This window comes from Aulonocara sp. 'chitande type north' Nkhata Bay, linkage group LG1, assembly GCF_057382095.1.
Source record: "Aulonocara sp. 'chitande type north' Nkhata Bay isolate Kocher_YH1m ecotype deep benthic linkage group LG1, A_spYH_male_GT1.1, whole genome shotgun sequence".
Classification (NCBI taxonomy): domain Eukaryota; kingdom Metazoa; phylum Chordata; class Actinopteri; order Cichliformes; family Cichlidae; genus Aulonocara; species Aulonocara sp. 'chitande type north' Nkhata Bay.
The window spans coordinates 10,583,764-10,706,613 of NC_141344.1; the positions used below are offsets into that span (position 1 = coordinate 10,583,764).

The following is a 122,850-nucleotide window of genomic DNA, read 5'->3' on the forward strand; positions in this document are numbered from 1 at the left end:
CTGCTGAGTTTCACATAACAGATAACATTGATGTTTGTCTTTTCATAATGAGCCACAAGCATACTGTTTTGAACACATTAATGTACACAAATAAAGCAAAACTTTCCATTTTTGTGTTCACAAACACAATTTATGAGTTACAAAGTGGTGAGGGACTTTCTGCCAACTTGTGCTTGAGGTAAGCTTCTTAGATGTGTTTTCACTTGGGTGTGCAGGATTCTCCAGTGGCAAAGCCGAGACACAGTCATCTGACCTCAGTGAAACCTGTGGGACCGTGCAGGGTGACAAGGTCACTGCTTTCAGACCAGTGATGAAGAGGTGAAGCAGGTGAGAGTCTGCACTGAAGTGGAAAAAAATCAGTGAAGTCATGACACACACATACAGCTTTTCACACAGAAAGAGAAGAGGCAAGTAAAAACATCAAACACTCACAAGAATGCAGTTACTCTTTCTCTTTTTGTTTATATGTTGCTTATTTTTATTTTATTTTTTCTATCAGATTAGTGTCAAATATCATTCATAAACTTGGTCAAAAGTATGTCAGTTCTTCTTATGCTCAACTTCTCTTTGGAAATGTTTCATACCATAAAGTTTTTTTCCTTCTATTTTGTGCGTTTATTTCAATCCCTGCTGTTCTTCCTCCTAGATCGCTGGAAATATACCACAGTAACTATTGGGACATTTATTATGCACTAAATGACACACCGGCCAACTAGCGGCCTCAGAATGACACATGGGAACTACCTGGCGCTGCTGCAGTGTGAGCTGTCAAACTGTGGACGTGGCTATCATTTTGCACAACATTGTTTTTATGGTGTTAAAGACTTTATGCAAAAAATCTAGATGCAAATGTGTGAGACTGGCCGAATAAAAAAACGGCCGAATTTGTGTATGGCAATCGTGTAGTGTAGCAAACTTATTTATTTCTTTACGTATTTATTATTTTGTTATGTCGTCTGTTGGCTAATTATTTACCGTGTTTATTGATTGACTTTGTATCTCTTTTGAATATTTTGTTACAATTGTCTGTGGCTTCGTGTCATTTTGCCAGATGTAAAAAGAGAAAAGCTTGTCGGACTCAAAGCTGGCTATGAACGACTGGATCCGCTGTGGACTTGGAAATATGTTTTGTCCCTGTGTTAAAATGTGAGCTTCTCCTGTGTTTGCCATTCATGACATCTTTTCTAACAATACATTTTTTCCCAAGAGCTTTCGTTTTCTGTGCCGTGATTATTTATACAGCTTAACATCCAATCAGGCAATTAAAAAACATTTGCGTGTGCGGGTTTGATCAAAGTTTATCATCTTGACTCGATGTATAAAGCCGCTGCGCTGATGGAAGGTCATAATTCAGAGGAGGACGTGAGTGAAATCCACAAGTTGTGGAAGAAAGGGGACATCATCTCTCTGTTGTCAGCATCTAATCAGAAGTGGCATCAAACACTTTGTTACTGTTCAGGCTAAGCAACGAGGGAGGAACATAGAATGAATGCTGCTTTGTCCCTTGTGAAGCGAGCCTCTGCACTAACTTACCATTGTGTTAATTAAAAGGTCATTTGTAGGATCAAACCCGGCAGAGAAATTCACATGGTCCCTCAAAGTCCCTTTGATTTGGATGTTTTGCCTATAGACCGTCTCGTTATGGCTTAACTCTTCTGCCTCTTGTACAGACAGCGGTATTAAGATGATCACTGTAGTGTATGATCCGTGTTGACGGTCCGAAAAAAGTTTTTTTTTGTTTTTGTTTTTTTTAATCTATTTGATTTGTATTTGATTTCAAACTTTTAAAATCAAATACTTCTGTAGTAAAAGACGTAAGGTGCTGTGCGTATTTATTTTGCGCGTTACTCTTCCGAACAATGTTAAGAAATATTCAGCGTTACAATTCGAAAACGTGTTTTTTCTATGGAGACCACTCTAGAATAGTCTGAGATTAAGGAGAAAACGCATTTTAAATGATTCATATAGTTGTTTCAAATTTGCGAAAAGCGTTTATCTGTAATATTACGTTGCAATTTCCTTCAGCGAAGTGAAAGAAGTTTTATTTTGTTTTGTTTCTGAGTTAATCTCCTGTCTTAATTCCTGAAAATCGTTATTACATGAGCAGGAAGAGATTTAGATATGACTGAATTTAATTCTATACCACCAGCGAAATAATACCTGTAGACCAAATAGCCTACAGTCCCGTCATTTGAGGTAGTACTTGTCGGATTATGCTTGTAATAAAAGTCTTTTCCGTATTAAGGCAATTCGGGCTCAGTTCATAGGCGCTGTGGTCACCCCATTTGTCCTTGGCCAATGGCGTAGCTGTCTGTAAATCCAGGAAAGTCTACATGATGAGGATGAGGAAGGTCAGGAATAATAACTTAGGCCTATTTAAAGTTTTTTTTCCAGTTCAATTTCCCTGCTCTGTGTTAATCTGACAGCCAATAAATGATTTGGCTGAAGTGAAAGCCAAAAACAAATATATTTCTATAGGCTTTAATATTTCTAGAAGATTTTAAATACAGACAAAGCTCCTTAAAGATCTGAGACCACTACAGCTGACCCACCAAAAAAGAAAAATAAAGGGGAAGCATGAAACTAACCACTGACATCCTTAAAAACTGAACATCACATACTTTCTACTAATGGTCACATATAATAGATCACATATGCATCCCGTAGGAGCTATATGAAATTCAGTGTAAACTTTATGTAAAGTTTTTTGAGCCAAGTTTTTTGAGCCAAGTTGCATGTTGCAAGTTGCAAGTTGCAAGTTGCACTTCTTTAGGCTGACAACTGTAATACAAGACGTGTCAAGCTGCTAACAACTTCTCAACAGTAACAGTAACAGGACGATGCTCGCGATGGATTGCATTTACATTCAGAATGTAGGGTATGACATCAAATATTTACAATCACTTTTAATTAAACCATAGGCCGCAAAGGAAAGTGGCCTTATTCTACTGAAGGTAATGATACATGTGTGGTTGGATTAACAGCATGGCAATCTACCTGGTGGGGATAGATAATGGCCATTATGGGTTTATATAGCAGCATATGCCTGAAGCAGCTAACAGGTCAATTAGTCTGTCCTATACATAGAGTTTTACATATGGTGAAAGCAGCTGCACAGAGGAGATGCAGTCAAGGCATACATCAGCCAGCTGTAAATGGAAGCTGATCTGGATGACAGAAACTTCATTACTGCTATTGACATCTATTACATGGTAATGGTTGGGGTAGGTCTACTTGTATCTGTGTGTGCGTGAAGAGGGAGCTAATTATTATGATTATTAATACTAATAATAATAATAACAACGAGCCACACTGGCAGTAAGGATGAGTAAATAGGCATTTATCATATTTTTTGTTTTTGTTGCAAGGGGGAGGGGACCGACAAGATTTTCTTTTTGTTTGTCTGACATCTATTAATCTGAGGCGAGACATGAAATCTGTGGCAAACTACAGTGATACAGAATAATAAGTTCTTTAGGTGGGATATATGCACATATAAATCTCCCTAATACACGCGCTCCTCCTGGTAAATTACATTTTTCATCTGGGAGGGGCGAAATGGTATGTGGCTATGAGAACATGTTTGCATAATCCAAAACAGATTTTAGATAATCTGTGAAAGAGGCACAAATATGCAAAATAGAAAAACAAGCTAAGATAAACATGAACCCTTAAATAGGTTTGAAAATATCAATCTGTGACCATACTTGTCAGAGTGCTTCATTATAATCATTTGGCTTTTGCTATCAAACACTTCCACAAGTTTTTACACTGACCTTAATAACCCCACCCCAGCCCCACATTGGTCTTTTCTGTGCCAAGTTTCTGCTTGCGTCCTATGCTCTTTTCAAGTCAGCAGGCTAGATGACTCGCATTAATGGGCAAGTATTGTGTGAAGTTGGTAAGTTAGTATGTGGAGAAAAAGGAGAAGAACAAGCATTTTTAAGGCAAAGTCTGCTCCAGCCTAGCGATAATCCATTTCACTCCAGTATTGACAGTGACATGTAAAATTCCCATTTTGAGCAAACCAGAAAAACATAACTAATTTTAATAACTATTTAATTTACTTTTTATTTTATTTATTTATTTATTTTTTACTCAGCAAAGCCCATAAAAACCTGAGAGTATTTTAACAATGACTGTTGTATGTTCTACAAAATTAAGCTATAGGTCAATGTGGGTTAATTTCTGACAAAGCACCGTCAGGAACATCCATCACATGTGCACTTTACATTCAGGGCACTACTAATGAACATGGGTCTGCATGCGATGTAAGAGAGCATGAATTATTTTGACACTATATCAATGGCCTCTTTGTATAAATAGGAGCCATAACATTAACAACAACAACAACATTACAAACAATAATTTGCCCTCTAGTCTGACAAAAGAGCCAGCATGGAGGTGCCATTTGATGTGTCCCACGCTGGGCAGCTAGGGCTCATAAAACAAAGTCTTTGTAGCAATGGCTCAGAGTTCATACGAGGGGGACAATATACACACTTCATTACATTTCGTCAAAAGGCGCAATGAAATGTGTGTGGGACATTGTTTCTGTGCATGTCTCCCTCCATGGAATTTCAGATTGCTGATGTCGCTACAAGGTCTCTGCTAATGAGCTTTGTCAAAGACAATTAAAGACTTGGTGGAATGGCCAGTGAGGGGATGAAAAGCTGGCTTTGTGCAGTTTGGGTAGATGTTGCATTGCGACCCCTGATTCTTTCGGTACCCTGTGGTTGACCTGTGCTTCACGTCCAAAAACAGAGAAAAAAAGAAAAAAGAAAGAAATCCAGGCCTCTGTTGCATCATCAGTGCCATACTTGAGGCAATGTGATCTGCTTCAGCTCTCTTTTCCCTTTTCAAAAGTGTTCCCAACAGGATCCCAATGTACCAGACTAGATATTGAGCATGGCACAAACTGATATTAGTGCTGCCATTTCCCAGGGCCGTGATTCTTTTGTAGACCTCATTTCACTTTTCCAAAGAGGGGTCTTCAAGTCTACTCTGGGTTGTTGAGTGTGGGAAAGCTGATGAGAGGCAATAGTTTCTGTTTCATCTCTTATCTCAGTTCACTGACAATCTGTTACTGCTTAATTGAATAGTGTGGAATAGTGAGGTTGCCCCCCCCCCCCCAGCTCAAGTGATACACTACGAAGGTAAGAGTCTCACAGTAACAAAGCTTTACATCTTTGCTTTCATGGCTTCTCCTGCTTGTCTAGTGATTCTCCCTTGGTGTCGGTTACACTGCTAAACCAATGGGCAAGGTCAGTCTAATACCCATGATCCACTAGTAATACAGGAAAGAGTGCAAGTGGTACTGAGGGAATAATATGAGCTAAGAAGCCAAGTCAGATATCATGAGGTGGGAAAAAAATGAAATCAACCTTATTAAATTCTGGTAGAAGAAGTGCTTTAGTGTGTATGCATGTGTATTGCACCTATAGAATGCAAAACCTGTGTGTCCTTGTTCCTGTTATCTTCATTGTTGTTTTATGTTTGTCTGCTGGCCTGGCAGTTTTCTTTTTCTGACCTTAGGTCAGCATCACCAACATTAGAATAATCTTCTGTGCCATTTTAATGCCCTTTAATCATCCTCCACATCTCATTTTTTTAATCTCATGCTCTCCTTCTGTTTTTCTTCCTCTTTATGTTTGGCATCTGTTGGCCTTTTGTGCCTGCTGTTGACTTTTAAACAAGGTCCCTAATTCAAGAGTCTATAAAAGCCATGTAATAGCAGAAAATATAACACTAATTTTAGATATGAATCACAATATAGGTGTACATTTCTTTGAAGCACATGAAAGAATATTTAGGCATCCTTTGCTAGGCTGACAGATGCTCATGGAGTCTTCATCACTCTAGGTTTATATTACACTCCATAACATCTTTCTGCAATAGCCTATCTGAGCTTTGATCTCCTATAAAAAAGGTAAAGAAAAATCATAACAGTCACACTTTTAAGGTACATATTCATGTTTGATTTTGAGTGAATCTAATTAGCTCCTTCATGCATCATTTTCCAGCAGACACGATGTGACAAACTGCTCAGTATCACTTGCAGAAGGGCTTAAAGTTTATGACCAAATGGATAAAAAAAAAAGATTTCCCCAGTTTTTGGATGGCCTAATAAGCTAAATATTAAACTTAATTTTACTAGCTAGACAGAAACATGACAGCAAACAATGAATGAATAAAAAATTGACATTAAGTTATTCAACATTAAATTAGGTGAGTGATCTCTGACAACTAACATGAAGAGACAATGAGAATTTATTAGCTTGTGTATATGGTGTTGTCTTTGTATTTGACTGTAATGTTTTTTTCTACCTTTTAGATAGTGTTTAGATAGTGAACGTGTTTTGTTAGTTGATCTACCTGCGCAAAAAGTAAAGCAACTGTAACCTTTAACCTATTGTGAAGCTAGGGTCAAATATACATAAAGTTATATTATATAACACAGTGAGAAAAAAAGTTTTAAATTACACTCCTGGTGCCAGAAGTAATCCGTCTTTTAGATGAGATTTCACTATAATAAAAATCTGTTTTGTTTCTTTAAAAAAACAACAACTCTAGAACAACCTATACAGAGACATGTTTTCAAGTTTTCATTACATGAACACAAACTACACACCTTGTCAAACTTTTTTTTTTTTTAAGGATAAAGCAGGATACGCTGTAGAAAGTCACAATATGTTCTTTTTTGCTGCGCTATGTAGGTGACAGACTGCAGAGGTGTTCATTTGGACTGCAGACCAAAACAGTGTTCAGCAACAGTATTCTGCAAAGCAGCAGCACTATCAATTTTCTTCAATTTATGTCTCCAATTTCCTGAGTTCAGCCTGTGCCAACACCACTGTAGAACTGACAGATGAAGTCCAGCATGTAAAGCCAGCAGCTTGTCTCTCTTACAGCAATTGACACGTTTTTTTCTTTTTCTTTTTCAGAGATATTCAGTACAATGAGTCGCAGTAGCACCTATAATGAACAGCTTCCTTCACCTGAACACAGAGTATTTCCACTACATTAGTTTCATTGGCATCATGCGGGCAGGAGGAAAACTCACAGCAGGGCTGTGTAACAGTATGGTGTCGACAGCACACTTCTCCACTGGGCTCTGCTTGGGGGCCTGCCTCTCTGTGTGAAGCTCCTGTGTAGGATTAGACACTGGTGTGCAAGTCAAATGGTTCCTAGCTAATGGAGTCTCCACACCTGCTTGATGTCTACATCGGCCCTGCTTACTGTTACTCATAGCGCTCATATATCAAGCAGACAAACGAAGGAATGCAGAGGCATTTCCAAGAAAAGTATCTCCATGATTACAGAATGTATCATTACTGTGACAATGCTGACCTCAAAAATCTATGCATGCAAAGTGGATAAAAATGACAGAAAGCCATGCTGAATACCTACAAGAAGGCTTCTGATAAAACAAAAAAAAAAGCAATTTATGACACTAGACAGAGCCATATAGGCTCTAAATCAAATTATGTCCTATAAATATGTGCTATATGAAATGTGAAAAAATGTTTTTATTTATCATAAAACAAAGTGAATGGACTGTCATCAAGAGTCATCAATGAGTAGACTGTGAAACGTCACACAACAAGTGAGTGCAGTGGTTCAAAACAAGGCATTGTTGCTGCTGTGGCATGCCGGTCGTGACGTGGTTTCATACACTGGAGCAATAAGAGGCATCAAAGGGGCTATTGGAAAATGCTCAGCATGCAAAAAGATAAACAGCTGAAGGCAGAGTGAAAGAAAAAGAGTAAAAGAAAAGGGGAGGGGAAGAAGGTGCCACTCAGACCACACATTTTCAAAGTTCACTCTTAAACACAGTGTGATCATAAAAGCACGAGTTCCATTATTCACAGCAGGAATTCTCTCGCTTATAGCAAGCAGGTAAACAAGCCAAACCCTCGAGCTGTGTCAAATGATGGAGCATCATAATTATGCCCTTTTTATTGGCCATCTTATTCCAGCTATGACTGATGTAGCTCAGAACCCTAAAGTGTTTCCATTTGCACTTTCATGTGGCAAACGAGCAGAGAAGCCACAGCTCGCCTGCGTTTCAAAGGTAGACTTGACAAATATTTATGGCCTTATGCGAAGTCACTTTTAATCAGAGTTGGTGACCCGTTCCTTAGGAATGTGGCTGCTGCAACATGCTTATCTACTCCAGAATAAATGATCCTTCAGAGGACCCACTGTGCTTGCATTATGTGGTTGTCTAAAAATAATAACTGACACATTTCTTTAGAATCACTCATAATCAAGAACCCAGAGGAGGCAAATGCAAATTCCTGCTGTAACATGGCAGAAATAAATCAATGACCTCCCTCTACTGGTCAGAGGCCAAACTACAGTAGAGTGAATTACCAGCCCTCTGACTGTCTGTTTTCAAGAAGAGATGAGGAAAACACAGGAAAGGTGAGCCCGAGGTTGTCACTGATATATCATGCTAACATAAATCAGACGTTATCATTTTTGCTAATGTCTGATTTGGACAACTATTTAAAATATTGCATTTTGTTGTATGCGTTTTGAAATTTTGTTTTGTTAAAAAACAACAAAAAACCCCAAACAAGTCACACACTGAATTAGGAAAATTTTCTATTTTGTTTAAAATAGAAATTACAGACAAATGTTCCCAAAACCTTTAAAACGCTAAGATAATTTTACTTAAACATTAAGACAGGTCCTATTCACTTTTCAAAATATGTTTCTCTATATAACTTGGAAGCAGCTTGAGATATGATGTATGGCAAAAGAATCCAAGAGCAGATATGCTGATGAAGTACTATTAATAGAGACTACCTCAAACTCCCCGAGTTCATATCCAAGCCAGTCGAGGCTGTAATCCTATGGTTTAACTTTTTTCACTATTGTCCTCACATGACATCATACAATGTTCTGTGCTGTCTAGTTTGAAACCTAGATTTATGACACCAATATGTTCTTTTCCATGCTTTAACAGCCTATAAGGCAATATGGGAGGGCTCCCATAGTGAAAACAGATATTTTCCTCCATATTAGGAGTTATGGGGAGAGGGATCCTTAAAAATGAAAGCCATAAATCACTTCCCCCTGTGATTATACCATTAACAGGAGCATGGTTTTGTCGTTTAGTTCATGCTAATAGTTTGGGCTTGAGGTTGTGGCCATGAAGCAACATATGTTCCCATTTGCCAGCAAGAGGGACGCATTGCTAAAGCTGAGTTTGTCTTGGTGGTCCTGCGTTAGTGCTGTAGCTTTCTTAGGCTGATCACTGTAGATGTTGTCAGCATCTGCTCTGGATTTTGCCTTTATTTTTTACCACTGTCTTCCAGTTAGGTTTCTATATTGGGCCTGGTTGTGGTCTTCCAAAGAGACCCTCTGAAAAAACACTGGATGCCAGTAGAGTACATGTTAAATATGTTGCTAATTTTAAACTTGGCATAGTGGACTACGAAGCTGCCACTAGCTCACTGGAAGCAGGCGAGGTCAGCCCCACTGCGACCACAACCACAATACAAACAAAGCATATGGAACAGCAGCTTCCAGTGTATTACTGACAGTAAATGTTTAGAAAAAGAACTTTTAAAAATAACCCGGTGTAATAGAATTAGTGCGAGAGGGGCGCCTGGCAACATACCGATTTCAACTGTTACCAAGAAAGCGCTGCTGAAAACAGAACTCTGAAAATCCAACTTTGATAACCTATTTCACTGTGCATGCTACAGCTGCCCATGGCTGCGAGTAAAGCAATAGATAGTGCCTGTGAACGTTTGGCAAAAGTGAAATTTGTATACATTTCTTACCTTGTCCAGCACAACATATAAGCTGCAAACACGCCGCGTGTGTCAGTGAAAAATCAATGCTATTACATAGATGTGCAAACTTTGCTTTGATTTGGATTTGCAGCTTCAGATTTTTGTGACAAGCAAGCAACTTTTATTTCATAGGTTTATGTCAGTCTGTGTGAGCTACGTGACAGTGTGAAACTCCTGGTGATATTCTCTGGTTTCTTTCAGCTGTTTCTTCTCCCTTTTAGCTCACTGGTGGTGACTAAAGTTACTCTGTTAAACAGGATGTTGTTGCTGGGCCCTGCTGCATCTGTCACCCATGGAACTGCAGTGACCTCTAGAGACAGTTCCCACCACATACAGTGTGACGGCAACCTGAAGTGTTTTGGCAAAAATTAAGTGAGGTAGGAATGTGTTTCTGTGTACGTAGATGGGTGCAGGGGTATATGACAGAGCGAGAGAGCGAGATCACAGACCAGATGCAGACTGCTCGAGGGCCAAGTCTAGATGCGCTGTTAAATACACGTGCACAGGTTAAGACTAACATGCGTACACATTAAAAGTTCATTCGAGCACACACAGTTAAACAAACAGAAAATGACAAGAGCCTGGGCCACCCTGCAGATCATCCTGATCAGTGTGGGAGCCACGTCTTCTCTGATCTAATATGTTTAGCAAACATCCATTTATTCTCCCCAATCAATAACACAGAGCACCATGTGTTTATGACTCTGCTTTAACTCACTCAGTTCATCTGCAGTTCATCCAAGCTTAAACACTGCTCTGCTCTCTTGCCTGCTTCAGTCAATGATCAGTTTATCACTTTTCTTTCTCTCGCAGATTTTGGGGTATGCTGCTATGTTTTCAGAAGAAATGTGTCCGTATACATCTGTGAGTTAAAATCTTTGACACCACCACTGCGGTAGGAGAAAAGCAAAACTGCATTTTACGCTTCCTTTTAGCAAATAGAAAATGTTTTGATAAGGAAGCAGATGAAGACATACACATTTCCAAGCTCATTTTGATGTGCAAAAGCGCCACGCCAAGAGACAGAGTGTAACCTTCAGTTGCACTATGAAAGTAGAAGGACTCTAGCTTTAAAAAACAATTTTACGGCATCTTCAGACACGCTGAACGATTCGCTACGGAGACTTTACACCCCCCAAATTCCCAAGGTATAAAATTATCCTGAATAAAATGTTCCAAAACATGGATGTGAATCAATATCAGATGCAGGCTGACTTTCATTTGAGGAAAACCAGCACTTACTTTAACTCTAGGCTGGTCAACATAGAGTATCTAGTACAGAATAGAACACATTCACACCACCAAGTGCAGTAAACATATTTTATATGGGTAGTTATTATTGTTATTATAATTATCATTCTGTGTGTACCATAAAACCGGATGATGGATAATATATGGATGGTTGAGGCTGCAAATAACAGTTGTGGTGGAGGGCTGTAAAGCTGTCCCTTCTCTTCTGTGGTAGAATAAATAACATGCATGTGCTGCATGTGCATTTGCATTTATCAAAAATCTTCTTTCTTCTGTGAGGTCAATAGGTACGATGACACTAAGATATTTATTTGTCTTTACTGCAGCTTAAGAGTAATCAAGTCTCAATTTTTATATCAAAGAAAATCCTTATGTGACAGATGGAATATAAATTAACATAGTAGAAAGCTAGACAATATATATATCCCAGGTGTGATTGTGTTCAGTACTGTTCTTGTGTGTGTATTAACGGTCCAGTATGTGTTTCCCATTAGCAATGTACAGTATAGCAAGGGGCCGATGCACAGATGCCCTGAGTGGTGCCATACGGCCGATGGCTCATTAGAGCTCAGATGGAAGACATGAATCAAAGGAGGAGAGGAGAGGAAACAATCAATCTGCCTAATGGGAATCCCCTGTGAGGAGGCTGGACCAGCGGTCCCAGTGCAGCTGTAGCCGATTTTATATGTGACCTCCCAACTTAAATGACCCACCAAAATGTCCCCACTGCTGTCGTTGCCACCACCACTGAAGAGCACGGGACACACACCAAAAGGCACAAGGCCCCACAACAAGCTATTAGCAAAAGGGCCTCCCACAGAGTATGTGTGCAGTGATGTGGTTTTCCTAGACTTGATGTTTTCATTCATCTCCAATAGCCTCCTGCATGTGTTGTCCATATCCTTTCTAGCAGCGTATGACACCCAGCTTGATGTGGGGGAAGGAGTAATCAAAGAAGCAACAGGGACTGGATTTATAGCAAGGAGGTTGCTTGTGTCCTAGGAGATACACAAATAGAATGTTTACTGTCAACGTGTGAGGTTGTGGCCAAGATTAAGACATCATTGTTGTGGTACAATATAACTAGCACTTCATGGGGTCAAGGTTAGGTTTGGTGCCGTAGTTTACCTGAACTTCCCCCATTTGCTCTTAAGTCTTCAGGCAGCTTTCAGAAGCTTTGATCTGCCACACCACATGCTCTCTGCCTGCAGAAGACTACTTATCTATTCAGTGTAGAGTTGCCAGAAGCCCTTTAAGAATCGAGTTATGCTAAATAGAGGTTGATTTAAACCAGAGGTTGACCTCTGACCTTAGCTTAGAGGATAATGTCCCAGGCAAGGAGAGCAAAGTCCTGTTACCGTCCATGAATCAGGCCCCCACCGACATTATTTCAAAATTGCTTAGTTGCATGGAACTCCCTTTAGTGCTGAACGGACTTTCATAAAATTGATTTTCTGAGTACACCCTTTTAGCAGCTATAAGCTTGAAATATGAACCCTTCATTGCTGAAAGCATTTCATTTTTTTTGCCCCTGTGACTAATGATCCAGGGAAGAAGTGTGTTTGAAATTCTCCTCAGCAGCCATTTCCATAATTAAACACTGCTAATTATAGAGCTTTGGCAGACTTTAAACAAACAGGCCCAGTTGCCGAGCATGCTTTCACATCTTCCATTTGGAAATTTATGCAAATTGTAGCCATATCATGTGTTTTCCTAGAAGAAACTGACAACATAAAGACACATTGCTCACGCTCGCAAAGATCAGACAGAAAGTAATGGTGAGAAGGAACTGACAAGCAAGCCAGCAGCGGATTGAAGGAAATACCCTGCACAGGTATGATGTTCTGCACAATGAGGATCAAAGCTTCCAAAGTATCAGATGACTGAATATATTCGCATACATGTGTGCATACATGAATATGCATTCATTCATTACTATGACCACCCTATGGTAGTAAAACGCCCCTGTCTTGGGCAACAAACATTTCTGCATTGTTGATTCTAGTGCTATGATACTGCTTGTCAATTTATCAGCCTTTGACAGCAAGCCACTAGAAGCCATTATATCAAACAAATGAAAATTATATATGAAGATTAACATCAAGTCATTTGTTAGGGAGAAAATAATACCGCTGGAAATAAACAGGGCACAGAATTGAGAGCTATGCTGCCAGTAATTCACACATCAACAGCATTTAAATTATTAAAAAGATTGGAAATCATAATTGGCCATATATTTTTCGCATTCTTCTCCACACAAATGACTCGCCTGGGGTACTTGACATTCAACGGTGGTTTGTAATGTAAATGACAGAATGTATTTTCTCCATATCTTAACAGCGGATGGAATGATTGACTACTGAGTATAAGCAAGCTACAGGTGTGGGTCAATTATCATTTGAATAATCGAGCACCAGTGGCTGCCTGGTTTGACTGTGAAGTGTGACACATTTTTATCTCTATGCATTTCAATGAAGTCAGACTGGTACATAAAAGGTTATCACCTAGGAAACATATTTGCCTAGGCGCAAGTTAAACAGGCAAGTGAGATCAGCATAGATATTCAATTTAACCAGTCAACCCTGACCTATAAATATTTCAACAAAACCCAATGAGGACCCCTCCCTCCTCCCAACCCCCTACTTTCCTTCTTTGATCCAATTCCATTTCAGCAGCGGGAGATACAAGGGGAGAGAAAGAGGAAGGATGTGGGGGAAAGAGGAGAGAAATGAGAAAAGAAAGTCAAACATATTGTAGCTTATCTATTAAGTGAATTGTTTAATGCATCTGCCATCTTCTCACCCTAGGGAAGAGTGCAGAGTGAGAGGGGAGAGAGGGGACAGATTTACACTACAGGGCACTAGTGGCTCTAAAGCTGAGGAGGAGGCATAGACAAATCTATGGTTGTGAGCTGACAAATCTGGCCTGACACAGTGCTCTGTAGCGGGTAGACTCAAGAGATGGGCATTAATCACAGCGTGTGCTCTGCTGAGAGCACAGGCACACTGGGGACACCTCAAAGTGAGCTGGAGGTTATACAGGCGAGGGGATTAATCAATACAGCCCGAGCACTTAAAGCCCCAATGGTACCAAGGTACAACACAGTCACCCTGGCCGGCTTGTTCATACACTCGCTCACAGATACATGGAAGCAGAAGCACTCACGCACACCTGTATATTTCCCATCCAATAATGTGTAAAATGCATTCAAAGTTAGAGCTCTAAGCAGCTTCATGTGCATTCAAGAACATTTAGGCAACTCAACGCCATTTCTGACCACTTGTCAGGAAGTGTGCGATATATGTCCATATAGAGAACAAAAGTTAACGTAACTGACTTAACTATTACATACACCGCCTTAACATCTTTTCTGTAACTAAACTAAAACTGTTTGAGCGATAAGAAAATGGTTAATAGACTGGTTCTTATATAGTGATTTTCCACTCTCCCTGAGCACTCTATAAAACTTGCCTCATTCACACGTGCACTTTTATTTATGCTTTTTCTGCGTAAGTGTTTTCTATCTCACATTCTCACACATTCATTCTCCGATGGATGCATTGGAGAGCAACTTGGGGTTAGTATCTTGCCCAAGGACATTTGGCATGCAAAGTGGAGCAGCTAGAGAGCAAACCACCAATCTTCCAATTAGTCGATGACCTGCTCTACCTCCTGAGCTACAGCCACCCCTAAATGAAAACCTAACTGAAAATTCTTCATTGGAGCAGAAGCTACTTCACATACAGAATTTCATTTCATAACCTTACCTCATCTTAGGGGTGGGCACAAGACCTAGAATGCCACACTGTGCTGTAATTACACCATTTCCTTGCCACACCAAGCTGGAATAGTGGGGCAGGTTGCTAGATAACTGCAGTTACCAATGTGCAACGAACCCCTAAAACCGTCTCAAATGATGTGTCGATGGCTAGTGCCACCCCAATCCTCACTCTTTGTAGGAGTCTGCCACCCAAAGAGAACTTGATCAGCAGCTTTGGCCTGACAGCAGATCTGTTAGACCCCCCCTCCCCACTTCATACAGCTAGTAAGCAGACAGTGTAGCAGGAGGTGAAAACTCTAGCTATTTGTCAACATGGCGCCTGTGTCAAAATGTCAGGCCCGGGGACATTCCCTGTGCAGCTGGGCTGTTAGCTAAGGAGACAGGCCGTATGGTCGGATCAGGAGCATGCTGTCAACGACCAGTCAAACTGCCTGAGACCAGCAATCAAGAAGCGTTTTCCCTTTCTCACTCCCCCTCTTTATCTATCTATCACAACTCTCCTCCATGTGCTCAGTGTGACTCTTATCTATCCGCATTTTTTTTCTGGCTCTCCCTCTGTCTTTTGTTGACTCTCAGCCATCATCCTCAGCCTCTCCATTTTTCAAATTTGAATATTTTGGTCCTCCACATTTTCATAACAACCCATTTCTCTATAAAAAGATACATAAAGGCGATAAAGCCAACCTTTTCTAGCTGTTGGTAGAATGCATTGATGTCAGTCATTTCATCTGTCTGTCAGTGGTACACCCTTTGCAGGGACTTGGTCTTTTTAGTTCGTTAACCTGTTCCTCATCACCGACTATCTTTGTCTGCTTCAGGCACTCTTGGAGCAGCTCATCTCAAGTGGAATCTTCCTGATGTATTCATGGATGTTCTGTATTTCTTCCTGACTCACTAATTCTTGCCCTGCGTCTTTCAGTTGCTTCAGGGTGTTGGACTTTGGGTGGAGACCTCCATGAACTGTGAGGAGTTTTCGTGTCTTGACAACAATGGGATCTATCACCTCCTGTGGCCAGCTGGGTATCCGATGACTAGTAGAATGTATGTATTGATAGCTCAGATTTTATTCCTAATGCTGAAATCTTCTCATCAGCTGGCTTACCTTTTCGAGGTATTTTCCTTGGCTGTCCAAGGGCCTTCCATCATCATCATGGTTTACATTTTCCTCTTGGAATCTCAGATACTAGGACACCAGACACTACTAGCTATCCTGTATGCCAGCTATCTTGCTTCTGACCTTCCTTCCTTTGTAACCATTTGTCTACACTTATTTGTCTACATCACAAATTCTGTTGATGTGGATCAGTAACACATTATCTTGCTTACTTCTGGCATACTGCTTGATGTTATCCATGTGCAGGAGAAGAATGATGGTCAGTACACTCCTGAAATAAATACGCATCAGCTCTTAGTGATAGCTGGCTTGTGGCTTGAGGTCTATGCAGAACAGCATAGACTGTAATTGATTGTGACATGGAGTTGGCCCCTAGTGTTGTCCATCATAGTCTCACTGAGTTCCTGATGAATGTTATTCATATATTATTTCATATATTATTAGCTTTGTATAGTGCCAAATACTCAAGTATCCATTTATGGGGGACTGAGTTGCAGGCTTACTTATAGTCAATTCAGGTGGTGCCCAGGTTTATCTGACTGGTCTCAGAGTTTCGGTATACTGCTCTGTCAACCAAAAGCTGGTGCTTCCACTATCTGCCATTATTTTCAGTTGCAATTTGAACAGCTGTCATTTGTTTACACATGTGCCTAATCAGGCTGGTTGGTAGGTTATTATGTTTGCTAAGACAAGTTTCTGTATTTCTGAGAGGAAGATAATTGGCCAGTAGTAAGATGATGCCATAACCTTGTGGAGATCCCTCATGATCAGAATTATTTTGTCCTGTGTTAGCCAGTTAGCAGGTACGGTTAGCTTCTTTAGCCAGTAAGCATGGATTATATCAGGTGCTAGTGCTGTCCAGCTCTTCATTCTTGCGACTTATGTTATTATGATGTCTGCCTTTGTGATGTTAACGGGTTCTTGTTCTAGGAGGTTTCTGTAATCTACTTTTGGGTCCACCAGGCACTTGGTGTTGTGCAACACCTCTTTCTCCCAGATGTTTTCCGAGTATTGCCCAGTCTCACCTTTATGTGGGTCTGCTCTCATACTATTGTTCCCTAGCATCTGAGAGTACACTATGTATGGGCCATCGGAGAACAGGCCATTAGTTCTCTTCGCCTCCACTTCTCTGGTATATCACTTAAGCCTAATACTGTGAGCCTTTGTTTTGTAGTTTCTAGAGCCTCAATTATGAACATTATGTTGTACTTCTTATCCACCCAGGACTCGTCTCTCTCTCTGACATCGTTTTGTACCTGTTAGCCAAAAGTTTGTTTTTTTTATATGTGTATCTAAGATTACAGTGGCAGTGTCATTTATGGGCTCGTTAGTTTCAGTGATACTGAGGATTTTAGTGGTAGTGGTCTGATTATCAGCGAACTCCAGTTGTGTGACTATCTTGAGTCTGGCTGCAATCTTTATCCTCAGCTGAGTAGAGGGACCTGTTGTTGCAGGTGGTTGGGCATCATGTAGTTCAGTTACACTGCTCACGTCTAATACGGTCAGCTCATTATGTCAGTATTGCACACTATTGTCTTGATGCATGCTCAGTCATCCGGGTAAGGAAATCCCCAAAAGTTGATGCTGTTCATCTGAACAGCTTCAACTTTTTTGGGCTTGCTCACTATTGGTCTGGATCTCCCTGGATCCCCAGCTATTGAGCTCGCTCATCTACGTAATGTTTTGTTTTTGTTTTTGTTTTTTTAATGAAATGGAGGTTTAGTAAATTGTTGAGTAGCTTTTCATTCAAGTTTCAAAATATTATTCATAGATAGTGAATTCTGTTTTGTCTTTTGGACGTTCATATGTTTTCGAAAACAACTAGAAGGGTTAAAATCTCACATAGCAAAATAGTAAACATATTTGTATTTGCTCAAAGAGACAAGTCTAGGGGTGATTTCATTGTCTATCAGCCTGGATGAGATGCACTCTCCCTGGAGAATACCAATCTCAAAAGATTAAGTGCTGAAATAACAACAACAGAAAATCAAATCAAGTAACATATGAAACGTGAAAAAACAACATTAACTGTATTCATGAGCGACAAATTCATTACTCTATCTTTTCTTAAGCTTCTTTGACTTGGCTTTTACAAGGAGAGGGTGGAGGATTTACTGTGGCAAAATGCAAACAGGGTATTTATGGGTCAAACACAGCCTAGCTGGCTTTATGGCAGATTATACCCTTTTTTTCCCTAAAGGGAGCACAAATTCGGTTCGATAGTTGTTTGATAACACTTTACCGCATTTAATTCGTAATTATTTTAGGTCATATGGTCCAAATGCTTCAGGAGTCAGAATGGTGCAAGTCTGGGGGAGGTTGGGGATGACAATAATGACATGGTAGTAATTGTTTGTGTGTGGGTGTGAATGTGTGTTGTTTCTCTTACTCAGGCTTGCCTACCTCTCCCCTTTTCTGTCCATTTTGTTTTTCTTATCTTAACACCCCTCCCACAGTCCATCTGGTACCTTTTGCTCCCCCTAAGAACATGGGCCGGTGGAATTCCCTGGCCTAATTAATGAGCAGACACTCACAGACGGCCAAAGGCTCACATGTCTGTCTCTGTGCACCTCCTTGCCTCAGGAGGCCCTTTATTGAAAAGGGAAATAAATTAGATCAACTGGACAGAATGTACCAGCCAGCAGCATGAAATGTCACACACAGTTTTTGAAAGGCAATTATGCCCTTTTATACTGAAGTTGCTGACTGTCAATGGTTTGTGATTGTCTTTCAAACCTGAACAGATGAAGTGTTTCTTTGTTTACTCTAGAATTGCTTTCAATATCTGTAACACTGTAAAGATTTTTTTCTATATGCTTTGAAAGGCTAGAGTCTAGATCCTGGACAGAACATGTTTCTACCAAAGACTGATGGATAATTATATAAATTCTAATTTTGAAATGCTACAGTAGCTATGAGGCCACCCACACAGTCACACTGGGATCTAAAATTATGTCAATAATTTCATCACCCTCTCCCTTCCCCAGTGCCAAACAAGTAATCGAGAGCTCTCAAGAAAAGAAAGAGTTGCAGAAGAGTGACGGGCAGAGGGCTCTCTTGCAGTTTGTCTGGCAGAGTGAAAATGTACAAGAAAGTGTGTTTGAAAATATTTGCCTTTTTCTTGTCTCCTTTTGAGTTGTGACATTATTAGTCATGTGGTACATCAATCATGCAGTGAGTTAATGACACATCCAGCCCATGAATCTTTCAGCTCCTTTCCCCAACTTCAACAAGGCATGCTGGGGCTGTTCCTGCTCAGCAGCTGCTGGAGTGAGGCTGTGCCGGAGCCCGGGTGTATTTGCCAGCAACAACACTTTGATCTCAGCTTGTGGAACAGATAGCTGTGAGGCTGGGCCTGAATCTGGCTAGGCTGGAGTCTGGATGGTTTGCTGCACAGTGCATACACAGGAGGCCCTTTCCCATGAGCCCTCTTCCTTCCTTACTTACTACAACATGCACTCCATTTGACCAAAAACTGACCAAAAAAGTACAAATTAAAATACACAATATTTTCCTCAGTGTGGCACTTGTGATATCACATTTTCATATCTGTGCAAAAAGCTTGTGCTGGTGATTTTTATAACCTACACCATAAGGTTGCTGCAATAATTAACCAATTGTAGAATCTGATATGTCCATGATTTTTGCAATGAACCCTCAGGCCCTACTTCCTATCAGTTTTCTGAAGAAGCCAGAATCTGGGAACAGCCGGCTCCATTCACACTCTCTGGGCAGTTCCACTGACATACTTTCCCTGCTAATGGGGCCACCTGCAGGTCTGCACAGGGCCCAGTCCGGACAGTGTCAGAGGGGAATGCAGACAGAGCAGGCGGTGACGTGGGCGGGTGGTGGTGCAGGGCATCTGTGACTGGCACCAGCATAAGAGCTCTTTCATTTCCCCCTGTTCTGATGAGTGCCATGGGCACACACACAAAGCCAGGCGCTGCTACAGGCCAGGGCACCAACACATGTCAGGAAATACTTTCTCTGTGATCTGAGTGAGCAGGGCCCAAGTTAATGCTCCCCTGACGTTTGGACAGCAGAGTAAAAGCTGCAGAAAATGTAAAAAAAAGCAAAGGACCATGCAGAAAACACAATGGAAGGCCAATAATTTTACTCTTTTAAAACACTAACATCCATTGTAAATAAGTTGATTTTGAGTGCTAGATTCACTCAAGCATCAATTATTTGAATTAGTTGATTTGCACTAAATCCAAGTTCCCTTTTCTGACATTAAAACACATTTTGAACTGCGTTTTAAGAAGCAAAATTAATTTTTTCCACTGTGTTTTTTCCATTAATCCCATTATGTCGATGTATATAATATGATTTGATGTGATACCGACAACCATGTTCTATACCCATACATGCACTATATCTATCATCATACAACACATGGTTAGGTTGACAACTACTTTGGACAGATGCAATTCAATTTTGCTGTTTACCCAAAATCATTTCATTTTTACGTTTTTTTTAACATAGTGATTCGCCAGAACCCTTTATTCCACTGTATCCCACCACCCTAACATCACCACCTGTCTACACATCCTCCTTTTATCCCTCACAATCACTGATGCTTTGTTACTGCATCATAAACATATCTTGCTGTTATTCTTCTTGGGAAATTTTGATGCTGTATCATTCATTATGATACAAAGAGAAGATATTGTGGTGTGCAGTAAATTAGTAAAACTACCAGCAGACATACTCTGATGATGCAATACATAATACAAAAGGAAATGGTATAACAAAATATCAATATCCAGTCAAATCTTGTCATCTAAATGTCTCCACATATTCTTTGCACTATAGTGACAGATCAGTGGATATTTGAGTAGTAGCGACATGAACATTATACTCAGGTTCTGTGGCACCAAGGTGTGAATGTTTGAACCTAATCTAAGTTAAACTCTACTGAATCTAAGAGCTATAATTTAAAACACTGGGTTGATACTATTTATTTCAGTCTGCTTGATTACAGACTGCTGTTACAATAATTTAGTGCTAAGTTGAATATTTAAAGCAATAATTACTAAAATAAAGTTCACAGTAGAAATCTTGCACATGGCAGCAATGAGGGGCTCTCAATTAACAAAGCCTGGGAACGCCTGCTGCCTGGGGTGTAATTTCCCTAAACACCATCTTTAGGAGTTAAAGAGGGATTGTAGGGAGAAGACCCTGCCCTGAAGCAGCCGGGAAAATTTATAGGTTTACTTTCCCCATTACATCAGAAAATAATTAGGTTTTGAAAGTAACCTTGTAATTTTATTGGCTGATGAAGTCCATATATCTGTTTTCACCCTTTTGTCATTTTGAACATTGCAAATTTTAGAAAAGTAAACCTCTCTGATTGTATATGTCCAATTAGATATTTACCTATAACATGGCATGCATTCTTCTATGCAATAATATTGCAGATGGTGAGTGATGTTACAGCATATAAGAGTTATAATAGAATAATCATTTTATTCTGTGTATTAGGAATATGAATATGGATGCAGTCTTTTAACTTAACTAAAAATAGAAGGCAGGTTTTTTGCATGTGATGCGTGCCTATGTTTTATCTTGCTGTCTGACATTTAGTCCCCCGTCACGTTCATAACCAACTTGAAAGAATATCATCTTTACAGTAACAATTTAAAATGATTAAATCTCTGAACTATAATTCTTGTTGACAGAGTACTAAGCACATATATGGCGATACACGGTTCACAAAACAGTGCATCAGAGTGGAAACCTGACTCTCCATTCAGAACAAAGTGGAAAAACACAGGCAGAGTTAAAAGGGATTCGAAAGGAGAACGATTTAGAAATTCAAGGGGATCAAATGTTAGCTTTATTAGGAGCTCGAGCAGCAGGGCTGGGCGTCATGAAAGCCTGGTCTGTGTTGGGCCCAACTGGCCAGGTCAGGCAAGACACGCACTGAGAGAGAGCACTCAGGCCTGGAGGAGCCTTCACACCATCGACCGAATCCTCAGGGATCATCCCACCCTCCTCAGCCTCAGTATACAGCTGAAGTAATGTCTTTTTCAACAGGTACAGTGAGTGGGAGGCAGCCAGGTAACTCAATGCTGATGGGATCGCTCAGCCTCTCTGCAGGCAGGGCGGTCATTTTTTGTGATCATCGTGTTAGCACGGTCACTTATGAGATGGCAGGCTTTTAAGTAAATGGGCTAAATGAACGGGAAAAGCATTGCTCTGAGCAGCAAATGCAGGTAACGACAATTCAGGTCAAAGATTATTTTGCATCATGCAGGTGTGTGGGGAACAAATTCAATTTTGACAGCAAGGACAGAGAGTAAACCAGGCCAAAGAGGATATCATTTATTATTACAAGGCTTAGCCAAAGCAAATGCTCCCCCACAGAGAACCGCAACAATGGCCTTAATTACATTTTTTCCTCCAACCCCACCTCAAAGTAAAAACATGGATGACAAATTTGGCATTGGGATTCTGGCTCATGGCTACTCTATGTGCCAATTTCACTTTTTTGCTTGTTGCCAAGACAAATCATATTAACACATTACTAAAGAATACTAAAACCTTTTGGCAAGCCACCAGCCTACCGATGCCAGTAAACTTCATTAAAGCGAAAAATGCTTTTAGGAAACATTTTCTCAGTTGCAATTATAAATAAGTTCCTTGAAGGAGCTCCCGTCATGGGTGGGCTAGCAGCCCAGGGGCCATTGGCTTCCAGACAACTGATCACTAGTCTGAATAGAAAGCAAGCCCAGAGAGCCAGCTCAAGTAACTGCTTTGTTACTGAATAAATGTTGCTAATATCAAAGTTCACAAAGGACCATTTGTCAACATGTTTCTGCAATAAAGCTCTATAACTATGGTGATGACAGGCTAAAAGACTTTAAAAGAAAGTCAGCCCATTGGGGAGAGGAAGATAGTTGGCGTGACACTAAACAACCTTGGTGGAGACCGGTTGTGCTTGGATCGAGCAGCACAAAAGACTACTTGAGTGCTTAATTCAGTACCAATTTGTAAGGTAATATGGCTATTTGGGGGTTTTTGAGTAAAACAATCCATGTGAATCTCACATATTCCTATGAAAGTCGGACATGTCTACCTGACACCAAAAGCAATGAAAAAGACAATGTCCCAGAGTAGCTTTCTCTAATTAAATCTAACTAAAACACACTGAATATTCATTTAGGTGTCTGGCAATGCTTGTTTTTTTTTCCATTGTTGCCTCCTTATACACCCAAGGGGCATGGGCAGGCACAAAATAATACATTAATTTAGCTTTAAACGGCATTATTTATTTTTTCATTTATTTGCCAAAGGAGCACTCCCAAACCTGGAAAACTTTCACATTTTACCTCCTAATAAGCACTCTCCTGAGAACAGGATTTAAAAAAGAAAAAAGAAATAAGCTTGCAAATAAGTAAATTTGACAAGATTACAGTGGCCTACATAAGATGCATTATTACACTCCTAAATAAGGTAATAGTTTATGTTTCTAGTGTGACCTATCAGGAAGTTTAGAGTGTATACATCATGGATGTATATACCTTCAAATGTAAGAAAAAAGTATTTTCTTAATATTTTTCAGATTTTTCAAAACTAGCTTTGTTAAAAAAAAATGTTTTCTTCAATTAAAAAAGAACTTTTTTTCATATTCTCATTTGACAAAGAGAGCTACTGAGTGTTGAGACCCACAGATCCATCTACCAAGCTTTTTTCATCTGCAGCTGGCCTCTTGAGATGGCTATGAATGAGGGAGCTGTTGAAAGAGGCCAGCCAACGGGAGGTTGCCATTCTTGCCACTCCATCACGATGTGACCCCTGCATTGGACACACCAAACCAATCGGTGGAGCGCCCTTAAAAAAAATCACTCTACCTGTCCCAAACAATCAATCACCTGTCAGTTAGCAGTCTTCCCCCTGATAGGCAGGACTGAAGCAACTGGAAGAAGGCCTTCATTTAAGAGAGGCCATTAATCTTTCTTCCCTTCTCTTTTTGACACCTGAACCAGATCTACCCAGCAGCCAGCCACTTCACAACAGTCTCTGATCAGAGCCATGTGGCAAGCTGCCTACAGAAAACCAGCACCGTTATGCTACCTCCAAACACACACACACACACACACCAAGTAATACCATATATACATGCACATATTTTTTTTTCAGCTCACCTACAGTAAACCCTGTGTGACTGACACTGACAGCAAGCTGATCCCCTCAGCTTGTATACACACAAAAACATCTTTACAAACTGAGACGAGTTGCAGAGGTTTTAGGAATGACTTTGGATGCTCACTGCAATCGAGGCACCTTAAAATGCCTTTGAGGATAGGGTTTTACCTAAAAGCACATTTGTTTGAACACACACAGTTGCAGTAAAACCCAAATGTTATTCGTCTGTGACTGACACGAAAATGATGTTTCTCTCTAAAAACCCTGATACCGACGCTTCCTCACGAACAGGGTGGATGATGCGATGACAGGCAGTTCAGAGGATGCTGATGATGTGCAATGATACGACAGCTTACAGCTGTGATACCTGTTTAGACAAACCCTCTGACAACAAGATGTGTCACTAAGTAAGGCTTTAGCACAGCCTATTCCCATATGCTTGCTTTAGAAGTATAGGGACTGTTCTCGAAGCCTCTCTTATGATGGTTAGCACTAAGCCGTAGTGTTTACACAGCCCCGGTGGGCTATTTCACTTTCCAGAACCAAAATAGCAGTAATCGCGCAAATCTTCTCGTGAGGAGAGAAAGTCTCATGGATGAGCCCAGGAGGGGAAAGGGACAAGACAAGCTTGGGGATTATTGCCCTAAACTCCTTCACAGCATACTCCACCGTCTGGTACTGTGCATTGAGCTGTCTTGACAGGAGGGAGCCTTATGGCAATTGAAGAGGTTAGACAGGGTCATGCAGCGTTGCTCAGCGGGGATTAGGAGGCGTGTGGCCCCCTTCACTTTTAATCAAACCCTTCCAATCAGGTCAGATTACAATAGGATAAGCAGGTTCAGCACATTGTGTGGTTAATACTGCTCTCTTGAAGGGTCTCCTTGCAACAAGAGAAGGTCTGCATCATGTAAAGAGAATGCATATTGTTTTTATAATTACTTTTTACAAAGTAGGTTAACCACGATGAAGCAACATCTAGAAATTCTGTTTTGGGGACTATGATTTATGTGTAGAACTGCCTTAAATCCTTTTTTGTGTTACATCTTTTTTTCAAAGGGCATACAGGAGCTTTCTCCAGTCTCTTTACACCCTTGCTCTTTTTTTTTTTTTACACTACTGTCCCTCAGGGCAAATACTCTGCCCTTTTATGCTGGTCTTGTGCAGCATGTTTGATTCAATTTGAAGTAACTTTATATCATTCAGGTTAGTCATGGCTAATTCTTATTTACTGCTTATAAATAACATCTGGCTATCAGGCAGGATCCGTTCCTTACAGGCTTTATTAATAAAGAGGAGAAAATTGGTGAACTTCTTAGTTGTGCACAGCTGATGGTTTGATTCGCTTGCACCTCTTTAAATCCTTGTCAAGCAGATCACAAAAGAGTTTTGTCACAACTGATTGTTTTACTAGTTGTTTCAACTTTGCACAGCTTTTCTGAAGAGTTAGGTAAACAGTGTTAACAAGGTAGAGGGTTTCATGGTCTGACTGAACAAAAGCCTGAGACGAGGCACTTTGCCTGTGCTACCATCCAGCACGATCATTATCCTTAATCTGGGAGTCAGGCTGCATACCTTCTGATTTCTCTGTTAGAACATGGATAGAAGAGCGGTCCACCAAACTTCAAAGGGGCAGGGGGAGGCACATGGCTGCTAATTTTTCAGACTGGGCATATGTGGCGGTGAGCGTGGATTTGAGGCTCTCCTCTCACTTCAAAGCCAGGCGCCTTAAAAGGTCTGGCTGTGTTTTGACGTGGATCTGCAGAGGTGAATGAGAATCAAGCACCCGCTGCAGACCCTTCAGAAGTCAGGCTCACTCTGTTTAACCCCCCTCCCCATTTCTCCCTGTGCACACATTCTCTCCTCCCTGCCTTGACAAAGAGAAGAAGAAAAACAAGAAAATTCAATAATGCCTTTGAGAGGCAGGATTACCTGAGGAGACGCCTGCGCTGCTATGCCGCGAGTGAAATCTCATGTGCCCTCCTCTCCTTCTGCTCTCACCACATCCCTTCCTCTTTTCCCTCCTCTCTCACTTCTACTCCCTAGCTTGGCTAAAGACAGGCCTCAAAAAGCACATCAAAACTCTCCTTTGATGCCATGGCAGGCAATTAACCCCTGGAGTCCAAAATTACAGATTGCTTGGGATGTGACACATTTTGGTTGGTTGGGGTGGCAAGTGTGCATGTGCCTAATTTTAGGGGCTGGGGCGGGCGGGTGTATTGTTTGTTTGTTTTAAATCAGGCTACTTCTTTAATGAAGTGATGCCATGGCAGATTTGAGACAACCCATTTCTGTCAGTTTGAAAAGTAAAGTAGGGTAAACCTCTAGAGAAAGGGCTAGCTTCACCGGAGGAAGTGTTTGCACTCGATTATTTGTACTCCTGCTCACTCCTGATGAACAATGCTGCAATACAGAGGGAACAAAGGAGCCAGGCTCCTTGCGAATTTTAATTAAGTCGTGGGCGCAGCCAAACAATGATGAGGTCTATCCCAATTTCAACTGTGTTTTTGTGTCACTCACTCCTCTTGTGTAGCTTTGCATATAAAATAATTAGGCTGGTTTGGAGCAGCAGTGTTAGATTGAGCTTGCAGATAAAGCCCAGCATTCCCTCGACTAATGTACTTGATGAAGTACATTATACGTCACTGGGTATTAACTCAGTATGAACGCCATGTTTGGTTTTGGCACAGCAAAACGGTTTACAAAATGACTCTATTTTGGAAGCTTGTCAGTTGCAGGGCAGGTGTGTAACAAGTTCTTCTTGCCAAGTAGTGCAATGGCACTGTAGCAGAAGTGTGACAAACACTACACGACGTGACAAAAATGTCCCAGTGAAAGACCAGTCATCCTGTGTGACTTGCTTGATGACCCCTGGCAACAGGGGCTGTCTGTCTGATAGAGTGCTATGGCTGTTACTCTCCTCACACCTGACGTTAGAAACACCAAAACACCTGGAATCATCAGTAAAGCATTCTTCCCCAAACGCCTGTACTCGAGCGATAACGTGTGACACAGACAAAGTAACACCCTTAAAGCAGGAAAAGGGTTCTGACGGAGATGTAGACACTAACACAGCAAAAAAGCAAGAACCTACCATTGCTTTTTCTCATGGTAAATATGATTTGTGGCATGCACCAGCTAGCACAAGATTTACTTGTGCTGTCAGTCTAAGTGGTTGCTGGAGTACTTTTCTATGCTGTGGTGTGCTGGGGGAGCAGCACAGCAAAGAAGGACTCATCCAGGCTGGAGAAACTGATCAGGAAGGCTAGCTCTGTGGTCGGCATGAAGCTGGACACTCTGGTGACAGTGGCAGAGAAAAGGACATTAAAGAAACTGCTGCTGCTGGACATTATGAACAATGCTGGGCATCCTCTGCACACGGCCATAAACAATCAGAAGAGTCTGTTCAGTGACAGGTTGCTTCTCCCCAAGACAAGAACTAACAGACTTAAAAACTCCTTTGTCCCACACGCCATCAGACTGTTTAACTCCTCTCTGGAGGGGAGAGGGAGGGGAAACAGGAGGACAAAGGAGGGGTAACTGTAACTTCGGTCGTTGCTGTGCTTTTTGGAAGTCGAATTTCCCAGAGGAACCCACCCGAGGGATTAATAAAGTTCTATCTTATCTTATCCTATCTTAAGTGGTCATCTTTATGTCTGTTCCATGCATGAGGTGGGAGATCCTTTCTTTGCATTGCCAAGAACACTCAGTTGCAGGTGCACAAACGTTTACAGTGTTGCATAAATTTAAGACACCATGCAGAAGTGTGATCTAAACATTTAGAAAAGTGTATAGCAAAGTGGTTTTGCCATAAAACGACAGTTTTTCTCAGCTAAGGACAAGTGAGTCATCTTTTCTCCTTCACTGCAAACCCCTTGCCTCCACTGCCAGATACAAAAAAAGGCTTCTGATCTCCTCAAGATATTGTTTTATGGCAGGATTTTGCGCCGCCCTCCCTTGGCAGACAGTGAGATTACACAGTGATTATAAGCAGCTCAATATTGTATGACAGCCTCTTCTACGTGAGGGACTTACAATCATGTTTCATTAATTCAGCTTGAATGAAGCCTCATTTCAAGCACAGAGAAGCTTAAGATTTATGTGAAATTAATAACATAACAGATGTCTTCAGAATATCATATCCCTTGTAAAATAAAAATAAATAAATAATAACAATAATAATGATAATAATAATAATAATAATAATAATAATAATAATAATAATAATAATAATAATAATTAGGGAACATTATTTTTTTAGTCTTTTGCTATTAAATAAATAAATACAAACTTTAGATGTGGATACAGGCAGGATTACAAGGGTGGAATCTAAGTACTCAAGGACCCTTTACTTGAATCATGCATTGTAAGGTACCAGAGGGGGTGTCAACTGACAGATTTATATCAAATGGCCTTATTCAATGCTGCCTTTTGGCTTTAATGCTTGCAAGCCAAAACGAGCATCGTGTTGTTTTTTTTCCATGAGAGTGTAATCACCTTGGGAGCTTGCTGTAACACGGTATGTATCAGAGCTCTCCTTTTTTTAATTTTCATGACTTGCCATTACTTCTCATCTATTCTTTTCTTCTGTAACAAAATGCATCTGTGTTTCGAAAATGTCTCACGCACTTTGTTCGCGCTCAGGGAGCCCAACACAAGATAGCCTCAGGCCAAAACTGCTGTACTCCCTTTCCCTTTTGGATGTACTTTCTGTGCATAGACTAAATATGGGGACAAGAGCTTCACAGACTACTGTCTTGCATAGTGCTGCCCTCCCCAGGTACTCCACCAGCGCAACTCAAACAGAGGCAGTGGGGAGACAGCATTTCTCTGCTTCAAAGAGGGGGAAAAGATAAATCATTCAGGTTGGGCTTTTGTTCCAATATGCCACGGAGCTGCGATCACAATCCCTTTTTCCACTCTCTTTGTTTCCCAAACTAAAGTGTCTGGATGTGACAGTGAATCTAACTTCCTCTGCAGGTTGTTTATGCAGCTCAATCACTATAATTCTTCATATTCGAAATGACACAATTGACATGTTTGCTTTGAGAAAAGTGGAGCTGTGAGATCTTCATGTGCAAAGATTACCCACTTGTCATTTCAAAAAAAAAAAAAAAAACAACAAGCATGCATACATACAGTGTGTATTGCAAAATACTTTTACATATATTTAAACTCTCTATTTTTCACAATGCAGAAAAAAGGCAATACGGAGTGACAGCTCTGAGATGGAATGGTATTAAATATGATTAACAGAAAGTAAACTGACTATAATCTTCAGAATTGTTGAATCCATTTGCGCCAAGACAGATAGTGATCATCTCTGTAATTAATTTAATCACATTTATTCTGTTCGTCTAAGTCAGCTTAACCATGAATTCAACTTTTTGTTACCCTCACTGAAGAGAGCCAGCATTTATTAATGCTCTCAGTCAATGCTGTGAACTATGTGTATGTCTTTGGTAGGCAAAGCTGCACAGCTCCTGTCTGAGCCAGCCCGTCATCCAGTCTGGTTAAGTCACTTAAAGGAATACAATGCAAACAGAAAAAACAATAAAAGGAAATCAGAGTTATTAAATTGGATATCACAGTAATGCATAATCTAACTTCATCTCAATGGATCCGGTGGAAATTCTTTGTTTAGCCAGCGAGATGAGGCACTCCAATCACTGAAAAACTAATTCAAATTTATATGAGAGCCGGGTCTATGCAAAAATGGGCTAATGGAAGAATGAGGTGTAGAGGTGCATTAATCTTTATAACGTTATTATTTTTTCTTCATTTCTAGAATAACAATTGTCTGCAGTATAATAGGATCAAAGTGAATTTGCTAATAATGTCTGAAGACGCAGGGGCTTACTGTATGTCAGTCAAACACTTTCTAATGGTGTCTAATTCAGTGTGAACTCAACAACCCTTTGCACTGCTCATTCTGCTTTACACATCAATGGGCACAGTGCCCCTCCAGCTCCTGCCGAGAGCACAGTGGGGCAGAATAAAACACAGCATTGTGCTAAACTGTCTTTAATCAATTCACTATTAGGGCTCGGCTTATGTTCGCTGTGTCCGTTTTATAATTACATCCAGACAACAACTAGTACAACTCCTAACATTCATTGTACATTCTTGCTACATTGCACCATCGCTCCACGAAATCTATAGAAAGAAATCTCTTAAAATAAGCCTTTATGCATGTTTGAATGCATTCAGATTTTAATTTGACTGACATCCTGATACTTCAGGTCAAGAAGGTGAGGTTGGATATTTGAGACATGTGGTGGTAAGTATGAAGGTGTCAGTGTGACATGGTGTTCATTTACTAATAAATAGAGAAAGGAAGGGTGGCAGAAGGACGAGAAGAAGGAAATTCCTGATTATTGCCCCTGGGGTGATGAGTGGAGGGACATAGAGCCCAGAAGCTTTGGCCACTTGCCAATGTTAACTGTACTTGTCCTGCTCCTCCCTACTGAGGGAACATCCATCTCCCTCCTCAGCCTGACACTCCGTTTATTCCCACATTCATTTGTCATGTCCCCAATCAGCTGGATGAATAGAAATGCTGTGACCATGATAGATGGCGAGTCTCATTAAGCACCCTTCACCCCATCCCAAAAAAGAGAAGTCTGCCTCAGCTTAAAATGCTTCTTTCTTCTTTTTTGAACTATAATTCACAAAGTTTGTTTTTGGTTGCTTTTTTCCTTTATGGTTGGTCATCTGGAAACAGAGAGAGAGAGATAAGGAGATAGGAAGAGAGAGAGAGGTGGGATGGCGAATGGGAGGGCAGTTGAAGTAACTCTGGAGCCAGGACGCTTTTGTTTGTTTGTTTGCTTTGTTTAAAACAAAGAGCGCATGGCATTGAGAATTCCATCTGAGGGAACTCCCCTCAGAGATTAGTTATTCAAAGACATGCAAATGACATTGCCATGTGCTGATTTACAAGGGGGTTGTGTTCATTTTGGATGTGCTTAATTGCTTCATTTCTAAAATAACTTTTCTGTTGTTTACCAACGCACTACAGATACAGGCTGTGTATAGCGGGGCTGTACCACATTTGATGTGTCTTTTTTTTTTTTGTTGGTATATTATTATGTGTATATTATTCCGATATTTGGTCTGCAATGGGTTTATCTAAAAATCACAGACCACATCTGAATAGAGTATAATGTGGATTAGGGTATACTGGCAGAACCACTGGAAACAAAAATAAACACACATAAATTATTGCACATTAAAACATATTTGGAACCTTTTTTTCAAGTATTTCATGATTGCTATAGCAAAAGATTATATGTTATTTCTGCTTTGTTATACATTTGAAACACTCTGTTTGTTTTATGCAGTCCACAGATTTTGTATGCATTTTGTAACTGCCTGTCCATATGTAAAATTGAATTGAATCAAGACAAGCCAAAGTATAAAATCACGTGAAACTAAAATAAACGATATTATCTTGAAAATTTTTCAGTTTTATATACAGACAAGAGTTACATAGATATAACAGTGAAGTGAGTGCAGTCAGTGTGTCTGGAGCTGCATACAGAGTCAGAATGCAGTCATTCTTTATCTCCAGTTATTTTTTTATTCATAATTTTATTATCAAATATTTATTTTTAATATTTAAAATATATTACAAATGACTTTTCTAACTGTAGGACAAACAAACAAAACCAAAACCAAAAAAAAAACCTTTCATATTTCAAAAGGTGAGAACGAGTATGTAGGTGGAGAAAGGCTGGATTGAATTGCAAGAAAGCAGCATATCTGTGGAAGGAAGTCATGCGTGACATGCCTGCACCCCTTTTAAACATGCAATGCCAGTAGGCGCCACAGAATTTTAAAATCACTGAAAAGAATCAATTACCGAAAATGCAACATGGGCAGTCAGGCATGTAACACTTGACATATCTTTGGGGAGCCAGAAATAGCATTTGGACTATCTATTGTGAAATTCTGTAGGGGAGCCAACATTATTCTAAACTAATATCCATAATACATGGTACATACACCCCCTCAGCTATGTTGGATACTTCAAATACGCATTTTGAGAAAGACTAATACCCACTAACCAAAGGTTGTTTCACATTTGTTATATCAGATATGATGATGTGTTCAGCTGTTGTTAAATCATAGCGGGTTTTACTGAAATTCCAGATATCCTAAAATCATATTTATAAAGGCTAGCAGTTTATTTTCTTTGCATTTTTTATATATTGTAAGTGATTATTTTCATTCTCCACCCTTGAATGCCAGACTGTTCGGAGTATGTCCACATCAAAGCTCCCAGTGAAAAGTAATGTGATTTCAGTGGCTTTTGGATTGCTGTTAGCAACTAAGCATTTCAAAATAACCCCAATATTGCCCAAATATTCTTGTTATGTACATCACATAACCTTCTTTGCTTCCAATCAGCGTTGAATCCTTCCTTCAGCTTTATTTCAGCAGTTACATGTCTAATCCCATGTTAAACGCGATGACACATAATAAACGGGAAAAAAAACATCAATCCATGGTCAAGCCCTAAATCTCTTTTCCATGTCCGTCCTGAGTGAACAAGCAATGTTATTTAGTGTGAAACAAGGCAGGGACAAGGATCAGAGCTCTTCTTTGAGCACCCATCTGAAGACTGAACCACTGTTTTCGCATCATATCCGAGTGTATACAAGCTGTAAACCCACGTTGCAATGGCCTAGGCCCTTTGTTAACACTTGTATATTGGTCCTTCTCTTGATCAGACATACAAATATTGATCGCTACAAATTTCTGACAATGTCCTCATTGCCAGAACAGCAACCTTGAAAAAAATAAGAGCTAATGTGGAAGAGCATTGCCTATCTAGCTCTGTTTGTGTTGTGGAATGACACCCCTCAACCCCCCTTTTTTTTGCTTAGTGCCTGTGGATACTTATAGTGGCTGTTCTTGTTTGAGGGGCATAGCTTGATCATTCATTATTAGCTCATGTCTGTCACACCAAACAATGAATAGACTGCTCAAAATTGATGACTATATAGAAGTGCATATGAGCAAAAAAGACTTTCATTTAGTGCCCTACTCTCCATGTACGATGTGACAGCAGTGATGGATATGACACTATACACCAGATTTATCTTGGAAATGGAATAATTATGCACTTAATGCATGGCTGGTGGTCTGCATTTATACTGATAGTTAACAGGGCAGGCAGCACTATAAGCAGGGTGGAAGGGGGGGTTGGACTGTAAAATCCCAGAGGCCTTATAGCCTCAGACCTCATTGGAAATCTTTAAATACTAGAAAATACATTTTCTTTGGTCAAGGTTAAGATACGAGTCTGCATTTGCCAGGTAACACCCTGACAGTGTCACCTCCACAGGGATAGCCAGCCCATCGCAAGGTGACCTTAGAACAGTTTATGGCGACTAATTATCCTGTAGAGGGAAGCTGAGGGTCATAACACCCAACAACACTGACAGGAGAACGATACAGAAACACAGCTAACACTGATCAATATGCTGCATTACAAAGTCCTCCATCTTTGTTTTCTCTTCTCTACAGGACAGCCATCAAGATACCTAATGTAGAAATAATGTAGATTTCCATCCAATCTCCTGTAAAGGCAGTGCATAAACACCTGGCATGCAAAGGCTCAGTGTTTCAAGAGAATGACTTTCCATTACAAGTTTTCAGTTTGACTGTTCTGCTCAGGGAACTGAGCAAACAGTTTTACATGCAGCGCTGCCTTTACAATTGAATGTGCATTTCGCAGACATCAAAAAGATCTCAATGGCGTGGTGGAAGGCTTTCTCTTCATTTTAACTCATTCTAGCTTCAGACAGTTTCTTGTCTTATACTGTAGGGGGAGGATGGAATCCTCAGTAGTGTCACTGAGTGTTTTGTAGAACTCTAGACAAATAATCCTCCCTTCTCCGAGGCGTGAATGTATTTTATAGGTATCCGTCATCCAAGTGTCAATCTTGCCTGCAGATTTCACACGCCACTGGCACCACCGCACCTCTGCCTGCTTGCTTCTTGATTGCATAAATACTCCCGGTGACACAGTGGGCTGCATCCAATTCCACACCTGCTCAGACTTCACAGGGAGAGTTTAAAGAGAAGCATTCGCTAATCAACACAAAGTGCACTATGAAGCTTTCGTATGCAAGACTGGCTTCTCAACTCCTGTGTGCTTCTTAAAAATATATCATCATGTGATGATGCACATCATCAGCATAGAAATGAGGGAAGCAAATTAATCATTTGGGAAAAGGGTCATCAGAGTGCCTAATAGCTCATACTAGCTAAATATTATCTGTATGCACACCTCAAAGACAGCAACTCTGTAATTAAAGTAATTGTCGTCATTAGCCTTGCATTTTTTTTAAATAATAAATTCCCTCAGGCTTAGTATGATTGCATTGTTGTGCTGAGGCAATTTGAAAAGCCACAAATCCACCCTGGTGCTAAGCTATGTACAACAAATGTTACAATGCCAAATTCCAGGTACAGGATGATGAACAGCAGCTGAATGGGAAAGTGGTTCAAATCCATCTGGCAGCTTCCTATTCATTTCTGTTCCTGTGGTTTTAGAAGTGTGCGGTGGCGGTGCATTGCCTTTGATCAGCTGATGGAAACAATGAACTCTCCTCAGCTCTGTGGCACGGGGGTTTACCTGCCGCTAAGTGAGGTATCACACCCAGGGACCCAGCACCTTAAAGAGGCTTTAACCCTGCTCTGGATCAGGCTGACATGATTCATGTAGGTTGGGTGTGGATTTGAGTCCCTGCTGTGGCACAGCGTCTTTCATGTCAGGCTGTTTATGAGAATATGGAGATGGGTTTTGCGTGCTCGTGGGTGTTCCTTAAAGCAGCGATACGACCTCAGGCTGGGCTTGATCCCTGACGAGTCAGAATCTACCTCTCGATGAATCTCTTGTAGCACACTTAATACCCGTAAGAACATGGTGCATGAGGCCCCTCATCTTGGTAACAGAAAGGAATTTGAGAGAAGATTAATATTATGAACAGTAATATTCCCCTGGCGGCATCTGCATGCGCCAGGGATTACAGGGCTCCAGGGTGATTACCGGCAGGGGAAGTGGGGTTACAAGTCCAAAAAAAGTTTTCATCTTTACCCAGGGCACAAGAGCACACACGCAGAAAGACATCTAAATATATAATAATATAGCCTGTGTACATGTGTGGTTAAATCTGTGCCTTGAGATGCCCTGTTATGTGCATTGTGGTATGGCTTTTTTCAAGTGTTAATGTGATCAGCATACATAATGGGGAAAAAATAATCTTAACACTAAGGTGAACGGCTGAAAACTGGACTGTCAGTGCAACTACTACTGTAAACCAGAAGGTCAGTCAGTAACACGTAAACCATACTAATCTACATCTGACCTATTGTGCATTCTTTCCACTAACTTTGCACTACATGGACACTTTGGTAACATTGGTTACTTATCATAACAGAGAAGGTTACTGCATTGGTTTTACACGACAATTAAGTGCCAAACCACTATACAATTTTATTTATTTTACTCAAAAAGGTGATATTTCAGTAAACATATCTATTATTTTATAAAATCTTAAACAACATTGGAAACAGTGACTAAAAAGTTTTGTCCTGTTTCTACTTTTTTAGCTTCTATTTCAAGGTGAAAGCCAAAACTCTGCATTCCTGTAAGTGTGAATTACCCCGCCACATGTAATCTTTACAGTAGCCAGTGTCTCAGAGTGTAATCTTGTTTTTTTTCTTCTCTCTCTCTCTGTGAGAATATTATTAGTTTAGTGAATTAAGAAAGGAAGCCTACAAGGCAAAGCTAATCTCCCATAGGATGGCATCAGAGATCCCTTGGGGTTACATTTCTGGCCCAATGTAGATATCGGTTTTCTGTTCGGCATGTGGACCTGCTAGGCTTAAGATCCTGCTCTATCTAAGCCCCATTATTCCCCACGCCACCGGTCTGACGCCAAGCCACGCGTACAAAGCAAGCCAAGGAAATCACCTTTAGGACCTGTCTCGTGACGGAAGACTCAGCAATTTCCTCAGCACCTCTTGCATGTGGATAACACACAGTCCACTTTGACCATGTGCAACCAATAAGGTGGCCTAATGAAGGCCAGGCTGCACAGGCAAAAGGGGCAAAACAGAGGGCTGAAATGGGCCTCTCATGTCTGAAATTATCCAGAGGAAAGTGGTCTGACATGCTGTTTTGCTGCTAGATGGTGGCGTGAAAGAAAAGAAACAACACTGTTTCCATTTAGTGTTAAGACTGAATCACAGTGTGCCAGAGATTGCGCACATTTGTGAGGAAAAACAGCAGGATATTTCCTTTCGTTAGATTCCAGTGTTGACTTTGTGTATTCCACAAGGTCTTAGAGATTGGATAGAGGAAGGAAGGTGAGGGGCGCTGTGCTACGCTGCCTTGCCGAGTCTAAGTTTGTCAGCATCTCTCAAGCTTGAAGTTCAAAGAGCAATTTGATAGAAAATCTGTCTTGGCAGTGGTTTCCTCTTGTGTATTTTCCAGCACACTGTTTCCGTCAGACTGTACCCAGTGGTCATCAATTAGAAAACTGAAGGGTGCCATCCACACACTATAGTACAGCCACTGTTTGAGTGTTAGTAGAGTAGATAACTGTTCTGAAAATTCCAGGCCTCTAGTCACACAGGTCCAATAAAGAACAATATTCCATAATACCTTGTGCTGCATTATTCTCTTCTGTTTTGTTTGAAACCTCTGATAAAATAAATTCGTTCTCTTTTAAAGAGAATTAATCTAATTTCCCCACCAGCAGTAAAGAGGATGAAATAAACCTGACTTTAAGACATATACACATAGGTAAATGCTGTGCAACCTAAACTTTTCTATTGTTTGCAAGTTTTAGTTTTGTTTACACACATCTGTCATTTTTTAAATTAGTATTTAGTTGGAAAACTTTTGAAGAAGTTCCTAATAGCGATCAATTGTTACCCAACCCCATAACTGCTAAAGTGATTTAAGTTATTTGGCTGTTTTGGTTTTCTGGCAAGTTAAAATATTTTCGATTTATTGTCTTTGCAGTACTTTCAGCCACAGCAGGGCTCTATCTATCGGGTGATTTGTGACTTGGTGGCCAAAAAGCTATACACATGATTATAAATGAACTGCAGTGTTGCTGCATATCTGCTTGAGAGGCAAGCAAGCGTCCTTCTGCAAACAACTTTACCATATCAGACTAATGATAGTGATACTTATGGTAATATTCATGGGGTTTTTTGTTGGTTTTAGAAGGATTTAATATTTTTCCATATCTTATTAGAAAATTTTAAACCAGTTTTTAAAAGATTGTAAATTGCAATATGTAAACAAAAAACTCAAAGACCACATAAAAAACACAGCTGTTTAAGTTCACCATGTTTTATAAGAATGGCAGCTGCCAAGTCTACACTATACCTCTCTATGCCATGCAAAGCAAAGACTGAATTTCAAGTATACAACAACAGCATGTGGTAAATTTTAAAAGGGAAAATTATCCTTTGGTCTTTTACCTAAATATCATTCAAAGTCTAGTATGAGGAAACATCCCAATTCATAATTCTTGATATATATCATTAGTGGTATAATGTGTTGGATGAATTACTTTGCAAACACAAAGCGCCTGGAGCGTGACCTGTGAAAATTCCATACAATGCCTCTCCAGAGCTGAAGGAATTCATTTTCATTTCCCACCGGCTGTCCTAATCACCATGTCTCACTGTGACAGAGAGTTTACACAGGCTGATCACATATCAAGAATAAGACCTTAAATTGGTTTCAGTGCTGTCAAGCAGTAGTAACAGTGAAATGTAACCAAATTAAATTTTCTTGACCAAAACTGCATCATTAGCATTATTTGACTGTAATTGCATATTCTTTCTTTCTTTCTTTTTCATGATAAATTAGATATGTCAATGGATATTGTGATGGGACTGGCATATAGGACACATCATAGAAAAACCATCTGCTACAGCTCTGCATCCTCTTTAATCCCCTGATCTTCAATTGACATCTTTCAAATCTGCAATGAGATATACAGATTTAAAAGAAAAAAAAATCTGATTACGCACAAATGTTATATATTATAGAGATTGTTAGCTCATCATTCTTCCAGAATTAAAACGCAAAAAAAAAAAGCAAATATCATCACATGCATTTAAAAAAAAAAACATTAGGATAACAAACTGCCTTCAATAATAACAAGAAATCAGAAACATGGAAAAGTCCATCTTTGGTGTTCCAGGTCGTTTTAATGACAGCAGTCCAGGGATTAGAGATGTGAATGGAAACTGAGTAGCAGTAAAAGGAGTGATATAAGCATGAGAATAGGGATGCTGTAGAAATCAATATAGCATTGCATTTGCATTGCTTTGATCATGTACAGCAGGACCGCAAGATTAAGTAATACAGATTCTCCCTGACAGGCCGATCATTAACACTAGTTTGCAATCTGTGTGTGTATCCGCTCGTCCTGTCTAACGCCTTGGGAAAGACAAGTGTTCTACATAAGTGAATTTAGGAGGGCACATGTAAGACAGTGGCTGTAACAAGCTGAATGGTGAGCTAGGTGTAAATCATTGCCTGACTTCAAGCTAGTTTGGTCAAAAGCATATGAGTTGAAAAAAGAGGGTAAGTGAAATTAGCATCTTTGCCTATAAATCTAGAAGTTGCCTTAAACTTCCATCTTTCTGCTTTAAGTCATTACACTTAACTAATTTACAGTTTTTCTCAGTTGCTTTGATGCAGTTCTCACATCAGGAGCATCGTTCTCACCACTCTTAATGTAGTTAAGAGCACATTTCCCCATCCACATTAGCTCTTTTCAATTACCTTAATGCTGTCCAACACTGCATATGTGTTTTCAGTTAAATCATTTAAAACTGTTATCAAGTAGGTATGAAATAGTAAGGTCAGTCACACATGCTCCGTGGCAGTAGTGAAATGGCCACTTATTTGAAAGCAAATAGAAAAGTTCAGATGAAAGAAATAGAAACACATACTCCCAGCCTTGTACATGTCATGGCACTGCTAATTACACATAATCATATATTGTACCGTGTTGTAAGTGTGCTGTACTATACAGGAGTCTAGGCTATGCTCTGAGGTTATATATATTTTTTGTTCTCTGTTTTTTGATACTACAAGGGTCATTTGCAATACAAGGATAACAGGAAGAGTGAAAGTAGTGAGACCTGCTGTAATTTATGCTTTGGAGACAGTGGCATTCACAAAAAGACAAAAGACCAAGCTGGAGAAGACAGAACTAAAGCTGCTTAGATTTTCACCAAGAGTGACCAGGAGGGATAGCATCAGAAATTAGAAAAACATTAGAAATCATATCAAAGTGACAGCTCAAGTTGAGCAGTTTGAAGACAAAGTTAGCGAGACAAGGCTGAGATGGTTTGGATATGTGCAGAGGAGGGATGTTGTACAAAGACTGTTGAAGATGGAGCTGCCAGGGGGAAAAGAGCAAGACTACAGAAAAAGTTCACAGACGTAGTGATGGAAGACATGAAGAGTGTTGGTGTGACAGAAGAGTTAGGGATAGGGTGAGATGGAGGCTGACGCGCTGTAGCGACACCTAAAGGGAGCAGCTGAAAGAAAAAGGAGATAGTATCACATAGTTACACATGTATCATTTTGCTTTTCTGTATGAATTGTGGCCTCAGTTTCCTGTTCTTAGCTGACAGGAGCGATCCCCAGCGGGGTGGCTTTGTCTATTTTGTGCAGCAGTTTCACATGTATCATTGGCCTTTTCTGGATTCCAGCAATTTTGTATTGTTTCAAATAATCTTCCATTTCTGCGTCTGTACATGTTTTACCCTAAATTAGGCCTACATTTTTCAGTTCTCTTTCCAAATCAGAAAGGTTTTGATAAAACCTTATAACCACTTGGTGTCAAAGTCTTAAAACTGTGGTTAAAAGGTTTTTATTCATTGGTTCAGAGTTCAAGTGATTGACTGACTTTGAGTGTTTTGACATATGTGAATAAAGACTTTTGCACAAAGTCTTTTTTAGGAGCTTTTGTTAGGAAAAATATCTTAACTGTTTTGAGTATTCTGACTACTGAGTGATTAGAATGACATTAATGTGAGAATTGCATCAAAGGAATCAAGGAAAACTAAGTATACTGATCCAGGAACAGAAAGTACTAATTCATATTGCACTGATATTGACATATCAACTTTCTGGTCACAGTCTATCCATTTTTGCGTAGTCTCAATGCTCATATTCACATAAACAAATGAAATACAGAGAAGTGAAATAAGGTCTCACTATGCCCAGATGTGAACATTACTGTCTCTAAGAAATTGCAAATATCAGAAATATAATGTGTAATATATAATGTTGTGGATTATGTTTTTTTATATATATATATCAGCTCTTACTTACTATTGTGCATTAGGGAAAAAAGAAGAAAGAAAAAAACCCACCTGCCCTCTATCACACTAGGATCAGCAGATTAATCTCGGTAAGATGTAACACACACAGATGGTCAGAAAGAAAAAATTAGAAAAATATGCCATATGAATACATTTGTCTTGTGTAATATCAAATAAGATTAATCTATATAGCTTGATGCATTGGTATACTTAGCATAGAGACAAAGTTAATTTCTTTATAGGCCAAATAATCCTACCAAGATTTCCTGTAATAAAAATCTTTTATGTGGGAGTATTATATAAATTGATTGCAAGCCATCTTTCTGGTTTGCATGATTAATTTGTACTTACATTTCATTGCTGCAAACACAATGCACTCAGGATATACTGAGGAATTACTGGATTTCTGCTGCTAATTTGTTGTTGTTGTTGTTGTTGTTGTTGTGAAAAAATAAATAAATAAATTGCCTGTGGAGATTTTAGTTATTACACTACTGAGTTTGTTGTTTAAGAGGATATAGACAGAAATATGATATGTCAGTTTAGAGAACCACGGTCACAGATCCCCAATGGTCAGTGGGGCTCCACTTCCTGTCAAAGGTCTTTTTCAATATCCTACAAACATGGTGCTTTGCATGCTATCCTGTAGTTAAAACACAGGGGGGCTGTGGGTTGCAGACGCAGTCCTAAAAGTGACTCAGATCACAGGTAGCAGCAATAGAAGGAGGCATGACTTCCACGGGTGGAACACTGACTCATACATCCACCCAAGTCTACAGCTACATCTCAGAACAAAGCTGTTTTCATGCAATACATGCTACACTCTGGCCTTATGGTAAAACAAGCCATCCCTGTTGATAGATATGGAATCTAATGTCAGGATAGAAAAGGCCTTTTGCAATACTCATAATAAATCCAAATTATCTCAAGGATAACATCAGAAACTGACTCACCTTATAACAGAAAACGCTCAGGCTTTCAACATCTTTTGCCTTTTAAAAATGAACGTATTGACCATCTATATCTACAGATATCTGTCAAAAGTGCACACACCTAAAACCATACATTTAAAAAAAGCTGTGTTTGTTAAACTGTGTTCATACAGGATACTCAGCATTTTTTGTACTTGCCAGAGGGGAAAAGAGTACTTCAACCTTTTCTTCCTAACAAGGTGAGAGAGGTCAAACTGGAAAAGCACAAAAAAACCTTAATCAAATCACGCACCCCCCTGACTTCAGAGGTGACATTGGGTTTGTTATTGACACAGAAAAGGAAATTCAGTTTTGTCTGGAATTTGCGATGGTACAGCCAAACAATAATAATGTATGACCCATTGAGCTTTAAAGGAATTACGCTTATCTTCCAGGAAGCAGGTTTGGTGAGTTAACTGTTCGGATTTATTTCGGCTTTACATGTGACTGATGACTGAATTTGGAGAAACAAAAAGCAAAAAAAAAAAAAAAAAAGTTAAATTAAGTCCAGTTGTTGAAGCATGCTGCAAGATACACATCAAATTAAATTCACACACTCTGTTTTTGTGTGTGCCATCTAATTAGATTAAAGCTGCTTACCAGAGCATACTGCACTTTCTTGAAATAAAGGCCTGTCAACTTTCCTGTCAAATTTCCCCAGTAAAACAAAATATTAAACCGAATCTGTTCTTGTTTGGCAATTAATGATACAGTGTGACAATTCAATACACTAAAAAGATGCTCAGAAACCAGGAAAGATGTTGCCAGGCCTCGTGGCATTCTTTCTTTAATGAGTTAAAGGAAGTAATTGATTTCCCAAAGGGGCGATGTTGTTTTGGAAACACTATTTTCATTTTGTTCTAATGGACAATTACTTAACATAGGATTGTTTTTTTCTATTCCTAATTATACTCCAAGGGAAAGAAAAAAATCACCATTTGCATAAAAAGTGGTGTTCATCTATCAACTCGAATTATAGGCAGAAATATTCACAGGTAAATGGTTTCTGGAGGCTGGAATCCTGTAGTAAAGTTATAATTGTCTAAAGCGTTTACTAATTTATATGTTAAGAGAGGCAGAAGCTTCCAAAGCTGACATTTGCAAACTACATAATAGCTAATGTGCCGCACAGCTCTCAGAACTGTCAAGAGCACCAGACAGATGGCAGCATTTCAACACTCCTTTCAGTTACTTGCATCATGCACTATTTCATTTTCATCCAACAATCCAGGTAGCAATGTTCCTGACTTTTCAAGGCTATCCATTTACTGTGACGGCCAAATCAGATCCTTACTGAAAAATTCATCCCCAAATGTCAGCCTGTGCACAACAAGCAATCGGCACGGCGCTCCAAAATACCACGGTGAATATTTTAGAATAACTAAAAGCAATCCAAGGTAGACATTTATATTTCATATGCATGTCCTTGTACCTCACGATATCTTTGAGAGTAATTTGTCTTTGATGTAGGCGAGGCATCAATATTTGAATTTCTTAAAAAATCACACTGGATCAAGGTCAAGCCCAAGAAACAAGTTTTTTAGTTGGTCTAAGGTTTGTTATTTGAACCTAAACTTTTATATATACTATAGATAGACATAATTTATATGTACTTGTTAACATATAGATATTAAGCTACAGAGATAGCTTTTCTGCTGCAAAAGAGAGAACAAATTGTGAAATGCTGTGGCACGGTCAGCCATCTCTTCACTTGCTTGTTTCCATCTGCTGTTGCCAGTTTCTGCCACAGAGTGGTGCAGACGCTGCTGTCTTGGAGTGAGGCAGGGCCAGCCCCGTGTCCCATAAACACACACAAATCATTTACATGCTGTACTCATCAAAGGCAACTCTTCCTCATCTCCGCAGAGATTTGCTGCTGATCTGAGTTTCCAATATTGCATCTCAGAGCGTTGCGGCTAACCTTTGCAACTGCCAAGAATGTGATTAATTTTTTAAATACAGCTGTTGACCTATTATTGAGATGGAGAAGAGCCACGCGAGACACTCATCTCCTCTCCGCTGTATAATGGAATGCATTATTGCATCAGTGTTTACAAGGCGTGCTAAAAGAGAGACAGAATGAGGGAGAAAGCATTAAATAAAGCAATTCAGCTAATGTCGCTTTGGGCCTTGTGCACACACAAAATGCCAATCAAAAGTCGCAATTCTTTGATTCATTGCAGTTTGCGCTGGCAGTTGCATCTGAGAGAAGAGCGGTGACACAATGTGGAACAATAATTACCCCGCAGTGTTAAAGTCCTCCAGTGTCTTGGTGCTTTCATAAATAAAATATGTTCAAGATAATGGATTTATGCTCAATAATTCATCATCAGAATGTTTCAAACCAAGTGATATGTGTCGCAGTATTCTGTAACACAGCGCTTAGCCAAATTAAGTTATCTTGAAACAGATTTATTGACAGGGCTACTGCTGTTTTCATTTACTCAGCAACCATTTCTTAATTACCCCTGCAAAACACATAAAACAAACAATGCCAATGGACTGATTCTAAACCACTCAGTGTCATTATTAACTACACACCGTGCATTCGAGTCCGGACCAAAAAGTACCAAACATTACAACTCGCTCAAACACTTTGAGTGGCTCTGAGTTAGAGTGAGAGGAGAGCAGTGGGACTGTGATATTTGTCATTCATGACCTTGGTGCTAGCCAGCCATACAGGCAGTTTGGTTTGATGACCCATCAGAGAATCTGTCTGGGTCCTTGCAAGAGCCAGAGGACCAGGGTGACATCCAGGTCTGCGGTCTGTTCAGCTGGACGGGGGTCAATCAGTGGGGCTGAAGATCCAAAGCCAGCTGGAGAGCCATGATTTGACTGGCCTTCATGTCCAGAGTGTCCCATTCCCAGAAGCAAGAGGAGGCCTCACTGGCACGTTGGAGAAGGCTGCTCATACTCATAATTAATTGCATGAGTTTGTATGGTGTAGGACCAGCACAAGCATATTGCGGTTTTGCATTAGATTGCTAGAAAGACAGAAAACACATGCATATATATAAACAATGAAGTACAAATCATCTGTGTTAGTGTAAAGCAAGCCCTACCAATGTGATTATGGTTAAATCAGTTGTCTCAGCCACAAACAAATACAAATGGGACAGATGCACTTGCAATCAACTGCAACAAGATACCCACTTTAAATAAAAACAACTCCATTTCATCAAAACACACATATGCGGTGCTTAAATCTAGAAAAGGCTTAAGCATCCAGCAGAGAATGAGGGAGAGAGAAAAACAATTTACATGCAAATCAAACCTTATCATCTCCATCTCTTTATGCCACTTTTGCCGACAAAATTGCATTCATATGCACAAAGGCATTCAATTACTGTAGCTGTGGCTCAACTTTTCACATACCAGCATTTTCTATTTGGAGAGGCAGGCCCATGTACATTTAATAGGTAGCCATTCTGTTCCCCGGCTCTGCGAGAGATCACTGCCAGTGTGTCAGTTAGAGGAGATGGCAGCATGTATCAGTGCATGAAATAAAGCTCATGCTCCAAAGTGACAGGTCCTGGATATTGTTGGCAAATGGATGTTAAATTCACTCTGCAACCACCAACAGCAGCCCTGGCTATGAAAAATTAACTGTACTCTGGCTAAAGGGAAGGGAAATTGCTTTGCTAGATATACCACAAAATCCTGTTTGTGAGCCATCCATCTGTCAGATCTCTTTGCAAAAAAAGTCCTTCAGCTCTCTCTATTAAAGAGTCTGCTCTCATATGCTGTTCAGAGTAATCCAGTATGAGAGCGGAAACAAAGAGATGTCAAAGAGAGTTAGAGTAAATCCTAAATCTGTGCTGTAGATTACAAATCAGGAAAGAACACTGGCTCCAAGGGCCACAAAACAGACCAGGTACTTGTTATATGTGAACCACTAGAGGGCACCAATCACCACTGTTACTATTCAATAGTTAAAGTAGGTTAGTTCACTTAGTGTACATTATAGTCTATAACTGTTGGCTTTGGGAAGCAAAGTGTTATACACCAAACTACATAAGAAACATTGTAAAGGATACATTTTCCACTGCACAAGAAATATTTTGTAAACCTTTATTTATCCAGGCGCGTGATTTCCAGGGGGTTTAGGGAGGTTATGACCCCCCCAATAATTAGACCCAACCAATATAATCCTCCCAATAAAATTTCAGGTATTACCAGCAAAACAGTATAATGTTTAATCATCTGGGAATTTACCCAGATTTATTTCAGCACAAAGTTACACTGATGTATATATACACAAGGCCTGGTATTATATACATGTTTTATCTGCAGATTGCTGTCGTTAAGTAAAATGTCTCATGAGGTTTGAAGTCCACTCATGGTAAGCAGCAGTGTATTTATTTATTGTTTTGTTTTTGTTTTTTTTGTTTTTTTTTACCGTGTATTTATTTTCTATAACATGTATACTGGGATAAGTCAGCATTAGCAAATCTCCCCCCGGCACACACACACACTCTCACCCTTATTAGTTTTCATGGGTACAATACATATGGTTCACTTGGCTCTTTCTAGCTTCCAAATATTGAGACCAGTTTCGCATCCTACCAGTAGATGTCAATCTACCACTTTGAATAACTTCTGGCCTTTCTGCAACTGGGTGTCGCTGTTTTTCTCTCCTGGCAAGGTAATATATTGTGTGGTGACGCTCAGCAGCTTTGCGTCAATGAATTCCAAATTAATCCAGTATAATGATTTCCTCCCTCTCCCCCTACCCACCGCATCGCGAATGATTATTTAGAAATTCATGAATAGGGATAGAAAATCGGTCGCTGGAAGTCAGAAAGTTAGAAGGGAGGCGTGGTGATGCTCTCAGACAGCAGTGAACAGTGCAAAAAAAGTACCAAAAAAGTCGCCCACTTCTACCAGTTATAAGGTTATTGGCTGAATTGGTTGGCAGAACTTTAGTAAACAAATAGGTGATTTTAAGTCTGGAAAGAAAAATCATGAAGATCATTCCCAAACAAACAAAAAAGTCAAACAACATGCTGAAACCTCTTGGCATGCAGGTTATAGTTTATCTTGGAATCTGCACATATTAATTTAAGAAATGCACACTTAAAAAGCAGGTCTTCATTGGTTTAATTGGTCAGCTTGGCCCAAAATTGGTTAATTTCGCCTCTAGATGATTATCCTACTCTTTAAAAAAAAAAGATAAAAGAAACAATTAAAAAAAAGAACATTTTTATTTGTTTGTAGACGTTTTCTGGTAAAAGCGAGTGACTAAGAACTGTAGTCGGTGAATCATTCAGCATTTGATTTGCTGGTTCGTCCCCATTTCTTTCCCAACCTGGAGACTGCGCAGAAGGCGTCGGGGGAAAAGTGCATGTGCAAGCAGAACTAAGAAAGTTCGCAGACCCGAGGTGCAGGATGTCCCGTTAAGGAGAAAAAAAAATCCTGCTGAGGAGCAGAAGCAACACAAGCTGACGGGCTGCAAGGACTGCGAACGGCACTTACCGCACAAGATATACTGTTAACCAGAGAAAATGGGCTTTCCGACGATATTCAGTTGTCGTCGGAGTCTTCTCAAATTGTTTTTGCTTCAGTTCATCGTGTTCCAAACAGTAAATGCTCGTCCTTCTCCTATTATCAGGTTTCCTGGAGACGATACCCCCAGAACAGACAAAGAAGTTGCTTTGGTAAGTTTCTGTCTTTTTTTTTTTTCTTCCTTCCTCAGGATATGTCTAAGTAGGTCAGGCAGCAATGAACTGTTTTTACCCCTGGAGTACCAGAAATGAACAGGAGTAGTTTTCACATTATTTATTTCTTATTGCTCTAATTTTATATAAAGATACCATAAGAACGCTAACCTATTATTTTATGTTTTTATCCAAACTTTAGCATTATCTAAACAAGTTTTATGGATGCCCACAAGACAGATGTAATCTTATGGTGCTCAAGGATACCCTGAAGAAAATGCAAAAGTTTTTTTCTCTGCAAGAAACTGGAGAGATTGATGCCAAAACTGTAGAGATCATGAAAAAACCCCGCTGCGGTGTCCCAGATGTGGCCAATTATAACTTCTTCCACAGAAAACCCAAATGGCAGAACAAGGACGTCACCTACAGGTCAGAGAATTAACAATAACACACATGATTAGAGAGGCTATGGATTATGCTATAATGGGAGTGAGTGCCAATCCACTGTGACTCCAAATTAGTTCTCAAACAATTGCGGAGGTTTTAATCAGCTTTGCCTGCAAAATGGTTATGGCATTACCACTGGGTGTGATCTAATAGTTTTTGAGTTACTTGGCATGCTGCACTTTAGGAAACCGTTTACTGCACAGCACTATTTTAAAAATCTGTTGCTTTAACAATTGCCCATAAATCAAAGTTGTTGTACTGAGACATATTTGCCCCTGTCTAACCCTCTATAAACCGACCCCACCCTCTCCACAGCCTCCATTCCACACTACCCCCATCCACACAGTCTTGAAGTGCTTGCATCTTTATGTCTCGCTAACACCAGCATTCCTACACAGTATGTGTCAGGTCCTTTGTTTTCATTCTGTTTGAGGTTTACTATGATGTGGATGTAGTTTATTTATATCAGCGGTTTTGCATGTTCTGATCATTCCAGCCTCTCTGTCTGTGTGTTTATAAGAAAGACTGGAAGCCAAAGACAATAACAACTATGAGATCTTAGACTGTTTTCAGGAAAAGGACTGTGTAGACAGGCATACAAATGGGTTTGCGGCTGAACATTGTTTCAGGAGGTGCTTTTACAGATTACTCATATTGGCCTCTTTATTTTCCATGATCTTTAGTAATGAAAGGAGAATTTGCAACACTCACAGATTGTCCTGATTGGACAATTCAAGTCATGCTTGTTTTTTTGTTCTACTCAATTTGTAGAATCCTGGGTTACACTCCCGATCTGGATGAAGAAGTCATAAATGATGCTTTCTTCAGGGCCTTCAAAGTATGGAGTGATGTCACGCCACTCACTTTTACTCGCATCATGGATGGAGAAGCTGACATCATGATTAATTTTGGCCGCAATGGTATACTATGTGTATAAACATCACACTATATAGATATTCCATTTGTTATTTGAAAACTATTGTACATCTGTACTCAGGTGGGTTTACGAGAATCACAATTAATAAAGAAATGTATCAGTTTGTTTTATAATAATACAATTGTAAGCCCTCAAAATCCTCCTTTTATTGGATCTGCCACATCTTTGTAATAGAATAAAGAGATTGTACCACAGGATAAAATTCTAAGAATGTTCCTATAATAATTAGCACAAGTCAATATTTAAACAGAAGCTCACCGAGTTCTAGACTAATGCTGAAGGAGCAAAAACATACATCTTTTTAAAGTAACATTCTTTTCAAAGTGACTCTACATCCCGCCATCCTGTATTTTAGGAATTCTTTAAAGACAGTGGGGATTATGGTATTAACCCAGTTCATTCCAAACATTCCAGCTAAAATAACCACTTGATATTTACCCGCATTCTGTCTGGTCACAGCTGACTATATTCAGAAAGAATCTAGTAATTATAGGGAAACGCAACTGAAAATCGGCCGCTGAAGAAGACATGGAATTGTTGTTTCAGAAACAGAAATCTTTGAATACATGGACAAATGTCACATCATGTCTTAAGCAGTCAGTATACATGTTTTGATTGGTTAATGATGTCATCAATAGAGCATGGAGATGGTTACCCCTTTGATGGCAAGGATGGCCTCCTGGCTCATGCCTTTGCTCCAGGCCCAGGAATTGGTGGAGACTCTCACTTTGATGATGATGAGCAGTGGACACTTGGAGAGGGGCAAGGTAATGCAAGAATGCTAGTTACAAAAAGTGCATGCAGCAAAACCACCAGTGATGATTTCTTAAATTTATTTAGTTCTTCATTTTTTTGCTTAGACTGTTATGTAAAGTTAATTTAAAACTTTGTCAGGTGAGAATTTGAAATTGTAGAAACTAATATAACTTTCAGATGCTATTTTCCAAGCATCTTTTTCTGGCACCTGACATCATATCAAACTACAGCCATCTGGAAGCTAAATTTAAAAAAAAAAATCTCTATTGCACACATTTGTATTCGCATCCATTGACCCAGATAGTTTTACTCCCAAGTACTTCCCCTTTTTAACATCCTTATGTCTGGATATTTAATTTGTGTGGAAATAATCTATAAACCTATTTTCCATTTCTCTTGGTGCTAGTCTTAAACAGATGAACAGATGAGGATCTCTTGGATGAATTTTTATTTTCTCAATATGTGTTTGTTGTTCATACTGTTACATACAAATCATTTGTACCCTGCATTATACAGTTTGGTTGGACATTTTTCAAAGCCTACTTTGAAACTGCTTTCCAAATTCTAGACAACAATATTTGCTTTAACTTCCAGGAAGTTGAAGCTTGCTATGTTATGTTAGCTTGCTTGCTATTATTGTAACAAAAGTTACCTTCTAAACATGTGTGAAACTAATGCTACAAAGTTTTATAGTGAATTGAGAAACCATCATATGAAATCAAACACCATAGAGCAAATATTCATATATCTTCACTCCTTTCTATGTATGCATTCTTTGTTTTACAGTGGTGAAGGTGAAATTTGGCAATGCTGATGGCGAGTTTTGTAAATTCCCTTTCCTGTTCATGGGCACTGAGTACAACAGCTGCACAGCTCAGGGTCGTGATGACGGTTTCCTATGGTGTTCCACCACTTACAACTTTGATGAAGATGGCAAATATGGCTTCTGCCCTCATGAATGTAAGCTTACCCAGTGGGTCCCTTTTTTGTTAAAGCATATACTATATGTTTGACATGCAGCTGTGATGTCTGTTTGGACATTTTGCTTTTGAAACTTGTGATTTTTGTGGCCCCACATGACCTTAGGCGTGATGTGCCCTACTTGGATCTTATTGAACCAGACAAAACATTTAATTAGTCTTTCAGTACTGGTAAAGCAATACTTAATATCACATCATAGCTATACTCAAAGCTGTTCTGTTGTTTTTGAACATGAAGAAAGTAGGTTGGCCAGGAAAATGCTTTTTTTTTTCTTTAAATTTGTTTTATTTGGAGTGAATTATGGAACATTTCTTCTCCAAGTTACTGCCCCACTTTACAACATGAGGCTTTGTCAAACATTTTGTTTATCTCTGTTATGTTGCTGTCCATGGTACTAACATGATCAGATGCTATTACAACTAACTGCCAAAATACACATGTTCAAAGTCATTTTATGTGATAAAAACACGAGTAAGGCCTGTTTGCACTGGAGTTTTCTATTTTGTTAAACTTTAGTTTTGAAGTAAAAAAAAAACCAAACAGTTCCAATGTACCTATTTTGTTAATTCAAGTTTATTGTGTTCCCTTGTGTTATATCACTACTTAGTGATCAAGGGTTTTGTATTACAATTGAATTTCTTATTTTAGTTAGAAGAATGTAAAAACAAATACTGTTTTTAAATTTATTAGGCCATCTGTAACTTCATTTGGTTTGTGATTTGCAGTACTTTTCACCCTGGGTGGAAATGCAGAAGGGGCTCCATGTAAATTCCCCTTCAACTTTCAGGGGGAAAAGTATGATGGATGCACCACTCAGGGCAGAGATGATGGTTACCGCTGGTGTGCCACTACTGAGGATTATGACCGCGACAAAACGTATGGCTTTTGTCCTGAAACTGGTAAGTGGTGTGTCATGTGTTGTCTCTTATTCACATAACATATAGTAAAATGAAAGATAATCACATCAAGTTGATGTCCACTTAGGTGTGCATAGTGGTCACGGCCTTCATTATGCAATAACACTTAAATAAATAAATATTTCACTAGCGGTGCTTTTTTTGATGAGCAGTGCATAGTGCCTTGCCATATGTTGGGCTACAGGAATTCTGCAGCTGCGGTTTTTGGTTATGCTCGTGGTGGGCTGAATAGCTATAAAAGTATTTTAATGTGCAGTAGCAGGGCCTATTTTCCATTCTGTCAGTGGGGCTTGTTTTAGGGTTGAGGTACTGGGGTAGGGAGAAAGGCATACAGGGAGAGGTACTACCGTTGGTGCTTTCATCTGATTTTATTTGATTAGGGATGAAGCTTTGCTGTAGAGTCCTGTGTGAGAACTTGTACCGAATAAGAAATTATACTGTTTTTTTGTTTTACTCTTTCTTTCTTTCTTTCTTTCTTTCTTTCTTTCTTTCTTTCTTTCTTTTAACACAAAACCACTCTTGCCAGACTGAAAATGATCTCTCTTTGAAAGAAAATCAATTTGGATGGGTGCATTTTGGTTGTGTGCCTAATGGATTAGTTATTGATGTCGTGTGTGTTGTGCCAGCTGCTTTCATCGTGCTATTTCTGAACATCATCTGCACTCATTTCATAATAACCCAAACTTTTCCAGAAAGAAAAAAAAATCACTTTGCATAGTGAATTTATAAGATAATTAAGCAACTGAATTCAGTGCTTATTTTGCATTTACTGTTTTGCATTTTGTTGCTGTTACCAGCAATGTCAACAGTGGGAGGTAATGCAGATGGAAGCCCCTGTGCCTTCCCTTTCACCTTCCTGGGAGACACTTATGAATCTTGCACCACCTCTGGACGCAGCGATGGCAAAATGTGGTGCGCTACCACCAAGAGTTACGATGATGACCGCAAATGGGGTTTCTGTCCTGATCAAGGTAAAAGAATTTGCCAGTGGTATTTGGGGATATTTTTCCCAAGAGCCAGTGGATTGGAAGACACTGAATCTATCTTTTTCTTTTTTTTCTTTTTTTTACTGTGGAAAGATAATAGATATTTGTTTAAACTAACTTGTTTCTAGGCTACAGCCTTTTCCTGGTAGCAGCCCATGAATTTGGTCATGCTCTTGGTTTGGAGCACTCTCAGGACCCCGGTGCACTGATGGCCCCTGTTTACACTTTTACTAAAGACTTCAGGCTCTCCAATGATGACATCAAAGGCATCCAGGAGTTGTATGGTGAGAGAAAATGCCACATAGAGTCTAATACCAATAAGTGCCTGGGAAAATGATTGTGTTGTCAGTGGATAATTTGCAGACCCCTTTAAATAATAAATACTGTGGTAAATCTGACAACAGGTGTGCCAACAGACAAGCCTTTGCCTCCAACCCAGGGTCCTGTCACTCCAATGGATATCTGTAATGAGCCAGTGATCTTTGATGCTGTAGCACAGATCAGAGGAGAAACATTCTTCTTCAAAGACAGGTAATCATCTCAGTTAGCAACTTGATGTATCTTTAAAAAAAAAAAAAGACTTCAATGTAAGAAAAGTCTGAAGCCCAGGCAAAGTGTTCTAGATATGCAAGCTGTAATGTTCCCAGTTGCTCTTTTGAGTCTTAAATGTGATGTAAAGGCTGAGTTTGTGAACACTGAAAGCACTGCCAAAGTCCTGTTAAATTTCCTGTCTGTGATCTGTGCGTCTGTGGTTTCTCTTTTTACAGTCTTGTGCCACTTGAAGATTGTGAGCATATTGTTGTTTTGTGATATGACAATTAGTAAGAGTTGAAAACAAGCTATCCCTCTACTCACGCAGTGACAACCAAAGTAGTCATCATTCATAAACAGTCTACACTCCTCTTCTCCACCGGCGCCAGTGAATCCAAAGTCATGTAGCTTTACTATGTGTCTGCTGGCTGACTCTGTAGAAAAGAAGTTGCATAAAGTCCTGTGGTTCGGTCAACAGCCTTCGTGAGTCAGGGTACTTCCCGTAGAAAGATCAACAGTTTCATTGCAACAGCTGAAGTTTGTTACAAAGAGCTTACCCCAGTGGCATGTTACAAAAAGGAACTGTTAGGACAAACAAATGATGGGTTAGCTGTTGACATTGTTGACACAAACACTATAATTTCAACGTTAAGAGCTGCATATCCTGTCACAATCATTTGGAAATCAGCTAAGAGTAGATGCATCAGCAAAATGCTCAAGAGTCAGTTAGCTTGGCTTTTTTCACTGAGTTACAATATTTTTCACCTTGCTGTGGCTCTAGCAGAGAGTGTGCAGCGAACCATGAAACTTTGGATCAGTTGTTGGTCATCAAGTCAGCTGAAATGATCTTTTTCTTCCATCTGAAACATTATATATCTTATTTAACTGTTGGGACAATTTTTTTTTAAAGTGAAAATTTTATTTTCACTTTAAGCATTGTTGAAGTCTGAAAATGCACACAGTCACATTAATGTAAAGGCAAGAACAAGTTTCCGACATACCTCGGCTCTCAGGTCACCGTTGTTTAAATGAAGCCATGGAAAAATAATATCTTAAAAAAGAAATGACATTGTGTCTAAATGATAGGATGACAGCAGTGCTAAGCATCACCTACCTGGGTGGAATTTAACAGATGATTAAACTGTCATTTTGCAGAGAGATGGTATTCAGAGCAAACTGGTTCAGTTTAAGGTGGCTAAAAGTTCCATATACATATGTTACACTGAAATTTAGCTGAGCTGTAACATATTTAGACATTTTCCTGTTTGCCAGATTTTTTAGCACCATTGTGCACTAATCTAAGCTGTTGTGTGATGTTTTCAAACACATTTAATTCAATATGACGTGAATTTTAGGTTGCTATGTGAAAATTTAATCAAGCAAAGTTTAAAAGTTATTCTGAAGATCAGGGTGGGAAAATGAGGACATAGTATTATGAAGTTACTGTAGTGAACAAACAGTATATCTCACTGAAATCTGGGATCGGTAAAGTTTTAGTACAGGCCTGTTGGTCCAACTTCATAAGTTGCCTGAAGGGCATGTCAGAGTTGTATGCTGCAGAGTTCTGGTACATGCTAAGTTTTATAGCTTTACAGAAAGAGCTGTACCCTCTGGGCTCTGGGGCTAAGCTCACTTGACTCTCCCACTGTAAAAGTGGAATCTCTCATTCTGTTAGCTCAGCATATTTATGTTGTGAGACAAATCTTAACGTGATGCAATGAGTAATACTTGCAGCACTCCCTGAGCTCAGCATATAAGTGGGTCTGTCTGTCTCAAGGCTTAAGGAGAAGGTACTTAGAAAGTCTGACTTATAGAAAATGTTTGGCCAACCTGCTGGTTAGGTCTGTTCTGAAGCGTAAAACCAGTAGAGATTGTTGTGACTGTTGTGCAGAGGCTGGTGAAAAACTGTTAAGAAAGACTGCTGTTTTATAGAAGCACTTTTGTTGAATGGTAGTAGTTAAAGATAATGACAGTATAAAAATACAATAGGCCTCACAAACACTGCCAAATACCTGTGACTGAACTTTGCTTTTGAATGTTTCATTATTTTCTGACTTTTTTGGTGCACTTTAAACATATTTAGACTCAAAAATGATAAAGATCTGTTCTCCATCTACTTTATTCTTTTTCTTCTGGTTTGTGAATGTCGAATGTTTTCCTTTTTTATGTACACCACAATCCATGTCTGAGAGGATGTAGCGTTAAACCCCACAAACCAAACTTTTTGTTTTACCATCATAACTCTCAAAGAAATACTTTGGTGTACCTTTTCCAGCTTCCCTGACAGATACTATTGTTACTCTTTCTTCAGTTGTGAAATTCTTTCTATCTTCTTTTTTGTTTTTGCTCTGTTATACAATTTTAGTGCCTTTTCCACAATGCATTTTAGGCAAACTTATAATGTGGGTCAGTACATTGAGCCATTTAAATCAATGTGTTAAAAACTTATATTTCTCACAAAGCTCAGTTGCATTGTCATAATCATCAACCTGTATTTTTACACAGTTCAAACAGGACTTTGTTAAGAACAAATCCAAGATCAATGGATTATCTACTTCAGATGTTCGGGTTATTAGTAATTACCTGTATGAAAATACAGGTAAATAAAAAAAGAATAAAACAGACTCAGAGATCTAAAACAACAGGAGTGCTTTAGAAAAATCACTTGAATATTTTCTGTACACGTATTCCCCTTACCACCCCTAGGCAGATCTTGTTTTTCCTTTTATTGAGTGCATACTGGAAGAAAAGAGAGGGAGGAAAGGATAAAATTAAAGCTCTGCTACAGACTGAAAACCCTCTGGATATTGTTAGTGCACGAACAGCAAACTGATCTGCAAGAACACAAATAAAATAATGACATTCGTAGATGGTTGGTTCAGACTGGAATATGTCTCATCTTTCATCCTGACAAATGTAACTTTGGGCAAGTGTTATGTATGCACACTTCTATTTATGCTTGTTTGTAAAGTTTTATTCTCATCTTCACTTTATCATTATGACAACTGATCTTTGTTTTTGGCAAATCTTTGTCTGTCTAAAAAATAGGTCAGTGGAAAAGAGTATGGTAAGCTGCTATTGTTGCGCAGCTGTGTATTGGAAATCCGGGCAAGATGGGTCTTGTTCCGCTGGCGTCTGCAGCCTTAGTCCTAACGAGAACCAGATGCTCATGAATCAGACCATTGTGGCTGGCTCGGCCAGCGAAGCACTTGCACTAAAACCCCGATCTCTTATACACACAGACACACATGCTTTTTCTCTCTCTTTCTCTCCCCACCTCCTCATCAGCCCCCTCTGGTCCTTTCACTCTTACTTCTTCACTCTTATTTCTTCCCTAGCCTGTCTAACTCATGATTGCTCATCCACCCACTCTCTCTGCAGGTTCCTGTTCAGGTCAGTCAACTTTAGAAGCAAACCCAATGGGCCAATGCTAGTGGCCACCTACTGGCCTGACCTGCCCGCCAAGATAGATGCTGCCTATGAAAATCCAGAGGAAAAAACAGTCTTCTTTGCAGGTATTCTGAGGAAAGCAAGAGACTTTGAAAAATTCACATTTAGATCTGTTTTAATATTGACATAACCCCGCACTTATAAGGTGATGAAGGAAACAGATGCATTACTTTTAATGAGTAATGAAGATGTGTCTTCCCCATTTTACCACTTGGATGCATTTCCCCTAATGCCATTTCTATTACCTGAAACTTTAGGAGGCACCAGAATGTAGGCCAAACACTCTTAAGTGCAGTGTGGACTCTTCCAGCATACTTATTAGTGGTTTATGAAATATTCACAGCATTTTACAAATATGACAACTTTCCTGAATACTGATGAGACTTACATGATATATCCATCAACTCTAAAGACATTAAGATGGTTTGGTAAATGTTCGACTTATTATCTCACTGCAAAATTGGTTCATAGAGTTAACCCTTGTGTTGTCCTCGGGTCAAAATTGACCCCTAGGTGAATGGCAAACAAGTATATGGGAATCCCGAGGACAACACAAGAATAAATGATTAAATGTTGATTTAAAAGTTTAGTGATTTTCATTAGAATAACATATTGTATGTATCCTAAAAGTGAGTTCTCTTTTTATCTTACTCTTCTCTCCCAGGCAATGAAATTTGGATTTATAGAGCTGATCAGTTGGAGACAGGCTACCCGAAAAGGTTGTCCAGCCTTGGCCTCCCCACTGACCTGCAGCAAATCGATGCTGCCTTCAACTTTAGGAAGAACAGGAAGACTTACTTCTTTGCTGGAGACAAATTCTGGAGGTAAGGAGAGTTAAAGTTTGTGCAAAGATTTGCATTTAATGTAATTAAAAGCCCTGTGTGACTTGACCTAGCTCTTGCAATTGAGGTCATAAACTGTTGCAGTTGTGTGCTATATCTGAACTGAGTTAGTGTTTGGTGTGACCTAAACGGTACAGTAACTCAACAGCTTGTAGTTTTTGCACATATGAAGCCGTAGTCTTTGTTTTATCTGGGAAAGTGCCATCATATGTGTTTCTGATGCACTTTATCAGATGCAAACCAACGAATGTCATTCAACAACAGAGGGTCTTTAAAAAAAAAAAAAGTGAAATCATGGCTATCTCACTTCTATTGTGCATATTGCACTGGTCTGCAGGCTCTTTGGCCTAAACAAACAGGTACAGCATGCTGGCCATGTCCACAGTCCCTGTCCAATTGTAAATCGACTTTTTAGTGCATTTACAGCCACAAACCTTGAGTAACTGAGAGTAAATCATAATAACAATGCAGCCAGAACAGTTTGCCCTAACTAACGTCCTATGTTATTAAATAGCAATGATATTAGTCATTATCTGGCTGATGTGCACACACCCAATTTTTAACAGGCTAAAACAGAGAGCAAAGCAAAGCAGCAACTGTACTTTGATAAAAGGACTGTGCATTATAAAAAAAACATTTTTTAAATTCTTTGGGTATGGGAGCGACCTAGTTAACAGTCTGGATTGTTACTCTACTTCTTTTACTTTTATTCTCTTCTCTAAATGATGCAAGAAAGGAACAACAGTTTATGAAACTGATGGTCAGATTAGCTACTAAAGCTCTGAAGGCATCCTCTGACAAAAATGTCAATACACTACATATTTTTGGCACAGCATAGAGTTGTTCGGTGCTAAATTAATGCTATTAATGTAATACATGTCATATGTAAAACCTCAGATGTGATTTCATTGTTGTGTGTTTACAGATATGATGAGACCAGCAAGACAATGGACTCTGGCTTCCCAAAACTTATTGCGGATTCCTGGAATGGTATCCCAGATGGCATTGACTCTGCCTTCAGTCTTAATGGCATTGGTAAAATAATACTTTTAACAAGTAAATTTGACCAAAATATGGCAGGAACAGTTATTAGTATGTGAATGAATTTGTTGCACGATTCACACCATTGTGCCATTGCTGTACTCTATTTTCCAAGAAAAAGTGATTTCAAGTTTTCAAGATATGGCAGTATTTAGGGAAAAGGATAAAAAGCTACACCTGCAACTTTGTTAGTTACAGAGCATTGTAGTTCTTTCCACTGAAAACAATATATGAGTATAAGGTTTCATAGGTATATCATTTTAGAACACTGTCATATTTTAATTAGTACTAAACAAAAAGAACAGCTCAAACTAAGCAGGAGAAGTTTGATTCCGCCACATTTCATGGCAGCCCATGCCAAAGGAATGTCAAGACATTTGACTGGAAAATATGAATCAACCTCACTATGGTAGGAAAAGTCACAGGTTCCCCAAAAGGTCTTATTTTCTGGGAATTGTGAATGTTTGTACCAGATAATATAGAAAGCCTTCAATAGCTGTTGAAATATTGGAGTCCTGAGCAAATGGGAAACTTCCTGACTCTACCGCTTCTAGAGCCATGGCTCCAATATGCCAAGAATATGCCACACAACTGTTGCTATGCTCTGATAACGACACTAGTGTTTTTATGTGTGTGTGATTACTGTCTGCACAGCAGCATTCCTTCTGGTAAAATTGCAGGAAAATCCAGTCAGCTCTATCAGTGAGTCTGGCACTCTGCCTTTGTCAGTAAAACTCCTCATATACCAGAATTGAGCAAACAGTGATGCCTTCTAGGCAAAAAAAAAAAAGTGTTTAGAGGAGTTGGCTACACAAAGAATGTCAGGAAGGCAAATAGACCATAAGGAGTATTTCTGAAGTCAGGGAGTGATCAGTGGTTTTATAATGACAGAATTGTTGCATTTTTTGTGAGTGAATATCACAGGTTAGTTGACACTTACTTTTACTGCTGGTGCAAAGTGCATTGCAGCCACTGTAAGAAGTAAATGGTGAATTTTTAATGTGAGACCACCAGTAAATATCTTTTGAGATTCTCACTGTCAGCCATGTATACTTGAGGTCAGAGGTGGTTAGCAAATTTTTGCCTATGGCAAGCAACCAGGGACTTTTTCATTGCTTCTCTCCTAACATACAGACAGTGCTGTAAGTGTCACATAGCCCCTTCCCCACACCGTAAACAAACATATTTATATAAAGAAGGTCTTTCACCCTCTACAGAGGCGCCTCTGTGTACCTCCTCCTTAGCATAATTCAGAGAACGCGAGGCTTGACTTTGGCTTCTGATTGGGTATTTTAATTCTTGTACGCTTGTACAGAAGCTTGTTTATTTCACTGTTATTGCGTGGTAGTTTGTTTGACTCGAGCAAATTTAATAAAGAAAATTCTCAGCTTAGTAAATGTTTTAAACACAATGTGTATTCTGCTTGTCTTTCACAGACTACAGCTACTTCTTCAAAGGCAACCACTATTTCAAACTAGAAGACAGCAGCTTGAAGATCGTGAAGTTGGGTGAAATCACAAAGGACTGGCTCGGATGTTGAACATTTCCAAAATGTCTCACAACTAACTTGTGTAATGGTGACCTCTTGAGCCTCATGAGGACATTATTGTAGTATTGAACACAACTTAAGGTCGCTGCAGTGAAAACTGTTGTAATTTTTCTATCATGGCAACTCTGCACGCTTTCCTGCAGCCTGTATAACCGGTCTCCAGATTTGTAGAACGCCACCCCTGAACCTTCTTCGTAGGCTGAACATATGCAACTGGATATTTGCTACATTTCTGTGTGACTTTGACATTTTATTTGTTATGCTGTTATGCAGATTTATTACAATATGCACCCCATCTTTTATTATTTTATAGATTTTTTTTTCCCAAGTCAGACATCAGGTATGTCCACACTGCTTTAAAATGCAGTGCTATACTGTGCTGGTCAATATTGCCTTTTTATACAAATTTGATTTCTTTAACACCATAAGAGGAAATCATGTTGGCTTAGAATTATTTCAGTGTAATAAGTGCAGTTTAATAATTGTATCTGTTTAATTACGTTTTTCATTGTTGTGCGCTACATTTGAAAGAATGAATTTGCACAATGTGACCGAAAATGGTGCTTTTAGAGATCGCTTTTTGCATATAGTCATATATATACATTATATTCTGTATAACTATGTCTGATCGGACTACTTAGTATCCTCTGGATGTATAAAAGTAGTATTCCCAGACACATTATCCTTCATTTGATTAGCACTTTGTTTAGGACTATACAAGGGAGTGGCACAATAGGAAGACCAAATTATTTCCGTGTCAACTCCATGTTACATTTCCCTACACTAATGGTACAGAAAGATTAATGGCACAGGTTGCCTCTAGAGGCTGTATAGGTTTCATGCATAATGGAACCATGACAAGAGTACCGCAGTAGTATTGCTTAATTATCTTTTTTTACATGTTTTTTCCTTGTGATGGTTTGTTTATGCTTTTTGCACTGTCATCAATAAAGATGGTCAATATAATAAATCTACAAAATTGTGAATGATTAGCCATGATATGTGATCCTTATCCGCTAGGTACCAAAAAAAAGTGGGAGATCATATACCTTAGTGCACTGTATACATACTCTTGCAACACATTAGTGGTAAAAGTAGATCTATAATGCTTGTGTTATGAACTTACACCAGTGTTGCTTTGTCATAGAGTTCATCTTTATGATATATAGTAATGCTGGCACTTCTTTAAATTTTAAGGTTCTATAAGTAACAAGCGGGCTAACTTTAAAATAATCAGATATAAAATTCATTGAATAGAGCAAACGGACTTTATCTAAACCCCTGCAAAGACTATAATTTGTTATGAAACTGTGCCATCTTGTGGACATTTATGATAAATGTGTAGCCTTTGCATAAAATCAGTTATTTGCTCGTGACACCGCGATCGTCCTAACTTTCTTTAGCATTTACTCCCCCGGGAGTCCTAACCAGTGTTATTTTATCAAAGCACACAACCTACGAGACAATTTTAATCTTTTCCTATCTGAACCAATTTTTTTCGAGGCATCTAAATGGGATACCACTATATTTTAGATACTGTCGAAAGGGTACTGTCTAAAGTCAGTACCTTGCAAAATTTAGTGACAGTGTACAAACATTCACTTAACAGTCTTAATTCCCCACTGCACAGCGGAGGTGGAGCTTGAAGCTACCGGTTTTGCTCTCGCGTGCTTGAGTTTTGTACTCGTAACTCGCGCTTGATACCGTTTGGCTCAGCAACAAATGAGAACAGGTTCTCTGTTGAGGAAGTGAGATGGTAACATCACGGGGCTACAAATTAGAACTTCAGCCGTCATTTCGCTCACTGGACTACGATGCCACCGCAGCGAGTAGGTGCCTTGCCGAGGCAACAATCTCTGCTTTTGCCTGCGGTCGTCAACCCGTTTGTCCAAGACACCAAACTAAGCAACGCTGCTATAATTAAAGTGAGTATTTCTTCTTCTTTTTCTTTTTCTTCTTCTTCTGCTTTTTTAAGAGATTGCACAAAGGCAGGATTTTGAAGAATGCTCGTTTGGTAACAGTGTTTCATAGTGTGACATAGTGCACTCAGGCTGCTGTATCCAGGGCCTGTAATCTTCTCCAACACGGCTTTGACAATCAGCTTGTAAAGCCTCCTATGCAGCACAACAGACTGAGCCATTGGGAGCTTTCTAGAAAGCTTTCCAGCAATGTGGATTTCTAGGCTCGTGCATATTTCTGCTAGGTGGGAGGTCAGTTTTCAGCCAGGCAGCAAGTGACTTGAACACCAGGGAGGTTTGGGCCTGTAATTAATATGCATAAATGTACTCCTCTGCCTGCAGTGTGTCTTGTTGGGAATTTTCTTGGTCCCTCTTCGAGCTATCTTTATAACCCTGGTTCTGATGGTGTTATGGCCAGTGTCTGTCATTGTCACCTTCAAGCTGCCTCTGAAAGGAGCTGTGGAGCCAAGCACAGGATGGAGAAGGTAACTATGGATACCAGTAACATCCAGTCTTTCTCAGAGTTGGCCACGACTTTATCACACCTAAAGCAAAACAATAATAATATATTTAGCTTATTCTTGACATCAGTTTTGTTTACTTGCAAATGATCTTTTGCTTATTTATTTTTTCAAAACTTGGTTGCCCAGAAAAACTGTTTGGCTAATCTGGGACATCAATAACCCATTTGCCTTTTTTACTGCAGACATTTTGTTTGCTAAGCAACTGCATTCACCTTGCACGCCATCTTATCACCATCTGTCAAAGTGAATTGAACTACTACTACTAAACGCTTTGAACATATCTATCAAACAATAAACATATTGAACTTTAAGTTTTGCAAAAGTAATGAATTGTACTGAGGTGAGAAGAAGGATAAAAAGTCAGTTTTCGCTCATATGCTTTACAGAAGCAAAACATGCCAAAAAAATAATAGTTCCTGTAATAATGAATTAGCAGCTACTTGTGTTCATGTCGACTCATGCTTTTCTAGATCATATCCTCTTTACAAGCAATACCTCACCTCAGTTTCCTTCAGAAAGGAACTAGTCGGTGGGGGGTTAAGGGGAACTGGAAATGATGTTTTAGCCACTTTGTTCACCTCTGATGTCCAAAAGTAATAACAGACATTATAATTATAATAATTTTCTATATCTGTTTATATCTTGTATGAAAAGGACTCATTCCACTGGACTTATTAAACAGTATGTCTGTACATATAGTCTGAAAATGACAATTAGTTTTGTAGTCTATATTTTACTTGGGTGTGTGTTGGCTTCTTCACACTTGTTCACAGTGTAAACAGTTCTTGTGATCTTAGACTACAACATTTTTCATACATTTTGCAGATGACTGACAGAAAAAAATATATAAGTTTAAACTATTGAAATCTTGTAATCTTGTGTCTTGTCTTTTTTTGACAGACAGGTTAGGCTGTTACTACAAAGCTTTATATCAATGAATTTGTGTTGTATTGCAGATACCAGTGAAAATCGCCACCCTGCTTTGTCGAACCACAGGTTTTTTTAACCTTGATAGTTTGTTTGCATTAGTAAAATGATGAACCATCCTTCAGCTTAAAGGCTGTATACTATTTTCGGAGCCTGTGACAAATTGCTCAGAAGCACAGAAAGTGTGACATGATAGTTTAAAGCAGGGCATAAGCCCACACTGCATAATGAAGGAAGTGAAACTTAACCATAATAACTTGACTGATAGCATACGTTAAAACGTTTTACTGTAAGAGCCGATTGATTAATGTATCTTTAAATATTCATGTTTGTATTCTCTTTAATTTGTTTCATATTAAGTATGTGAAACTAAGTTCATAATGTCATTCATCATTTTGTATCTCTGACTCCATAGCAACACCCCTTCCTTCCTTTCTACAGTTTTTGAGGAAGCAATTGGCAACAGTAACATACTTTGCGCTTTAAGGTTAAAGAAAAGCACGAAATTGTGAAACGCATCCTGTTACCACAACACATCAGTCAATATACTGAACCGATAAACAAAGAAGGTCTAAATAGACCCATTAAAAATATTATACCAGCCCTTTTTATGTAAAGAATTTAGGATTTTCTCATGCAAAGCTTCTTGCACTGTTGTGTAGAATAGACAGTCACTTCCCATTCACATTTTTTTTCATTCACAAAAATTCAGCAATTTAAAAAAAAATTTTTTTATCTCCAGATTTTTGTGTCAAAGAGTGATGGCTGCCTTGGGGAGGGCTTACTTCTTCAGCATGGGTTTTCGAGTGGTGGTCAAGGGTAAGCAGGCCAGCAGCCATGACGCACCCATCCTGGCTGTGGCCCCCCACTCCACCTTTTTTGATGGGATTGTCTGCGTTGTAGCTGGCCTGCCCTCCACTGTCTCCCGTGTCGAGAACCTCGCCACACCCATCTTTGGCAGTAAGATACTTTTTGCATGATTGTTTCGAACAGGAAAGTAGGGACAAACTGTGTTTGTTATAGTCCATTTCCATCTGCCTTCACCTGAATGCACAGTTTCCCACTCTCTATGAAACGTGGGAGAGCTTGTAATATATATACAATGGAATGTCATTACTTGCTGCCTGTACTGGGTATCAATTAGTCCAGTACTTTGGAGTTGTCATTGACATAAATCCTTGTTATAGTAAGTAAAATTTACAAATGCACTCTATGAAGTAAACACAAGCTAAGACATTGATTAATATAAGCCTTTTCATCCATCTTTTTAAAAGTAATAACAACACATAACTCATTTCATATCTGTCACATGTGATTTGTTAAACAGTGATATCACTCTGTCTTATTTAACACTTACAAACGAATGCAAATAACTAAAGCCTGTGCACCAGATTAGTGGAAAATATGATCAAGATTACTATATTCTTTTGTATGTTCATTACCATTAATCTTTTGTTCTCTCTTTAGGGTTCCTTCGGAGTCTCCAGCCAGTGCTGGTATCTAGAACAGACCCAGACTCCCGGAAGAACACAATCAACGAGATTAACAAGAGAGCCAAGTCAGGAGGCCAGTGGCCACAGGTCTGGCACTGCAGTCATTCTCAATAAAAATGACTTTTATATGAATTTATTCGTTGTTTCCAAAGGAGCAAAACTGTATTCAGTGTTGACTCAGATTATTTTAAAAGCAATCTTTGCAATTTTGAGGGGTATTATTTTACCATTCAGCAAGGATGCTTTTTTTTTCAGGTTCTTATATTTCCAGAAGGAACATGTACAAATCGCTCATGTCTTATCACGTTCAAACAAGGTAAGATATAAAATGTACATTTTGTGTAGTGTAATCATTAGTTTAATTTCTATCAGCATGTCAAATGCAAATAAAAAAGATAACATTTTACTATACAAAACTTAGATCTACTACTGTATTATAGAACATTTAGTATTTTCTCTTAACATAAATCAAATCCATTTAATACATCGATTTCATAACAGAGAGTGCTTCTTCGTACGTTATTCCATTTAATCAATATTTGATGTGGTTTGTGTTTTAACTTTTGGTTAACTGATGCCTATAAGAGTGGTTCTGTATGTGGTGAGAGAATGGAGAAGTCAGAGTAAAATCATATAGTTTTACAGCTATGCACTTCATGTTTAACTACACACTGTGTGGTTTTTTTTTTAATTTTAATACCTATTGTTCCCCACGCCACTTTTAGGTGCCTTCATTCCTGGTGTTCCTGTGCAGCCTGTGCTTCTGAGGTATCCTAACAAACTGGTAAGTAGGGTTGTGACAGTAATAGATTTTCATTTTTCGTACATATACATACACAGCCAGTAATATCTGTTCAGTGATGTAGTGCAAAACTATAGGAATAGTGTATATATTGGATTCCCTGTTGGATTTGTAGATTTGCTCACAAACAAATGAACAGTCGTATTTTTTATGATAGTTTCATTTTATTGGAGAACGACTTACTTTCTAAATCTTTTACCTTTTTTTGGTTGTGGCTCGGCAGTTCAAAGCTTCAATTCCCTCCAGATTTTCGTGAGGATTGTGGGCTTGTCTCATCATTGTGTTCACTAGGAAATCTAAAAGCATGACATTCCTATATATTTGTAAATGATTTTAAAATTTATACCAGTGTTGTAGTGGATAATATAATATGACACAGTCCTATGTGCAGACTGTCTTATACCAATGTTAAAGATTCAGGAATGAATGAATAATATACTTGTGTTTTTTCTCTGTAGGATACAGTGACTTGGACATGGCAAGGATTCAAGTCGTGAGTATGCTTTATAGAGTTTTGCCTCGTCCAGTATACATCACTCGATCTATAAGTATGCATGTCTAAATATGCATATTTATAAATTGCATGCATTTGTAAACTGTCACTTTTTCCCAGAAAATAAACATAATTATTGCACAATTATATGGCTGCCTTATTTTTACAACACTGTAGTTCTAATGAATGAGAATGTATAACAGTTTTTTTGATTATGCAGGAAAACACTTCTGCTTTTGACACTGTGCCAGCTCTACACAACAGTAGAAATTGAGGTAAGAGATTTTCTGATTTCTCGTAGTGTTTGTATAATAACATTATCTCATGAAGTCGTTTAAAGAGTTTTAGTTGTTTTGGATATATGATGTACTCAAAAGGACTCTTTTAAACTAAGGCTAGCAGAAGTTTTTATTTTCCTTTTTGGTTTAAGTGTACTTTTTGTTTGACTGTTCTCATACACTTCTCATCTGTTTACATGCTTCCCAGTTCCTCCCACCTCATATCCCCACAGAGGAAGAGAAGAAAAGCCCCGCTCTGTTTGCCAGCAGAGTACGAGAAACTATGGCCAAGTAAGTGTTCATTAGTCTTAAGCGTATAATGTATTATGTAAAGCAATTTATGTTGCCTTTTCGTAAAGAGGTTCTGTGCAAAACCACATTGCACTGCATATTGCTCAAATGCAAAGTGGAACAATTTGCTATAGAAAGTAAAAGTACTGTATAAATGTTTAAATAAGTCATAAATATAGTGTTATGCACATGCAAGGCTACTAAGCTGATAAGAAAATAAACAAGTGGTCAGTATTGGAGAGTGAGTGCAATTTGTCAAACTAAATTTGCATTTTTTACTGTCTTTAGGTCTATATCCATGCACAGTGAATCTGGCTATTGCTTTGCTATAATCTTTGTGTGCCTCCTTTGACTACTATAGTGAGTTGATTAAATGTCTGCAAACCTTCTATTTTTAGGGCTTTGGGCGTTCCTGTGACAGACCACACATATGAAGATTGCCGCTTAATGATCTCAGCTGGTGAACTCACACTTCCGATGGAGGCTGGCTTGGTTGAGTTCACTAAAATTAGTCGCAAACTCAAGTAAGAACATGTAATATGAGCGTTACCAAAAATTGCAGTTAGTACTGACCAATGCAGCTTCAAAGGGTTCTTATTGTTGTTAATGTTGATTATGATATAACCTGTCACCATTATGTTTGGCTCAACTAGTCTGAAGTGGGACAATATAAGGAAGGAACTTGACGGTTTTGCAACCATGGCCAGCACCTGTAAGGGGGGACGCATAACTATTGAGGAATTTGCCAGTTTCTTAAAGCTTCCTGTCAGCCCAGTCCTCGAGGATCTGTTTAGACTGTTTGACAGGGTGAGAAACTTGTATGTTAAATATTTGTTAAACATTATATGTTGAAATCAACTGAACATTACCCTTTTCAAATATCGCCGTGGCGTGGCACCACTTCACAAGGTTTTAAAACAGCCAGTATTTGGCCTGGCCAAGCGAATGACATTTATTAGATGGACACATTTGAATGTGAATGATCAGTAAAATAGTGAAGTTCATTTTACTGATAGCTGTAGTATTTATGTAAGTTTAGGCACTTTAGAAAAACTTCGCTTGCAAACCCTTAAAAAATAAAACACCTTTTATATTTATTTTTATAAAGCTCTAATAGGGTATGTGAAATGAAGTGAAAATCCAATACATTTCTGTGTCACAGTGTTGCACCAGTTGGAGGGGGAAAGCTACTGAGTTTCATACTTTCTGTTCTCTTATCTGTGTTCATCACTTTCAACATGAGTCAGAGAGCATGTGTTTACTAAAAACTGAATGTTACCTTGTATCATGTGCATTCATAAACTTGTTATCAAATCACTATAGTAGTAAAGACTTAATCAAATAGTATTATCACTATTACCAGACACCGAATAACAGCAGACAACAAGCGCTTGCACCATAAATGATTAAATGCTGTCGATCATAATAATCTTTACATTTAACAGCTCATCTGTTCTAATTGACCTCTCTCTCTAGAATGGAGATGGCACTATAGACTTCAGAGAATATGTTATCGGTGTGAATATCCTGTGTAGGCCATCTAACACTGAGGATGTTCTCAAAATGGCTTTCCAGGTGAGACCATACATTTCTCATACTGATGTGTTCATATTGGGGGCTGAATATTATGCAAATCTCTTGGAGTGAAGCAAGAAAAATTACAACAGCTCCTTTATTGACTCGCCCAAGGTAGCACTACTATGGTTTTTGCAAGGCAAATGACCTTCAAGGGTATTTATACATTTCTGTATAAATACCCTTCTGTACACCTAATATGTTACTTCTATTGCATCATGCATTTCCTGCTGATAGTAGTTTTATCACTCTATCATGATAAACTAGTAGCTATGAAGGATATATCTGAGATGCTTAAACTGTAATCTGTGACAATTTGTGAGAAGTATAAACAGTGCAACTGTTTATATATGAAATATATACCCCAAAATATAAAAAGCATATACACTTTGCAAAAGGAATAAGTTAAATGCAAAAAATGACCAATGTTAAGATAAAATCAACCAGCCCAGCCCTTACTGTCTGTGCACAGCAGCAGCTTTAGTATAGCAAGAACAAAGGCAGCATACAATTCACAGAAGGTTGCATAATGTCAGGCTAACAATGTGTGTCTGCTGTGAACATTTTGCTGGCCATAAAGTCAGATGCAATTTGAACTTACTAATCAAAACTTACTTTCTCCTGCTTCGTGCAACGTCCAAGATCATTTTGAAACCTTTTTCTTGAAAGTCGTTACTCATTTCTCACTTTTTATTATCTTTCATGCAGCTTTTTGACACAGATGAAGATGAGAAAGTCACCCATGACGAGTTTACTGCTCTGCTGTGCTCTGCTTTGGGTGTGTCAGATGTAGACATGACCAAACTTTTTGAAGCGATTGATGCCGACGGCTCTGGTTTCATTACCTTCAGTAAGTAGAATCTAATTGAAGAGAAAAGCCTAATGCAAAGCTCCCGTTATGTCTTGTGGCCTCTTATTTGATTCCTGGTGATATTTTGTCAAGAAAATGTTAAATAAATAAAATAATAATAACAATAATAATGGATTGCATTTATATAGCGCTTTTCGAGACCCTCAAAGCGCTTTACAATTCCACTATTCATTCACTCTCACATTCACACACTGGTGGAGGCAAGCTACAGTTGTAGCCACAGCTGCCCTGGGTCAGACTGACTAAATTGTTCAAAAAATAGTTCATTATTATTGTGTGTACAGCACTCTGTAGTTTTTCTCTGTTCTGATTCTTTAGATGAATTTCAAGAATTTGCTGCAACCCATCCTGAGTATGCCAAGCTCTTCACCACCTATCTGGAACTTCAGAGATATCAAGCTATCCAAGAAGCAAACCCAGGTGATCTGGAACTTGCTGGTCAGCCCAGTTCAGGGGAAGAACCAGAGGAGAGCACATCTGACAAAAAAGATGACTAAGACAGACCATAACTGTGACTTTTATTTGACTTCACTGAAAAGAGAAATGAATACAAGGCTGTTGCAGTCTTGTCAGCATATTCAAGTCACTGCAGCAGAAATGGTCATATATGGTGAAGCGCTTGCATTTTTATAGTTTTAGAAAGCTTTGATTTTCGATTTTAGTGCCTTATAGATAAAAAGCAACTTACCCCCAAATTTTTTCTGTCAGTGTATTTTTGTGTATGCTTTGCTATGACACGAAACACAGATGGGGTGCGTCATAGCAGGACAATATGTCTGAAAACTGGTCATTGTTTTAAATAAGGTTTACACCTATTCTTCAGTCATCACTGTGGTTTTTGCTGGGTTTTTACTGACGGAGATGAGCACAGCCTTGTGCACCTTATCCTTTGTCTTTGTAATTTTTCTTTAACAGAGTGGGAAATCTTGCCAAATCAACACAAATTTTAAATGTAAGCAAAGAGTCCTTGTGCTTCTTTATTACAGTATAATTAGAGTACTGTGAGCAACCCAGATATGTTCTGTTTTAAAATTTTGTCTACAGTGAGCATAGATGCTGTGCATTACACTTTTCCCACCCTCGGTGCTCAGGGACACAGAACTTGTAACTCAGCTGTATAATTAGCCAGAAGTTTGCTTTGCATGTGTATCTATTTGCATTTCTACTGAAGATTGTTGTTGCTGAGACAGCACCACGTCTGTGCAGCTTTAAGTTTACTAAAGCAAATCAACCACTGAAAATAGGGCAATTTGTGAGCAAAAAGGCTACGGTGCTTCTACACAACAGCATATTCCAGTGGGGTATGCTTTCAGACCCGATTAACTAGAGGCATTGTTATTTATTTAGTGGGTTGTATTGCAATTATGTTTTGCTTTTTGTTAACACTGCAAAATGTTATTTTTAAAATAAAACAAGAACACAATCCTCTTTGCCATTTTTTTTTTATTCATCACAGAGGAAACTTGTAATGACTTTCATAGACTTTGTTTCTATTAAGGCATAAGTGCAATAAACAGGCTACAGCTGAACTGCTGTTTTTCCAAAATCACCACAAGGTGTCAGTAGTTACCCATTGCAGTTCTGTTGTGTGTGCCTTTTTTCTTCACCCACTTGCCAATGTGAGTTAAAATACCTTGTGTCTATTTTGACTGTACCTTACTTTGATGTTGGCGCTAGACAATGAGGTTTAAACTGGGGGAGGAATTAAAGGCAGGCATGTACTGATAAAATTGGATAAATGTTGTTGTGCATGTTTGTAAGATTTACCTCATTACTGGCCAACATGGATGATTTTTTTAAGCTATGGATATCTATAGCATGATTCAGGGGTTTTTTCTGATTACACTTGCTATGGATTTAAATGTTAAAATTATTTGAATCAGAGAAATATTTATGCAAATAAAATAACATCCTTGCATGTCTTGAAAGAATGTGTCCACTTTTATCATTTAAGAATTTGTGGAATTTTCAATTTCTAAAAAAAAAAAGATTATAATCACTTATCATTTGGTACATATTGATCTGTCAACTGATTGGTGAAACTGTTGCTTTTACGTTTACCTTACGTTTTAGCACAACTGTGTGATCCTCCTCACCTGATCTCAGCAGAGAACAACCACTAAATGCAACTTTAGTCTTAATACAATTTTGGTTACTTTGTTCTCACATCTACAGAAACACAAAAACGCACAGTCTTGCTTTATATGCACAGACAAGGCAGAAATGAGCGATGGAGAGCGGCCTCTTCATTGAAAGCCCGCTGTTACACAAACTGTGATTACCAGCTGTGATTTCCACCTTCAATTTGTTTTAACCTTTTCAAACATACAGACGCTCATTTAATTTTAATCAAAATTGATGAGGTGGCATGGAATCAATTAAATCACATTGTCGCCGCGCTTACAACAGTGTGACTCCCTCCCTACCCCCAGCTTCTGCTCTTCTCTTTGGCCACATCTCCCTCCATCCTCACACTTTCCTCTGGATGGTTCTTGTATATTGCTGTATCCATTTGAGCCATGCCTGCAGGGCAATCCTGTCGCAGTAGATTGTGGGAGAGATGTGTTGGTAATCTGATTTGGTCTCCTCAGGACCTGAGTGAGTGATCAGCCTCTGTGGATGCGAGCTGGACACAGGCCTCATACGGATTGGGGACTCACCGTGCCAAGCTGGAAGGAAAGGTCAAACCCGACAGGCCTCACTCCTAAATTAATGTGACTCAACTTTGGGCCTCAATTTAACCGAGCTGCCTTCTCAGGCAAAATCAGAACCAGGAATCAGTCTTGGCGGAGTTCCACTCTGCAAACTGAAATCCATTTAGTGTATTTCAAAAAGTTTAAGGATGATTTTTATGTTGCGCTGACAGGTTTGACTTTCAGTATACAAGGCAAACACTCTAGTCCAAGCAATCCCAAATATCATGTTTTAACATCTACAAATGCTGACCATATCCAAATCCACATTTTGCTCATGGAACTCCAGGAACAACAGAATAGTCTAATTCATCTGCTTTTATGTAATATTAATAAAAAAAATATGTCTGTGAAGGTTCTCAGTCATCCAGGTCATCGTAGTCAAAGGAGCTTGCAAAGAAAAGCGTCTGGACTTCTTTAAGAAGTCTTAATAAAAAAAAACAAACGAACATGAAAAGTCCCCAGCTTTGTTATTGCAAGGATGTTTTAGGAATCTTACATAAGAGGAAGAAATCAAAATAACTTCATGTTCCTATAGAATCGACTTTCCTGATTATAAAAACAGGATACCTGGGTGTGTGTATACATAGTCGTCTGACCCTCCTTCCTATGAGTGACGAACATGGACATAAGGTTTCAAAAACACAGTATTAACGTTAGCTTACAGGTCAGAGGAGTGCACAAAAGTTCTGGCAAGAAGAGGTTGGCAAGCTGAAATGCTGGAAATGTTTGGATGAAAGTACGTAAAAGGTATTAACGCTTTTACCCCACCCAAGCTTGAAATTAGGCCTTAAAAAGATAACATGTAAGAAAAATGATAAAGGCTTTGATCTCTGGTCCACTACAAATGCTTTGTTCTTCCTGGTTGTATCAATTGTAAAGTGGAGATCTTTTCCACTGATTTGGCATGACATAATGGGCTTTCACTTTGAGATGTGCTGCATAGTTTACAAAAAAAAAAAAAAACAGTCTATGAATGTTTGGCAGCATTATGGCCCTCTGTAAAGATGAACCCACTGTTTAATCTGCTGTCAGTTCAGCTGTACTAAAGCCAGCTGGAAAGGCTGAACGTGATACAGGTGCTGGGTTCAACTGTAGCTCAGTGTAAATGTTTAATTTAATTCTTTTGGATGGTTTCCTCTCTAGACGCTGGTATTTTGATTTAATACATTTTTACTGCGATCGGTGCACTCATTAGTACACACCTTCACAGCTCACATGTTGGACCACCCTTGACTTTTGCTAGCTTAAGCTTAGCAGTCTTTCTCCTACAGCTCTTCAGGGAGTTCCTCCAAATTTCATTGTTACATTTCCTTATCACACCAGATGACACCTTGTTGATTTTCATTCTCCTATTATTCTCTCAGAAAAGTGATTGCGCCTCATTTCCTGTGTAGTGGTTTATAGAAACAGTGAAGGGCTCGGTGAGGGCAAGGTTCGGGGAACCTTATAAAACATCAGTTATCCAGCGCCAGTATCTGCAGTGAAAGTTTGTTTTCTTGCTCAGTGTTTAGGGTGTTTTACATCTCTGTCTGATTTCCAGATGGTTCTGTGAATGAAGGGCAACAACTTTTCCTGCGTAATAGTCGAGGATGGGTCAGCATGAGGTTGAAATAAAGAAATGTGTCTTTTATTTGCCAGTGAGACTGGCCAACAAAGGTGTGAAAGTGTTTCTATTTTTCAAACAAACCCCAAATAATGCCTAGATCAGTGGTTCTTAACCCGGGTTCGATCGAACCCTAGGGGTTCGGTGAGTCAGTCTCAGGGGTTCAGCAGAGCCTCCACCGTGACATGCACGGCTCATTTTGTGCACCAATAAAAAAACATATCTATGTCTTGAATTTGAAAAAAATCATTTTTTTATTTTTCACTAAAGAGGGGTTCAGTGAATGCGCATATGAAACTGGTGGGGTTCGGTGCCTCCAACAAGGTTAAGAACCACTGGCCTAGACACTCATTTTCTTCCTCTTTTTCCTACTTGATTCCTATTGCCAACAAAACTTGATCATGCGTTACAGTGTTTACAACAGTTTCACAATATGTATTTATGGTTACATCATAGAAAAGTAGAAGTTGGAGGATGGAAATTGAAATGTGTCTCTTAGAGGAGATGTTAGTGCAGTCTGATTCTAATCTATAATTTGAAATTTTATGTAAGACTTCCTGATCAACTGTAGCCTTTTTTCAAACCATAATCATGTCAATCAGCATGCTATTAGGCTTCCCCTTTCAGGCCAATGATTACTACCCACAACTGAAGGGTTGAAAGGATGTGACCAACTGAAAGATAAAAGTCTTTTTGATATACTGATGAGGACTGATGGAGGACTTTTTAGAGACAATGGCATTCTTACAGATTTTCTTTTATGTGTACGTGTTGGCTGAAGCTCTCTTTACTAGTCTGCAAGTTTGGATTGTCTTAGGCATATTTTAAGGATGTGCTGTGTGCTGCTCGGAACATGGCTCTCTGTCCCCAGACATCTGACTCAAACTGCTGTTTCACTCACCAAATGTATACAGCAAGAAGGAAAAAGACTTAACATTGCTGAAGTAGTTAAATCTTTGCAGATACTACTAAAGCCTAGAGGGGAAAATTTAATGACACTCCTCCCTTAGTGAGGCCTGGAGAGATTTAAAACAGAGAGCTTTAAAGGGGCAGCAGAACAAAACAAACCCACTCAGTACTAATACCATGAACTGATTGCCATGTAGTAAAGACCTGGTAAGTTAAGTCTGCGGAATGACCACGTAAGAATTGCATTTTTGTTTTTATGTGTAAGGGCAAAGGTCCTTTACGTTAAAATTGTGGCCTATGGATTTACAGAATAGCCTGAAAGTCTCATTTAAGCTGTGTCATATGTGTCTGTTTTGAACTTAATTATAAGGTAAGACAGAAAGGTATATATTTGTCATTATATTTATAATATTACCAAGACTGAAACTATTAAGTAGAATAGGTGCATATGGCATTGTATGGAAAGAAATGTTTGTGTGGTTTTAAAGGGCATTAGAAGGGAAAAGTCTTTGCTTTGCCCCTAACTAAATGTTCAGGTTAATTCTAGAGGGTCATGCTGTGGCAGCTGCGAGATTGCCTCTCCGTTTATTACAGTTTAAGCCTAAGGTCAATCAGGAAGAATCCAAATCTTAAGAGAAAAAGAAGACTGAGGAAAAAGTGGAGGATAGAAGAGGACTTAAAAACTCCATGGATACAGCATGATTAGGGTTATAGACTGATTTGCCCATTCCCAGTATTTGACCTGCATTATGCACCTGCACAGCAAAAAACTGTGAGGACTATTACCTTTAAAATAAATGTGCTATTGTATAATATTTAAGATGACTGAAAATTTGAAGGAACACACTTGTTGAAGGTACATCATAACAAAACGCAGTACATGCAATTTAGCTGATTATGGTCAATTTTATTCTTACCTAGAGATGCCATTTTCAAATGTAACTGGCACTGCAAAATAAAGTGCAAAAGAATAGAAGTAATTCAGAAGAAAAGGGCAGTAATAACACATTATCCTACCTTGTTACCTGGTCCTTTGTCTTACCATCACTGCAGTTATTCAATCTTCACAAACAAAACGCCTCCAACCAGCCCTGTTAGGGTTTTTAAAACAAGCACTGGAGAGCAAAGAGGACATTCATTGACTTTAATGGGATGAACTGATCAACCATATCTAATAGAAATCATTGCCCCTGGCAAAAGCTGCTTTAGAATTGAATTACACATGGGACACACTGCTTTTATGGCTTCTTAGAAAACTGTAATTCAATCTGTTTAGTGCAGAGAAGAAACAGATAAAGTCCAAATGAAAACATTAAAAAAAGTTTTGGTGTATGTGAAATTTACGTGCTATAAAAACATGAAGGTAAAGCGATCATATGTCTCTTGGACAACGTTAAATCCAAACACCAAGTAGAAATGCACATAGGCCTACATGCGCTATCGTTTTACCCCATTCTTGACACGGAAAACTTAAACATCAAATAAATCAACATATTCTAACAAGTTTGTGCTGTGTACGTTTTGTGTGTTTGTTTTTCTCACATACTTGATTTATAGAAAAAGCAATGCTTCGTATAAGTTCGTACAAGTTTCGTTCCAGGTGGAACAATCTTACCACGACTGTACAGTCGGATGTAGGCGTGCAGATTTATGGAAACTTGAGCTATGACAAGCCAAAAAAAAAAAAAAAAGTCGACATCAAACTGGAGAGAAAGCGTTCAATTATGAAATATCACGTGGAAGGGAGAGGGGAAAGCGATTTAAAAGCTCGCATTTTATATCGTCTCTGCTGGAGAAGGCGAGCCTTAAAGTTCCTTCAGAATGGGCAGTCTTCCCTCAGAAGCATCTGGACAACAACAGTATCGGGTCATAGAGTCGTGTCCTTAACTTTACCAAGTATGGGGGGAAGCCTTTTATTTGCAGGACTTTAAATTGCGTTAGCAACAATGGCATTCAACCATTTATCTTTTTTTAAATTATCCTTATGATTAATGTTTTAGGTAATTGTTAAGTAGATTGTTCAGCGCACAATGCGCTCAGTGCGCGCTGTGACGTAGAGAGGATTTTACTCTGAAGTATGCTTCACTTGTCGCCTCGTATTCCTCACTACATCAGATTCCACAGGCATTTTCCTTAATGGTTTACTAATAATAGTAACTCGGATTCAGTAGGTCTGTTTCCTACAGGACGAATAACGTCGCTTTTTCCATCTTCGCAGTTCTAAGAAGTTTCCCGCTGTGCGTAACTGAAACTTTACGCACAAACACCAAATCTCTCTAAACTCTTTTTTTTCTTTTCCCTTCTTTTCAGCCCATGTACACGGGAGTATCACCTGTAGTGTCGGCGGAGAACACTTGCGTATCCGCTTTTTGCCGGCGGGATAGCGGTCCTTATTCAAGCGCACCGACCCAGACCGTTAACTCCACCAGAACCCGCAGGGGGCCGTGAGAGCGCCGCGCCAGCGTGTGCTTCGTACTCACTGCAGAGAAGATGAATATCCAGGTTATGCCAGAGCACAAGCTCTCATCGGTTGCCCCAATGAAACAGTGCAATGTGGAGAAAAAAGAGGTAGAACTGATTCTAGTGAAGGATCAGAACGGCGTCCAGTACACAAATTCCTCGATCATTCCCACCAATGGTTGTCGCGTAGGTCCACCCGGATCCTCCTCCGAGGACAACCGAGAAACTTGGGGCAAGAAAATAGACTTTCTCCTGTCGGTTATTGGCTTCGCGGTGGACCTGGCTAATGTCTGGAGATTTCCTTACTTGTGCTACAAAAATGGAGGGGGTGAGTATGTGGCCTCTGTTTCTAATACGAGTGTATATAAAGATGCTTATTTATTTTTTTAATTACCAGACTGATTCTGTCACTAAATAGTCGTAATGTAACGGCAAAGATAGCGGACAGCGAAAATGAACTACAAATTACCCTAGGTGCCCTTAGTAAAATTTTCTTCTGTACTGGTGTTCCTTTATTGATGAGGATGAGGATGATGATGAGACGTGTGTGTAAAGTGTGTGTAAATCTGTTTTTATTTTATTTTATTTTATTATTTATAAAAATAAATTTATGTTTATTTCCTAAGCAAATAAAGTAAATATCCTTTAATTAACTAAATGAGCTGATGACAAGACATGAAATTAATGATTTGAAACTGTCAGATAAATAATGGAAAGTGACGAAAAATTAAAGTGGCTTGTGGCTCCTCATAAATTCTGGGGACAAGATAATCAACTTAAAATATATATTTTTTCAAATGTACTTAATAGCTTTAGCCAATGTATGTAAACTGGACTTTAATGGACTATGGATTGTTTACAAAACTACCAAACACTGCATTGATGCTATACAGCAGTGAGGGAAAAAAAAGTACAGTGTGTGGTTAAATAAACAAAGGAATTTAAAACAAAGTGGTGTTTTACTTTCAACACTAATGACAACAGAGTGCTCACTAGAAGGTGCGCCCTATATGTTTGTCTGCATATGCATTCACAAAAACATGTTGTGGTCTGTGTTCACAGTGGTCACCTCTACCGCCAACCTGTCAATCATATAGGCCCTCAGCAAAATGTATTCATTACTGTGAATAATGTGTCAGTTGTGATGGACAATGTCAAGAACAATTCAATTGTGAGAGGTTGTTTCCATTTTGGTGGGTGTGCTACTGAGGCACAGCATGAAAATAGCCATGAGCCATCCCACTTCTATGTTATAGTGTGCTGCTTTTACAAGTATGTTATGGTTTGTGGCCCCTACCACTTCCTTTCTCCTTTTCCAATTTCATTGTACTACTGTACTATGTATGACTGTGCAATGACAATAAAGAGTTATCTTATCTTATCTTATCTTTCTTTTTGAATATTGTGTTTTGTTTGGCACTTATTTCACTATCAGGCACCCTTGTTAGGTTTTTTTTTTTTTATATTTAATTGATATTATTTCTCTCCTTCCAGGTGCCTTTTTGATTCCCTATATTCTTTTCCTGTTCATTGCCGGGATGCCATTGTTCTACATGGAGCTTGCCTTAGGCCAATATAACAGAGAAGGAGCAGCTACGGTTTGGAAAATATGCCCCGTCTTTAAAGGTGAACTGTGACACACCCAAACACAGAGACACTCTACATTTACCTGCACAGCCATGTATGTCTATATACTTCACCCTTCACTGATCTCCTAATCTGTGTACCTGCTTTGGTCATGTTGTTTTTGCTTCTGTTCAGTGTCTTGCCCTTTAATTTTGTCCATCTGTTCTTGTCCTTTCGCCCTCAGAGGTGCATAGTGTCACTTTAAACTAGTGTCTGTCACATTGGCTCTTTCATCTCTCTGTATTTTCTTTAATCCCTCACCTATTGTACTTCCAACCTTGCAGCCTTCTGCAAATGTCAACTTTCCACGAGTGAAACAAAACCACACTAGGCCAATGTTAACAGTACGCTAAGGAAAATAGATGATTACAATTTAATCACTCATATTCGACAGAAGAACACTGAAACAACTCCAATAAAACCCAGTCTACTTTAGATTTACAGAAAAGGACAGTGACCTCACTGGAGTTTGCAGCTAGCTTAAAACCTTTAATTTATTACCACCAAAATGACAAGTGCTTTTCATATTATGTAAACCAACTGTAGACGCTCAGAATATTTAGATATTTTGTCAGAATAAGAGTGAATTGTTTTTCTCTCCTTGTATTTTTTTTTCCCAAAGTCTTGCCCTCCATATTTTCGCTGGCACTGATTCCCTACTGTTATCTTTATGAGGATAACTGACTGCCAATATGTGCCAAAATCTTCAGATGCTGATTTCAACAGCTCTTTGCAAAGCAAAATTCTGCAATGGTATTACAACACAGTTAAAAAAAATCAGCAGGAGTGCAGAAAACATGTGGATAGTTACTACCTAAAAACAAAACAGATCTACAGCGTGCAATAGAATGCTATAGTCTGAATAGCTAGTGGACACTGTTTGGCCACACATTTTCATAGATTATAGGCCTTGTACTAAAGTTTGTATGCTCTCTTTTGCAATCTAACAGTGAAAGAACCACTGTTAGGCTAAGTCCATCACTATTACCTGCATCAATAAATTATCTTCTGCATCTTCATAGCAACAACTCAGGGTAGCAACATGTTGCTACTCTGCCACATGTTATTATGCATCTTACTGTTCAGTGAGGTAGGTTGTTGCTTTCATATAATGTTTATACAAGCTACTCCATGTTCATATATTGTTGTAACTCTAGTGTCAGAAGCTTTAGAACTTTGTTTTACAATACTCATACACATGACTTACACTTGTGCTCCTGGCAGACTTTAAATATTAGTAGACTAGTGTGCACCTGATGACTTAGACCAGGGGTCCCCAATCCCAGTCCACAAGGGCCGGTGTCCCTGCAGCTTTTAGATGTGTCCTTGATCCATCACAGCTGATTTAAATGGATAAATTACCTCCTCAACATGTCTTGAAGTTCTCCAGAGGCCTGGTAATGAGCTAATCATGTGATTCAGGTGTGTTGACCCAGGGTGAGATCTAAAACCTGCAGGGACACCGGCCCTCGTGGACTGAGATTGGGGACCCCTGACTTAGACAATGAAATATGTAGGAGAATAAAACTAATCAACTGAGAAGAAACCTAATCTTTTTTTAATCACGACTTATGCAACCAATAACTGTTTAAACTTCATTTGACAAAATGTACAAAAAAAGTTAGTATAAAAACTTGAAAAGTTTAACAATAAAGGAGGTATTACAACGTGTATCTTAAAAAAAACGCCAGAGAAGTCCCTCTGTCTCCACTGTTAAAACAGCACCAGTCACTGCTTTTGTTGGCTTTTGTGCTAAGGCGGATTTGTTTTTTTTCCTGCGTAGAATGAGTGGGTGATGGGTTTATGGGCTTCTCTGCTTCATGCAAGGACATTACATTCCAGAGTAGGCAAAATAACCCACCCAGAATCCATGAAAATATAGTGGATATATTTGTGTGTGTGTGTGTGTGTGTGTGTGTGTGTGTGTGTGTGTGTGTGTGTGTGTGTGTGTGTGTGGACAGTATTTCTGTTTTCAAAATACTGGTAAATTTTCAGATATGTGTATTTACCATTTACTACAGTCCCAATGAAAAAATATAGGTGCAGGTCATGGTAATGGCGAAACGATAAAACAAAAACTTGTTCCCATGTCTGCAACCTCTAGTGCTTATTTGCCTGTGTTACCCATTGTTTGTTGATTATATCGCTTTCTCTTGAGTAATGGGTGAACTCCACCTCATTTTCCATAGTTTATTTATTATACCTCCAGCTTTATACACTTATTTTTACAAATTATCTTGAAAAAAACCACATTGGAGTGTTTTTTAAAAAGAACTTGACAACTGCATGAATTCCATATTGTGAGAATAAGCCGTAATTTCTTTCTCATTAATAACCCAATGTTCCTTAGGTGTGGGCTACACTGTGATTCTCATAGCCCTGTATGTTGGCTTCTACTACAATGTCATCATTGCTTGGTCACTCCACTACCTGTTCTCCTCCATGACTACTGAGCTGCCATGGCTCAAATGTGGGAACAGCTGGAATAGTGTGAACTGCACTGAATTCAATGGATCTCTTCCTGATAATAGCACATCATACGCCAAGAACAAGAATACACCGGCAGCAGAATACTATGAGTAAGTGATTTCTGAAATTAATTTGTCAGACAATAAACTATTTAGAGTACTGGATTTTAACAAAAATGAAAACTGGCAGATTTTTTAAATTCAAAGCAAAGGAACATCCTAGCATCTAGCTTTTTTGATGAGTGACAAAATCATTAGATTAAAAACCAGAAGCATGTCTACATCTGTTTTTTAGTAAAACTCTTATGAAAATCTGAAGGCTAAATGTATATTGAGTATATAGTGTAAATGAAATAGTAAATCAGTAAATAGTAAACGTAAAAAATGTAGTGATCTTCATCACAGTATTGTATATAAATGGGGGTTTTTTTAAATTGATGACAGTGCTTTGACCTGCTTAAACAGGAACTTGCTGTCTTCATAAGACAGTGTTTAAATGTTTTGTTCATTCAAAACTCAAGTATTTGTTTTTTTTTGTATTGTTACTTTATTAGATGCAATTAGCCTGAGTCAGTAAACTGAATACAGTATAATAATTTACATTTTAACTATGACATACTGAAGTGAAGCATTCTAGTTTTGAAGTTGTTCTCACAATAACATTAGAATAACATATACACCTGGCTAAAATAACCCAAGTAATACTTCTAGAGGGAAACTACCAGTTATGGAAACAGAAGTAGAAGACTTCAAAATTGTCCAGCTATAAATGTTTCCACTGTAAAAGGCTTAAACATAAAAAGTTGAAATGCACTCTTTGAAGTGAATGAAAACACTCCATCTGTTTATACTTCAAAGACAGCCAGTTCTTCCCCAGCTTCTGTGAAGACTGACTGTGCAGTCCAGAGGAAGTCTGTGAAATGATTTGGACAATACAAGGGACACATGCTAAGCATGACGCACAGAATACATTGACAGTGCACCACAGCCAATGAGCTTTTCAAGATTTTTCACTCCCATTCGGCTGAGCATGTATGTTTATTTAATCAGTATATATAGTTATCTTTCAAACTTCAGGAACCCTTAAACTTGATTTGTTTTAGGTACCAAATACTTTTTATTTAACACAAAGAGGTCAGTATTCACATGCAGGCTCTAACCTTTTGGATTACGTCAGATCCTCAAAGAAGTGATGCAATATTACTTAAAGCATAGACAGGATCCATAAAACCACATCTCAGAATATATATTCCTCATGTATTATTGAGCTTCATTCACAGACAACAATGGGGTACTTTAAGACAGATCTCGCACTGCAGGGGACAATAAATCCTCCTGCTTACAGCTAGCTTTGAACACAGGAGCAATGCCAAAGCACAGCATGAGGAAGGCCAACTGAGTCAACAGTTCTCTTGCTTCACCTTTTGAGCTTAGTTTGTAACACGAAGTTAGTGTGTATCAAAGTTCAACAGTAAAACAAACTGTAAAATATAATGCCTTCAAAAAACGGGTTGTACTTTACATGGTTTACCAACCTAAGTGCCAAATACAGCATTTCAGTGCAGTACATTATAGGCAGAAGACAGCAAGCGTGTACACATATTGTCAACCAATTAAACTGATATGACAAATATTTTAGGAAGTAGCTGTCAGTTGATTATTCTTTGGTGTAGGGTCTAATGATCCTATACCAGCTTGTTTATTGGTTGTTTTCAACCAAAATTAAAAAAAGCCTGATTATTGATACAGCCTTTGTACCCTCAGAGTAACACTAAAATATCTGACAAAGACCTAAAAAGTGTTTAATAATAACTCATTTGAGGTTTTTCACCTCACTGTTACCTTTCCTGCAAACATCTGATGGGATTTTATTATAGCATAAAATAATGATTTCTAACTATTGTTAATTTTGAATAAAATTCAATGGAATTTTATTCAATGGAAGTTTATTCCACTGAATTCTTCTAGAACCAAGTCTTTCCATTTGACAGCTATCTTGCCAATGGCTCAAATCAGATTGTGGACACAATTAAACTATCTGGCTTATGAGATCATTGAACCAAGACCATGTGATTCATGTTATGTTACTAAAGCAAAAAAAGGAGAAAAGAAAGTATACTTGCGTACATTCTTAGTATGTTAAAAAATAGAGCTAGGTTTCTGTAACTACATAAGTGAAAATGTGGTGAACCTCTATTGCATCAGTCGATCAACAAGAATTTCCTCTTTTGGCTTTTGATTGGCTCTTTATAGATAGAGGTGAGACAACCAATTCTGTTGCATGGATTGCAGTTTTCTCATAGATTTGTATTATTTTGAATGATGTCCCTGATGATGTCCTTTTTTAAAAAAAATCTTTTTCCACTTCTTTTATATCAAGTCAGTTGAGAGGAAGAGCTTTTACATTACATATACAGCAAACATACACTATGGCTGACCTGGCCTTATATAGGTGTTATCAAAGTAAATTTTAAATCATGTAAAAGGGTTTAGCTTGGAAGACGTCAGCTGCAGGAGTCACGTAAGGACAGCCAAAAACATGATCTCTGCCAAAAAATCTGACCTGGGGAAAAGAGATTTGCTGGGCACTCCTCTGTGATTAATATGATAACTTTTACAGTATCAGATCAAAGAAACCTTCCAAACGTTAAATACCCAGATCACTGAATCATTTCAATTACCATGAAACATAGTATCTTTGCTGTCTCATTGCTTAAAGCCATACATGTCAAAAAACCACCGGCTTTCACTTAATATTTAGTCTAATAGTTTGCTTCAAAGTACTTTTGAAATGGCTAAACTGCTTTGGGAAACCTTACACAATTCTAAATTGTATTTCTGTAATTTCTTAATAAAATAACATAATGCGTTAGCTTCATAGCATAAGTGCCTAAGTCATTGACTTAGTCAAATGACTTAGGCAATTATGCTATGAAGCTAACGAATGACTAGGCTTTGTTTACAAAAACAAACTTGTAAGAAATATAAAACTCTTTTCCATCTGGTCTGTGCTGTAATTTGGTTTTTTAAGCTTTCAGTAATATTACAGTATGATTCCTCTTATAACAACAATTTCCGGTCTCTACCAACTCCTGAAATAAATATCTGACACATTAGATGTGATTCTATACTTTTTTGCTAGCTATATAATACTAACTGTGAAAAGTGAACCAAAGTAATAAAATGAAACAGAGCTGAAAAATTAGTGGATTCTTTCAGTTGATTTAAAATAAGAGCCAGCATCCAATGATACATTGTATGTTGTGTGTCTACACTACTTCACACAATCCAGTTTTCTTCTTAATTCACTTTTGTTTTTTTGTCTTATATTTGTTGTTCCCAGGTACTAAAGCTTTGGGCACACACTAGGCTCCATCCTTAAGTCTCCCTGATGACAAGTGTAATCAGACATGATTCATTAGATCTGATTAAAGACAGATTCTGTAAAAAAACATGTTCCATGTTTTCCTCCTGTCAGAGTATATTATTAACATAAATGATGAGCTTATCAACCAAAGTTACAACTAGAAATATTTTTTTAAGTCAGCAACACTAACTCCTTTCATTATCGTACACAATATCTATTCTCTACGGATCTAGCCTGAAAGCAATCACATCTGATGTTATGTCAAGGATAACTAGACTTGATAAATAGCTCTCATTTGAACTAAAATATCTAATTTCACAGACACTTGAAGAAACTGCCTTTGCTTCTGCCGCACACATGAATTTAACATTTGTTGAAATAATTGTTCCAATCACATGTAATTTATTAAATAAAGCAGATTAAAATTACATAGAGGTGTAACTTGACACTCAGGACTTTGGTCCTGAGTTTTACATGTGCTTTTTCAAATTTTTTAAGCAACTTGAAAACCAGGCTGAATGTAAAGTAGTGTGCTAGCTTCAAATATACAGAGATGAGTAATGGTAACAGTGAGTGTTGGGATAGCAGAACAACTGGCTTAGTGAGTGACGATTAGACTAAATGTGTTTAGAGTAACTCGGCCAAAGGGGCCTGGATTTATGTTATAGTGCGCATGTACTGGCAGTGCTTTAGCAATGCTATCAGATGAGCAAGGAGGCTCTGGGGCATTACAGCATAACACTAAGACGAGGCCTACAGGCCAGAGCAGAGACTCTCAGCTCCTCTCCTCAAATAAACTGATGTCTTCACGAGAGCATCTTCTTCCCCAAAGACCATATAGCTTTGAATACATTATCTGAAAAAGATCAGCAAATGTCTGTCTCTGAACAGTCTTCAGTTTGCATGTCCTTGAGGATACTTGTGTCGGGCTGTTGTGTAAGCAACCTGAATATCAGATCCAAATCCAGTTCCACTGCTTATCAGCCCATAACATTGCATGCCAATTGAATTTTATCTTTCTTGAGGAAAGTCTTAGGGCAAATGTGAAAGGAACAAAAGTGCTTTTAAATGTTTAACTGCACGATAATGATATCCAATTAAAATCAAACCAACTCCCAGTACTTATCAGCTCTGGAGCAACATCTAACAATTTATAATATCATGACCTGGCTTGTTTTTGGGTTGTTGCCCATCACAAGCGCTCATTGGGACAGGCTGATCTCTTGGGGTCCATGGATGCAGAATCCTAAATTGATGCTTTGGAAAGCATTTTTCATGCATTCCAACAACCGCCTCCTTTCACAGTGCTTTTGAGTAGATCTAAACATTTTATTATTATCCATCCATCCATCCATCCATTCTCTTCCGCTTATCCTTTTCAGGGTCGCGGGGGGCGCTGGAGCCTATCCCAGCTGTCATAGGGCGAGAGGCAGGGTACACCCTGGACAGGTCGCCAGTCTGTCGCAGGGCCAACACATAGGGACAGACAACCATTCGCACTCACATTCACTCGCACATTCACACCTAGTGGCAATTTGGATTATCCAATTAACCTATCCCCACAAGTTGCATGTCTTTGGACAGTGGGAGGAAGCCGGAGTACCCGGAGAGAACCCACGCAAACACGGGGAGAACATGCAAACTCCACACAGAAAGACCCCGGCCTGATGGTGGAATTGAACTCAGGACCTTCTTGCTGTGCGGCAACAGTGCTAACCACCGTGCCACCGTGCTGCCCATTTTATTATTATTATTTTATAATTATTATTATTATTATTACTATTATTTTAAATAAATTCCAGATGTTGCAACCACACCTAAAAACAGCAAAACCAGCATTTCATTTATCTGTTATCTTAATCTAAAGAGAAAATCATACTATTTTCTATACTCTTCAGCCAAACTGTAGATATTTCTTAGTAATAGTAATGAATAACTGTATAAAAACAGATATTCATTATGTCTGTGTTGGTTCTCATTCATTCAGGTCATGGTAGTCTAAGGAGCTTGGAAGAAAGCGACTGGACTTCTTTACCTAAAGATCTTTAAAAAAAATTCACTCACTTTCTTTTCAAGCTCCTTAGAAGACATTCATAATCAATCCAACATTATGTGGCACTTTGAAACTTTTAAAAGTAAAAATTTCTATTTGGTTAACAATAAAAGAAAGATCTCATGAGTTTATCCATCTATGACCAGTGTGTAGTCTTATAATCTTTGCCCAAAATTAATTTGATCATCAAGAAAAGTCACTGTAAAGATTCAGAAGAAAATGCACTCATGAAGACATTGTTATCTCATTTAATTCCTCTATAACTTAAATTTGCCAATTTTGTATTGCTTCTAAATGTGTTATGAAAGAAAAGTGATTTTTTGATGTGCTGGAAGACATACTAATATTTTAGGATGACATATTAAGTAACCTGAAAGATGAACTTTTCACCATACAATATGTGTACAGGTTTTTCTAAGCATTGGACGCTGTGAACTTCCTTCCCATTACTCTAGAGCAAACATTCAAAGAATGGCCTAGCAGATGAAAACAATATTTACTGTAGATAGGGAAGGAAGAGATACCATTTGTCTGTCTTTGTTTCATTATGTCATAACACTGCACTTGAATCTTTGAACCACGACCTTTAATCTTACAGTAGCATTTTGCTTGAGGAATAGCCTTATAAAAGTAGAACAATGCCATAGGTCTTTATTGACAGTTTCAAAGCATTTGTGTGCAGTTGGGTGACAAAGGAAAGCAGTTAATTCACTTCGAAAGCCTGGAAGCTAGATGCGTTTTCATCCAATTTCAAACAACTTTCATCCCTTAAATTTACTGTCAGAGCCGGGCAGGCCGAAGTGTTTGAGGTGTGGACCCAAAAGCAGACACTGGAGAGAAAAACTAAGTATAACAAAAAGCAAGCTGTTTTTTAATGCTGATATCAAAACAAAAAACAAGGCAAAGAGAGCTTAGAAAAAATTAAACTAAAACCTAAACTGGGATAAACTAGGTTTAACAATGAAAACCATGACAAGAAAACATTAACATTAAACTGAACAGAAGCATAAAATAATCCTGGGACCTGATGTGACATGATCTAAGGCGAACAGACGAAACAACGCTGAACAGAGGGAGACAGAGGACTTAAATACACAGAAGGGTAATGAGGGAAGTGGAAACACCTGGGAAAACGCAGCTGACACAAATGAATCTGAATCAAAAATACAAAATAAACTCAAAATGCTGGGACACAGATCAAGCCCCCTTACATTTACAAGCCAACAATGTTAAGTGACAAACTAAGGAAACCATCAGCTACTAGTTGGAAATGTTGGGACACATTTGTCCCACAAGTTGTTTTTACCCAGGACACTTGTTAACTTACTATTTTTAAGACTACCCGAACTGTTGTAGAAAATGAATGAGCTTATTCATCAAAAAGCATGTCTGGTAAGATATAGCTTCAGTGTAAAATAAATACATAAATGAATTTAAGATGCTTTATCTGTGACAACCTATGCTAAAAGCAGTGTTACACGACAGTTTAAATTGATATATAGCACTTGTTTTTTGTATAATTTTTAATAGATATATGATTTATGGCTTTGTTATTTACCAACAATGCAGTGTAATTCTTCAAAAATAGCTTGTGAAATACTAAAAATTGTTTGAATGGAAGTATACACTGCATGAAAAGGGCAAGATAAACCCTCTTGGTGTCATGATATAATGCTATTTATCATCTTTTGCAGACGGGGTGTGTTGAATCTTCATGAAAGTAGTGGTATCGAGGACCTGGGCTGGCCTCGCTGGCAGTTGGTTTTGTGCCTGGTCGTGGTAGTCTTCATCCTGTACTTCAGCCTGTGGAAAGGTGTCAAGTCGTCCGGCAAGGTACAGCCATGGATCAACAAACAGTTTTCTTAGTTTTTTCTCAATCGTTTTATACCAAGTGGGATGATTGTTCATATCCACAGTTCATTGTATTGCACGTTTTCACTGAAAAAACGGTTCACTGAAAAAAAAGGAAAGTATGATTTCCTTTTTGTTTTCTGTTTGTTCCCTACTCAGGTGGTGTACATTACAGCTACAATGCCCTATGTGGTCCTTTTTGTGCTGCTGATCCGAGGCATAACTTTAGATGGGTCTATGGATGGCATCAAAGCTTACCTCTCTATTGACTTCAAGCGACTAAAAACTTTAGAGGTCAGAGACAGACTATGAAATTCCCTGTTTCAGTGCTATGCAGATTTACACTTTTGTGCTTTTTTCAGATGCTGAGTTGTTATTGAGTTGTTGTTAGGAGTTAGGTCATGAAACCCTCAGGTGCATTACTTAACCTGCTGCTGCAAAAAAACAGTCATGTCAGTGTCTAAGTCGATTTACACAGCCCACTTTCTGAGTTACTGTTATGTAGTGGGTGGAGTATGTCATGCTTAGGGTTAAATGCTAAATTTCATTAGTGCCTCCCAGACTGAATGAATGTACAGTATATGAATGAATGTGCTCTATACACACAATCTTGAGACACAGTCTTCCACTGTCTGAGCTCATGTATGTGTGTAAGGGTTGATATTCATGTTTTGCAAAACATTTGCACAACATCCATAAATAATATACCTGACATGTTTTGTAAAATAGAGCCTGGTGTTCCTGGCTGATTAAAAAAAGGTGCAGGTAGACAATGATTTGTTTTCTCAAAGATGATATTCAGGGAAGTAATGAAAGTTAGTGTATTCACGTCAGCCTATGGCTGTGTGGCATTTTAGGTGGGAACCCTCTCTTTAGGAATTGATACATTTTCTTGTTACTTTTGGCATAGGTGTGGACTGATGCTGCAACACAGATATTCTACTCGCTGGGTGCAGGATTTGGTGTGCTCATTGCATTTTCTAGTTACAACAAATTTGACAACAACTGTTACAGGTAAAAGTTTGCATTATATTTGTGATAATCTGAAATAAGCCCACTGCAAAATTTATCCTGCTGCTTTTAAGCTGCCCTGTTTTTTCAGCTTTTAATTGGATTATGCTGCAGAGGTGATCTTAATCTGTCTAACTTACCCCAATGAACAGGTGTTAGCAGAGCAGATAAAGTACAGGCCAGGAAGAGCTGCCAAATAATAGCCAAAGGCTGTATGTTCACCGGTCTGTTTAAATGCTGCTTTTCCTCAGGAAACGTAGGAAATGTGGTTGGAGACTTGACTAATCTTTTCCACATAATTAGGTTGCAGTTGTCCTCTTACAGGGAAATGTGGTTGGCAAAACACTTTGAGTTTGACCTATGGTATATATATGTATATATATGTATATACATATATATATATATGTATATACATATAGATATATATGTATATACATATATATCTATATGTATATACATATATATATGTATATACATATATATATGTATATATATATGTACATATATATATGTATATACATATATATATATACATATATATATATGTATATACATATATATATGTATATACATATATATATATACATATATATATATATATGTATATACATATATATATGTATATACATATATATATGTATATACATATATATATGTATATATATATATGTACATATATATATGAGACGCCCTCTAGGATGGTAGAGAATGTGAGTGTGTGTCTGTGTGTGTGTGTGTGTGTGTGTGTGTGTGTGTGTAGAGTGAGAAAGAGAGAAAGTTGTCTGCTTTGTGCAACAGGCAGACAACGCTTGCTTAAAAATAGCTTAAATAAGTGAATATTATTATTAACTGCTTATATTGTCAAATAAGTAGATAATAAATAATAGTCATAACAGAGGCCTCCAAGCTAAATCTTAACTACACTCTGATATATGCATTATGGAACCTGCTGTCCTGTCCTCTCTCATTTATTCACGTTTGCTAAACCCCAAACTAGGCCTCTTTTGCCTTCCTCCTCTCATGTCCCACTTAGAAATGTGAGTGGACTGCTGGCAGGTGGAATTTGCATTATGCCCTTAGTGGCAAATGAGCAGATTTGAACTATTTGAAAGGCAGCAGCCTGGAAGAACAAGCAAAGTTGGAAAGAGTTTTGTTTGAATACCAACAGAGACAGAACACCAGCTAAATAGTGAAAATAATGATAATTAAATAATGAAATAAAAGTCCTACTAATTAAAACTTAGCCTAATAATTTTCAATTAACAAATGGAAAAGGAAGTTATTATGACAAAGAAAAACAGCTTAAAATAACAGGAAGTCTAATATCAAAACACACCAGATTCCAGTTAAAATCTAATCATGTTTGTGTAATCATTAAACTATTAATAAACTATGTTAATTCGTCTTATTAAATGAAAATTGTAGGGGATCACATACAGAGACCTGTTTAACGAGACAGATGTAAATGATTTCCCCGGGATTGTGATAAGAGAGGACCCAAATGCGGGCACTGACTTTGATGAGATGAGTGAGCTTTTCTTTATAAGTAGAGATACTACAGACAAAAGTGGAGGTGTTGAGGACAGGAACTAAGAAATAACCTAAACTGGAAAAACCTAACAAATGAAACTGAAGCCAAAACTCACAGGATGACATGCAGAGGAACACAGGGAGACTCAGGGAGACAACACAGACAAACCAGCAACAAGCACGAGAAAACACAGGGCTTACATAGTCACAGGAGATATCAGGCAATGGGGGACAGGAGGGGAACAAAGCTTGGAGAAATCAGTGCTGACAAGACAAAGAAGCAAAGCAGAATACACTAACATGAGACACAGACCTTCAAATTAAAACAGGAAGCATACAGAGACAGCCTGGAGGAAGAAAGAGAACATGAAGAAGCACATGACGGGATAAGGAAACAGAACACAAGGAGTGGGAACACGGCACCAGAACTAACATCACAATGTAAACACAGATACACAGAGGGCAAGTACACGAGGGGAACCTACTGAATACACAGGGAACTAAACAGAGAATACAGCACAGGTGTCGAACTCCAGGCCTCGAGAGCCGGTGTCCTGCTAGTTTTAGATGTGTCCTTGATCCAACACAGCTGATTTAAATGCCTAAATTACCTCCTCAACATGTCTTGAAGTTCTCCAGAGGCCTGGTAATAAACTAATCATTTGATTCAGGTATGGTAAATGTATAGCGCTTTACTAGTCCCTAAGGACCCCAAAGCGCTTTACACAATCAGTCACCCACCCATTCAGACACTGGTGACGGCAAGCTACATTGTAGCCACAGCTGCCCTGGGGCGCACTGACAGAGGCGAGGCTGCCGAATACTAGCGCCACCGGGCCCTCTGACCACCACCAGTAGGCAACGGGTGAAGTGTCTTGCCCAAGGACACAACAACCGAGACTGTCCGAGCCAGGGCTCGAACCGGCAACCTTCCGACTACAAGACGAACTGCCAACTCTTGAGCCACAATCGCCCAATGTTCACCCAGGGTGATATCTAAAACCTGCAACCTAAACTAGAACACTGGACACTATGGAATAAACTAAGATTAACAAAAATAACCTGAAACATTAATCATAATGCAAAATCACAAAGACACAAACAACTCAAAATGCTGGGTCGAGAGACCCAGGATCCTGACATTAAATACATTTACAGAAGTGAAATGAATACAAATAATTGAATAAAAATACATTTTTCACAGCCTATAAACTAAAAATAAATGTCGAAAGGGGTGGTGTTAGGGGGTAGAAAATTTTTTGTTGTTGAGATGAGTCACTCACTAAACCAATAAAGATGTCAAGGTCAAGTTGGATTTGTTCTTTTGGTCTAACAGCAGCAAGTTAGTGACCAAGCACCATAATCGCCTTTCCAGCCACCTACTAGAAGCAAGGGACAAAAGTTTCTCATTATGTATTATATGTAAATCAATCCATGAAACATTTGAAAGATAACAAGTAACATTCGGCTTCATTTTAGCTTTTTTGCCTTCTTGACCCAGTACAAACTGTGATGCAGATTACCATAAAAGAGAAGCACTTATATTAGCAGTGATTTAACAATGTTTGATGCCATAGAATGTGAACGAATGATACTAGCTCATTGGAACTATTGTGTACTATAAAGATCGAAAAGGTCGGATAGTTGGCACTTTTAAAAATAGAAGGTATACCGAAAAAAAGAAAACTGTTCCTTCTTAACTTTTTATTTTTGCATGTGCTTTCTTAATCTAGGGATGCTCTCTTGACCAGCACTGTGAACTGCGTTACCAGTTTCTTCTCAGGGTTTGCCATCTTCTCTGTGCTCGGATATATGGCTAAAAAACATGGGGTGAAAGTAGAAAATGTGGCAACAGAGGGTAAGTTTTCACATAGCAGCAAAAGCATTCGTAAGACTGACATCACTCACTAACCTATGTTGCTGTAATGCATTTTATATGTGATTTTTAACTTTGGAACGATTGATACAGTATTCGATCATCTGTACTTAATACTGAATACACATAGATACATACAGGAACGCTGAATTGTTCATTGTATATACAGGTGCAGGTCTGGTGTTTATAATCTACCCTGAAGCAATTTCAACACTTCCGGGCTCAACATTTTGGGCCATTGTGTTCTTCATCATGTTGCTGACTTTAGGCATTGACAGTGCAGTAAGTACTACAGACTATTACAGCAGCTCCTTAAACTAAACTCATATCCTTACAACTGAAAGTGGACCGCTTATTTATAAACAGTTATTTTCCAATTATCTCTATATTTTATATATAAATATATAATTACTCACACACACTGTTGGGGAGTAACGGAATACATGTACCGCCATTACGTATTTAAAATACAAAATATGAGTAACTGTATTCTGTTACAGTTACCATTTAAAAAGGTGGTATTCATAATATAGTTACTTTGCTGAAATAAAGGGATTACATGGCGGTCTTTTCCTGTTTCATATGTTAGACTATGCCCTCTCTATTTTTGGTTTCAACGCCCAGACAAAACACGCATTAAGAGGCTCTATTGCCTGTGTCTCAATCTCACGGCCCATGTCACCTCTACTTGCAGCCCGCATAATGACGTGAAGAAATATTATTAAAAATTATTGTTCAAAAAATTATTTAATATGAAGGCAATAGGCAGAGTGTTTACAATCATAGCTCTAAAGAATGTAGCCTCATGGGCAGTGTAGTCCAGTTGTAAGTAAGCTATTAAGACTGGACTGTACACTGTGTTCGTGTTTTCTTCCGAAACAATAAGTTCCTTTGGAGCAGCCTTTCAACGCTTCTCTCTGTCTCTCGTTAGCAAAGTTGACCCAGACAACAAACTAAAGCTAGTTTTCGGCTACGAGCCCGACACGAACCCGATGTATTAGCCAGAGGTCCCTTTATTACGGTTCGGAGCCGCGGACCTGTTTTATATACGTGCGGAATAGTTTTCTATAGATCGCTGCAAAAAGTGCAGCCTTACCTAATGTCCACCCTACTGTTACTCATTTTATATTAAGATTTAAAAATCTAGTTGTTAAGTAATCCAAGGTATTCAGAATACGTTACTCTCATTGAGTAACGTAACGGAATACGTTACAAAATACATTTTGGGGCATGTATTCTGTAATCTGTAGTGGAATACATTTTAAAAGTAACCTTCCCAACACTGCTCACACATTATGCAAGTGGAAAATAAATATGTTAAGTTGTAAAAATATATAAAAGCCCAAAGACAAAAATAAGGCAGCAGTTGTGTGGTGAATGTTACAGCTGAAATACATTATTATGTATGCACAACAAGAAATAATTTTATTAAGAGAGAAAAAAGTGTAAATAATAATGTGCACTCTGAGAAAAATGTGTTACTGTGGTTCACAAATGATGCAACAAAAGTAGACACCTCCAAGCACAGTTGTAAATGCAGCAAAGAGACATTGAGGAGCAATAGAGCTCCACTCACACCATACTCAGAGGTCACATATGGCCAAGTTCCTTTAGCACTGTCTACACAAAAGTGTCCACAATGGTTTGACCTTAATGTGTACACAATTCTCTTTCAGTGTGACATGTCGTATGTTGCTTGGCAGTATTGTCGACTTGACAGTTAAGTTAACATTGTCAAGTTAAACTACAACAAGGATAGATAAGATAGATAGATAAAAAATTAACTTATCGATCCAATCACTTATTGCATAGAACAGATTGGGGTGTGTAATAAAAATATTAAACAGTATAACGGTATTTATTTCATTAGACTCTTTATTGGCACAAAACATGAAAAATGTTGGTACATTTAAACAAAAGGAAACTAGCATAATGTATGTGTGGCTTCAGGTGTCATCAAATGATTAGCGAACAACATGCCAGTAAAAGAACAGAAATATAATAATAATAAAATGAATGAATAAAATAAACAGATAATTGACAACTACAAACATAAATATTAATAGAAATATTGTTACACTATAACCAAATGAATTTTTGCATGAAAAAGCTCTTATATCATAAGTCATCTAGACTGTCAGTCATGCCAAATACCTAAAGTTTGTATTTTGGATATTATTAACATATTTAAAGATGATCTGCATCCCTGTATCCCACTCTAATCTTAGGACAGAGTAATAACTATTTCACAATTATTATTATTTCATAAAATATTGTACAGATTTGAGGATTTCCAATTATTTTATAATATACCATATCTATCGCCATTTTGTGTGATATGTAGATATTTCACTAAGGTTTTTCTCCTCTGAAGCCACCTCTTGTAGCTAAAACACTGCCATAACAGTATTGACTGAAATTGCAAAGTTGCAGTTGTATGATTGCCATTGGAGTTCACTTATGGCTCAGATTCAGTTCTGAGTGTCTTGTGTCTTTTTGTGTGTCCCCTCCCAGATGGGTGGCATGGAGGCAGTCATCACAGGCCTGTCAGATGACTTTAAGATTCTCAAAAGAAACCGAAAGCTTTTCACCTTCGCTACAGCTTTTGGAACCTTCCTGTTTGCTCTGCTCTGCGTTACCAACGTCAGTATGACTGGATGTTTATCTGCTTATTTACTTATTCATGAATATCTAAATAGTAAATATTGTTTTAAATATTTTACTTTTGTAATATACTTTTGCTTTGTAAAACACAGCTGACATTTAAAATGCAAGGGACTCAGTCTCATGACTTGATGCCATCACGAAACAAACTCTTTCAAAGAAAAAGACCAGCTCTGATAACAAATCATAATTTAATTAAAGCCAATATTCAGTTTTCATTCACATGGTATCACCAGCAAGGTAAAATTCATGCTGACTGTGGAAATATAAACTTTGGAGACAGGATGAAATTGTGTTAGTGAATCACATGGTTTATTCCCTTTATCAGATCAGTAAAATTATTAGTAAAGTGAATGATGCCTTTCTTTTGGCGTATCCTTGAGAAAGGAAACAGACCAAATCAAAGATTTACTTACGTCAAATGTGCATGGCATATCATCCTGAGATGCCAACTCCACAAACTCAATTTTAAATAATCTTTTAGAACAAAATTTGTATATGACGTCTATTAGTTCATTTACGTTGAGAGAGACTTGTTGGTTGATTTCACCAGCTGCATTATCTTCAAAGTAAAACAGTTATATATGGCACACACACTAAATGATGGTTCTTTCCTGCTTTGTAGGGTGGAATGTATGTCCTGACCTTGTTAGATAGGCATGCAGCAGGGACTTCAATACTCTTTGGTGTGTTGATCGAGGCCATTGGAGTGTCGTGGTTTTATGGTAGGTATGCCCATGGTGTTCTTTATTATTTAATATTCTGTTAAGTTATTTATCTGTATATCTGTATATGTATCTATATTATACAGATAGGTATCCAATTAAAGTGAGAGGATGAACATTTATCCCATTAAAATCCTGTTAGGATTTTACTGGTATGGAATTGGTCCACTTGTCTCCTTTGAGGGAAAGATCTCTGCAAATCAGTGCAAAACTTAGTTGTTCTCTGTCCTGTGAACCTGAATTGGATTAGCAGAAGAAAATGGATAGATAAGACAGAAATTTAAATGGTGGAAAAAAGCAGACAGTCTGTCATAGGTTAAGCAAGGGAAGACCAACAAGCAGAAAATTAAGTTTAGTGATGAGTTTTGCCTTAGTGGAACACATATCCAGTTTGCATTTGTTTGTATTTTGCACTATTGCAGCACAGGGATGAACAAGATAACATACTTGACTTAAAAGTGTCATTAAGAGAGTTGTACAGAGGCAGAGAGAGAGAGAGAGAGAAAAGTGAATAAACCAAGTCCAAGACAGAATACTTTTTGGCACATCACACCTATCTAATCTTTTAAGTCATCTGTAGACAAGCAAAACTGGATAGATATAGATAGATTAAAATATCTAGGAGGCAGAAAGAAATGTTGATAACAACATGGTCATTTCTTTGAAATAATGATATGAATAAGATGCTTGATGGGTTATGTCAGGTTTAGATTATCTCAGGTCACTCATGAAAAATAATAGTGGACTATGAGGGTGTAAACCATGTTGCATTTTCTCCTTGTGTCCAGTGAGACTACATGCTTGGCACAAAGAGCTGGCTGAAGCCTACACTGATTAGTAACCTTCGCTGTTTAACTTTTTATGCTCGCCCCAGGTGTGGATCGCTTCAGTGAAGATATTGAGCGAATGATGGGCTTCAAGCCAGGACTCTACTGGAGGCTGTGCTGGAAATATGTCAGCCCTGCTTTTCTGTTGGTGAGAGCGGCAACAACAAGAAAGATTGTAGTCCGATACTCTGGGACAGGCATAGTATCTGAGCTCAGACCAAGACACAAACTCAGCAAGGCCAGATAAAACTAAAATGTTTCAAGAATCAGTGACTGGATTTCTTGGAATTATTATTTACTTTATGTATTTATTTATTTAATTTATTTGAATATCTTGCATTCTTAATGTTTGAAAGCTGCATTGAGGTCCAGTTCAATTCAATTTAATTAAATTCAGTTTTATTTATTTAGATGGCCTGTATTTGTATAGCGCTTTTACTAGTCCCTAAGGACCCCAAAGCGCTTTACACAACCAGTCATCCACCCATTCACACACACATTCACACACTGGTGATGGCAAGCTACATTGTAGCTACAGCTGCCCTGGGGCGCACTGACAGAGGCGAGGCTGCCATATAGCACCAAAGCACAACAATAGCTGCCTCAAGGTGCTTTATATTGCTAGGTAAAGACCCTACGATAATCCAGCAGGTCCATTTCATTCCAGCATTAAGTTTCCTTCTCAGTGATACAGTACTGGTTAGCTCATGCAAGATGTAACATGAGAAATAATAAAAAACAGAGAAAGAATAGAGAACTTAAAAAAAACAAAAACATTTACTACACCAGAGAGAGCACATATGCACATAAGCACAGAAGGAGGGTGGGATAAGGGAGAATTGTTTGAACCTTAGCGTGCCTCCTGGCGAGTTCCTCACTGGCAGGTGGATTTAGCAGTGCGCTATTCCACGTGCATTAGAGGAAGCGCATTGCTCGATTCACTGTTATGCAAAAGTGGGTGTAGACAGCCATGTGCTTCCTTTAATATATATGCGTGGTGGTTTGCAGAAATTAGTAAAATTACATATTGTAATGAATAATAACAAGTTACCATTGTTTATGTATACATTTTCGTATACAGGGAATTCCCCGGGTTACATGCTTTTGTACACCAACAGAATACATATCCTTCCTGAAAACTAAAAAGTTTAATTTGTTAGTAAGCTAGGAGATAAGTAATATGGCAGCGATATGGCAGTGAATTCAGTGTTTACTTTTTAAGTCAGTGAATACACTTAAGTGTCCATGTGTTTCTCTGTGTGAAGTAATAATTTGTTCTGGACTATAACTTAGATTTACAGGCAAAAATGTTTTACAAGGCAACAAACTCTTGTGGCCATTAGAAGCATTGCTGTTTTTTTTACAGCCAACTTCATTAAAGAATCTGAATGCATTCATTCATTCACAAGACTTGGGAAAATACTGTCTCAATGAATGCTGAAAGAATTTGGGATCAATCACATGCCTTCCTCTCATATATTAGTACACGAGAGATGGAGAACAGTTTATTGAAGCATAAACAGTTAAACAGATTAAATTAGTTTCATAAATATCATTTTTCAATCATGTTCTGCACATGTGTGTTGCTTGTTAGGGATAAGAATTGATAAGGAGTTAGTGATTCCAATTCTATTATCAATGTCTTATTGCTTTAATTCCTTACTGATTTTCTTTTTGTTTTTCACTGGGTTGTTATTGGCTCTGTTGGTGTCACCACCATCACTAGGCAACATTTCAAAGGCATTCCATTAATGCAAATTAATTGCCTATTGTGTGGGCAAATGTTTGTGCATGTGGGAGAACTTTACTGTTTTTACTGTAATCAGTATTGGGGTTGTTACTCAAAAAAAGTTATTTATTACACAAATTACAAATTTGTGTAATATGTGTAATATGTGTAATGGAGTATTTTGCATAATTAATTTGAGGAGAAAGTAATTCATTATATTACTTGTTACATTACTTTTGCATTTCTCTGTAAAATGACCCAAAACACATTGTCTTAAATTACAATTTAACAATGTAAATCTATGGGCTATAGTCCCATACACCAACACAAATCTCTATCCTAATGACACATACAGTATATGATCTTTATCGTAGTATTGAGATATGACCACAAACCCAACAACACAAAGCAAAGATGGACACAAAGAGACTTTAAAGTGATCGCTGCAGTGATTCTACTTTAGAAACATGGACAGGTATAAGTGGAGGCTGCAGCCTGATTGCTCATCTGTTTGCTACCTTTTGAAATTTTGGGTCTGGCTGCTGGGCTGCCAGCTTTGAGCACTCAGCTTTAACATCAGTCTGGGTTTTTGGCTAGCTTAGCATTAGCACAGTGTCTGTGCAGATGGTTGCAAAAAGCTAGGGTTAACAACATAATGCAGTTGTTTCTGTCCTGGTTTTCACTTTACCATCGTGCTCTCGTCCTTTTAAAAGTAATGGTCATATCCACACTCTACACTCCACAAGAAATGAAATCAGCTGATTGTAGCAGTGCAAGTGCTAAGTGGAAATGAAAAGGGGAATCAACAGGCAAGCAATTTAACAATTTTGAAGAACTGATCAGATCAATTCTCAATTCCCATCCCTATTGGTGATTTAAATGTAGTACTCAGTTTCTGATCATCTAATTATGCTTCTCACTGGTTCTCTAAATTGTCTAGAAACCTTTAATTTTACCATACCTAAATTATTAAAACACAAACGAAATCATAGACCCCTTGTATAGCTTTTTGCTTTTATGAACATGAGCACAATTCTATAATGAGCAACAACCTGCAATATGTACCAAAAATCTTCATGGTTACACCTGCAATTAAAGACCAGATGCATTTTATATCCGTTTTAATTCTTCCTTATCTAAAACCTCCTCAGTTTCAGGTTAGTTTTAATTAGTCTCAATTAATAGTTCTAGTTGTATTTGCAATCTCCCTACTGCAAACTGCACAAGAACCTTACACATCCTCTCCAAAACACTCTCCCGCCAAGCTGTAACCCTGTGTAAAAACATTAGTCAGCAGTTACATGTTAAGCTCCTTCAACTCCCCATTCACCTGGCTGAGCTTTTATTTCACTCTTCTGTTTACATTCCTGCCTTTTATTCTTTTCCTTTTTTTTTGCCTTTGTTGCCTGTTTTACAATTCTATGCATGTTTTATTTCAGACATTAAGACCATTATCACTCCAAATAGATCTTACCTTTATATTGTGTCTATTATTCTCTTTTTCTTCTCTTTTCTGTTCTATTTTCAACAGTTTGTGGTAATAGCCAGTCTGACATCATCAGACCTGAGCTATGATAACTACGTCTTCCCTGAATGGGCCAACCAAATCGGCTGGGGTGTGGCATTGTCCTCCATGCTGATGGTTCCTTCTTATGCGATGTATAAGTTCTGCAGTCTATCAGGAACCTTCCGAGAGGTTTGTATCAGGATATGTTCAGCACACAACGTTTAAAAGTAACTGTATTAATTTCGTGACTCATCCAAGTGACTTCTTCAGTTTGTCTCTCCCACTGAAAACACAATTTCCAGATAAACAGGTTCAACTTTCTTGAATTTCCTTACCTGGATGATTAAGTGTGTATCAAGACATATATATATATATTGACTAAGGTTTTCAGCAGGCTGATCATTGAAAAGAAGCAAATATAAAAGACGTTTTCACTGTAGGAAGCACTTTGTTAGAAACATTTTAAAACAAAAATCTAATTTATCTATATTCTTTGATGGATATTTTCTCATGGGTCTCATCTGTCACTGGAAAAAAAAACATTCATTCTGATCATTTGCTAGTCCAATATTTCACCATGGACTTCAATCTCGCACCCAAAGCAAACATCATTTTTTGCTTAGATTAACCTGTTTTTGATTTGAAGGATCATCGCTCAGAATTATTATTTCTTTTTTAGTGCAAAGAGCAACTAGAAGTATAAATAAGTAGTTGGTGAAAAAAGCATCACTCTTCATACGTATACAATACACATAAAATAGAGCATCAAACACAGTGAAAATTAATCTTACATAAGAGTAGCTAGATTCAGTCACTTCCATTGGTGTACACTAATGCTGTGTGAATTTGCTTTTGTTAAACTCTTGAGACCTATATTGAACACTTAGCAGTTAACTATTGTTAACGCCACTCCATTGTAACAATTCCTTCATCCTTCTGGCATTTCCCATTGATCCTCAGTGATAAATATTATTCTCAGGTTTCTCAGGGCATGTGCTGAAAACTATTATGATGCCTATTCATTTTTTTGGCTGAAGTTTCCTCATGATAAAGTATTTTGCATGTTCTTTAGAAGAACTCATTCAAAAAATCTATCTATCTATCTATCTATCTATCTATCTATCTATCTATCTATCTATCTATCTATCTATCTATCTATCTATCTATCTATCTATCTATCTATCTATCTATCATCTATCTATCTATCTATCTATCTATCTATCTATCTATCTATCTATCTATCTATCTATCTATCTATCTATCTATCTATCTGTGTGTGTGTACTTAATAGAGGACATGCTTCTGTTAGAACTGATTTGTCGTAATTACTTGTTTTGCAGAGGATAGCTTACTGCATCACTCCAGAACATGAACATCACATGGTTGCTGAAGGAAAAGTCCGGCAGTTCAAAGTAAGGCTCACATTTTTTTGTTTAAATATGAACTGGCTAAATGGCTGTAATTAATTTGGATTTGAACACAGGTGTGTCTACTAACTATTGACTATTGACTATTGTCTCAAAGTGTGCATGAGAGGCAAACAAAATGTATGGTAGACTTACAAATGTAATGTAATGTCATTTTACTGAACAGAGAACAATATCAAAATATAATAAGGTACTTTTAGCATGTTGATAAAACAGACCCTTGTGAGTAAGCAATGAAGTATGGATGAGTATATCTATTGTGTTACAGCTCAGACACTGGTTGGCCATCTGATCACAAATACAGTACCCAGAATGCTATCATCCATCCTCACATCTGGTGTCTGAAGTTCCTGTGTGCCACCTGTGGTCAGACAGACAAGAAGAACAGTAGGCTCCAACCTCTCTCAGCAGCCTCCCTCTTCTCTCTGCATTTACCACCCAAGGCCTTTGTTGTCAACAGTGGCTTCAAGCATTTTGATTCAAGAGCCTGCCTGCTAACATTTGGAAATCATTCTACAGCTTCCACTACCAAGGGAGGATCACACTGTGGGAAAAATTTACAGTTATTTGCTCATGATTTTTATACACCTTAGTTTTCATTTTGTACACTTTTCATTATCTGTTGGAAGGTATAAAACTTAAAACAGAAGCAATCCCATTTCCCTGTATACTACTAAACAGGGGACTAAAAATGTTATAATTTTGAAACTTGTTTTAAAGATTCTTTATTATTGCGTTGTTATTGGAAGAAAGTCTTTATTCTTACCATTCTGTGTGCACAGTGACTTATCAATGTCAGTGCCTTATCAAGCAAGACACTCTATGTTTCTTACAGTTCACAGACAAAGAAATAAAATACACTGTGTCGACTCAGGAACCCACTACAATCCAACCGCTTTGTGGATGGCAATCTCCTAGTCCTTTGACACAAATTTCAAAGAGCTGGGAGTCAACAGTGCATCAAGGTCAAGCTCTTTATCAAATGAAAAACCAAGAAGAAACAATCCTTTTGTGTCACACTGTGTTATAGTAAAGGGAATAATGCATGTATTACTCCAAAGCTTCAAAGAACAGTGGCAGGCTTCGTTCAGCTCTTACGCTTTCAGAAGCATAAGGAAAACTTATAATTAAATCTTAGCCTCAAAGAATGGCTAATTTATAACCTGGTTAGTCTCTGGCTGCTCACTTAAGGTGCAGGGGAAAAAATTCACCAAAACAAATGGCGTAACTGTTACAAACAGCTTTGTATTTGTGTTGTGTGACTTTTATCTTCCATTTTTTTGTCTGTTTAGTGCTTCTAAAGAATCTCTGTAGCTTTTCCTTCAAGGAGACAATGAGAGAAAGGACAGTGAGAGCATGTGTGTGTGTGTGTGTGTGTGTGAGGGTGTGTGTGTGTGAGTTGTGTATTGGGATTATGTTGCAAACCATGCTATATGCTGTTAGCGCACATTACACAGAATACAACAATCAAATGCTTCGTTTTCTTGTGCTGTATATTAATGATTATGTTATTTGATTATAACACTTATATTTTCATTTGAAACACGACTTGTAGTGTTCCTGTTTTCATCATCATAGAAGTGCCAACAATTTGTATTAGTGATATTTTTTATCTTCTCCTGTTTTTTGTTTTTTTTTTGTTTTTTTTTTTTATTGGGATGAAGTTGAAGGAGTCTAACCTTGAATCATAACAGAAAAAGGAATAAAGCCACAAAGAAAAAAACAAATATATGTGGAATATATAAGAAGATATAGAAATATATGAATATATTCTTTTGTTATAGCTAATATTGTATTTATCAACTTGTTTATAGCAAACCGTGAATGTAAAGTATTTTAAACGTAACTGTCCATAGTCATAATATAGTGTTTGATGTATAGCTAAGAAAAAAAATTATATTCCATGTAACCTTGGGCTACTTTGTCACATATGAATGTGAAAAAAAACCCACCCTGGCTTTACTGGACTACGTTTAGAGTAATGCTATGTACAACACCAATGTCCTATTGATCGTGAGTGACAAATGTCTATGAAGAATTCTGAAGTATCAACACGATGATAATAAAGAATTTCTTCTATACAGTTTAACATTGCTTTTTCTTTCTTTATTTCCTTTTGTTTTAGTTTTTAAGCATTCAGCTATTGCTAACTTCATCTGTTTGTCATAGACATTATGAACACAGTTAGTTTTACTGTTGGATAAGCACTTCTAATACTGGTTCACTGTGCCTTTGTACTCATGCTACTAACTCTGTTTTTTAGTTAATGCTTACTAAAGTTCAGTATCCTTAAGGTGGTATCATTTTCATGTTCATCAGTTACTCTAAAAGAAACTCTGAAACTATAATACAAAGTTAGTAAATTACAGTGATAATCTGCAATACACACCAGGTTTTTTTTTTCAACATGATGAGTTTAAAAAGAACACTTCCCTCTGCTATCTCTGTGGTTTCACTGAAAAAAAGATACTTCTAAATACTATTTTAGAATGGATCAGGCATCGCTTTCTAGGCTTCCTGAGCACTGCCCAGGATGATTATGAGTGGTTTAAGTAAAATCAACCAGAGTATTTATAGGATAATATTACATCCAGCAGTACGACAGTACTCTAGAGGTTTGTTTCCAATACTAGCACAATCATACTGCAAATGACAAGGTCTACATTTAACCTTATTTAATTTGATGGAAAGGTGATGCTAAAGCTTAAGAAAGATTCCAGTGAGTAAGCAAGCCATCACTTCCATAACTACTATTTTCAGTATTTCATTGCCCACCAAACATACACCATGTATGAATAAGGATGCTCTAATAAGTCTGATACTGGTCTAATTGTGTCTGCACAGGAGGTATCAGGTCAGTAATCTTTTTCAGGTCACTAAAAATACCTGAATAAATAATAGTACATAGTACACAGAGGTACATACAGGTAAATTTAAAAAAACCCTCTTTGGCCATTGTGTCACACACATAACTGGGCTGAATAGTACATACCCTTTCAATCAGCTGCACAAGATAATTAGCAGAAATACATGGCTGATTTTTTTTTTATTTGTAGACATGAATAAGGCACAGTTACCTTTACCTTTACTCGTGTGTTTGGACTGCAACGCCATAGAGTCCATAGCTATAATTGGTTCTGTCTATACATTAACCCTGTGACTGGCACGCACTTGTTCAAAAGTTGATATGGAAACAGACATAAAGATATCTTACTTTTAAGGAACTCCTTAGCTTGACCAGTTTCAATTCATAGGTAAAAGCATGGCTGGAGGACATCCAGCACCCTTACCCTATTATCTTGCAGGCCACTAAGATAATTCACAGGCTCAGTAGCACATAGGTTAATGAGAATCACGGTGAAACAGAAGGTTCTAATATTGTTTAGCTCTTAATTGCTGTATAGAGCTTGGGGGGCAGCATGTATTGGCAGATACGGTAATAGTCGCCTTTTTTTGTCTTAAGGAGTACTATTTGAATGTCACATGAGGTCTCCAAACAATTTAGAATCAACCAAAAGGACCTGGGTGATAGGCCTGGGGTGATGTAAGGAGAGTCTACATGATTTAGTCAGTCACAGTGATTCACAGCCAGATGGATGGAAGAATTGTATATATTTTCATGTGAATCCATTCAGGCTTATAAATCCTTATGTATATACTATATATATATATATATATATATATATATATATATATATATATATATATATATATATATATCCAATGTATATACTATACTATATATATATATATATATATATATATATAGTATATGCTATCAGTCATAATATAAAATGTAAATGAAGCAGACAAAATGAATAAAAACACTTTTATTTAAAGAATGTATGCAATGTGCCAAGAGGCAGTAATCTAGAGTATGACCTAGTCTCAAGGTGCAAGGTTCACATATTGCAGCAAAGCTAAAGGAAACTGCAGTTCATTACTTAAAGAAGCTACCACTTACATGTGCAGGTCCAATCACAAAGAACCAAAGTATACCAAACAAACGATTGCCAATTTTACAAACACAAGACTTGTTACAAACTATTAACAACACTGATAAGTAAACGCAGAACAAATAGAAACAGTGCTAAGTGTTCAATATATGACAAAATAACCACTATGTGTTTATAGCAGGTACAGTGATGGCATCTGCATTAGATTTTCTCTGTTTTCTATATTGCAGGGTCTTTACCTTACAATATAAATAGCCTTGAAGCAACTGTTGCGGTGATTTGGCACTATAAATATAAAAATGATCTGAATTAAATTTAAGTTTAATTGAACTGGATCACAGCACTGGGGTGCCACTGTTCCAACTAGTCATGGAGGCAGGTGGCAAATGTAGGTACCGTCCTAAATAGTGCATTTTCAATAAAAGCAAAGAAACCAAAACCTTCAAAGGGCAATTTATGATCCCAAATTAATATCCATTACATAATATCCATGGTGAGTTTGTTTATATTGTTTGGTTTGATTTGTGTGTTATCAAGAGAAAAGATGATACTAACCTCACTCTCCATTTTGAAGTGACTGTTATTCATCAAACAGTGATTCATCTTTTCACTAGCTTGAATATATTGCTCTTCAGGAGATCATCAGCTACATTGAGATTTTAAAAGGCGTAGCTTCATTGTGTGAATGAGTTGTGTAAAAAGTGCTCATAGAAAAGTTCTAGTAGAATGCAGATTTTTAAAATAAAAATTGGAACTTTTTTTTTTCTTTAAGTATTATTTTAAACAAGCGACACAGCACTGTGCGTAAGCTGGAACTCATAACCATTAACATCAGGCTGAAAAGCAGTCTTTCACTGATCTCTCTGGCTAAGAACTGCAAGCGTCTGTTCTACCTTCCATTTGCATGAAGTCTGAATGCAACCCATCTGTTGTCTGCACAGCGTACTGACATGCCCTGGGATACATTTCTATATTTCCATAACCAGACGAGACATTAAACATCTAGAATAAAAAGATTAAAGGAACATCAAAAGGTTAAAATGGAGTTGCAAAATATTTTATTTCATTTGATGGATCTTTAAAGTCCTTAATGCTTTTCTTTGACATGCTGTCTGATTATATGTTATAAAGGCCTTTTCAGTAACAAAACTATGCAAAAGCTGCTTTGGCTCGGTCACAGGGAAAAGATCACTGTTTTGTTTTCTTATTATTATTTCAATGATATGAAAAAAAATGGAAAGGACATTTTTTAATAGATGAATGAATTTGGGGGTGTAGTAAAAAAAAACAACCCCCTCCCCCAACAAGAACAACAACAAAAGGCTTACTTTTGCATACTTAGGCTAACAGTGATAATTCAATAAATGGCAGCAACAGTATGGCAATGTTTATGTTAACAAAAATTACTTCACAAACACATTTAGAAGGTGCATACAATTTCTGGATTTGTTTGACTGTAGTGATGAATGGAAAACATACTTGCAAAATGGAAATTACATAATTTCACTGACTAAGAAAATACTGTTTTCTGCTTCAGAATGACATAATTTAATGATTAACATTTTATAATTGATCATTTTTTGATGATGGGCTTGAATAGTTTTAGTTCTACCTTAATGCAGCAAAAAGGTCAAAACCACAAACTTTCATCAAATTTGTTAAGCTAATAAAAGTCAGGCCAGACCAACATAGACTGCTTCTTAATTGTCAGCTGTGTACAGCACTAATAGGATTTGAGCAAAGGAGGGTCATTTTTTAATCCAGCTCTTCAAACAGAGGACTTGTTCTATGTTCACAATCCAATTGTCTTGAAATAATCCATATGACTGAGCAGTAAAATCCTTTTTTGGTTGGAGGGAAAGTGTTCTGTTTCCTGGAGACAACTCAAAAAAGGAGACACAAGTAGAGCATTGACTGTGCTGCTACAAAAACACTATAAGATCATCGGTTCAGATTAGAAAACCTTTGTTTTCTACAGCTAAGAAGTGCTAATATTAAATTAATAATAATACAGAAACAGTAATATGTCTGACTTCAGATAGTGTTAATAATGTCAACCCTTTTTTGTGTCACATTAGCTTGGCAATCATGCAGAAACCTATTTAAAGTTAAGAGTTCTTATTTGTTCACACATGTTTGATGCATACAGTTTGAAGAAAACCTTATTTGTGTTGATGGATAAAGTCTTAGGTTAACAGTTACTGTGGATGTTGAAGGTTAAACAGAATGCCAGACATCAGTTCCTCCCCTTAGTGCAGCAAAAATGCCTTGTTTTTCTTGGAAATATAAAGGAAACTCACCAAGCAATGAACTTTTCCATCATGACCTCCAGCTGTGAGAAAAATAATCTTTTACTGTTTGAGCTTTAACAACATTTCCCGGTTCTTTAGCATGTGGCATTTTTTTTTTAATGAAAAGAATGCCCCATTAGGTATTTTCCATTATTGGGTGCCAAATTTGATTATTACATTAATTTAAACCTTTTTTATTTTTTTAGTTCTGTCCAACACTTGTAATATTGTGTCTGTAACAAAAATGACAGACAGTAATAGTCACTTAAGTGCTTGGAAGTCTTTAATCACACAGCTGAATTGGAGATTCAGAAATCACAGAGCAAGCATGGGCATAGCACAATGGACAGCATACCTCAGGAAACTCCTCTCCTCCCAAGGGCACACTTCTCTGGATGATGTATTTCCTGTTTATTTCTTGGGGCCCCCCATCAGCTTTGTACCAAAAAACCCCCCAAAACCCTGGACTATATCGAAATTGCTTTCCAAAGAATGAGATAACTCTAAAATTTATGTGACCCTCTCCTCCACTTTTGTAGTTTAAGCCCATCCATTTTTATTATTCTTAGAAGCAAAATTTTCCATTAAAATGAGTAGTGCCTGTTTCCTGTCTTCCAAGAAAAAGGAGACATAAATCTAATAGACGTCAAAATCTGATTCCCACTTAAGATATGGTTACATATAGTTACTTTTCAAAATTCCTGGTACAGTAAACATTTCTGATAGTCCAGGTTTAAAACCAACAAAAGAGTAAATGTTCAATAGAATATATATTCTATCTAATAGAATGTTAATTCATAACTGATCTGTGGCCTTCCGGCTGTGTGATAAACCAGTTATCAAATAGAAGACAAATAGCTTTCAGCTTAAAATTAGGTTTTTGGGTTGTTTTGCCTTGGGTTAAGTAGCTCTTAAAGTCATCCGTACTTTCTGTATACCTTGAGAACAAGAAATTAGTTTTCTTAATTTCTTTACTTTCTTAAGTATATGTCTTGTTTTAATTTTAAAAAAATCTCAAGAGCAAAGAAACATACACATACTGTACACAAGCAGACAAGCATGTGCACATACTTCCAGACATGCAGACCATAAAAATCTGATATAAATCCTTCTGGGAGTTCATGTTTAAAAATAGGCACAGTGTTGGTCTACACATGAAGTAAGTTTTGAACATAAGCTGGAAAATCACTTAAACTGAGGTACGTCTGTATGTCTGTATTTTATGACATTTACATGCAATTTAGCCAACATTTGTTCTTTGTTTGTTCTTAAATTTTCACCAAAGGTGTGTGCACTCCTATCACTGTTCCTAAATTCACATTAATGTTATAGACATACAGAAAACATAGTGAGCAAAGTGAGTTTGAAGTCTGAGCTCAGTAATACTGAGCTCAAATGTCAGTTTATATTCTTACTACATTCACACTGATGCTATGAGTATTTCACAAAGTATCTGCATTCGCTTTACAAAGAAATGTAAGTGAATCAAACCAGGAACAAAAGACCAGAGAGGAGGCCTTTTACAAGACTGATGAAGTAACTCAAAATGTATTAATGATCCAAACAGCAAAGATTAGGCCAAGGCATTTCCTGCAACCATGTGGTGGTTTTAAGGCCTGGACCTTATTTGACATCTGGCACATCTATTTGGCACAAACAAGTTACATCACCTCATGTGTCCTGATATGTGGAGTGTGGTTGCAAAAATCTTATATTTCAGCTTCACTGAATTCAGTGATTTGTAAGCCTGAGTTGATGTAAATTCATGATGTTCATGATTTTCAAAGCAGCATCAAAATCAATTAAGACCGTCCTTAACACATTTTAGATGGCTATGGTCAATCAGCCTGCACATGCTCATCAGGTAATAATATTGGGATTGAGATGTGTTCAGATATGAACGTATATCAAAACATTCAAGCCTAAAATATCATGGCTAAATAAAGAAAACATGGAAACATAGGAAACCTAAGCTTTGCAATTTAACATCAACAAGATTTTTGGCAAAGACTCCTCACACATGACATTGATTTAAATCCAAAACTGAATCAAATGATGTCTCAAGATGAAATTCTTCGACTCAGGTTGGACTGGGTTTAGGACATGGCTTCAAGAGGCTCTTTTGTCTTGTCTTGAAATTTAACTGGGTGTATCTAATTTCACATATGAGCCAGAAACATAGAAGTGGGGCAAAACCCATAAAATGTTTCTCCCACTTGAGTTTTTCATGATTTTGCCTTTGAAAAGATTAACTGGTGTAAATAATAATAAAAGGAGTGATTCCAATATACCCTTTGCATGTGACTTATAATATAGTATGAGGTTCTCCTCAAGGGGTAACAGTGCAGCTCTGTTTGTTTGTGTGAATATTTACGTTGGATGTAAATGTGGCAGGAGTGTACACAAATGGATTCATTCAGGCATGTGAGTGTGTAAGTATGTTTGTACAATATAGTTTACATTTGCTAAGGACTTTTACACCAGTGACTGGCATTTTATGCCAATCTAAACTCGACTAGCCCCAGATGGGTTTTTTTAAAGGAACCGAATTAACACTGAAAGCAAGTTATAAACTTAAACAGACATATTTCGGGTAAAGTTACATTTACTTATCTTTGCAGCATTATGTATGTTGTGTAAGTAACTGCATGTGAATTGGTCTAGGACCACTACACTGAAAACTTAACGTTTTCAGCAAATTTCTGCAATACTTAATATTTCAGAACCTTAGTAAATCCACAAAACACTCTGTAAGATAGAGAGAAAGTACTTAAGAAAGTATTTAAGTAACTTAAGTAATACCTAAGTAACTGATGGACTGGTGTTCTTTGTAACACATGAATGCCATGATGCTCTTCTGTATCTTAGTTAACCAGCTAAGATCCTTCCAGGATTCCCTGATCTTGTTGTTTAGGCTTCTTCTCTGTGGTGGCCTTCTTCTGCATGCATCCTTGAAATTATACCCAAGTGATTCTAGTATTACTGTGGTAGTGTTGTATATGCACTCACTGAATTCAGCGATATGGGTTGTGGGGATTGTGCACAGAGCAGTGTTCACATTTGCAAGCATCTTCGCTGATGGGACTTTGTCAGTGAGCTGAGGGAGTTTGGTTAGAATCTCCATCATCAGCTCAGTAGATGCATCTGTGATTGGAGGTGGCTGAGCATGATCTAGTTCAGTTACATTGCTCTTTTCTACCAGGGTTGGGTCATTATGTCCATACTTTTCAGTATTGTTCCCACGATGCTGTAGCCTCTGGATCTCCAGCTTCGATAGTAGCTGTCTTCTATTAAAGTTATTGTAATACGCTACCAGGTGCTTCTTGGTCAGGGTAGATGTTGGCTTTCTGCTCATTCATAATTCCCACATGTGTTCCATAATTCTCTCCTTGGGTTGGGTTGGTCAGGACAGTACTATTCCATCAATTGTTAGTCCTTGTCTATGTATAGCTTGCTCCATTAGATTATTTCTCATTAGTATATCCTGGTTCCCTACACTTGACATGGACCTTGTTAAGCCAGCTGGTGTAGATTTGGTTATCCAAAAGTCTTACTGTACTTAAATAGTCAAAAATAGCTCAATTGCTATCAAAAAACTGATATCTGGCTTAATACTTACTGGAAAATTAAATGTTGCAAAGACATAGTAAGTTACCTAGGGAAGGCTGCATCTAATGGAGTGGTAAATTGTTATGTAATTTGCCAAGAGTTAAACTCTTCAAAGCAGAACAAAGTGTAACAATGTGTATTCGTGGAAAGGAATGCTGTGTAAATAGATGGAAGGGTAATTTGGTAAAAATAAGTGCATGAAAGAAGAAGAAGAAGGAGAAGAATTCCAAACCTACAAGCAGCTTGAGAAGCTCTGGCAGCCTTTGCTGCTCAATGTTCTTTATCATTACACAGTGTTAAGCAGTTCAGAAACTGGATGACGTGCAAAGGATATGTACTATGACAAAGCAGAAAAGAAGAGGACAAACAAAAACGTCCTGTTGTGATTGAGAACAGAATGTTTGTTTTCACCTAACCCTGGCTTAATGTCTCTATCACTCCAGATCTCCAGTCCATGGCTCTTTTTCAGTTTTCTTTCTTTCTCTCTTCTACATTCTATTTTCTGCTTCTTTATGTTCTCCATTTTATCTCTCCTCCTCACTGTGTCTCCTTTATTCTCTCATTTGAAACCCTGTTTGAGTTGATTCCTAGTCTGCAATCTGTCAAAGAAGGAATATGGTCCTCATGTTATCATACCCATCAGCAATACATTTCCTGGGAGGATGGTGTCTGTTATGGTGTATGTGTGGGTGTGTATCTGTCCTGGACAAAAATTTAAGCGTTAAGCCCCAATCTTTCGTAAGATACGTAAACTATACAAACTAAACAGAATTATCATGTAAAACAAGAATAACAAGCTGTTAAAACACCCCGTATGCATGGATACAACTGTTAACTTTTTTAAAAGGTGAAAAGTACATTTATTTCTACTTACAGTGGCTTGCAAAAGTATTCGGCCCCCTTGAACTTTCCCACATTTTGTCACATTACAGCCACAAATATGAATCAATTTTATTGGAATTCCACGTGAAAGACCAACACAAAGTGGTGTACACGTGAGAAGTGGAACGAAAATCATACATGATTCCAAACATTTTTTTTTTTTACAAATAAATAACTGAAAAGTGGGGTGTGCGTAATTATTCAGCCCCCTGAGTCAATACTTTGTAGAACCACCTTTTTCTGCAATTACAGCTGCCAGTCTTTTAAGGGTATGTCTCTACCAGCTCTACCAGCTACCAGCCCCCTTTGGTCTGAGTGCAGTCAGTTGCCCATAGACATTGCCTGATCTGTGCCAATGACTAAATAAAGTGCACCTGTGTGTAATCTAATGTCAGTACAAATACAGCTGCTCTGTGACGGCCTCAGAGGTTGTCTAGGAGCTTATTGGGAGCAACAACACCATGAAGTCCAAAGAACACACCAGACAGGTCAGGGATAAAGTTATTGAGAAATTTAAAGCAGGCTTAGGCTACAAAAAGATTTCCCAAGCCCTGAACATCCTGAGGAGCACTGTTCAAGCGATCATTCAGAAATGGAAGGAGTATGGCACAACTGTAAACCTACCAAGACAAGGCCGTCCACCTAAACTCACAGGCCGAACAAGGAGAGCGCTGATCAGAAATGCAGCCAAGAGGCCATGGTGACTCTGGACAAGCTGCATAGATCTACAGCTCAGGTGGGGGAATCTGTCCATAGGACAACTATTAGCTGTGCACTGCACAAAGTTCAAATTCAAATTCAAATTTTTATTTGTCACGTACACAGTCATACACAGTACGATATGTAGTGAAATGCTTGGACAACTGCTCGTGACCTAAAGAAAACAAAAAAGGAAAAGGCTATGAATAAGAAAGGAAATAAATATGAAAAATTAAAAAGGGTAAATTTAACTAGGAAGGAATAAAATATAAATTAAGGTTAAAAATGAAATAACTGTACAACACAAATTAGAATGAAGGGTAAATTTAACTGGGAAGAATAAGATAAAGATAAATATATAAATTAAAGTTGAAAATAAAATAACTGTACAACAAAATACACAATACACAATATAGAACTATATAAGAATGTATGAAGAAATCTAAATATAAATAAATATATACACAATAACAGCAGCTGTACAAGTATTAACCGGAAATGAAGAATATAGTGACCAGTGTTGTGCAAAACCAAAGTCCAGAAAGTCCAGTGTGTGTGTAAGAACCATATGTGTGGATCAGTACTGTGTGGTGGTGTGATTGAGAGACCGTATCGCCTGCGGGAAGAAGCTCCTCCTCAGTCTCTCTGTGTTGGTCTTCAGGGAGCGGAATCGCTTTCCTGACCTCAGCAGAGAGAACAGTCTGTTGTTGGGATGGCTGAGGTCCTTCACGATCTTCCTGGCCTTGGTCCAGCACCGCCTGCTGTAGATTGAGTGCAGGTCAGGGAGCTCGGAGCGGATGGTGCGCTCAGCTGACCGCACAACCCTCTGTAGAGCTCGTCTGTCCTGCATGGTGCTGTTCCCGAACCAGGTTAAGATGTTTCCCGCCAGGATGCTCTCTATGGTGCACGAGTAAGTTGGCCTTTATGGAAGAGTGGCAAGAAGAAAGCCATTATTAACAGAAAACCATAAGAAGTCCCATTTGCAGTTTGCCACAAGCCATGTGGGGGACACAGCAAACATGTGGAAGAAGGTGCTCTGGTCAGATGAGACCAAAATGGAACTTTTTGGCCAAAATGCAAAACACTATGTGTGGCGGAAAACTAACACTGCACATCACTCTGAACACACCATCCCCACTGTCAAATATGGTGGTGGCAGCATCATGCTCTGGGGGTGCTTCTCTTCAGCGGGGACAGGGAAGCTGGTCAGAGTTGAGGGGAAGATGGATGGAGCCAAATACAGGGCAATCTTGGAAGAAAACCTCTTGGAGTCTGCTAAAGACTTGAGACTGGGTTGGAGGTTCACCTTCCAGCAGGACAACGACCCTAAACATAAAGCCAGGGCAACAATGGAATGGTTTAAAACAAAACATATCCATGTGTTAGAATGGCCCAGTCAAAGTCCAGATCTAAATCCAATCGAGAATCTGTGGCAAGATCTGAAAACTGCTGTTTACAAACGCTGTCCATCTAATCTGACTGAGCTGGAGATGTTTTGCAAACAAGAATGGGCAAGAATTTCAGTCGCTAGATGTGCAAAGCTGGTAGAGACATACCCTAAAAGACTGGCAGCTGTAATTGCAGCAAAAGGTGGTTCTACCAAGTATTGACTCAGGGGGCTGAATAATTATGCACACCCCACTTTTCAGTTATTTCTTTGTAAAAAAAAATAAAATAAAATAAATGTTTGGAATCATGTATGATTTTCGTTCCACTTCTCACGTGTGCACCACTTTGTGTTGGTCTTACACGTGGAATTCCAATAAAATTGATTCATATTTGTGGCTGTAATGTGACAAAATGTGGAAAAGTTCACAAATACTTTTGCGAGCCACTGTATATGAAACTTTTGCAATAACTTATATCTGGCACTAAAATCTCCTTTACAAATTTGATTGGGCACTGTCTATAATATGTGTGTGGTATCCTGCTTTGCCACCCTTTCCTTGCGATAAGACTAAGCATGTGCATGTGTGAGATGAGACATTTGACTAAATTATCTGAGATGTTTTCTCATCAGACACATTTGTAGTCTCATCCAGGGCATGTGGAAGATGCAATCCACAGAAATTACAAAGAAACAAGGTGGCACATATAAAGGTGTTTAAAATGTGTATATGACTCGGGGGGAAGGGAACACTGGTTCTTTCCCCTATTTTCTTTGTGTCCTCTGACCTCTTCATCACTCTATCAGGAATGTGGCTGGAGCTCTTTTCCAGGTACTCCAGCAATCTTGAAACCAATATTCAAATAGAACTAGTGTCATGTCACTGAGACAGTTATTCTAATTTTGTGTCGTATCACCCCATAGTGAAATTGTAAAAAAGTGTAGACTTTACTTCAAGTGGTATTTAAAAAAAAAAAAAAAAAAAAAAAAAAAAAAAAAAAGCATTGCAATAACTGTTCTGGAATGAAAGACATTTATATTGCCTCATTTCAGAGGCTCAAAAGGTACAAACGAACAAATTTAAATAAAAGGATTATAATTTTTGAAACTCCATTTGAAAATTATTTTCAGTCATTGATTCCCATGCTTGTTTGAGGGTTTTTCTGCAAGCTGTTTTGCATTTAACAACTGAAAGCATGTTCTGTTTTGTTGAGATCAGGTGAAAATGAAGAACATTCAGTTTATTTGTCTTGAGAAACTCCTGGTTTGCTTTTGCAATATGCTTTGAATCATTATACACTGGCACTGGGGAGCACTGCCAGATCATTTTTGTAACCAGTATTTTGCAGCTTGTTATATAATCTGTGTATTTAAATTTATACGGGTGCCTCTAGATTGTAGATGTTAACAATGCTACCTGACTGAGAGTGTTCATGAAGTGCATAGCTGTTTTTTTTTTTTTTTTTTGTTTTTGTTTTTGTTTTGGGTTTTTTGTTTTTTTTGTTTTTCCTCAACACTTAACACTTTACATGATCATTCACCAACAGGGATTCTTTGCTCCCCTTATTGAGAGCACCAATGAAGAGCTTCCATATGTTATTTTAATGCTCAAAGTCAACTAAGAGATTTTCTGCTTGACTTGTCCTTAGACAGGGCATGAAACTGCTTATCAGTAGTCTAGCTATGTTTGAGCTTGAATACAGAGGGTGTTTAAAAATGGCTGTACTTTCTAAACATTTAATGTGGACTTGCATTTAATGCCATATTATGTGTTACGGAAGTAACATTAGGTAGTTTTGCTCTGTCATCTAATAAACATTTGAGTTGTTTAATATGAACATTTAATTCCTACATAATTTACCAGAAACTGTATATGATAACTGAACCAGACAAAGAAGTGTCAGTGTCATACTAATGGAAATGAGTGTTTGATACCAGGGCCCTGTTTCAGGAAGCCGGTTTAGAAAACTCAGAGTTAAAAATGATACTCAGGGTTGAGTAACCCCGAACTGTCCAACTCGGAATATTCGGTTTCAGAAAGGCTGATAACAATTAGTTCAATCAACACGGAGTTGCTTTAACCCCAAGTGAAGCGCGCGGACGAGGATACATAAAGCCCTGATAAGCGGAGCACAGATTAAGCGAGTCACCATGGAGACGGAGGGAAAGAAGGCGCGGTCAATGTATTTCACAGCGCTTGAGGCCGAAATTCTGATGGCAGCATATGCCGATAACATGCAAATTTCTCAGAAAAAAAGTAACACAGCCTCAGCTGCAAAACAAAGGGAGCATGCATGGCAAAACATAGCCGACAGAGTCAATGCGTGAGTGTTAATATAAACATTGATCTAGGGATTTCCACCCATTTAACACGTTATTTTATCATATGTTATTTTATTTGTTATTTTATACATTTTATTTTGTGATGTGATGTGAGCGCAGGTGCAACCCAACAGGCCCCAAACGTTCCTGGCAGCAAGTAAAAATGAAATATAAAAATATAGTCCAAACAGGTAAGGTGTAATTGTATTATGAGCCATAGTGCTTGGTCTGTTTGTCCCATGTAAATCAATTGCAGTTAGAGGCTACATTAATTTTCTTTCTGTAAGCACTTATTGAAATTATCTGAGCACATTACAAGTACATATTTGCTTACTCTGTATGCTCAAATGTGGCCCGTTATAGCCAACAGAAAAAAAGCGGAGGCCCGAAAAACAGGTGGGGGTCCTCCACCACCACCACTCACAGAGGCTGAGCAGTTGGCTCTCAGCCAAAACAGTGGGCGCCCTGTGGCCGAAGGCATCTCTGCAGGGACATCCTCTGAGTCAATAACCCCGCAAGACACAAGTGCCTACATAGGGGGTAAATTCAAAATAATACATGATGTGCATACATCCTTTCTTCACAGTCACCTTTGCAGTGCTACTCATTCATTTGATAAACTCTTTACCATAATGGATTATTTTGTAGTGAAGTTATTTTCCTACTGATTTTGCCTTCCCTCAGTCTTGGTTGTCTTTGAGAGCATAATGACAATGAAGTGTAAGGTGATTGGTATGTTTGTTAATTGCCATTTGGTCCCTTGTAAGTTATAAGTGACCTGTATAAACCTCATATTCTATCAGTTGATGGTGATGGTGTACTGCATCTGGTGCAGCCTCCTGTTGAGCCAGACCAACATGCAGTTGTGAGTAATACTCCACAGATTATATGAGTTTACAGTAGAACAGCAATGTTGTTAACTTCTTTACTACAGGAAAATAATGAAGAAACATTGACAGCTGTTACAGAGGAGGAAGCAACAGAGACACTTTATGAGGTTTACATCTTTTAATACTTTGTGTACAGGAAACACAGGCGACCAATAAAGCCAGTTGAACAAAAAATCTGTTTATTCTTCTTTCAACATGTTGAGGTGATGGGTCAAAGGAAATGATTGTGACATATGGTGTCTCTGACTGCTCTTCCATCTTGTATGTCCGTGGGAGGGTCAGGATGTTCATGGTTTGGATCACTGCTGATGTTTGGTTCAGAAGGACAGTGTTCTCCTCTAATTGTGGCAATGTTGTGAAGAATCACACATGCCACAATAATGTCACATGCCCTTTCTGGGGTGACCCTGAGTCTTTGCAGGCACTGGAACCGGGCCTTAAGCATTCCGATAGTCATTTCAATTCTGGCTCTTGTCCTGCAATTAGCCAGATTATATCGCTGCTGTGGGCCCGGGTCAGGGTAAGGGGTAAGCAAATAGGGTAAACATGGATACCCCCTATCACCAAGCAAGTAGCCAGTGAACTCTCCTAAGACAGAAGGATACACTTCAGTTCAAATGTCCCTGAAGCAATTGGTCTTTATATATTTTAAAGTATTCTCAACTCACCATGTCCAAATTTTGTGCTCAGTGTACATTCACGGAATATTTGTGAGTCATGGACAGAGCCTGGCCACTTGGCTTCCACATTTGTGATAATGTTGGCAGCATCACATATGATCTTCACAGTGCAGAGAACACAAATTAGCATCCATTACTATAATGAAATAATTTGTTAGTTTGAAATGCTACAGGGAACTATGTACCTGCACATTAATGCTGTGGAAAGACTTCCTGTTCACATAGTCTCCTTCATTTACTGAAGGAGCAATGATTGGAATGTGAGTGCCATCTGTACAGCCAATCACGCCTGGGAACCGTGAAAATAAATGTAAAATTTAAGTAGTAGTCCAAGTATCACCACATCATAAATTAAGTTTTGGTCATCCTGATACCTGCAATTTTGTGGCATCCCTCTTTGATAAATCTTGTGGGTCTATGACCGGGGAACACAAACGAGTACAGGAGACGTTTCAGTGCAACTGTAACATTCCTGACTGCCCGACAGACGGTAGCCTTGGAAACGTGCTCAGCGTCACCAATATTATACAGAAAGCTCCCGTTTGCAAAAAACCGAAGTGCAATACAAATAATATGTACAGAACTGAGAGGATGTCCACGATGTGTCACATGCGTAATATATGGCCTGAGGATGTTATCCAAATAACTTATAGATTGTGCTGAGAAACGGTAACGTTCACACAGAAAATCATCAGGAAATGATAAAATGTCCAAACGCGCTCTGATCACTCTCTCCCGGCGGAGAGCTCTGCGGAGAATTTGGGCTTCACGATCTACTGGCTCTTCAAGGAAGGGGCACGCCATGTCCGACACTTCCTACTGTCAGGTTTCCGACAAAGGGGCGGAGACAGTCAGGGTTAGTTGTAGTAAACCTGCTAGGGGGCAGGTTAGCTTCACGGAGTGTGTCGTCATAGTGACTCACTGAGGCTTCATCTGAACTCGCTTTGTGAAACCGAAAACCCAGAGTTTTCGTTAACTCAGGGTATACTTACTCAGTTTTTCCACTAAACCGGCTTCCTGAAACAGGGCCCAGGAGGCAGAGCGGGTTGTCTACCAAGGTTTGGGAATCAGGCCCCTGCTCCTCCACTCTGTATGTCAAAGTGTCATTAAGCATAATGCTGAACTTGTGATAGCTGGAAAACAGAATAAAAGTGCTGTACAGATATGTATATGTATATGATTGTGGCTGTAGCCAAAACAAACAAAAAAAAATAGTTGATTGTTTTTTACATGTTTGTTTTTGTAACAGACAAACTTGCTCTTTTAGTAATAATCCCCCAGAATTGTGCTGTTGGGAATTCTTCACTTTATTGAACAGACAAAAAAGCAACAACAACAAAAATAGCCCACATCATGCTCATACAGTAGTAACCAATCAAAAGCAGTCACATTGTAAAACATACCAATTGTTATGCTCTTTTTGACTCCATATGACCCCGTCATTCATAAAAAATAGAATGTTGTATTAAACAAGAATGAATATTGACAATTTAAAAGAATAATACATGCTGCAAGCCTAATATGACAATTACAATGGCAATTTTTGTGCATATTTCATTACATAAAAACTCAATGTGCTTAACACAAAACATAGAAATATAACAACACATGTTTGTACAAAATGCCTTAAGTCTGTGAAGGTTCTCAGGTTTGAAAGAGGAGTGAAAGAAGCCATCTATGTCCACTGTGAGCGACCATCGTTGAACAGAGGCGGGGGTTTACGACACCAACTCTCTGCCATCTATAATCCAGTTTTGAGATCCCTTCCCAGACGCCTTAACGCCCACTCACATCCTGGGCCATCTGACCTCAGGAATTCGCATGATAAGGTGGGGCCAGGTTTCACAATGAACACACCCGAAACTCTGACTGATTGGGACCCACACCCAGTTTCACACCTTGGCTCAGGCAATTAGAGGATCATCAGGGGGTCCTTTTGTCCCTCTGTGGGGGGTCACTCCCACTAGGTTTATATCTGGGACTCTCCACCATTTGACTTTAGAACTGAAGAAGCTTCTTGGATGAGAGGTGAAACGTCTTCAAGCAACTTAAAGAAGTCCAGACGCTTTTCTTTGCAAGCTCCTTTGACTAAAATGCCTTAAGGCAATGGCAATTTAAACAATTATAATATTAAAGTAATGGCATCATATTATATCAAAATATTACAAAACAACAAAATAAAACAATAATAAACACCTAGTGTAGACTTGAGTACAAAAGGTTTTGAGTCTATTTTTAGCAGGCAGCTAAATGCATGGTGTTCCTGACCAAGTTACTTGTACTTATATTATTATTATCACTATTATTATTGTTGTTGTTGTTGTTGTAGGCATTTCCCCTTTCATATGAAAAGAAAACAAGCTGTGATTCGATGGGTGGCTTCTCCTCCTCTAAACCCAGTGAGTTTTGAACCAAATACTTTACTTTTGTTATTTTGTTGTTGTTGTTTTTTTGTTACAATTTTATTTCCACATAAGAGCAGGATCTTCTGCAGAGCCAAACTGACTGAAATCATCACAAATTGCTGTCAATTAGAAGACAGGCATATGTGCTTTGAAGATTATGCCAGTATTTAGTCACAATCCCAGCCAGGCCTCATGACATTCATTGTCCGCAGATCCAGATTTTCAGTGCTGGAGACAAAGTGGAAGGACCCTGCAGCCACGTCAAGCTAATCATGGCAGCCAAAGGTAATTGGATTGACTTAAGTCCCAACAGGCCCAGTATTAGAAAATTGTAATCAGTGTCATTGGTAGAAAGACAAGGGGTGCTTTGCTTTCAAAATCAATTACAGTTAGCCAGTAAAGAGTCATTTGTTAAAAATGCAGAGAAATCACTTTGTTCAGACATTTAGCTTTAAAATGCTCTCTTTTTCTCAAGAAATGTTGGAAGGTAGAATCATGGGAACAACTGGCTGTGATAAAACCTGACAAGTAAACCTAAAGGTTTCCAATATTTGACATCATTCCTGAACCTTTTGCATGACTGATTCCTGCATTGCTGAGAAAAAGGATTTAATACTAATATTCCAGTAGAGACTGTTACACCAATTGTTCTGTAATTTAAAATCCCCGACATAATTTGCATGTTTGGACTACTCTTAGGTTTCTAGAACTTATTACTCTCACAATGTAAACAAAAAGGTAACTCCAACACTATATTTCAAAATAATCAGTACTTGCTGTCATTTTTCTCTGTTGTATGGATTATTGAATTGAGTTGAGACTGTGTTTCTTATTGTGTCGGTTTTGCTTTTTTATCCCATCTCTTGGAAAGATAAATGCTGAGAGACAATCTTGAAATAAATATAAATTGATGTGTATTAAATGTATGACAGCTATAGGTTAACCATTTACATTTAGATCTGTGCTATAGCCTGAAAAGACCAGAATGAATAAGTGTTCAAACGCTGCCATCTAGCGGATGATAACCATAATCACAACTTGGTTAATGTACATGTACATGTACTGCAACAGGAAGAAAGGTCAAAAGATGGAGTGTGAGTTATGATCATATCATTCTGGTAATATATAACTTAACATCATATGGTATCACACATGCTCATGTACAAAGCTGTTGCATTATAGGAGAAAGGGTGTTAGGAAACAGAAGTTAATTCTACTTTGCAAACTGATTGTTGAAGTACACTTGATATTAAGGATATTTAAGCAAAGTTATCTACATACCTCTCCTAATTCTGACCTCAGCAAAGCATTGTTCCTTCAAGGATGAGATACTGTACTGGACAGACTCAGTACACTGAGTCTACTGGTATGCCTTAGGGCAGTGAAAAATATAATAAATTATATTTTAGAAAGTTTTATCACTGTACTTTCAGTTGCAGTAACTCACAGTACCAATTCCCAAGTTATCTTCTATGCTGTAAACAAGCTGGCTCTCACGTTTCATGGAACCTAGCAATCCTGCTAAGACATCTTTCCACAAGAATGAGTAATCATTCTTGTGTCAGTGCCCATTGCTCACTGACCTTTACTTGTACACAGCACTGCATGAGTTAGGAAATAACCTTATATGGACAAAGTCTTGTGTGTATTACTTTTTCAAGCCAGAAAACTGGTCAGGAAGACGAAGAAGAACAAGAAGAAGAAGAAGAAGAAGCTATAAACAATTACTACTATGGGCTGAGGAGAAATTTGATCTCATATATAATTTGGGGGTTGATGATGTGCATAAGATGACTAACAAACCTTCTTATAGGAGTATGATATTGATTGCAAAGTATTGCTTGCAAGGTGAAGCACTATGTGTTCCCAGGTTGATTTTAATGTAAATCAGATATATTGAAAACATCTTTAAAGGAGGCCATCTTCAGTATTCTTATAATCATGACAGTTACGTCATATGAGCTAAGAGGTATAGATTCAGATTAGATTTTTTTTAATACACTTTCATATTCTAAACCTTTATATTAATTGATTTGGAGTTACATTAATTGAGATACAATGTATGGCATGTGGGAACTGACTGCTCCTAATTAAACTATAAACCTTTTTAAAAAAAGATTTTTTTGTAGTATATCATAAAGCATTATATTTACTGTATACTCTATTTTTAGTTTCAAAAAATAGACACTATAGTCTTGACAAGGGTTAAGTAATGTACATCTTTTGCACTGGGTCAGATGCCTTTTACGTCATATAAACAATGCCATTGAACAAAAACTTGTGTCTAACTGTACAGTACACAAATCCATAGATGCAATAAATATTTTCCCCTTTTGTATGAGGTATGTGATTGTCATTCATCAAAACTTTAGCTCATTTGCATAAAATTGTTTTATAATCTTTAATAGTTTTTATAACAAAGAAAATGAAAAGTATGAGAGAAAAGAAATAACAAAGCTTCAGCAATCAAAGCCTGTGCTGCAGTAGCAGCAAGATGTGGAAAAAAAGTCATCTTAAAAAGGAACTCTAATAACAACCTTTCTAGAGTGTCTTTGATCTCTCGGTTTTTATGGTTTTATAGTTGCAGACTAGCTTCTATTCCTGGAAAGAGGAGGGTAAACTTTACTTCTCGTTCTGATG

General features: G+C 38.3%; 4 protein-coding genes across 6 annotated transcripts in view; all 4 read left to right on the plus strand.

The window, feature by feature from the left end:
* Positions 1-1,201, plus strand: part of irx6a (iroquois homeobox 6a) — a 5,418-nt gene extending 4,217 nt beyond the window's left edge. For all 3 annotated transcript variants that reach the window (XM_086264455.1, XM_086264393.1, XM_086264514.1), the window contains 2 exons: positions 216-327; positions 647-1,201. In XM_086264455.1, the coding sequence (XP_086120581.1) occupies positions 216-322 (107 nt within the window). In that variant the 3' untranslated portion in view covers positions 323-327; positions 647-1,201. The remainder of the gene's footprint in view (positions 1-215; positions 328-646) is intronic.
* Positions 1,202-46,769: 45,568 nt separating this feature from the next.
* mmp2 (matrix metallopeptidase 2) lies at positions 46,770-60,527 on the plus strand. Its single transcript, XM_086264727.1, has 13 exons — positions 46,770-47,111; positions 47,314-47,540; positions 48,330-48,478; positions 49,134-49,262; positions 50,038-50,211; positions 50,958-51,131; positions 51,947-52,120; positions 52,264-52,419; positions 52,540-52,666; positions 56,048-56,181; positions 56,781-56,940; positions 57,884-57,993; positions 59,436-60,527. The coding sequence occupies exons 1-13, from the start codon at positions 46,959-46,961 to the stop codon at positions 59,537-59,539; spliced, it is 1,971 nt and encodes a 656-aa protein (XP_086120853.1). The 5' UTR covers positions 46,770-46,958; the 3' UTR covers positions 59,540-60,527.
* Positions 60,528-61,170: 643 nt separating this feature from the next.
* lpcat2 (lysophosphatidylcholine acyltransferase 2) lies at positions 61,171-70,185 on the plus strand. Its single transcript, XM_086264842.1, has 14 exons — positions 61,171-61,473; positions 61,849-61,991; positions 63,700-63,917; positions 64,425-64,537; positions 64,706-64,766; positions 65,176-65,234; positions 65,711-65,745; positions 65,966-66,020; positions 66,232-66,314; positions 66,713-66,838; positions 66,968-67,121; positions 67,791-67,889; positions 68,598-68,739; positions 69,079-70,185. Exons 1-14 carry the CDS (start codon positions 61,363-61,365, stop codon positions 69,255-69,257), a joined length of 1,578 nt encoding a protein of 525 aa, XP_086120968.1. The 5' UTR covers positions 61,171-61,362; the 3' UTR covers positions 69,258-70,185.
* A 5,549-nt stretch (positions 70,186-75,734) lies between these two features.
* On the plus strand, positions 75,735-103,234 carry slc6a2 (solute carrier family 6 member 2). The gene is made up of 15 exons (XM_086264952.1): positions 75,735-75,864; positions 76,279-76,756; positions 77,923-78,054; positions 80,405-80,633; positions 87,637-87,775; positions 87,953-88,087; positions 88,704-88,807; positions 92,068-92,192; positions 92,380-92,492; positions 94,725-94,853; positions 95,500-95,599; positions 96,474-96,574; positions 99,687-99,851; positions 101,003-101,074; positions 101,358-103,234. The coding sequence occupies exons 2-15, from the start codon at positions 76,459-76,461 to the stop codon at positions 101,379-101,381; spliced, it is 1,866 nt and encodes a 621-aa protein (XP_086121078.1). The 5' UTR covers positions 75,735-75,864; positions 76,279-76,458; the 3' UTR covers positions 101,382-103,234.
* The last annotated feature ends 19,616 nt before the right edge of the window (positions 103,235-122,850 follow it).

Coding starts and splice junctions, on each gene's coding strand:
- lpcat2 (XM_086264842.1), top strand. CDS start 61,363: ATGCCACCGCAGCGAGTAGGTGCCTTGCCGAGGCAACAATCTCTGCTT. Junction 63,918..64,424: donor CGCCACACCCATCTTTGGCA/GTAAGATACTTT, acceptor TTCTCTCTTTAG/GGTTCCTTCGGAGTCTCCAG. Junction 66,839..66,967: donor AAAATTAGTCGCAAACTCAA/GTAAGAACATGT, acceptor TGGCTCAACTAG/TCTGAAGTGGGACAATATAA.
- slc6a2 (XM_086264952.1), top strand. CDS start 76,459: ATGAATATCCAGGTTATGCCAGAGCACAAGCTCTCATCGGTTGCCCCA. Junction 78,055..80,404: donor AATATGCCCCGTCTTTAAAG/GTGAACTGTGAC, acceptor AATGTTCCTTAG/GTGTGGGCTACACTGTGATT. Junction 87,776..87,952: donor GTGTCAAGTCGTCCGGCAAG/GTACAGCCATGG, acceptor TTCCCTACTCAG/GTGGTGTACATTACAGCTAC.
- mmp2 (XM_086264727.1), top strand. CDS start 46,959: ATGGGCTTTCCGACGATATTCAGTTGTCGTCGGAGTCTTCTCAAATTG. Junction 47,112..47,313: donor CAGACAAAGAAGTTGCTTTG/GTAAGTTTCTGT, acceptor TCCAAACTTTAG/CATTATCTAAACAAGTTTTA. Junction 52,667..56,047: donor ACATTCTTCTTCAAAGACAG/GTAATCATCTCA, acceptor CTCTCTCTGCAG/GTTCCTGTTCAGGTCAGTCA.